The sequence below is a fragment of the Delphinus delphis genome, chromosome 20 (genome assembly GCF_949987515.2).
Source record: "Delphinus delphis chromosome 20, mDelDel1.2, whole genome shotgun sequence".
NCBI classification, from domain to species: domain Eukaryota; kingdom Metazoa; phylum Chordata; class Mammalia; order Artiodactyla; family Delphinidae; genus Delphinus; species Delphinus delphis.
In genome coordinates, this window is record NC_082702.1 from 5287795 (window position 1) to 5393686 (window position 105892).

At 41.7% G+C, this 105892-nt stretch overlaps 1 protein-coding gene, 1 long non-coding RNA gene and 2 pseudogenes across 2 annotated transcripts; all 4 read left to right on the top strand.

Annotated features, from left to right (window-relative positions):
• The first annotated feature begins 8711 nt into the window (after positions 1-8711).
• On the top strand, positions 8712-23279 carry LOC138413926 (zinc finger protein 480-like; annotated as a pseudogene).
• Positions 23280-28924: 5645 nt separating this feature from the next.
• LOC132416994 (outer mitochondrial transmembrane helix translocase pseudogene) lies at positions 28925-29998 on the top strand (annotated as a pseudogene).
• A 9229-nt stretch (positions 29999-39227) lies between these two features.
• On the top strand, positions 39228-85823 carry LOC132416456 (uncharacterized). Its single transcript, XR_009517594.1, has 5 exons — positions 39228-39292; positions 41219-41288; positions 46933-47005; positions 59605-59731; positions 84053-85823. It is a non-coding gene; the product is annotated as an uncharacterized lncRNA (long non-coding RNA).
• Positions 80199-82509, top strand: LOC132416418 (zinc finger protein 415-like). Its single transcript, XM_059999790.1, has one exon. The coding sequence runs from the start codon at positions 80375-80377 to the stop codon at positions 81842-81844; it is 1470 nt and encodes a 489-aa protein (XP_059855773.1). The 5' UTR covers positions 80199-80374; the 3' UTR covers positions 81845-82509.
• Positions 85824-105892: the final 20069 nt, after the last annotated feature.

Consider the following 105892-nt stretch of genomic DNA (forward strand, 5'->3'; position numbering starts at 1 on the left):
ATGTTGAAGAGAAGCCATGGAAATGTGAATCGAGGCTTTATCCAGGCCTCCCCATGCACTGGACTTCAGAGTACACATCTTTAAGAGAAAGCACACAAAGCAATATGCGTGCTAAGGCTTGTAACTGAAGAACAAAACTGTGGAACACAGGATTTGTGTTGGAGAACAAGATTTCAGATGTTATGAATGTTGTAAACATGGATACATCCAGTAAGTTTGGTGTCATGAGAGAATTCATACAGGTTATAAAGTGTATACGTGGAAACTTCATGAATCAGTGCATTCTCAGCGTTTAACAAAAAAACTCATGTTTGGGGGAATTCTTACAAATGTAATGAATTTGTTGAGTTTTCTCAGCACTTTTTTCAACAGACCACACATCAGAGAATGCATACTCGGAATAAACAAGTCTTTAGTTCTCTGAGGTTAACCTGAGATATTATATACTGCAGAATCATTTCAAGTCACAATGTGTTAAAATATGGTGTGTGGGCTTCCCTGGTGGCGCAGTGGTTGAGAGTCTGCCTGCCGATGCAGGGGACACGGGTTCGTGCCCCGGTCCGGGAAGATCCCACATGCTACGGAGCGGCTGGGCCCGTGAGCCGTGGCCGCTGAGCCTGCGCGTCCGGAGCCTGTGCTCCGCAACGGAACAGGCCACAACAGTGAGAGGCCCGTGTACAGCAAAAAAAAAAAAAAAAAGAAAAAAAAAGAAATCAAGGCCCAGTTATATAAGTTTTGTAAGACAGAGAGTGGTACAACACATGACGTATTATTGACAGTTTACATAATCCAGATCTAAGCATCATTGCAATGGGTTGTGTGACCCTTACAAGATCAAGAAGGAATGCTATCTTTTAAGGAGTTTTCCTGTTGATGCTAGGAGAATGTTGCTCTTTATGGTTGAGTATGTATTCTGCTGATGGGGGAGGTTTGCTTTGATGCATAATGCAAATACACAGTTCACAGTGGGAGGAGAGAGGAGGCCAAAGGGCCGAGAGGAATTCATGTTTAAATATTCCTGTCTTGTCGTAATAGTTGAATTTTATTTCACAGGAGTCTGACCTGAACCAGGACTTTACTCCCTCACCCTTTACTATAAAGAGCCTGATTTCTAACTCAGGACATGTGATTCTTTGCATTGCTAGTTCCCCGTTTTCTCGGTCTGCTGGCTTTCAGAATAACATCACTATTCCTTGCCCACAAAAGTAGTCTCTCTATTTTTTGGCCTGTTGTGTAGCGAGCCGTAAGAACTTGGCCTTGGTGAGAAGATAATCTTCTCTCTTCATTACAGGCCTTTGTTGATGGTCTCTGGGAAGAATCAGTAACATGAGGGGGCCCACTTCATTAGGTGTGGTTCATGCACATCCATGTTCCCTGGAAAAACAAGGACCCTGAATTATCACATTCAATACCATGTGGATTAGCAACAGGGAGGGGCAGAGAATAGTGTAAAACTGTGACTTGACTCATCATGGTTATATTCAGGGTGCCCTTCCATAGATAAGCCCGTGGGGGTATAGTGCAGAATGCTCTACCAGCTGACCATGAACAAAGCAGGAAGGACGTGCAGGGACTGGGCTTTTTGTGGGAGGATAGTGACAGGTTATTAGGGACTGATGATGTGGTAGGAACAATGCACAAGAAAACTTAATCACTTTATCCATTGCATGAGCGTATGTGTTGTCTACATTTCTGACCAAGAAAGAAATTGTCTTAATTTTTGGATATTGAAGAGAGCAGTTATCTTCAGAGTAAAATTTAATCAGAAGCACCAGGAGTATGTGTATGTTTATGATTCACATTTTAATTGCTGCCATTACATTTTGCTACTGTTTTATTGAGAATGTACCATAGGTCTCCTGTTTTAAGTAATAAAATTTAATCATCTTTTAAATCCTGGATGCATTATGTTCCTTTTACCAATACAGTTTTATCCTGCCTCAGTACCTTATAACAGAAGCTAGGGGTGCACCGTTAGGTTCTCAGTGTTGAAAGAATCTATAACGATTTCTTCCCAATATGGGATCAAATAACATACAAGTTGGAGGTTATAAACTCATAAATTGTACTTGAGTTATTCTCTCCACTCTGTTGCAGGATACTCAGATGGCTGTAGTGCAAATAGCATAGCAGTGAATTTCATACTCTGACTTCCATTGATGTACAAAAATTGAATCAAATTTAAAGATCTAATTGGCTTTATTGAATGATTCATGCATTGGGCAGCATCCCACCTAGTAAATAGGTACTCCAACGAGCTGTGCAAAGTGGAAGAACCCATGATGTTGAGCATCTTTTCATATGCTTTTTGAATGTGTAGTTTTTATGTGGATATGGGACTCTTTGCACTTCCTGGACTTGCGTGATTTCCACGCTCTGTCTTCCAGCTCACTGATCCATTCTTCTGCCTCATTTAGCCTATTATTGATTTCCTCTATTGTATTTTTCATTTCAGTATTTCTTCAATTCTGTTTTGGGGTTACTTATGTTTTCTACATCTTTGTTAAAAAGCCTCATTTCGGGCTTCCCTGGTGGCCTAGTGGTTGAGAGTCCACCTGCCGATGCAGGGGACACGGGTTCGTGCCCCGGTCCGGGAGGATCCCATATGCCGCGGAGCGGCTGGGCCCGTGAGCCACGGCCACTGAGCCTGCGCGTCCGGAGCCTGTGCTCCGCAACGGGAGAGGCCACAACAGTGAGAGGCCCGCGTACCGCAAAAAACCCAAAAAACAAAATATCCCCCCAAAAAACAAAAGCCTCATTTTTCATTCTGTGCATCCATTCTCCTGAATTGTTTGATCGTTTTTCCGATCATTACTCTGAGCTCTTCCTCGGGTAGATTGCGTATCTCCACGTCAGTTCTTCTTCTGGGTTTTTGTCTTCTTTCTTCGTGTGGAACATTCCTCTGTTGCCTCATTTTGCCTAATTTGCTATTTGTATTTTTATGAATGTGGTAGGTTTGTTACCTTTCTTGACCTTGGAGAAGTGGTCTTGGTAGAAGATGTCCTGTGCATCTCAGCAGTGTACTCCCCCTCATGTCACCCAAGGGCCAGAAGCCAGGTGGTCCCAGCGTAGTGTCTGGACTGTATCTGTGGACTGTGTCTGCAGGTTGTATGACTGTAGTTTTCTTGCTTCTGGTGTCTGTGCCCTGGTGGGTGAGGCTGGTCTAGAGGCTTCTGCCTCTCCACTGTTGGTTGGACCTGGATCTTGGCCCTTTGGTGGGCAGGTTTATGTCTAGGGGCATGTAGAGAGGTGGCTGCCTTAGGAAGCCTTTAGGCAGCCTGTCTGCTGATGGGTGGGGCTGTGTCAACTGAGACGATCGGTAGTGTTTTGTTTTTTTTTTTTGGTTCATTCTCCTTTTGTATTTTCCATTGAAAGATTTTTATATGTGGAACCTTCCTTACATTTCAATAATATATTCCCTTTAGTCATGGTATGTAAACTTTTAATGTGACTTTGATTTTAGTTTACTATTTTTTTGTTTTTATTTTATTTTTAGCTGTGCAACGAGCAATGCGGTATCTTAGTTCCATGACCAGGGATGGTACCCGCGTCCCCTGCGTGGAAGCGCAGGGCCCTACCCACTGGGTGGCCAGGGAATTCCCTGAGTTTACTACTGTTTTATTGATGATTTTTTGCGTCATTATTTGTTAGGGATTTTGCTGTGTGGTTTTCTTGTAGTGTCACCATCTGACTTTGTATTAGAATAATTCTGGACTCACAGAGTTTGGAACTGTTCCCTTTTCTTCAATATATTGGGGAAGAGTTTAAGGAAGGGAGGTCTTAATTGTTTTTAAATGTTGGGTAGTGTTCTGCAGTGAAGCTCTCCGACTTTTCTTTGTTGTATGATTTTTGAATAGTGATTCAGTCTCCTTACAATGTGTAGGTTTGTTCGGATTTAAATTTTTTTCATGGTTTTGTCTTGGTAGATTTTGTTTCTCTAGGAATTTATCTATTTTAGGTTAGCCAATATTTTAAAAAAATTATTTATTTTTGGCTGTGTTGGGTCTTTGTTGCTGCAGGCGGTTTTTCTCTAGTTGCGGTGAGTGGGGACTCCCCTTTGTTTTGGTGTGCGGGCTTCTCACTGCGGTGGCTTCTCTTGTTGCGGAGCACGGGCTCTAGGGCTTCAGTAGTTGTGGCATACAGGCTCCGTAGTTGTGACTTGTGGGCTCCAGAGCGCAGGCTCAGTAGTGGTGGCACGCGGGCTTAGTTACTCCTTGGCATGTGGGATCTTCTGGGACCAGTGATCAAACCTGTGTCCCCTGCATTGGCAGGTGGATTCTTAACCACTGCACCACCAGGGAAGTCCCTAGGTTAGCCAATATTTAGACATAGAATTGTCTAAGTATTTTCTTCTAAATTAAAAAATTTTTTTTTGTAGGGTCAGTTGTAATCTTTTATAATGTCCCCTCTTTCATTTCTGATTTGGTAATTTGAGTCTTCTCGCTCTCTTTTTTAAATCTAGGTAAGGATTTGTCCATTTTGTTCTATTTTTCAGAGAACTGTTGTGTTGTCTTTTTCTGTAGTTTTATTCTCTTTCATTTGTCTGATCCTTTTTCCTACCTTCTGCTAGCTTAGGCATATTTTGTTCTTCTAAGAACTTTTTACTTTGTTCTTTTTCAAAAAAAGGAATTTTTTATTCACAATGTAAATTCACAAGGGAATTCATTACAAGTGTGGAATAGGATAAGTATTTTAAAGAGCAATGCAGTTCTCATCAACAGAAAAGAATTTTTCCCCCCTATTTCGCTTTCTCTTTAGTTTGCAACCATAATTTCATATAGATAAACTTACTGTCATAATCGTTTTACAGTATGTGTAAGTTCATTATGCTCTACACCGTAAACCTAGAGTGATGTATGTCATTGTATAAAGAGTTGTTTATACAACTCATGTTACTGTGTATAAATAGTTGGTTTTAAAAAGGCAAATAATTAAAACATGTTGGACAAAACAAAGAATAATGCAGTTTATAACAATTAAAAAATATGTATTGCTGTTTTTAAGGCAATGGTTAGTGACCTAAATGATCACATGCCTTAGTCCTCCAGTCTCAGACTCCAGGTCCTGTCCCTGAGTTTCTGAAACTGAGTAGTATGTTGAATTTGACCTTCTGCATTAATAGGGAATAGAAACGGAAAAGCTATTTTATAGGGTGTCAGTAGGGAATAGATCATTCTACCCAGAGAGAGTTTTGTATTTGTAATAGAGACTAGTCCCCATTATTTCTTTTTAAAAAAATTTATTTATTTTGGGTTGCGTCGGGTCTTAGTTGCGGCATACGGGATCTTCGTTGCCACATACAGGCTTCTCTCTAGTTGTGGCCCGCGGGTTCCATGGCGGGTGGGTTCTGTAGCTTGTGGTTCTCAGGCCCCAGTTGAGTCGCGCGAGCCGGTAGTTGTGGAGTGAGGGCTTAGTTGACCCACAGGATGTGGGATCTTAGTTCCCTGACCAGGAACCGAACCTGGGTCCCCTGCATTGCAAGGCGGATTCTTTGTCACTGTACCACCAGGGAAGTCACGGCATTCTTATTTCTTAAAGTTACTTAAATTAATTCCCATTTAGGAAATGTTCCTGGATCCAACCGAAGATCCATGTCAACCCCTCCCTCTGCTCCAGGAGACTCAGGTTTCCAGATCACTGAATTGCTTCCGCCTCACTAGCAGGATGTCAGAACAACCTGAGGGCAAAAATAGCTTTTTATTTAAACTCTTTTAGTCTTAAGAGGAGACATCTTGGCTTCAGACGTAATTGGCCCACACAGCCGTAACCTTTTACCCGCAAACTCTTGCAGAGAGTAACTTAAACCGGCCAAGGTACTGGAAGCACCAACCCCTCTCTGCTCCCAGTTCCTCCCTCCGGCGCTCAGTGAGCACACCTGGGTGATCTATTCGCCCCGCCCCTCACTGGTAGGGCCCTGCCCAGCCCCCGCCCCGGAAGCCTCGCCTCTAACTCCAGAAACCCATTCCTAAGGAGCGAAGGTCACGGAGCGGAGCGTAAGTGTCTTCTTTCTAGCCTAAGTCTGTACTGCGCGGTACCGCTCTACCCCGTCCTTGGGGTGTGGGAGTTTCTAGGGACTTTAAATCCCAGCGTCCGGCCCTACGCCCCAGTAAATCCAGACGTCGCCCTTACTGGTCGGGTATTTTTTCCCTGGGTTTGAAGTCTCGCAGAGGCCAGTCTTCTGACTCTTCTGCCTCTGGTCCATGTAGACACCGCTTTTCGCAACATTTTCCTGCTTATAACGTGTTACTTTCCCGGCCTCCCTTGTGAAGTCCTCTTCCGCGAGGTGGATGCGCGACCCTCAGTCTCGCCCTCTCGGCCCCTGGAGGGCAGCGCCGGTCGTCCCGCTCCCGGACAGCCCGCGTCCCCTCCCCGGTCCTGGGATTCTGGAGAGCCCGCCCCTCTCCGGAGACCCCCTCCGTCCCAGCCCCTCTGTCCTCGCGTCCTTCTCAGGCCGGTCCTTCTGCTTCGCAGGCCTCTCCTTCGTAGTCAGCCCTTCCCCGCACCCCGCGTAGGGGGAGGTGACCTGGGCCAGACGCGGGAACACCCAGTGTAGTTACTTCCCCAATTCCACCCCGTTAGAAAATATTCCCTTCTGGTAGATGGGCATTTTATACGTGAGTGAATGGAATCAGGAAAAGCAGAGACAGAGAGGCTGAGATCGAAGTAGAAAAACTGAAGAAAAAAGAACGAGGGAGAACCAGCGGGAACATAGGGTGGCTGAAGGACGTGCAAAGAGATAGTTAAATGAATGTGATTAAGTCTTGAAAGTAGCAGGTGAATATAATGGAGAAAGAACTTAAGCCGGATCTGCAGAGATTGCAGGGCAACATAAGGAAGGGGACCTGGATCGGTCTTAGAAGGGGATAACAATGGGGTCACTTCACACACAGTAGGGGGAGATGATAAAAGAGTTGGAACCTTGGCCTCCAGAGCATCATGGTGCTGGGAGAAAAACCGGACAAAGGGTGACAAGAAGAGCAGAGGAAGAGAGAGAGCAGGAAGGAAGCACAGCCACCTGGGGTGCCCGAGAGTGGGGAGGAAGGTAGAGTAACAGAGACGGAAGGAGTGTAACTGGAGGCATGGTGTAACCGCAGAGATGGGGGAAGAAAGAAGTATATAGAGATTGAGGACAGTCATACAGGTTGAGGAGAAGGACCATCCAGAGGGGGAACAGTTTGCAGAGCGGGGCAGGACAGGTGTGAGGGAAGAAATGGAGAGGAAGGGCAGGAACAGGAAAGAAGAGGAAAAGAAAAAGAGAAACAAAGGCAGAAACGAAATAGGGAGACAGATAAACAGACTAAAATGGAAACACCTAATAGTGCAGATGGAGGGGGAAGGTGGATCTAGATGGGTGGTGAGTTGTTTGGATGTGGATGATTATGTTGTGATAATATTGATTTGAGTCTTTAGAATCTAATGTATTTAACATTTGTTTAAATTATACAGGTGAGGATGAGAATTGCACAACTCCTGCCTATAAGGCCTGTGCATTTTGTAATTATTTGTATCAGAAGAAAACTTCCATTTGCAAACCCTGTTGAGCAGAGAGGCAATGACTTGATTCACTTAGATGTGGGTCACCCCCTTCCCTTTTCCTGGTGTGGAGTAGAGCTCAGGGGAGAAAAGTGGAGCAAGAAAAGACTGACTGTGTCACTACATGGTGCCTTTTAAAGGAACATTGAAAGTGTGTTTTATAATGGATTTACTTCTTTTCTTTTTGTTTCTTCACATTTAATTCTTTTGTAGCTTGAAATAAATCTTAGTTCATTCAATTTCTTTGTTCCTCTGAATAATTTTTAACTTCTGAAAGAAGCTTTGCTGGCCTCCAATATTCTATACATGTCATTCATTGCATCTTTAAGAAGGAGCTATGTAATTTCCGCATTTAGGGGATTTTCCTGTTTTCCTTGTGCTTTCTGTTTGTAGTTTTATTTCATTGTGGTTAGAGAAGATACTTTTTTTTTTTTTTGGTCTTGTCGGGTCATACTTCCGTGACCAGGGATCGAACCTGTGCCCTTGGCAGTGATCGTGTGGAGTCCTAACCACTGGACCTACCACCAGGGAATTACCATAGCCTCAGTTTTGTTTTTTCAAAATGTTGATACCGGTCTTCTGGATTAAAAATAATAAATTATTGCTTTTAAAAATTTGTTTCGAATTTATCCCTGGCCTGAGTGACTTAGTGACTCTGAGTCCCCCCATTCCTGAGGGCTGAGATCTGGGCTGAGGGGCTCTGCTCTGCGTGGGGATGGATCAGGGCTGGTCTGTGACCTGAAGGGGATCGTCGGGTCCAGCTGAGGTGCCCGCTGCTGCTGGGTACGTGAGGGCCTCACCAGGAGGGGAGAGTGACTTGGTTTTTTGTTTGTTTTGTTTGTTTTTGGCCTTGCCACATCGTTTTCGGGATCTCAGTTCCGTGACCAGGGATTGAACCTGGGCCACAGCAGTGAGAGCCTAGATTCCTAACCACTAGGCCACGAGGGAAGTCCCAGGGAAGCGTGATGTGAAGGAAAGTGTGGGAAACTTCACCTATTGGTCTCTGTGTGGGAGTTTACTGTCCTGAGTCCCTCCTGGGACAGTGGGCAGCAGAGGACTGTCTGTTCCACATGCTGAGGTCTTCCCTGTGTGTGTGGTTGTGACTCAGAAAGGGGGTGTATTGATTCTAAGCATTAAACAGTATCTTTCAAACTTTCAAGATTGACTGCTAAAGAATCATGTTGCCTAAGGAGTATGCCCGGAAGAGGAGGAAGAGGAAAGAACTGGAGTTTGGAATGGCTCTTTCTCAGGTAAAGTCATATTCTCAGTTGATTATTTCATCTTATTTCTTGAAATGCCATTCTTTGGACTCACTAATCTTCTCTGACTCTGAAGTATCCTGCCTGACACCTGTACATCACAGTCACCCAGGGCCTTCCCTCAGGGCCTGTCATGTCCACTTGGATTCCATCTCCACACAATCCTGTGACCTGGATCTGGAACTTGTGAAGTTTCTCTGCTGGGCATAGTCCTGGGCAGGACTTCACACCCATGGATGGGTCAATGCTGTTGGGCACCAGGGATTGTAAAGGGGCCCCATCTGAATGCACTGTCCTCTCTTTACAAAACAGAATGAAGAAGCTACACGTGGAAGGCAGATATTAATATGCAGAAATGCCTGGTAAGTTCTGGAAGAGACCAATAAGGAGAAATTTGTTCTGAGTTTTTATAATACATTCTCAGCTAAATGACTCTGTCACTGATTTCAACATCTTCATGGTTGGGAATGGAATGGAAAGTTCAGAAATAGACATCAGTGATAAGAGGGTGTTTTATTCCATTATCCATTTTAAGCTATGAAATCAACCTAAATTGTTGAGATTTGGAAGTTCTTGGAATCAGTTTTGATACCTCCATTCTTCAGTTTTTTGTCTTTTCACTGTGTTGGTTGCGTCCTTTGACACATAGAAGGTTTTACCTTTGTAGGTAAGGTTTCAGCTTCATTCTTTTGCAGGGAGGTATCCAGTTTCCCAGCAACATTTGTTATTGAGACTGTCTTATTTTCATTTTGTAGTCTTAGCACCTTTGTGAATACATTTTACATATATGCAAAGGATTATTTCTGAGCATTCTCTTGTGTTCATTTGGTTTATGTATAATATGTATCTGTGTTTATACCAATACCACACAATCTCAATTGCTTTGTGATATGTTTTGAAATCTAAAAAAGGGAGGTCCCCATCTTTCTTCTTATTCAAGAGACTTTGGGCTATTTGTGGTTTTTTGAAATTCTCTAGGACTTTTAGCATGCTTTTTTCTGTTTCTTCAAAAATTGCCATGGGAATTTTGATAATCATTCCACTGAATCTGTAGCACACTTTGGGTAGCTGGGATACTTTAAGAGTATTAAGTCTTCTCGTCCATGAATATGGAATGACCATTTATTTGTATCTTTTTAAATTTCTTTTAGCACTGTTAAGTAGTTTTCAGTGTATACTTCTTTCACCTTCTTGGTGAATTTATTCCTAAATATTGATATTTCATTTGTTTTTAATGCTATAATAAATAAGATTGTTTTCTAATTTTCCTTTGATACTGTTCATTGTGTATAGAAATGCAACTGAAAGTTTTTGCATGTTGGTTTTGTATACTGCAATTTTTCAAAACATGTATTTTGATATAGCAGTTTTCTTGTCGAAAGGTTACGGCTTCTTCATATCAAACCTTGTCTAGGAAAGAAGATAATTTTACTTCTTTTTCAATTTGGATTACTTTGATTTCTTTTTCTTGTCTAATTGCTCTGGCTAGGGGTTTCAGTACTTTGTTGAAGAGTAGTGCAGAAAGTATGCATCCTTGCCTTCCTCCTGATCTCAGAGGAAAAGCTTTCAGTCTTTCACGTTTGAGTATGACTTTAGCTGTGCTCTTTTCATAAATGGTGTTTATTATGTTGAGATAATTACTGTTTCTAGTTTGTTGAGTGTTTGTCTTTTGTTTTTTAATATTTATGTTTATTTATTTATTTGGCTGCCCTGGGTCTTAGTGGCAGATCCCGATCTTCTGTCTTCATTGTGGCATGGGGGATCTAGTTCCCTGACCAGGGATTGAACCTGGGCCCCCTGTATTGGGAGTGCGGAGTTGTAGCCACTGGACTTGAACCACCAGGGAAGTCCCAAGTGTTTATATCTTGAAAGTTTGTTGCATTTTGTCAGATGCTTTTTTCTGCAGTAACTGAGATGATCTTTTGTGACTTTTTTTTTTTTTTTTTTTTTTTTTGCGTTACGCGGGCCTCTCACTGCTGTGACCTCTCCCGCCACGGAGCACAGGCTCTGGACGCGCAGGCTCAGCGCCCACGGCTCACGGGCCCAGCTGCTCCGCAGCATGTGGGATCCTCCCGGACCGGGGCCCAAACCCGCGTCCCCTGCATCGGCAGGCGGACGCTCAGCCACTGGGCCACCAGGGAAGCCCCCTTTGTGACATTCTTTCCTTTATTTTGTTAATGTGGTGTACCACATAATTGATTTTTGTATGTTGAGTACTCCTTACCCCTTATAGTGATATAAATAAAATCCACTTGATCATGATGTCAGGTCTTTTTAATGTGGTGTTGAATTTGGTTTGCTGATGTTTTGTTAGAGATTTTGTAGCAATATTCATCAGGGATATTGATTTCTAGTTTTCCTTTCTTCTGTTTTTGTCTGGGTTTGGTATCAGAATCATGATGGCTCCATACGTTGAGTTTGTGAGTGTTCCCTCTTCAACTCTAACATTTTTAGCAAGATTAGTGGTAATTCTTTTGTAAATGTTTGGTAGAATTGGGTCCTGGATTTTTTTTGTTTGTTTGAAGTTTTTGATTACTGCTTGAATGTCTTTAGTTATAATTGGGTTCAAATTTTTTTTATTTCTTAAGGATTAAGATTTAGTAGGTTATATGTTTCTAAGAATTTACCTGTATCTTCTCTATTCTATAATTTGTGGGCATTATTGTTCATAATACTCTTTTATAATCCTTTAAAAATTTTCTTTGACATTATTTGCAATCTCTCCACTTTAGTTTCTGTTTTCAGTTATATGAATCTTTTTTCTTAGTCCAGCTAAGTGTTTTTCCATTGAATTTTTCAAAACGCCAACGCTACTTTGCTTTTATATTTTTCTGCTTTGTATTTTGTTAATCTCTGGTCTAATCTTTATGATTTACCTCTTTCCTTTTGCTAAATTTGGGTTCAGTTTGATTTTTTCCCCCTACTTCATACAGGTATAAAAATAGATTTCTGGTTTGAGATCTTCTCTTTTTCTTATTTAAAGCATTTAGATTTCCTTTTTAGTACTGCCTAAACTGTGTGTTCAAAATTTTGGTATGTTGTATTTTCATTTTCAGCCCAATATTTAAAAGTTCCCTTGTGATTTGTTCCTTGACCCATTGGTGCTTTAAGAATGAGTTGTTTAGGGAATTCCCAGGCAATGCGGTGGTTAGTCCTCCACACTTTCACTGCTTAGGGCCTGGGTTTGATCCCTGGTTGGGGAACTAAGATCTCACAAGTGGCGTGGTATAGCCAAAAAGGAAAGAATGAATGAATGAATGAATGAATAAAATATTTCAACTTAAAAAAAAAGAATGAGTTGTTTAATTTCCACAATTTGGGGAATTTTCTTTTTTCTTCTGCTGTTTATTTTTAGTTTTATTTTATTATGATAGAGAACATACTTTTTATGATCTCAATCTCTTAACATTATTAAGATTTGCTTTTTGCCTTAATACATGGTCTGTTGTGGGGAATGTTCCATGTGTGCTTGAGAAGCATGTTTCTGCTGCTCTTGTTGGGTGGAGTGATCTGTACATGTCTGTTATGTCTACTTGGCCTACAGTGTTGTTCAAGTCCTCTGTTTCCTTGTTGATGTTCTCTTTGGTTCCATCCATAAGTAAACATGAGCCATTGAAGTCTGATACTATTCTTGTGCTGTTTCTCTCTTCATTTCTGTTAATGTTTGCTTCCGTTTTCTTGGAGATCTAATGTTATATTTGTATATTGTTTTTGTTTTATCTTTTTGATAAATTGACTGTTTTATCATTGTATAATGTTTTTTGTGTTTTTATTTTTTTCTGGTATTATGGAGTCACCCCTGCTCTCTTTAGGATGGAATATCTTTTCCATCCTTTCACTTTTCACCTTTCCGTGTCTTTAGATGTGTGAATGTTCACAGTTTTAAATCTCTGATATGCTCTCTCTGTGGCTCTCGCTCTCACTCTTGGTTTTCCTCCTGTTACTTCCTCTAGTGGTCCCTGCTCAGGAAACCTGTACAGTGGTGAAAGGCAGGAACCCTGGCCAGCCCGCTTCACTGCACTGTAACTTCAGAGGGAATGCGTCAAGTATTTCCTTTTCATCATGATGTTTGTTTGAAATGTGTTTTTTAATAATAATTTTTTTCACGTTCTTTTTTTCATGATTTTTAATTCTCCAAGAAGTTTATAACTTCACTGTTGTGATAAACTTTTTCTTAATCTGTGAAAATAATGTAGAATACTACTATTCTAATTTTGAATCGATTTTTAAAAAAATAATTAATTTATGGCTGCGTTGGGTCTTTGTTGCTGCGTGTGGGCTTTCTCTAGTTGCGGCGAGCAGGGGCTACTCTTCGTTGTGGTGCATGGGCTTCTCATTGCAGTGGCTTCTCTTGTTGCGGAGCACGGGCTCTAGGTGCGTGGGCTTCAGTAGTTGTGGCATGCGGGCTCAGGAGCTGTGGTGCGCAGGCTCAATAGTTGTGGCTCACAGACTTAGTTGCTCCGCGGCATGTGGGATCTTCCCGGACCAGGGCTCGAACCTGTGTCCCCTCCATTTGGCAGGCAGATTCTCAACCATTGTCCCACCAGGGAAGTCCCAAATCAACGTTTTATTATTAGAAAAAACAAGGAAACTCTTGGCCTGTTGTTAATGCCCAAGTATGTAAATTTTAATGGCTGAAGTTGTATTTATATTTTTGAATATAGTTATTTTATTGAGATTGGAGTTAAAGTATTTTTTTTATGATCATACCATTTTTCTTTTAGTAGCCTATTATGGAATCATGTTGACAAACTAAATTCAGTACAGTTGATACATTTTCATTGTCTGAAAGATGCTGAAATACCCGTGAATAAAAGGGTGATTAAAAAATTGAAAATATGTCAGGAAACAACCATCATTTCAGTAATTTAGTGTGGACATGTGTGTGCATAAGTTCATGGATGTGCATGGCATCCCTGGTTTAGATAAACAACATGATTTTAAAACTGTATTACATCTTTTGTAGTCGAAATTATATCTTCAGTATACTCAGTGGCCTTGAATTTTTTCTATGCTATCATGTTAATGGTTTAAATTGTAGTAAGATTACTAAAAGTTTTAATATATGTGTGTGCGTGCCCACATTTATAATGGCCTTTCATGCTTTTCTGCATTCACCTTGGACTTTTTTCAGGTTTTCTCAGGTATCCCTCTGTGTGTCCTTTTAATGCTCTCTGTTACTTATCTGTTTGATTTTTAAGTTTCAGTCTCAGAGCCCAACCCTCTGAGGTTAGGTGCTTGCTGTGTCATTTGTTAACTTCTTGACCTGAGTCAAGTTTCTCAGAGGGTCTCTGACACAGTTTTTTCTTCTGTAAGATGGGAACAGATCTTTCTCTAATGAGCTGTTACGTTGATGATATGTTCATACCCCTAAAGCACTTTATAGAGTAATGTTTAGATTAATATTACAGTAATTTAGAGTAATAAGAAGTGTTCCAGGGACTTTCCTGGTGGTCCAGTGCTTAAGAATCCGCCTTCCAATGCAGGGGATGCGGGTTCGATCCCAGGTCAGGGAACTAAGATCCCCCATGCCACAGGACAACTGAGCCCCTCTGCCACAACTAGAGAGAATCCCGTGAGCTGCTCTGAAGAGCCCACACGCTGCAATGAAAGATCCTGCATGCCACAACAGAGATCCCATTTGCCCCAACTAAGACCCGACTCAGACAAATAAATAAAATAAATTAATTAAAAAAGAAAAGTATTTCCAAACTTTTAATCATTGTTGTTATAATCATCATAATTGAAGATTTTGACTTTTCTCTAGAGCCATTGTGGGCTTTGTCTCTCTCAAGACGCCACTCAGACTGCAACTCATCAAGATATTGACTTTCAGTTACTGTGTAGAACATAATATCAAACACATCTGGATAGACAACCCATCTTTGAGTTGTATTTATAGATGTTTCATGGATTTTCCACAAAGATGAAACACCCTTAGTAATTGGAAGGTATCATAATCTCTTATGAAAAAGCGTAAGAAGTTAAAATTAGAGGCACATAATGTCTCCCAATACTTCCACATGGACCTGGTAGAACATACACTTCAACCAAGTCAATCCTTACCCCTTACTCCTCTTTTCCTTTTGTATGACGATATGAACTCTCCTCATGGCCCCTTGGTGAAAATATATTTTCATTTCAGGAATGGTTGACTTCTGAGGATGTGGCCATCGAATTCACTCAGGAGGAGTGGGAATGCTTGGACCCTGCTCAGAGGGCCTTGTACAGGGACGTGATGGTGGAGACCTACAGGAACCTGATCTCCTTGGGTGAGGATAAGTTCCCTCCACAGCTGGGCTTTGCCTTTGCATCTTCCCCTCTGTGCCTCTTGGGAGGCCCTGTTTCCTTTGATCTGAAAAGCCTGTGGACTCAGACATGAAATACCATCATGCGTTTAAACTGACCCTTTCTTTGGATAATCTGTCCATTTCACGTTACATCAGGAGTTGTTCCAGAGCTTAATTATGTATAAAGCTCAATGGCAAACTTTAAACGAATATCCAATTTCCCATTTTCTACCTTTTGGCTTTTGACTTAGTGTTTCTAGGAAGAGAGCTCAATATTTGCACATTATATACTGTTCCCGATGCATTTAGAAGGAGGCAGTGGATGAATTTGTGAAATATTTTTCCTGACCCACCTGTAATGTCCTCACTCCTTAGTTGAAGAAAGAGCTGTGATTTTCGGAAAACCGTAGCACTTCACGTTTTTTGTTCCGATAATCAGGCAGTTCTGTTTTTGATCTGAATATTATCTCCCTTTTGGAGCAAGGGAAAGAGCCCTGGACTGTGATGTGTGATGTGAAAAGACCCAAAAACCAAATGGGTGGGAATGTGTGAGAAGTGTGAACACAGATGGGCTCTCATAAGGGCAGAGAGGAAGCCACAACATTAATAGAGTTTGGGAAACTTTTCTCACGGTGGAGAGTTTTTTTTTCGGAAAACAGAAGTTCATTTATTGAAAAGTCTCAGAGGGTGTTTTTCATCTCCTGGAGTTATCACCCTGTCCTTCATCATGGAAAATGCTTTCTTTTACCCTGCAGTGGTGCTGCAGCTCCACAAGAGACAAAAGCAAGGTCTTTATCATGACCCACAACACTCCTCATCTGGCTTTTGTGAACTGGGTTTTGCTTGACTTTGAGGAGCATGAGGTGGGCTGTTTTAAAGGGGTCTCTTGCCCCTTCATGTCTCCTTCTGGTCTTGATTCCCCTGGATGCTCAGTTCTTAGTCCCTGTAGATCAGAGCTGATGCCTCTGGAGTCCCACCCCTGAGCCCATCCCGGTTTGATCAGAGTTGCTGTACTTGGAAGAAGTAATCAGAAGATGTGGAAAAACTGGCTGCTCTGTATTCCACGTGGCCCCTCAGCACCTGCTGTAGCTGTCTCAGGTCCTCTTTGCTGGGTTAGATCCCTCAGCCGTTTCTTCTGTTCAGGGGTGTGTGGCACAGCTAGGTGGATTGGATCTTCTGTGCTTGTACTTAGGAAAACTGTAAGCACAGCGGATGGAGAGAGCCTCTTTTTGATCCTAAATACTACCAGGAGACCAGTGGTGAATCTGTCAGGCTCTTAGCTTGGCATCTGTGGATTGAGCACATGGTCCCGTCTCAAGATCCTTTAATGTCTGACCCTCACATGTTGCATTGTTTTTTGCTCCTGTACTGCTCTCCTTAGTCTTGGAATGTCGACTCTTCCTGATTTTACATTCTGCTTAGTTTGTATGATTTTATCTCTTAAATTCCTTTGCAGTATAGTCCTAAGGTCTGAAATTTTATCTGGTTTCTTTGCTCTGATAATGTACGCATGTGTAAGAGGGAACTTGTGGTGGATTCTCTGTGGAGTGTGTTTGCTGGTTACCAGAAAACATTTAATGGAGACACTTCCCTCATGTTGTAAAATTTCCTCCTCTGTTCAGAGTCACCACTGGAAGCTACTCATTGGAGTGGTCAGCACGTTTTGGGACACAAGGTAGAAAGTATCACGAGAGTCTGTCTGATAAGTCTTTCCAGGTGTTTTTCTGGCTTTGGGGACTGTCACAAAAGCCTGTCTCAAGGGCACTACGACAATGTTGTTCACATATACCAACGATCATACATTTTAGCCTCTGTAAATGGTGTAGAAATTTATCCCAGGATGCTAAATATGAACTGATCTGTTGTTGATGCCACATTTTTCGTTGCCTGTGTGCCATTGTTCATTTACCTCAACAGCTAATATTGAAGAATCTTAATGAGGGAGCTTATGAAGTGGAATGATACTTTCAGTGATGAAGCATCATTTTTTTTTTTTAAGACAGTGGTACTTTCATTTTGTATATTCATATGCATTATACATGATTCTTATTTGTATTTATTATTAAGTTCATACATTTTGTGTTAATCTTCGTGTTTTTGTTTTTATGTTTGCGGTGTGTGGATTGGTTGATTGGGGAAGGCCCCCGCGCCCCGCCATGGTAGAATTGATCAGTCCCTTTTAGAGTTCTTTATGTATTCTAGATGTTAATCTGTTATCAAATATATAATTTGCAAATATTTTCTCTTATACCATAGAGTCTTTTCACTTAGAGCATGCTTTAATTCACAGTATTTTATAATTTTGATATAGTCCAATTTATCTGTTTTTCTTTCGTGGGCTGTGTTTTTTAGTGTTATCTGATAAGTCCTTGGTGAATCCAATGTCGAGAAACATTCCTTGTATGATTACTTCTAGTACTTTCATACACTTGGGAGTTAGGTTTAGCTTTTTGAACCATCTTGAGTTAATTTTTTTCTGTCGTGTAAGACAGTGGTGCAACTAAATACTTTTGTTAGTGGGTTTCCAGTTTTCTCAACACCTTTTGTTCAGTAGACTGCCCTTCTCCCATTGAATGGTCCTGACACCCTTGTGGAGCATCAGTTTAGCATATACACAAGTTTTTTTTTCTGATGTCTCTGTTCTGTTTCAAGGATCCCTCTCTCTGTCTTGATGCCAGTACCACGTTGTTTTGGTAAGTTTAGCTTTGGAAGAAGTTTTGAAATAAGTGTGAGACCTTCAACTTTGTTTTTTTTCGAGCTTATTTTTGTCATTCAGGGTTTCTGGAGATTCCATATGAAACATCGGATGGATTTTTCTGTCTTTGGGAAAAAGCTATTGGGATTTCACTAGGGGATAATTTGACGTGTTGACCAGTTTGTGTAGTATTGACTTTCAGTCTAGGGATTTGAGATACCTTTGCATTTATTTGTGTATTTTATAAGCTTTTTCAGTGGTCTTTTTTTTTTTTTTAATATTTATTTAATTATTCGGCTGTGCCAGGTCTTACACTAGGGATGCACCACTAGTGATCTTTAGTTGCAGCATACAGGATCTTTTAGTTGCAGGAATCTTTAGCTGCGGCATGTGAACTCTTAGTTGCAGCATGTGGGGTCTAGTTCCCTGACTAGAGATGAACCCCGGGCCCCCTGCATTGGAAGTGCAGATCCTTAGCCCCTGGACCACCAGGGAAGTCCTTCAGCAGTCTTTTTAATTTGCAGTGTACAAGTTTTCCCTGTCATGTATAACATTATGTCTAAGTATTTTATTTTATTATTTGATGTTATTGTAAATGGAATTGTTTTCTCAATTTCTGTTTTGATTGTTCATTTTTAAGGTTTAGAAACTGAATTGATTTTTGCATGTTGACTTGGTGTCTTGTAAGTTTATTGCAGTCTTTCATTATTTCTAGCAGTTTCTTTTTTTACAGACTCTTCAGGGTTTTCTTTTCTTTTTTTTTTTTTTTTCGGTACGTGGGCCTCTCACTGTTGTGGCCTCTCCCGTTGCGGAGCACAGGCTCCGGACGCGCAGGCTCAGCGGCCATGGCTCACGGGCCCAGCCGCTCTGCAGCACGTGGGATCTTCCTGGACCAGGGCATGAACCCGTGTCCCCTGCATTGGCAGGCGGACTCTCAACCACTGCGCCACCAGGGAAGCCCTTCAGGGTTTTCTACATGTTATATAATGTCAGATAATTTTGCTTCCTCTCATTATTGGGATCCCTATTATCTCTTTTTCTGCGTCTGTGTTCTTTCTAGGACTTCGGGTATTATGTTTTTTTAGAAATACTGAGAGCAGGTATCCTCGTCTTGTTTCTGATCTTAGAGGAAAAGCTTTCATTCTTTCACCATTAAGTATGATGAGAGCTCTGAGGAGCTACTCCATTGAAGCATGGCTTTCAGCATAGTCCTATACCTTTTCTGAACAGAGAACATATTCAGACATAATGAGGTTGAACCCAAGTTTGTGTGCTCAGTGAGGCCAAACAAACTGAAACTTTGGAGTTTGGAGAAGAGAAAGGTTTATTAATCAAAGAGTCACCAACCCGGAAGATGGTGGACGTAAACTTGCCTCAAATGCATCTTGCGGGTTGGCCAGGGTGTAAGATTTTTGGAGAGAAAAGGAGAGAAGGGAGGGGAGTGTCTGCGATCCCAGCTTCCCTGTAAGATCTCAGCTGCAGACTTTGGGCACCACGTTGTGGCATCTTCCTGATTATTCTGTAGGTTTCTGCAAAACAAATTCCTAATCACAGTCTTCTGATCCCTTAACTTCCTTCTGGGAGAAAGCAAAAGCAATAGTTGTGACATTTTATTATTTACTTAGAACCGATGTGACGGCTTAAGAATTTTACTTCTCACTTGGTCCTCTGACTGTCATCAATTTTTTCAGTCCTCTTGGGGTCGCTGGTTGAAGCCACAGTTTGGGCTCATAGATCAAGGTAACAGTTTAAGCTATGAGTCATGGGAAAGATTATGTTGGGCTTGCTTTTCCTTTCTTTCTGCATTCCCTCCTTCCCCTAATGAGTATCTGCTTGAATCTGCTCTTTGAAACTCAGGGAAGATCCAGGAGACCGAAGCCTTTTTCTACCAAGAGGAATCACGGCACTTGGAAAGGCTTTTGGTATCTAGGAGGTATCTAGAAGGGCCCTGCTGGGTTCCGTTTGTTTCAATCCCCCGTTTTCTTTGATACTGCTCAGTCTTGAGGGTAACAGGTGTGGGAAGACAAGAAATGGAATAAAATTTTGGATAGAGAGATTAATCAAACTCAGCAGGGGAACACAGATTTAGGGAGACTCACTTTTACAATCATGGCCTCCTACTCTACTGGACTGTTTATTCGGTTTCTTTGTATCTGCACATGTGTGTACAGAAGAAACTCATTCTTCTCCTTTAGATGGCCTTTTCCTGTTTTTTTTTCTTCTGATTTTTGCTAAGAACATTCTTGTGCAACCTCCTGGAATATTGTGTGTTTTTCTGGAATGTAAGTATGACAGTGGAAATTATGGAATATACAGTTGGATACATTACACAGCAAATCATATAATAGATATAATCCTGCTTTCTCCCTACAGCATCTCACTCTCTCCCTTTTTAAATCTCTCTTCTTTCTGTCCTATACTCATAGTATAATTCTCATAGTTAAAAATCGACAGTATCATATCAATTGCTAAACCAATTCTTTTTTTTTAAGGTCAGTATCTTAGTTGCCCTTGTACAGTTATATTCACACAGGTACGCAGTCACCAGCTGTGCTCCCACATATACATATACGCTGCCCGCCACTCAAATCCTTTCTCAGTCCTGACTTTTCCTCACATGGTATCTTGATGTCCTGGAAACACTGTCATTTGCTCCAATATTTAAGTTGTTCTCCTTGTGGTCCCCAAATCGACAGCACTCCTTCACCCATCCATCCACATTCCACATCGCTCACACCGTAGAAATGATCCCTCATAATCTGTTGAACAACTTTCTCAGGACGTGACCCAAGGCGCTACCTGCCGCAGTGATGACTCAGAAACCATTTCCCAGAGGGACGGCCAAATAAACTTAGTAGTTACACAGCTGACTTCTTCTTGCATCTCCCTTGACGTTTTCCTTCTAAACTTCTGGTATTAGTTGTATTATTTGGTAATCTGTCCTGCCTGGGGGTGGTCATGCTTAAGAATGAGCGTTCTCAGTCTATAGGTCCAAATTCAAGTTACGGTTCCGTCACCCCTTTCTGTGTCAGTTGGGTTAAATGTACATAAACCTGTGCCTCTACTGCCCTGATTTTAAAAATCATGTTAATTTACCTCAAGCCTTTTAAAACAAAGTTTTGCTGTTAGCTGGCTTAGACTATTGCATGTTTTTTCATAAATAGTGAAAAGTTACTTTTTTAGAAAAAGATACGTTAGTATTCTGTCATGTTTTTCATGATACACCTTTGTCTGCATTATATCCTGTCTGCTTTTCGTTTGCACTTTGTTCTCAGCAACGTGTCTGACCTCAGTTAATGAGTATACAAAGTGTTCACTGTTCATCCCGTATATTTTGGAACTACCTTTTTAATGGTGCTGCATAGATAGGGAATTCTCTACTCATTGCCTGATAGAGAACTGAAGAATATTTTACATATTAATTTATACGTGTGATTTACAGATGATGGTTGTTCAGCATGTGTTATGCAATACGACTAACATGTACTACTTGTTAATGTTATAAAACGCTTTTCCTTATGGGTACTTAGTTTTATAGCATGATTGAGAAAAATGCATTGTTTTCTTAACAGCTGTTTTGTTGGATTCTTCACTTCCTCTATGCTGTATCTGTTTTACAATTCTAAAGAGACAGTTACTTAGATTATTCACCGGCAGAGCTAATTTTGTATTATTTACCATTACAATATATTGTCAGTTATTTAGCATTGATTTATGTATAGGAAGTAGGCAGAATATATCTGCAGTGTAAAAATTTTTCTCCTCAATTATGAGCCAGCAGCATGCTTACTGTTAATGAGTGTGGTCTTTGGGGTTATGGTGGAAACATACCCTTTCTCTGAGAGCTGACATATGTTTGTCAAATGTGAGTGTTTTTGTCTTAGGAGTTTGAAACTAGACTACCCTAAAAGTAATTTGAATTATATTTTATCACTCTTTCTTTAGTTAAGCATTACATGCTTTGAGTTTATCAAACTTTTAAGATCATGTTTGGGAAGTTTCCTAACTGTGCTTGGTATAAGTATTACTTGTGGTGTAATATCATGTATTCAACATGAAATATTTATTTGTGAATTGTAGTGACAGGATACCTATAGATGTTTATGTCTTGTAGATATTTTTCCTATACATGTGATCAAGCAGTTACAACCAAAAGTGAACACTGATCCAGGAGAAGTGTTCCAAACACTGATGTTGGGAAGACCTGAAAACGATGAAATCAAACATTTGCACATCAGAGAAATCCAGGAAGATACGTATGACTTTGAGTGTCGGTGCAGAGGTAATGAAAGAAATGACAAAGGAACGCCTATAACCCATGATGGAAATCTCACTGATGAAAGACATTGACATGGTAAAAGGGATGTAGGAATCAAACCCATTGGAAATAGGCTTGGATTAAATGTGCAAAAGAAACTGCAGATATTTAAAACTGATGGGATATCTTATGAATGTAATGACGTTGAAAGATCTAACAACAGTAGTTCCTCATTTTCACCACTTCAAAGAATTCCTCCTCATGTCAAAACCAACGTCCCTAATACATATGAGAATGATTTTATCCATCTTTCAATACAGACACAAGATCAGAAAGCACTCAGGGAAAGACCTCACAAATGTAATGTGTGGCAAAACCTTTCTTCAGGGATCTCACCTCATTAGACATCGGATCATCCACACAAGAGAGAAATTACATAAATGTGATGTATGTGGCAGAGTCTTGAGTCATGATGCAAAGCTTGCAACCCATCAGAGGATTCATACTGTGGAGCAGCCTTACAAATGTAATGAGTGTGGCAAAACCTTTAATGGCAGCTCATACCTCAGGAGACATCAGATCATTCATATAGGAAAAAGTGTATATAAATGTGATGTGTGTGGCAAACTCTTTAGCCAAAACTCACACCTTGCTGCTCATCGGAGGGTTCATACTGGAGAGGAACCGTATCAGTGTAATGACTGTGGCAAGGTTTTTAGTCAGTATGGAACCCTTGCAGGTCTTCAGAGAGTTCATACTGGAGAGAAACCTTATGAATGTAATGAATGTGGTAAGGCCTTTAGTCAAAAACCATATCTTCAAGTTCATTGCCGAATACATACTGGAGAGAGACCTTTCAAATGAGTGTGGCAAGTTCTTCAGTCTAAAATCACACCTTACAAGTCATCAAAATTCACATCTTACAGGTCATCGGAGTACATAACGTAGAGAAAGCTTTCAGATGTAATGACTGTGGCAAGGCCTTTCGTGTAAAGGGAACCCTTTTAAGTCATCAGAGAATTCATAGTTGAGAGAAACCTTACAAATGTAATGAATGTGGTAAGCCCTTTCGACAAAAGTCACATCTTCGAATTCTTTGGAGAATTCATACTGGAGAGAAACCTTACAAATGAAATGAATGAGGCAAGGCCTTTAGTCGAAAATCACATCTTTGAGTTCATTGGAGAATACATACTGGAGAGAAACCACTCAAAGCAATATGGTTTGCTAAGTCTCATTTTTGAAGATCAAAAATGTAGAACAGTGAGAATTTATGTTGAAGAGCGAACTTCCAAATGTAATGGATGTTGTAAATTTTTACATCAAGTATGCACACCTTTGGTGTTGAGAGCATTCATACAGGTCAAAATATATACACATGGAAGCTCTTTGAAATAGTGTGTCCGTATGGTTCACCCAAGAACAGATATTTGGGAGAATTCTTAAAAATTTAAGGCATCTGGTGAATATTTTGAGCAATTCTTACAACAGCCCGTACACTAGAGAATGCATACTAGGAATAAATCTTTACCTCTTTGAGATGTTACATACAGCAGAACCATGACAAGTCACCCGCTGTTAAAACTTATGACATGATGTGTATATTTGAGGAAGAAGGACATGTATGGAAATGGCCCATTGTCTTCAGTGTATAAAATATTCAATTATTTGATTTTTCTCAAAAAGAATACATTACTATTTGTGCTTTTCAATCTGAAGTTTGAAGTAATAGGGGAGAACAGGGACTTCCCTAGTGGGCCAGTGGTTAAGATTCCGTGTTTCCAATGCAGCAGGTGTGGGTTTGATCCCTGCTCGGGGAACTAAGATCTCAAATGCTGCAGGATGCGGCCAAAAAAAAAAGGATGAAGTAATAGAGAAGAAGAAATATGATTCCATATTGGACTTGTTTCTTTTACTTTAACCTTTGTATTCTATTGCTTTTGGTAGAAGTCAGTCACTAAAGGGATGTTGCCTATACACTTAAATTATATATAATGGGCCATCTCTGGATACACTGCCACCCTTGTAATGAGTGTTAATGTAAAATACCTTTGCTTAGCTCCCAGGAAGCATCCTGACCAGACCCGCCTGTGAATGGCTTCAGGAAGGAAGAAATTAACATACCCCTTCCAGAGTGTCACCAGAAAGTAAACCAGTGCATCTGAGAAAAAAATGGAAAATTTTATTTGAGCCAAAATAGAGGATTGTATCCTGGGAAGAGCATCTCAGAAAGCTCTGAGAACTGTTCTGCCTGTTAGAAATCAAAGCACAGTTATATAATTTTTGTGAGACAGACAGTTATACATCAAATGACATATATATATATTTTTTTTTTTTTTTTTTTTTTTGCTGTACGCGGGCCTCTCACTGTTGTGGCCTCTCCCGTTGCGGAGCACAGGCTCCGGATGCGCAGGCTCAGCGGCCATGGCTCACGGGCCCAGCCGCTCCGTGGCATGTGGGATCCTCCCGGACCGGGGCACGAACCCGTGTCCCCTGCATCGGCAGGCGGACTCTCACCACTGCGCCACCAGGGAAGCCCCAAGTGACATATTTTTGACAGTTCACATAATCCAGGTCTAAGCATCATCGTGGTAGGTCATGTGAACCTTTACAAGATCAAAAAGGAATGTTATCTTTTAAGGAGTTGCCTTGTTGATGCTAGGAGAATGTGTCTTTATGGTTGAGTATTTATTCCTGCTGATGTGTCAGGTTTGGTTGATGTATCAGGCAAATACACAATGCACAGTGCGGGGAGAGAGGAAGCCAAAAGGCAGAGAAGAATTTATGTAAATTTTTCTTGTCTTGCCATAAAGTATAAATTTTATTTCACGGGAGTCTGACCTGAAGCAGGACTTTACTCTCTCCCCTTTTGGTATCAAAGAAACCTGGGGCTTCCCTGGTGGCGCAGTGGTTGAGAGTCCGCCTGCCGATGCAGGGGACACGGGTTCGTGCCCCGGTCTGGGAGGATCCCACATGCCGCAGAGCGGCTGGGCCCGTGAGCCATGGCCGCTGAGCCTGTGCGTCTGGAGCCTGTGCTCCGCAACGGGAGAGGCCACAGCAGTGAGAGGCCCGCGTACGGCAAAAAAAAAAAAAAAAAAAAAGAAGCCTGAATTCTAACTCAGGGGAGATGATTCTTTGGGACAGTTGTTGACTATCTTCTCGGTCTGCTGGTTTTCTGAATAAAGTTGTCATTCCTCGTCCCAGCAACTAGTCTCTCGATTTATTGGCCTGCAGCGAGCAGTAAGAGCTTAGCATTGGAAACATGGTGATCTTATGCCTTCATTCCAGGCCTTGATGACAGTCTCTGGGAAGGAATCAGTAAGAGGAAGGGGCCAACTTCATTAGTTGTGGTTCATTCGCATCCATGTTCCCTGGAAAAACAAGGCCCCTGAATTATTAAATTCAATAGTGTGTGAATTAGCATGAGGGAGGGCCAGAGAATAGTGTAAGACTGTGACTTGACTCATCATGATTATTATATTCAGGGTGCCCTTTCATAGATAGACCACTGTGTGTTATAGTGCAGAATGCTTTACCAGCTGACCATGAACAATGCGGGAAGAATATCAAGTGATTGGGTTTTATTTGGTTTTGTTTTTATTTTTAAAATTTTTTGGCCTTGCCGTACAGCATGGGGGATCTTAGTTCCCCAGCCAGGAATGGAACCTGTGCCCCCTCCAATGGAAGCACTGGTACCAGGAGACTTAACCACTGGATCGCCAGGGAAGTCCCTGGGCTTTTTTTTTTTACCTGAGAGGAGAGTGACAGGTTACTGGGGACTGTTTATCCAGTAGCAATAATGCAGGGGTAGACTTGGTCACTTTCTCCATTGAGTGGCAATAGTAGTTTTATATATCTATGTTTAAAGGAAAATTAGTCTTATTGTTGGAAATTGAAGAGAGAAATATTCTGGAGAGGAACATTTAATGAAAATATTCAGAATAGTGTGTGTATATATATGATTCACTCTTAACTCTCGCCGTTACATTTTGCTGCTGTTTTATTCAGAATGTATCATTAGTCTCCTGTTTTAACTAATAAAATAATCAACTTTGTCACAACACTGGATGTATGTTGTTCCTTTTTCCAACAGTTTTATTCCATCTCTGTACTTTATAGCAGAAGCTAGCAATGCACTGTTAGTATCTCAGGGTTGAAAGCATCTATAACAATCTTTCCAATATGGGATCAAACGACATACAAGTCGGAGATTATATACTCGTAATTTGTACTTGAGTTATTCTCTCCACACTCTGTTGCAGAATATTCAAATGTCTATAATGCAAATCGTATAGCAGTGCCTTTCAGACTCTTGACTTCAATTAGTGTACAACAGTTCAACCAAGGAAATGGAAAGATCTAACTGGCTTTATTGAATGCTTCATGAGTTAGGCAGCATCGCACCTAGTAAATAAAGAGGTGCTCCATGGAGCTGTACAAAGTGGAAGAGCCCATGATGTTGAGCATCTTTTCAGGTGCTTTCTTTTTTTTTTTTTTTTAATTATTTTTGGCTGCGTTGGGTCTTTGTTGCTGCACGCGGGCTTTCTCTAGTTGTGGCGAGTGGGGGCTACTCTTTGCTGTGGTGCGCGGGCTTCTCATTGTGGTGGCTTCTCTTGCTGTGGAGCGTGGGCTCTAGGCACGTACACTTCAGTAGTTGTGGCACATGGGCTTCGTTGCTCCATGACACGTGGGATCTTCCTGGACCAGGGCTCGAACCCCTGTCCCCTACTTTGGCAGGCAGACTCTTAACCACTGTGCCACCAGGGAAGCCCTCAGGTGCTTTCTGAATGTGTGTCTATGACAGGTTTTTGGTTTGTGTTTACTGTGAAGTTTTTCTATGGATATAGAACTCTGCACTTCCTATACTTAGGTGACGCTTTCTTTTCCCTTGTTAGGGAATTTTTCAGTTATTGTTTCTTCAGATATTTTCTCAGGCCCTCTCTCTCTCTTCTCCTTCTGGATCCCCTATAATGTGAATATTGGCACACTTGCTGTGGTCCCAGAGGTCTCATAAACTGTCCTCCTTTCTTTTCATTCTTTTTTCTTTTTTCTGTTCGGGGGTGGTTTCCACTACTCTGTCTTCCAGCCCACTGACCATTCTTCTGCCTCATTTAGTCTACTGTTGATTCCTTCTAGTTTTTTGTTTTTTTCTTTACATTTCAGTTGTTGTATTCTTCAGTTCTGTTGGATTGTTATACTTTCTAAGTCTTTGTTAAAAACTTTTCATTTCTTGCTCTGTGCATCCATTCTCCTTCTGACATCTTTGATCACCTTTATGGTCATTACTCTGAGCTCTTCCTTTGGTAGATTGCATATCTTCATGTAACTAAGTTCTTCTGGGGTTTTATCTTCTTCCTTTATCTGAACCGTAATCCTCTGTTGCCTCATTTTGTCTAAATTGCTATTTGTATTTTTAGGTATGTGGTAGGTTAGCTGAGCTTCTCATCCTTGGAGGGATGAGAAAGTGTCTCCCACTTTAGGCGACATCCTTTGTGTCCCAGCAGTACACTCCCCTCTTGTAAGCCAAGGGTCAGGGGCCAGCTGGTCCCAGGGTTGTGTCTGGCCTGTGTTTGCAGATTCTGTCTGTAGACTGCAGGACTTCAGTTTTTTTGCTTCTCACGTGTGCCCCATGGTGGGTGAGGCTGGTCTCGAGGCTTGTGCCTGCCCACTGGTGGGTGGAGCTGGGTCTTGGCCTTCTGGTGGGCAGGGCCAGGTGTAGATGCATGTGTAGAGATGGCTGTGGGCTCAGGATTTCTTTAGGCAACCTGTCGGCTATGGTTGGGGCTGTGTCCCCACCCAGTTTCTTGTTTAGCCTGAGCAGTCCCAGCACAGGAACCTACAGGCTGTTGGATGGTGCTGGGTCTTGGTGCTGACATGTCAGCCTCCTGGAGAGCTCATGCAGATGAATGCTTCCCGAGATGTCTGCCACCAGTGTTTAAGTCCCCAGTGTGAGCCACAGACGCCTCCCCAGTAGACCATGTAAGACCAGCAGATAGGTCTGGCCCATGCTTCTATCCTATTACTGCTTTTGCCTTTTGTCTCTGTATGTTGGCCTTTGAAGAGTGAGGTATTGGGCTTCCCTGGTGGCCCAATGGTTAAGAATCCACCTGCCAATGCAAGGGACACGGGTTCAAGCTCTGGTCTGGGAAGATCCCACATGCCGTGGAGCAGCTAAGCCCGTGCACCACAACTACTTAGCCTGTGAACTAGAGCCCGTGAGCCACAACTACTGAGCCCGCCCGCCACAACTACTGAAGCCCGCGCACCTAGAGCCTGTGCTCTGCAACAAGAGAAGCCACAGCAATGAGAAGTCCGTGCACTGCAATGAAAACCCAACGCAGCCAAAAATAAATAAATAATTTTTTTTTTTTTTAAAAGTGAGGTATCTGTGAGGGAGTGAGTCGCGGGTTCCCACAGGGCTTTGTGGGAGGGGTGAAGGGTCCAGCTGAGGTCCTTTGCGGACCAGATCGGATCTGGGAAGCCAAGCTGGAAAGGTCACCTCCCTTTCCTCTCACACCCCACCTTAGTGCCACCCCCCAGCTTCCCGCAGCCCTTGGTATCCATTGGATTAACCTCCAAGGGCGTCCCAGTCCTCACCTTGCCGTCCACCTGGCCTAGGCCCTTAGTTCTCTGTTAGTGCTGCCCCTGTGAGTTAGGCCATTTCCAGGGAAAGTTTAGGTAGCTGGCTTGCTGCAGGGGCATGGGGTTGTCTTGGGTGACCTCAGAACCAGGGTCCTAGGTGAAGGTGGCCAGAATGAACCAGATCTGATTGTTGCACAGGCACTGGTACGACCTAGTGCAAAAATGGAGGTGGTTCTTCCAGCCTAGGCACCCTTTCGCAGAGAATGGTGGTGTTAACAATTTCCTGTTCTTCATGCGACTGTTAACAATCAAGATGGAACATGCTGAAGCCTTTTCTCGTCCCCTGAGTCGGAATGATGTTGGTTTAATTTTCTGTTTGGTGATATTTGATGCAATAACATACTTTACAATCGAATGGATGATGGATGCCATTCATCCAATCAGAAAGCAAAAGCTCTGAAACAGAAAAATTAAGCCAATTGGCGTGAAAAATGTGAAGCTTTCAGAATATGAAATGGGTATTGCTGCTCGTCAACTAGACCGTCTGAACACGTATGTTACTTGGAGTGATATAGGAGGTTTAAATTATGTCATTATGGATCTGAAAGATACAGTCATCTTACCTATCAAAAAGAAACATTTGGGGCTTCCCTGGTGGCGCAGTGGTTGAGAGTCCGCCTGCCGATGCAGGGGACACAGGTTCATGCCCCAGTCCGGGAAGATCCCACATGCCGCGGAGCGGCTGGGCCCGTGAGCCATGGCCGCTGAGCCTGCGCATCTGGAGCCTGTGCTCCGCAACGGGAGAGGCCACAACAGTGAGAGGCCCGTGTACCGCCAAAAAAAAAAAAAAAAGAAACATTTGTTTGAAAATTCCAAGCTTCTGCAGCCTCCAAAAGGTGTTTTTTCTCTATGTGCCTCCATGCTGTGGTAGAACATTGATTACCAAGGCTACAGCCAAAAAAGCAGGTTGTTTTCTTAACCTTCAGCCTTCAACACTGACCGGTAAGTGGTATGGAGAATTTCAGAAACTACCTGCTGCTGTTTTCTCCCTGCCATGAAGCCACAGTCTTCCATCATCTTTATAGATGAAATTGACTCCTTTCTATGAAAACATTCAAGTTCTGACCATGAAGCTACAGCCATGATGAAAGCTCAGTTGATGAGTCTTTGGGTTGGATTGGGTACTGATCACAGGTGCCAGGTCATAGTGATGGGAGCTACGAATCATCCTCAGGATTTTGACTCAGATATAATTGGAAAAATGCCTATGAGATTTCACGTCAACCAGCTTGTTCTAAACAAACCTCAGTGTGGGAGTTGGCTACCGGCGATGCATCCAAAAAGATATTGCTGTGATTTATGTATCCTGACATATTTTTGAAAATAATGTGTAATCTGCTGTTTTTTAATGTTGTCCTAAAATTCTTGATTCTGTCCCATGATTTGATGGTGGTATGGAGTTCATCCATGCAAGGTGATTTTCTTTGTCCTTGTTCTGTCAATTACTGAGAGAGGTGTATCAGAATCTCAAGGTGTAATTGTGGATTTGTGTATTGATCCTTTCAGTTCTATCAGTTGTTGCTTCACAAATTTTGCTGCTGTTCTTTTGTGCATGTACACTTAGGATTGTGTGGTCTTCATGGTAGATTGGCCCTTTTTTCATTATGTCATTTGCTATTACCCTTGGTAGTTTTATTTTCTTTGAACTTTATTTTATCTGCTATTAAGAAGATACTCCTCTTTCCTTTCAGTTCATGTTAACATGGTGTAACTTTTTGATTCTATTGACATTGTGAGTGAGATAAATCTTTGTTGTGTGAAGCTGTTCCCTGCATTGTAGGACGTTTACCAGCATCACTGAACTGTACACACTAGACACCAGAAGCACTACCCCAGTTGTGACACTAAAAGGTGTGTCCAGATTTTTGCAAATGTTTCCTGGGAGTAGTGTGATCTCCCGTGGATATCCTTTCAGTAACAGAAAAGATAGTAGTATGGCATTTGGTTTTCAACTTCCTTTGATGTAATATTACAATCAAGACCTGATATTAATGAATGAACAAGCTGTTTTCCAAGCAAGAGGGATCTCGTGAGACCATTATGAGATCCTCACTGGTGATGGAAGTTGTATTCGTATAGACATTTTTTTGTTTTCATTTCAGTTGGAACTGAGGTGAATGTATTTTGTGTGTGAACAAAGTAAAGATAACTTTCTTTTATTTATTTTTTTATTGAAGTATAGTTGATTTACTATGTTTCAGATGTACCACAAAGTGATTCACTTATATGTATATTTTTTTCTGATTCTTTTCCATTATAGTTTATTACGAGATATTGAATATTGTTCCCTGTGCTACACAGTAGTTCCTTGTCGATTATCTATTTTATATATAGAGTGTGTATATGTTAATCTCACATTCCTAATTTATCCCTCCCCTCGTTTCCCCTTTGGTAACCGTAAGTTTGTTTCTACTGTCTCTAAGTCTGTTTCTGTTTTATAATTAAGTTCACTTGTATCATTATTTCAGACTCCACATATAAGTGATATATGATATTTGTCTTTCTCCATATGACTTACTTCACTTAGTAGGAAAATCTCTAGGTCCATCCATGTTGCTGCAAATGGCATTCTCTCATTGTCTTTTATGGCTGAGTAATATCACATTGTAAACATGTATGTACCACATCTTTATCCACTCATCTGTTGATGGACATTTAGGTTGCTTTTGTGTCTTGGCTATTGTAAGTAGTGTCGTGATGCACATTGGAGTATATATGTCTTTTTGAAGTAGAGTTTTCATTTTTCTGGATATATGCACAGGAGTGGGATTGCTGGGTCATATGGTAACTCTATTTTTAGTTTTTTAAGGAATCTCAATGCTGTTCTCCGAAGTGGGTGCACCAATTTACATTCCCACCAACAGTGTACAAGGGTTCCTGTTTCTCCACACCCTGTCCAGCATTTATTGTTTGTAGACTTTTTAATGATAGCTATTCTGACTGGTGTAAGGTGGTACCTCGTAGTTTTTATTTGCATTTCTCTAATAATTAGTGATGTTGAGCATCTTTTCATCTACCTTTTGGCCATGTGTATGTCTTCTTTGGAGAGATGTTTATTCAGGTCTTCTGCCCATTTTTTTATTGGGTTGTTTGGTTTTTTGATATTGAGCTATATAAGCCGTTGTATATTTTGGAAATTGACCCATTGTTGGTTGTCTCATTTGCAAATATTTTCTCCCATTCTGTAGGTTGTTCTTTCATTTTGTTTATGGTTTCCTTTGCTTTGCAAAAGCTTTTAAGTTTCATTAGGTCCCATTTGTTTATTTTTGCTTCTGTTTCCATTACTCTAGGAGAAGGATTCAGTATATCTTTCTATCTGTTTGTGTCATCTTTGATTTCTTTCATCAGTATCTTATAATTTTCTGAGTACAGGTCTTTTGCCTCCTTAGGTAGGTTTATTCTTAGGTATTTTATTCTTTTTAATGTGATGGTAAATGGGATTGTTTCCTTAATTTCACTTTCTGATGTTTTGGTTTTACTGTATTCAAATGCAACAGATTTCTGTATATTAATTTTGTACCCTGCAACTTTACCCTCTTCATTGGTGAGCTCTAGTAGTTTTCTGGTGGCATCTTTAGGATTTTCTATGTATAGTATTATGTCATCTGCCAACAGTGATCATTTTACTTCTTCCCAATTTGGATTCCTTTTATTTTTCTTGTCCAATTGCTGTGGCTAGGGACTTCTTTCTGATGAAGCTGTACTAATAACATATTACAGTATTATTTCCAATCATTTATCACCCTCCTGTGAGGTCATGTATGTCTGCCCTTTGATATCAAGCTTGGCCAATTGACATAGGCAACCCTTCCATCCCTTTGAGAGGATTGCTCTTCCCTCCCTATTTTATGCAAGCTTGGTCATTTGAGTTCCTTGGCCCATTTGGTGTGAATAGAATGACATGTTTTTAAGTGGTGCTGGGAAAACTGGACAGCTACATGTAAAGGAGCGAAATTAGAACACCATACACAAAAATAAACTAAAAATGGAATAAAGACCTAAATGTAAGGCCAGACACTATAAAACTCTTAGAGGAAAACATAGGCAGAACACTCTATGACATAAATCACAGCAATATCCTTTTTGACCCACCTCCTAGAGAAATGGAAATAAAAACAAAAATAAACAAATGGGACCTAATGAAACTTAAAAGCTTTGCACAGCAAAGGAAACCATAAACAGGATGAGAAGACAACCTCAGAATGGGAGAAAATATTTACAAACAAACAACTGACAAAGGATTAATCTCCAAAATATACAAGCAGCTCATGCAGCTCAATATCAAAAAAACAACCCAATCCAAAAATGGAGAAGACCTAAACAGACATTTCTCCAAAGAAGATATGCAGATTGCCAGCAAACACGTGAAAGGATGCTCAACATCACTAATCATTAGAGAAATGCAAATCAAAACTACAATGAGATATCATCTCACACCAGTCAGAATGGCCATCATCAAAAAATCTAGAAACAATAAATGCTGGAGAGGGTGTGGAGACAAGGGAACCCTCTTGCACTGTTGGTAGGAATGTAAATTGATAACAGCCACTATGGAGAACAGTATGGAGGTTCCTTAAAAAACTAAAAATAAAACTACCATGTGATCCACCAATCCCACTACTGGGCATATACCCTGAGAAAACCATAATTCAAAAAGAGTCATGTACCACAATGTTCGTTGCAGTTCTATTTACAATAGCTAGGACATGGAAGCAACGTAAGTGTCCATCGACAGATGAATAGATAAAGAAGATGTGGCACATATATACAGTGGAATATTACTTAGCAATAAAATGAAGCGAAACTGAGTTATTTGTAGTGAGGTGGATGGACCTAGAGACTATCATACAGAGTGAAGTAAGTCTGAAAGAGAAAAACAAATACTGTATGCTAACACATACATATGGCATCTAAAAAAAAGAAAAAGGTTCTGAAGAACCTAAGGGCAGGACAGGAATAAAGATGCAGATGTAGAGAATGGACTTGAGGACACGGAGAGGGGAAAGGGTAAGCTGGGATGAAGTGAGAGAGTGGCAATGACATATATACACTACCAAAGGTAAAATAGATAGCTAGTGGGAAGCAGCTACATAGCACAGGGAGATCAGCTCGGTGCTTTGTGACCACCTAGAGGGGTGGGATAGGGAGGGTGGGAGGGAGATGCAAGAGGGAGGGGGCATGGGGATATATGTATATGTATAGCTGATTCACTTTGTTATACAGCAGAAACTAACATACCATTGTAAAGCAATTTTACTCCAATTAAGATATTAAAAAAAAGAAGAATGGCATGTTTACATGGACGCTTTCAAAGTCTTTGTTCTGTATAGCCTTGTTTCCTCTCTACTGCAAGAATGTTCTTGGGTAGACTGAAATTTTACCCTTAATGACAATTGAATTATAGAAATAAGCAAGAGGTGATAATAATGATAGAGGTCATATGAGGAAGCAATACATATTTGTTGTTATAATCCAGTGAGAATTCAGGAATATTTGTCACCACAGCAAAACTTTTAGAAAGCTGACTGGTACACTTTCAATGACCTTTTGTTTTTTCATCCCCACCTTCACCTCCCAGAGTCAAGGTTACAGGTAAGAATGTATTATCTCCAGGAATTGTTTCACCTTTGACATCTTGATGTCAAGAATTCTTTTCCTAAATAATTACCCTTATTACTTCCAATTTCTGTTTTCTCTTCCCATTAGAATAGCCATTCATTTTTATTTTATCTAGAAATATATTACTTTTTGTAGTCCAACTACCCTCAATGGCCTATGTGTTCTCAGTTATAACATTTTGAAGTGGTGTATCATAATCAAATGTTTGTAAATAACCTCAAGCCTTGCCCTTTTACCTGGTCCTGCCTTCCCCCGCCTATGTAAGCCTCAGAACTGGATGAACTGAGTTATGGATGTAAGTCCCATGTCAAGCAGGAAGTTCACATTAATAACCAAAATAACCAAAACCCAAGCAAACAAACAAAGAAAGAAAAAAGAAAGAGCCCTTAGGTTTTCAGATGTTTTAATAAATTGCTATCCATTTTCAAGTTTTTAATTTCTCCTGAAGTACTGGTCAGTTGTAAATTTCATATGTTCTGTTCTCATTTTCATTCAGTTGAGAATACATGCTAATTGCCTCTGTAATTTCTTCCTTGTTCCAACCTTGTTCATTAGGAGGTCTTTATTTTCCATATATTTGTGGTCATTATTTTCCATTATACTTTTTCCAGATATTTTTTGTTTATTGATTTCTGGTTTTTCCATTGTGGTCATAGAAATACTTTGTATAACTTGAATTCTTATACTTTATCAAGACTTGTTTGATGGCCAAAAATATGGTTTGTCTTGGTAAAGTACTTGGAAGATCTTGAAAAGTTATCTCATTATGTTGGGTGTTCTTACAAAGGAAAAACTTGATTTTCTTCCTCCTGTGGAGGGAAAAATCCATTTCTTCCTACTGTGTGTTTCTTTCCTCTGTGTCTCCTATGTCTCACACCACAACACCCTCACATAGAACACTTCTGACACTTCTGGTCACGGATGTGTGAGGAGTTTTCTGCACAACAAGCAATTCCTGGGACACCAGCTGTGTCTCCTGCAATTCAGCTCAATTCTGACACCGCCTGTACTGAGATCGCATGAGATCCTACAGATCTCACAGGACTGCCCTCCCTTTCAGCACACTTCAGGTGGCAGCACAAATGTACGTTATCACCTGTGCTTCTGACCAATAGGCTGTAAGATCATAAGTTTCAACAACCCCCTCTGTCACCCTCTGTAAGCCAGGAGTAAAGAATGTGCACTTGGAAGTTATGTATTCATTTGCAAGAATGCCTGGTAAATTCTGCAAAAAACGTACTGGAGGAAATATGTTCAGACTTATTATAATGCATTGAAGCTAAATGAGTGAGTCACTGACTTCAAAATCTCAGTGGTCGGGAGTGGAATGGAAAGTTCAGAAAGAGACCTCAGGGCTAGAAGGTATTTTATTCCATCATTGGTCTTCACCTGTGAAATCAACCTAAATCTCTGACACGTGGGTGCTCTTTAAATGACTTTCGTCACCTCCATCCCTCAGAGGTTATCTCTTCACTCTGTTGATGGTATCATTTGGCGCACGGAATTTCTGCGTTTGATGCAGGTAAGGTTCCAGCTTCCTTCTTCTGCTGGTAGATATCTAGTTTGCCAGCACCATTTGTTAGTGAGACTGTCCTTTCCTCTTTGTGTAGTCTTGGTACCCTTGTCAAAACACTTCACGTACTGGAAAGGATTACTTTGCGGCATTCTGTTCTGTTCCATTGGTTTATTACATAGCCCAGGGAACAATATTCAATATCCTTAATAACCATAATGGAAAAGAATATGAAAAGAATATATGTATTGTATGTATAAGTGATTCACTTTGCTATACAACAGAAATTAGCAGAATATTGTAAATCGAGTATACTTCAACCAAATAAATTTTGTAAAAACACAGAAAAAAAAGAATATATTCCCGTTAGTCATGATGGTCTTTGAAATGTGTTGATTTTTAAAAAATATTTATTTATTTATTTTTGGCTATCATTATTTTTGGCTGCATTGGGTCTTTGTTGCTGCTCACGGACTTTCTCTGGTTGTGGTGAGCAGGGGCTACTCTTCTTTGCAGTGCGTGGGCTTCTCATTGCAGTGCTTCTCTTGTTGCGGAGCATGGGCTCTAGGTGCATGGACTTCAGTAGTTGTGGCACGTGGGCTTTGTAGTTGTGGCTCGGGTGCTCTGGAGCACAGGCTCAATAGCTGTGGCGCATGGGCTTAGTTGCTCCGCGGCATGTGGGATCTTCCTGGACCAGGGATCAAACCATGTCTCCACTGGCAGGCAGATTCTTAACCATTGCACCACTAGGGAAGTCCTTGGAAGGTTGGTCTTAATTGTTTATAAATGTTGGGTTGAATTTTGCAGTGAAGCTATCTTGCTTTCCTTTGCTGAATGGTTTTTGAATACTGGTTCAATCTCCTTAAAAGTTATAGGCTTGTTCAGATTTTTAATTTCTTTATAATTCTCTCTTGGTAGGTTGTGTTCTGTATGGATTTATCCATATCTTCTAGGTTATCTGATATTTAGGCATAGAGTTGTCTAAATATTTTCTTCTAAATTGAAAAAAAAATTTCTGAAGAATCAGTTGTAATCTGCTATAATGTCCCCTCTTTGATTTCTGATTCAGTCATTTGAGTCTTCCCTTTGTTGTTAATCTGGATAAGGATTTGTCAGTTTTGTTATCCTTTTCAAATAACGATGTTGTACTGTTGTCATTTTCTCTGGTTTTATTCTACATTTCATTTGTCTCTGATCCTTTTTCCTACCTTCTGCTAGCTTAAGCATATTTTGTTCTTCTAAGATCTTTTTATTTTGCTTTTTTTTAAAAAGGAATTTTTTAGTCACCATATACGTTCACAAGGTAATTCATCACAGGTGTGGCATAGAGTAAGTATTTTAAAGAATAATGGGGACTTCCCTGGCGGTCCAGTGGTTAAGATTTTGCCTTCCGGTGAAGGGACTTGCAGGTTCGATGGAGAGCTATGATCCCACATGCCTTGGGGCCAAAAAACCAAAACATAAAACGAAGCAGTATTGTAACAAATTGAATAAAGACTTTAAAAATGGTCCACATTAAAAAAAAACTTTAAAAAATGAATAATGCAGTTCTCATCAAAGAAAAGTTTTTTCTCCTATTTTGTTTTTTTTTTTTTTTTTTTTTTTTTTTTTTGCGGTACGCGGGCCTCTCACTGCTGTGGCCTCTCCCGTTGCGGAGCACAGGCTCCGGACGCGCAGGCTCAGCGGCCATGGCTCACGGGCCCAGCCGCTCCGCGGCATGTGGGATCTTCCCGGACCGGGGCACGAACCCGTGTCCCCTGCATCGGCAGACGGACTCTCAACCACTGCGCCACCAGGGAAGCCCCTTCTCCTATTTTGATTTCTCTTCATTTTATCTATATGAGATGATGCATGATAATTAAACTTACTGTGAGTTATACACCAGGACAGTCTGCTCATTTTACCTGAAAATACTTTAAGTATGCTAATTTCCCTATGTAAACATCATCCTATTTCAATGGATTCCCATGTCTCTCTGGTTGAAATGTTTCACATGTAGGGATGTGATAAAGCATAGTTTATAGTAGATGTTATCTAACAGATACTGCCTTAAAAATATTGGGGGTCCAAATGAAGTTACTGTATATTTGGTAATCTAGTTTTACTTTCTTTGGGGTTCAAATTAAAGAGAATATACCTCCCTACTAAATGCTGTTAGAAATATTGCAACTTAATTATTCTTTAAATGGAAATAAATCCCAGTGTCTTCTGAAGACTGTTATTTTTCAGGCTTTGTTACCCACCCTTGACAAAACTTTAAGAAATAGAAAATAAAAAACTAAAATATATTTGGAAATAAAAAGTGAAAAATTCTAATTATGTTCATAATGAACATATAATCAATTTGAAATTACATTGTGTTATTATGTATTTAAGTAGAATTTCATTAAAAGTTTTGGGGAAAGATATTTAAAAGTAATTCTCCCAAGTGTGGAATAGAGTAAGTTTTTTAAACAATAATGCAGTTCTCATCAAAAGAAAAAAAAGTTTTTTCTTCTAGTTTGCTTTCTCTTTTTATGTTATCTATATGAAATTCTGGATGCTAACTATACTTATTGTGATAATCATTTCACAGTATATGTCAGTCAGTTACTTATGCTCTACAGCTTAAACTTATACTGTGATGTTTGTCACTGTATAAAGTGTTGCTTATACAACTCTATGTCACTGTTTACAGAATTGGTTTTAGAAAGGCAAATAATTAAAACACATTGGATAAAAGAAAGAATAATGCAGTTTATAACAATTTAAAAAAAATGTATTGCTGTTTTTAAGGCAATTTTTAGTGGCCTAAATGATCACATGTCTTAGTCTTCCATCTCAGACCTCCAGGTACTGTCCCTGAGTTTGTGGAACTCAGCACTATGTTGAGTTTGCCCTTCTGCGTGAATGGGGAATAGAAAAAAAAAAAGCAGTTTTGTAGGGTGTCAGTATGAAATAGCCCATTTCTACCCAGGGGGAGCTTTGTATTTGTTATTTGTAATGCAGAGAGTAGTCCCATTCTTACTTCTTAAAGCTGCTTAAATTAATTCCAATTTAGGAAGTGTTCCTGGATCCAACTAATGGCCCACGTCAACCCCTCCCTCTCCCCTCCTAGAGACCCAAGTTCCCAGACCAGTGAATTGCTTCAGCCTCGCTAGCAGGACGTCAGAACAACTTGCTGTGAGAAATAGGTTTTTATTAAACCCTTTTAGTCTTAAGAGGAAGTATCTTGGCTTCCAACATAACTGGCCCACAGGTGAAAACTGTTACAGCCAGTAACTTAAAGGAATGTAGTCAAGGTAACAGGCGCACCAACCCCGCCCTGCTCCCTGCACCTCCCTCCTGCGCTCAGTGCGCAGACCTGGGCGCTCTCCTCGCCCCGCCCCTCGCCGCTGGCGCTCCGCCTAGGCCCCGCCCCGGAAGCCCTCCCTCGAACGCCAGGAGCCCTTTCCTAAGGACGTGGAGAGCGGAGAGTGCTGAGCCAAGGTCGCAGAGCGGAGCGTAAGTTTCTTTCCAGTGTAAATTTGTGCAGCGCCCCCCCCCCCCCCGCCCCAACCACCGTCACCCTCCGCCGCACCCGTCCCAGAGTAAATCCAGACGTGGCAGTTGCAGGTCGGGTATCTTTTCGTTTGGGTTTTAATTTTTTCTGAGGCTGGTCCGTTCCCTTGGCTTTTTCAGCCTTCGGTCCACGTAGACACCGTCTTTGGCGACATTTTCCTGTTTAAAACTCTTTAGTACCTCCGCCCTCCCCCTGTAAAGTCCTCTTCCGCAAGGTGAATTCGCGCCCCGCAGCCTCGCCCTCTCGGCCCCTGGAGGGCAGCGCCGGCGGCAGCGCTCCCGGACAGGCCGCGTCCTTCCCGCGGTCCTGGGGTTCTGCAGAGCCCCGCCCCTCTCCTGAGACCCCCTCCCTCTCTCCCAGCGCCTCTGTCCTCGCCTCCTTCTAAGGCCGGTCCTTCTGCTTCTCTGGCCTCCCCTTCCTGGTCAGCCCTTCCCCTCACCCCGCGTTGGGGGAGGTGACCTGGTCCAGCCTTGTGACACCTAGTGTTGTTCCGTGTCGTATTCAGCTCTATTGAAAAATGTGCTCTTCCGGTCCGCGGGCATCTCATTCAGTCTCCAGCCCCTTAAATGGGCGAGGGGCATCAGGAGAAGCAGAGACTGAGCGACTGAGAGAGAAAGATTAAAACTGCGAAGGAGAAAAGCATGAGGGAGAATCGATGGGAACGTAGAGGGTGGCTGAGGGACTTGCAAAGAGGTAGTAAAATGAAAGAGATTAAGCCTTGAAAGTAGCAGGTGAATAAAATAGAGAAGTAAATGAAAAAGCTAGATCTCTAGGGATTGGAAAACAACGAGGGAGAGCTGCCCTGGAGGAGGGGGAGGCGAACGGTGGTGAGGTACGTCAGACGTGGAGAGGATAAAACGTAGAACCATGGACTTCAGTGCATCATGGTGCTGGCAGAGAAAGAAGCCAAAGGGTGACAAGAGCAGAGGAAGAAAGAAGAGCAGGAAGGAAGCACAGCCACCTGGGGTTCCAGAGAGTGGGGAGGAAGGGAGAGTAACAGGGAGAGAAGGAGTGTAACCCGGAGGGCAGAGATGAGGCAAAACAAGAGGCAGAAATACCTGCAGATTTTTGACAGAAAGGTTGGAGAGAAAGAGCATCTCGAAGGGGAATAAGTTGCAGAGTGGGGCAGGACAGGTGTGAGGGAAGAAATAAGAGGGGAGAAACAGCAGGAGTGTAGAGGGGAATAAAAAGAGACACACAGACCAAGATGAAATAGGGAGACAGGTGAACAGAATGAGATGGAAACACCTAGTAAAAGTAGAGAGGGTAAACTGGATCCAGGTGGATGGTGAGTTGATTGGATATAGATGATTAAGTTGTGATGATATTGATTCGTGTCTTTAGAATCTAATACATTTAAAATTTCTTTAAATTATACAGATGAGGATGAGAATTGCAAAACTCCTGTCAATAAGGCTTGTGCCTTTTGTTATTATTTGTATCAGAAGATAACTTCCATTTGCAAACCCTGTTGAGCCAGCAGGCAGTGACTTGATTCATTCAGTTGTCACCCCCTTACCTTTTCCTGACATGGGGTAGAAGTCAGGGGAGAGGAGAAGTGGGGCAAGAAATGACTGACTCTGTCACTATGTGGTGGTGGCTTTTTAAGGCAACATTGTTTTTTTTAATGGATTTACATTTTTCTTTTTCTTTACATATGGTTCTTTTTGTAGCTTGGAATAAATCTTAGTTCATTCAATTTCTTCTTTCCTATAAATCATTTTTAACTTATGAAATAAGCTTTTTCAGTCTCCAATATTCTAGTCATGTCATTCTTTTCCAAATGTGGTATACCCTCAGTTTTTATTTTAAAACTTTGATACCAGATTTTTAGATTAAAAATAATACACACATTATTTCTTTTTCAGATTTGTTTCAGATTCATTCCTCGCCTGAGTGCTTTCTTCTCTTCATCTAATATATTTGAAATTTTCTTTGGTAAGTAGAAATAACTTTAGACTATTTTGACGAGTACTTGGCAAAGATGTCAATGATCTTTTATAGTAACAGTCAAAACCTAGTTTAACCAGTTAGTCTAATCCTTTTTTTCCGTTTTCTGTGGTCGGGGAAGATAGTGAGCTATGAGGTGATATGAAGATGTTTCCCTCAGGCCCCTTTTGACTCTTCTGTGCCAATGAGGAAGGATGGGTGGGGTTGACTTGGAACCTTCTTCCAACAGCGTCCCTCTACTCACGATGAAAAGGATTGCTCAGATCTTATTTCTAAGCTGATCCCTTACAATGTTTTCTGCACCAGGGATATATATTTGCAATTCTGTGTTTTTAAAACATTTTACTGCAATCTTCTGATAAAGAAGAATTACCTGCTTGGTACCAGTGTGATCGAACCTTGAAAGAGAAGTTTCCTTTGTTCAGGCACATGAAAGATGGTGCTGGTGTTAAATGGGATGGTTGATAAAAACAAACTGTGCCCACTTGCCCATCAGGTGACCTTTTCAGAATTCATTCACACCCGATTCTATTCACTCAGCTCAGACCTTGTCATAAATGTCTCCCCTCTGGGCCTCAGGGAGCCCACTTGTAACATGGAGATGAGAGACTAGACCAGAAACTCTGAGCGTGAGCAACACTGACCCCTGAGATGATTGGCCAGATTGGGCGTGTGTCTGTGTGTGGCAGTTCTGGTTTGGAGGGAGTGTCCACTGGTAATTAGAATTTTAAATGGATCCCAGACTTCCCAAAATGAAAAACTAAAAAACAGTAGGATGGAGGCAGGAAGCTAGGCTCAGAGTCAGCGAGACCATCATCAGGTGTCTTCCATGACTAAGGATAAATCTCCAGGGAGATTTTGTCACTTCCTGACACTCAGACCTCCACTGGCCTCCATTTGTCCTCAGGAGAAAATCCCGCCTCCTCCCTGTGGCTGCTCAGCCCTGTGTCATCCTCAGGGCCCTGCCAGTGTCCCTAGCCTCATCCTGGGAGCTTTTCTCATGGTTCACTCTGCCTGGTCACATGCACCTTTTCTCTGTTTCCAGACACCATCTGTCTCAGATGTTAGTTTCCGCTCTTACCTTTGGTTATTAAATCACCATGCTCAGGCCCTTTGTCCCCCTTCAGGTCTAGGCTCAGAGAGGGCTCCCCATCCTGCCTTGACAAGCTCTGTCATTTTAACCAGGTTTTATTGCCTTTAAAGTCAATCACCCTCATCTGAAAGCCCTTCTCCATTGATTATTTTCAGTCTTTCCTGGTTACCCTTTATTAAGGGCTCAGTGTTCCTCCCCTTCCCAGGATGGCTGCAGTACCTGATACTGGAGGTGTCTTTAGATGTTAGGACTGTGGGTTGGGCTGGATAATCCTCAAGGGAGACCAAGAGAACAGGGCAGGTGATGAGGATGTTTCCTGCATTCTGGACATTTCAGCTGTAATTGATCTTTACCACATGTGGCTACTAAATTACGGAAGAGAAGAGCCCCAAAATACAGGAGTCCTAAAAAGCCCATGGATGTCCTCATGCGGTGTCCTGAGGTGTCCTCTTGTTTAGTCTCCTGTGTGACTGCTCTGCTACAGCCCCCAGTGTTCCAGGCTGTGCACATCCAGGTACCAGTCGCCACCTTGGACAGGAGACTTGCCTTCCAGCAGTTCATCTGCACAGAGTCAGCGGTGGTGGTTTCACTGCGCTAAGGGTGGGCAGAAGGAGAACCTAATGGGGCATGAAGGAGGCCTCCCTTAAAGAGCTAGAACATCTTCCAAGTAGGTGTGAGTGGGGACAACAGGAAACTGAGACCTGGGGACCCTCTCTTTGAGACGTCCTCCCTGATCTCAAATGCCTTTGTACCCAGACTCCATAATGTCCCCAGGTGGTGGCAGACTTTCCCAGGAGGACCAGTTTCTTTTTTTTTTTTTTTTCCCCTTTTTTGCGGTACGCAGGTCTCTCACTGTTGTGGCCTCTCCCGTTAAGGAGCACAGCCTCTGGACGCGCAGGCTCAGCGGCCATGGCTTACGGGCCCAGCCGCTCCGCGGCATGTGGGATCTTCCCGGACCGGGGCACGAACCCGTGTCCCCTGCATTGGCAGGCGGACTCTCAACCACTGCGCCACCAGGGAAGCCGTCTGTTTTTTTTTTTTTTTTTTTTTTTGCGGTACGCGGGCCTCTTACTGCTGTGGCCTCTCCCGTTGCGGAGCACAGGCTCCGGACGCGCAGGCCCAGTGGCCATGGCTCACGGGCCCAGCCGCTCCACGGCATGTGGGATCTTCCCAGACTGGGGCACGAACCCCTGTCCCCTGCATCGGCAGGCTGACTCTCAACCACTGCGCCACCAGGGAAGCCCCGTCTGTTTTTTTTTTAATAAACTTATTCATTTTATTTATTTATTTTTGGCTGCACTGGGTCTCTGTTGCTGCACACGGGCTTTCTCTAATTGCAGCAAGCAGGGGCTACCCTTCATTGTGGTGCGTGGGCTTCTCATTGCGGTGGCCTCTCCTGTTGCAGATCACGGGCTCTAGGCACGTGGACTTCGGTAGTTGTGGCACGCAGGCTCAGTAGTTGTGGTGCACGGGCCCAGTTGCTCCGCGGCATATGGGATCTTCCTGGACCAGGGCTAGAACCTGTGTCCCCTGCATTGGCAGGCGGACTCCCAGACACTGCGCCACCAGGGAAGCCCAAAGGGCCAGTTTCTTGATTTTCATACTGAATGCCCAATATCCTTTGGGTGGCAGCTTGTGTACATTCCTGTTTGGATCCCTTTGCCGAGAAGTCCCTGTGCCTTTTATTCTCCTTTAGTCAGTCATGCATGGGGAAGAGGTAGAAAAATGGGGAAAGCGGAGGGGAGCCTGTAGGGACCGCAGGAGGGATATGGCAGCAAGCGGGGGCATCAAGATGAGCCTAGTGAATGGTGTGTGCACCTGTCCCAAGGGTAGTTACGGGATCGAGGGCTGTGTGGATCTGTTGGAAAGGAATGTCTCAGTTCAGGCTGGAGAACCTGGCAGTGGGTTTGTTGGAGAACCTGCATGGAATGGTTTGAGGTGCCCTAGTGTCTTAGCTCAGGTTCCTGGGACATCAGTGTTGAGGCTGGCATTTCCCTGCATGGGTTTGGTTTGATAACTCATGATCACACGTGAGCAGCAGTGAAGAAAGTGGAATTTGGCTGAGAGAAATGTCTTCCTCCACTGTTAGAACTATGGCCTGAGCAGAGCCCACAGGGAGCTCTGGGTGCAGGAGGATGGGTGCCTTGGTCTTAAGGGGCTGGATCTAGAGGGTGCCCCCCAGCATCCACTCCACACACTGACTTTTGTTGGCTCTTTTAGGAGGACAAGCATCATCATGCCACCAATAGAGTAATATAGGGAAAATCTCAGATCATTTTTTGCGTTAACGTTGGTATCTTTGAGTATTTGGTGTTGCAAGTGAAGAAAGTTTCATGTGCATTTGGAAAGATGCGAAGAGAATCTGGAGTGTTGCCTTGGAAGATGTTGGGGTCTCACTGGGGCATGTGCATCATTGGAAATATCTCTCTTTTTAGTAGTTTTTTGGAGATTCCAGTATTTTGCCTGGGTCACTGTAAATGAAAATACGGTGCCTTGTGTCTAGTGGGTCCTTGGGTGTCCTCTTATGTATTATCCCTCATGCATGAGTTATTAGGGCTTGAAATGTTTTCTGTCATTGTGTAACAGGATGAGGGGATCATTTTGGGCTCTATGGACACTGTGTTGGACCCCATGAGAGTTTGTAAGTTTGTTTGAGTCCAGACTGGAAATTATGAGTAGTAAGCTTAAGACTGCAGAATGTTTTTAGTAGGGAGGTCCTGCTAGGTATGGGTCTATGAGCCCAACTTGAGAAGAGTCATGAAGTCTCGTGTTGTTGGGAAAGATTATTGCAAGAATCAGAGGACAGCAACACTGCAGTGATCTGCAGTCCGGGGGCTCATCCTTGGGAAGATGCAGCTGCAACTTTCTTGCTGCCAGGCCAGTGCTGGGTACTCTATTATCCACTCCTGTCCCTCCCAAAATATGCACAGAGGCACAATACAGAGAACAGGGAACCTTTGTGTGCTGTTGGTGGGTGGGTAAATGGTACCGCTAAATTGGAAAACAATATGGAGGTTCCTCAATAAATTAAACATAGAACAGGCACACAATCTATCAAACTGTCTTCTGGCAGATATCCAAAGGAAAGGAAATCAGTGTTTTCAGGGACACATCTGCAGTCTCATGAGTATTATGGTATTTGCAGTAGCCAAGGAACAGAAACAACCAAAATGTCTGTTGACAGAAGAATGGGTAACAAAATCGTGGTATCAAAACATATACTGTATATTGTATAGTATGTATATAATATGTATAATGAAATGTTATTCACTCTATATAAATATGAAAAATCAAGAATCCTGCATTTATGACAAAATGAATGAACCTAGAGAACATTATGCTAAGTGAAATAAGCCTGACAAAGGACAGATATTGTACATGGAAACTAGAATTATCAAACTCGTAGAGCCATAGAGTAGAAAGGCTGTTACCAGGAGCTGGGTGGTAGGGAAAATGGGGCGATGTCTGTCAAAGTATACAGATTTTCAGTTGTAAAATGAATAAGTCCTGGGGATGGGATGTACTGCGTGCTGCCTATACTGTTTCTATATACTTGAAATTTACTCACAGAGAAACAATTAAGTGTCCTCACAACACACACACACAATGGTAATTGTTAGTTGATGGAAGTGTGACTTGCTTGATGGTGATAATTATTCACAGTATACACATCTGTCAGAGGATCACTTTGTATACCTTACATTTACATCATTTTAATTCATCAGTTACACCTCAGTAAAGCTGGGAAAGAATAAGAAAGTGGGGGCTGTGCTGGGCCTGCCTCCTGTGAGTAGTGCTCAACCCAGGCTTCCCATCAGATCGATGCGGCTTTATGCATAGACGTGTTTTGTACCCTCTGACCAGGTACCCTCTTCATGTAGTCAGTGTGGGACCAAAGCTCGATAATATTTATGTTGCTCCAGGTACCCTCTGACCAGGTACCCTCTTCATGTAGTCAGTGTGGGACCAAAGCTCGATAATATTTATGTTGCTCCAGGTACCCTCTGACCAGGTACCCTCTTCATGTAGTCAGTGTGGGACCAAAGCTCGATAATATTTATGTTGCTCCAGGTACCCTCTGACCAGGTACCCTCTTCATGTAGTCAGTGTGGGACCAAAGCTCGATAATATTTATGTTGCCCCAGGTGATTCCAATCTGGATGCGTCACTGAGCATCAGGACTCTGGGTCCCCCCGTTCCTGAGGGCTGAGATCTGGGCTGAGGGTGAGGGCTCTGCTCTGCGTGGGGATGGATCAGGGCTGGTCTGTGACCTGCAGGGGATCGTCGGGTCCCGCTGAGGTGCCCGCTGCTGCTGGGTACGTGAGGGCCTCACCAGGAGGGGAGCCTGATCTGAAGAAAGGGTGGGAAAACTCACCTGTTAGACTCTGTGGGAGTTACTGTCCTGAGCCCCTCCTGGGACAGTGGGCAGCAGAGGACCGTCTGTTCCACATGCTGAGGGCTTCCCTGTGTGTGTGGTGGTGACTCAGGAAGGGGGTGTGTTGATTGCAAGCATTAAACAGCCTGTTTTCCACTTTCAAGGTCAACCTCTAAAGACTCACGTTTCCTGAGGAGGGAGAGGAAAGAAAAGGAGTCGGAAATGGCTCTTTCTCAGGTAAAGTCATATTTTTGGTTGATTCTCAGTCTGTCCTTCCTGAAATGCCCTTCTTTGGGCTTGCTGATCTTGTCTGACTCTGAAGTATCCTGCCTGACACCTGTGCCTCACACTCACCCGGGGCCCTCCCTCAGGGTCTGTCGTCTCCACTTAGATTTCACACCCACGGATTGGAGACGTGGTGTCAGTGCTCTTGGGCAGCAGGGACTGTTGAGGGGCCCCATCCGGATGCACTGTCCACTCTCTGTCAACCAGGGTACAGAAGCTGCACTTGGAAGTCAGGTATTAACGTGCGCAGTACCTGGTAAAATCCGGAAATCAGACCAATTGGAGCAGTTTGTTATGACTTTTTCTAAGGCAGTTCAAGGTAAACATGTGAGTCACTCTCCTTAAATCTTAACGATTGGGAATGGAATGGAAAGTTCAAAAATAGACATCAGTGGCAGAGGGTGTTTTAGTTTATCATCAGGTTTAAACTATGAAATCAACCTAAATCTCTGGCAGTTGGAAATTCTTTAAATTACTTTCATCACCTCCATTCCTCAGAGGTTGTCTTTTCACTCTGGATTGTATCCTTTGACAGACAGAAAGTTTTACTTCTGATACGGGCAAGATTCCAGCTTCATTCTTTTCCTAGTAGATATCTCTTTTCTCAGCACCATTGTTATTGATACTCTCCTTTCCCCTGTGTGTATCTTGACACCCTTGTGAATACATTTTACATATATGCAAAGGATTATTTCTGAGTATTGTGTTCATTTGGTTTATGTTATCTGCGTTTATACCGGTACCACACCATCTTGATTACTTCTTAATATGTTTTGAAATAAAAAGGGAGGCCTTCACCTTTCTTCTTGTTCAAGAGACTTTTGGCTATTTGTGGTCTCTAGAACTGCCCTGTGACTTTTAGCATTTTTTTCCCCCTCTATTTCTGCAAAGATTGCTATGGAAATTTTGATAATGGGTCCACTGAATCTGTAGAACACTTTGTGTAGCTTGGATTTTTTAAGAGAATAAGTCTTCCAGCCCATGAGTACAGGTTGTCTTTCTATTTGTATCTTTTTGGATTTCTTTTAGCAATGGTTAGTAGTTTTCAGTGTACAAGTCTTTCACCATGTTGGCTAATTTATTCCTAAATATTTCATCCTTTTTTTTTTTTTTTTTTGCTCTACGCGGGCCTCTCACTGTTGTGGCCTCTCCCGTTGCGGAGCACAGGCTCCGGATGCGCAGGCGCAGCGGCCATGGCTCACGGGGCCAGCCGCTCCGCGGCATGTGGGATCCTTCCAGACCGGGGCACGAACCCGTGTCCCCTGCATCGGCAGGCGGACTCTCAACCACTGCGCCACCAGGGAAGCCCCTTCATCCCTTTTTAATGCTATAGTAAATAAGATTGTTTTCTTGTTTTCTTCTGACATTGTTCATTGTGTATAGAAATGCAACCGATTTTTGCATTTGGAGTTTGTATACGACAACTTTTCTAACACTCTTGATATAGCAGGTTTCTTACGGAATCTTTATGATTTTTACATATAAAACCTTGTCATCTAGGAAAGAAGGTAAGTTTACTTTTTTAGTTTGGATAACTTAGATTTCTTTTTCTTAACTAATTGCTCTGGCTAGGAGTTTCAGTACATTGTTGAGCAGTGGTGCAGAGAGTGTGCATCCTTCTTTCTGATCTCAGAGGACAAGCTTTCAGTCTGCCCCCATTGAGAATGTTGTTAGCTGTGCTTTTTTCATAAATGGCGTTTATTATGTTGAGAGAATTTACTCTTTCTGGTTTGTTGAGTGTTTTATCTTGAAAGGTTGTTGAATTTTGTCAAATGCTTTTCTCTGCATCAATTGAGATGGTCCTGTGTGTTTTTTTCCTTTACTCTGTTAATGTGGTGTATCACATTAATTGATTTTGTATGTTGACTCCTCTTTGCCTTATATGAATAAAATCCACTTGGTCAACATGTCAGATCTTTTTAATGTGGTATTATTTTGCTAGTATGTTGTTAAGGATTTTGCATCAATATTCATCAGGGGTATTGGTTTCTAGTTTTACTTTCTTGTTGTGTTTTTGTCTGAGATTGGTATCAGAATCATGCTGGCTCCATAGAAAGAATTTGCAAGAGTTCCCTCTTCAACTCTGTAATTTTAGCAGGATTAGTGGTAATTCTTTTGTAAATATTTCATAGAATTTGGTCCTGGGTTTTTCTTGTTTGTTTGTTTTTTAAAAATTATTATTTATTGATTTATTTTTGGTTGTGTTGGGTTTTCATTGCTGGGCGTGGGCTTTCTCTAGTTGTGGCGAGTGGGAGCTACTTTGTTGCACAGGCTTCTCTTATTGTGGAGCATGGGCTCTAGGCCCACAGGCTGCAGTAGTTGTGGCACGTGAGCTCAGTAGTTGTGGCTTGCAGGCTCTAGAGTGCAGGCTCAGTAGTTGTGGCTTGCGGGCTCTAGAGCGCAGACTCAGTAGTTGTGGCAAATGGGCTTAGTTGCTCCATGGCATGTGGGATCTTCCCAGACCAGGGTTCGAACCCGTGTCCCCTGCAATGGCAGGTGGATTTTTAACCACTGCGCCACCAGGGAAGCCCTGGGTTTTTCTTTGTTTGAGGTTTTTGATTACTTTTTGAATTTCTCTAGTTATAATTCGGTTCAAATTTTTTATTTTTTTTCTTTTGAATTTTATTTTTTTATACAGCAGGTTCTTATTAGTTATCCATTTTATACATATTAGTGTTTATATGTCAATCCCAATCTCCCAATTCATCACACCACCACCACCTCCCCCGCCACTTTCCTCCCTTGGTGTCCATATGTTTGTTCTCTATATCTGTGTCTCAATTTCTGTCCTGCAAACTAGTTCATCTGTACCATTTTTCTAGGTTCCACGTATATGCGTTAATATACAATATTTTTATCTTTCTGACTTACTTTACTCTGTATGATAGTCTCTAGATCCATCCACGTCTCTGCAAATGACCCAATTTCGTTCCTTTTTATGGCTGAGTAATATTCCATTGTATATATGTACCACATCTTTTTTATCCATTCATCTGTCGATGTGCATTTAGGTTGCTTCCATGACCTGGCTATTGTAAATAGTGCTGCAGTGAACATTGGGGTGCGTATGTCTTTTTGAATTGTGGTTTTCTCTGGGTATATGCCCAGTAGTGGGATTGCTGGGTCATACGGTAATTCTACTTTTAGTTTTTTTAAGGAACCTCCATACTGTGCTCCATAGTGGCTGTATCAGTTTACATTCCCACAAACAGTGCAAGAGGGTTCCCTTTTCTCCACACCCTCTCCAGCATTTATTGTTTCTAGATTTTCTAATGATGCCCATTCTAACTGGTGTGAGGTGATACCTCATTGTAGTTTTGATTTGCATTTCTCTAATAATTAGTGATGTTGAGCAGCTTTTCATGTGCTTCTTGGCCATCTGTATGTCTTCTTTGGAGAAATGTCTATTTAGGTCTTCTGCCCATTTTTGGATTGGGTTGTGGGTTTTTTTTTTTGCAGTGGCATATTTTATATATTAATAGAGGGGCTTAAATAAGACAGTTGTAGAAGCTGAAAGACAGGAAAGAAAAAAATGAATCTATGTGATATCTCGAAAACACATTTTTTTGTTTTACCATAGGTACCTTTTTAAAAATTTTTTTAAAGGTAACACTAGTGTTTTCTTTTTTTAAAATTGCACACAGGTCTATAAACCTAATAAGTAGGTTTTTTTCTGTTTTTTTTTTTATACAGCAGGTTCTTATTAGTCATCAGTTTTATATACATCAGTGTATACATGTCAGTCCCAATTGCCCAATTCATCACACCACCATCACCATCACCACCACCCCCGCGGCTTTACCCCCTTGGTGTTCATACGTTTGTTCTCTACGTGTGTGTCTCAATTTCTGCCCTGCAAACTGGTTCAGCTGTACCGTTTTTCTAGATTCCACATATATGCTTTAATATACAATATTTGTTTTTCTCTTTCTGACTTACTTCACTCTGTATGACAGTCTCTAGATCCATCCACGACTCTCTACAAATGACGCAATTTCGTTCCTTTTTATGGCTGAATAAAATTCCATAGTATATATGTACCACATCTTCTTTATCCATTCGTCTGTTGATGGGCATTTAGGTTGCTTCCATTACCTGGCTATTGTAAATAGTACTGCAATGAATATTGGGGTGCATGTGTCTCTTTGAATTGTGGTTTTCTCTGGATATATGCCCAGTATTGGGATTGCTGGATTATATGTTAATTCTATTTTTAGTTTTTTAAGGGAACCTCCATAGTGTTCTCCATAGTGGCTGTATCAGTTTACATTCCCACCAACAGTGCAAGAGGGTTCCCTTTTCTCCATACCCTCTCCAGCATTTGTTGTTTGTAGCTTTTCTGATGAAGTCCATTCTAACTGGTGTGAGATGTTACCTCATTGTAGTTTTGATTTGCATTTCTCTAATCATTAGTGATGTTGAGCAGCTTTTCATGTGCTTCTTGGCCATCTGTATGTCTTCTTTGGAGAAATGTCTATTTAGGTCTTCTGCCCATTTTTGGATTGGGTTGTTTGTTTTTTGAATATTGAGCTGCATGAGCTGTTTATATATCTTGGAGGTTAATCCTTTGTCTGTTGATTCGTTTGCAAATATTTTCTCCCATTCTGAGTGTTGTCTTTTCGTCTTGTTTATGGTTTCCTTTGCTGTGCAAAAGCTTTTAAGTTTCATTAAGTCCCATTTGTTTATTTTTGTTTTTGTTTCCATTATTCTAGGAGGTGGATCAAAAAAGACCTTGCTGTGATTTATGTCAAAGAGTGTTCTTCCTATGTTTTCCTCTAAGAGTTTTATAGTGTCTGGTCTTACATTTAGGTTTCGAATCCATTTTGAGTTTATTTTTGTGTATAGTGTTTGGGAGTGTTCTAATTTCATTCTTTTACATGTAGCTGTCCAGTTTTCCCAGCACCACTTATTGACGAGACTGTCTTTTCTCCATTGTATATCCTTGCCTCCTTTGTCATAGATTAGTTGACCATAGGTGCGTGGGTTTACATTTGGGCTTTCTATCTTGTTCCATTGATCTGTATTTCTGTTTTTGTGCCAGTACCATATTGTCTTGATTACTGTAGCTTTGTAGTATAGTGTGAAGTCAGGGAGTCTGATTCCTCCAGCTCTGATTTTTTCTGTCAGTACTGCTTTGGCTGTTCAGGGTCTTTTGTGTCTCCATACAAATTATAAGATGATTTGTTCTAGTTCCGTAAAAAATGCCATTGGTAATTTGATAGGGATTGCATTCAATCTGTAGATTGCTTTGGGTAGTTTAGTCATTTTCACAGTATTGAGTTTTCCAGTCCAAGAACATGGTATATCTCTCCATCTGTTGGCATCATCTTTAATTTCTTTCATCAGTGTCTTATAGTTTTCTGCATACAGGTCTTTTGTCTCCCTAGGTTTATTCCTAGGTATTTTATTCTTTTTGTTGCAATGGTAAATGGGAGTGTTTCCTTAATTTCTCTTTCAGATGTTTCATCATTAGTGTATAGGAATGTAAGAGATTTCTGTGCATTAATTTTGTATCATGCAACTTTACCAAATTCATTGATTAGCTCTAGTAGTTTGCTGGTGGCATCTTTAGGATTCTCTATGTATAGTATCATGTCATCTGCAAACAGTGACAGTTTTACTTCTTCTTTTCCAATTTATATTCCTTTTATTTCTTTTTCTTCTCTAATTGCCGAGGCTAGGAGTTCCAAAACTATGTTGAATAGTAGCGGTGAGAGTGGACATCCTTGTCTTTTTCCTGATCTTAGAGGAAATGCTTTCAGTTTTTCACCATTGAGAATGATGTTTGCTGTGAGTTTGTCATATATGGCCTTTATTATGTTGAGGTAGGTTCCCTCTGTGCCCACTTTCTGGAGAGTTTTTATCATAAATGGATGTTGAGTTTTGTCAAAAGCTTTTTCTGCATCTATTGAGATGATCATATGGTTCTTTTTCTTTAGTTTGTTAATATGGTGTATCACATTGATTGATTTGCATATATTGAAGAATCCTTGCATCCCTGGGATAAATCCCACTTGATCATGGTGTATGATCCTTTTACTGTGTTGCTGGATTCTGTTTGCTAGTATTTTGTTGAGGATTTTTGCATGTATGTTCATCAGTGATACTGGTCTGTAATATTCTTTTTTCGTAGTATCTTTGTCTGTTTTGGTATCAGGGTGATGGTGGCCTCATAGAATGAGTTTGGGAGTGTTCCTTCCTCTGCAATTTTTTGGAAGAGTTTGAGAAGGATGGGTGTTAGCTCTTCTCTAAATGTTTGATAGAATTCACCTGTGAAGCCATCTGGTCCTGGACTTCTGTTTGTTGGAAGATTTTTAATCACAGTTTCGATTTCATTACTTGTGATTGGTCTGTTGATATTTTCTATTTCTTTCTGGTTCAGTCTTGGAAGGTTATACCTTTCTAAGAATTTGTCCATTTCTTCCAGGTTCTCCATTTTATTGGCATAGAGTTGCTTGTAGTAGTCTCTTAGGATGCTTTGTATTTCTGCGGTGTCTGTTGTAATTTCTCCTTTTTTATTTCTAATTTTATTGATTTGAGTCCTCTCTCTCTTTTTCTTGATGAGTCTGGCTAATGGTTTATCAGTTTTGTTTATCTTCTCAAACAACCAACTTTTAGTTTTATTGACCTTTGCTATTGTTCTTTGTTTCTGTTTCTTTTATTTCTGTTCTTTATGATTTCTTTCCTTCTAGTAACTTTGGGTTTTGTTTGTTCTTTCTCTAGTTCCTATAGGTGTAAAGTTAGATTGTTTGAGATGTTTGTTGTTTCCTGAGGTAGGATTTTATTGCTGTAAACTTCGCTCTTAAGCTTCCCTCGTCGTGTTTTCATTGTCATTTGTCTCTAGGTATTTTTTGATTTCCTCTTTGATATCTTCAGTGATCTCTTCGTTATTTAGTAACGTATTGTTTAGCCTCCAAGTGTTTGTGTTTTTTTATGTTTTTTTCCCCTGTAATTGATTTCTAGTCTCATAGTGTTGTGGTCAGAGAAGATGCTTGATATGATTTCAGTTTTCTTAAATTTATTGAGGCTTGATTTGTGCCCTGAGATGTAATCTGTCCTCGATGATGTTCCGTGCACACTTGAGAAAAAAGTGTAATCTGCTGTTTTTGGATGGAATGTCCTATAAATATCAATTAAATCTCTCTTGTCTATTGTGTCATTTAAAGCTTCTGTTTCCTTATTAATTTTCTGTTTGGATGATCTGTAAGTGAGGTGTTAATGTCCCCCACTATTACTGTGTTACTGTCAATTTCCTCTTTTATAGCTGTTAGCAGTTGCCTTGTGTATTGAGATGCTCCTGTGTTGGGTGCATATAGATTTATAATAATTATATCTTCTTCTTGGATTGATCCCTTGATCATTATGTAGTGTCCTTCCTTGTCTCTTGTAACATTCTTTTTTTTAAAGTCTATTTTGTCTGATATGAGTATTGCTACTCCAGGTTTCTTTTGATTTCCATTTGCATGGAATATCTTTTTCCATCCCCTCACTTTTAGTCTGTATGTGTCCCTAGGTCTCAAGTGCATCTCTTGTAGAGAGCATATATGTGGGTCTTGTTTTTGTATCCATTCAGCGAGCCTTTGTCTTTTGGTTGGAGTATTTAATCCATTCACTTTTAAGGTAATTATCGATATGTATGTTCCTTTTACCATTTTCTTAATTGTTTTGGGTTTGTTTTTGTAGGTCTTTTTCCTTTCTTGTGTTTCCCACTTAGAGAAGTTCCTTTAGCATTTGTTGTAGAGCTGGTTTGGTGGTGCTGAATTCTTTTAGCTTTTGCTTGTCTGTAAAGCTTTTGATTTCTCCTTCGAATCTGAATGAGTACCTTGCTGGGTAGAGTCATCTTGGTTGTAGGTTTTTCCCTTTCATCACTTCAAATATATTATGCCACTCCCTTCTGGCTTGTAGAGTTTCTGCTGAGAAATCAGCTGTTAACCTTATGGGAGTTCCCTTGTACGTTATTTGTTGTTTTGGCCTTGCTGCTTTCAATAATTTTTCTTTGTCTTTAAGTTTTGCCAATTTGATTACTGTGTGTCTTGGCATGTTTCTCCTTGGGTTTATCCTGTATGGGACTCCCTGCGCTTCCTGGACTTGGGTGGCTATTTCCTTTCCCATGTTAGGGAAGTTTTCGACTATAATCTCTTCAAATATTTTCTCGGGTCTTTTCTCTTTCTCTTCTCCTTCTGGGACCCCTGTAATGCAAATGTTGTTGCGTTTAATGTTGTCCCAGAGGTCTCTTAGGCTGTCTTCATTTCTTTTCATTCTTTTTTTTTATTCTGTTCCGTAGCAGTGAATTCCGCCATTCTGTCTTGCAGGTCACTTCTCTGTACTTCTGCCTCAGTTATTCTGCTATTGATTCGTTCTAATATATTTTTCATTTCGGTTATAGTATTGTTCATCTCTGTTTGTTTGTTCTTTAATTCCTCTAAGTCTTTGTTAAACATTTCTTGCATGTTCTTGATCTTTGCCTCCATTCTTTTTCCGAGGTCCTGGATCATCTTCACCATCATTATTCTGAATTCTTTTTCTGGAAGGTTGCCTATCTCCACTTCATTTAGTTGTTTTTCTGGGATTTTATCTTGTTCCTTCATCTGGTACATAGCCCTCTGCCTTTTCATCTTGTCTGTCTTTCTGTGAATGTGGTTTTTGTTCCACAGGCTGCAGGATTGTAGTTCTTCTACCTTCTGTTGGCTGCCCTCTGGTGGATGAGACTGTCTAAGAGGCTTGTGGAAGTTTCCTGATGGGAGGGATTGGTGGCGGGTAGAGCTGACTGTTGCTCTGGTGGGCAGAGCTCAGTAGAACTTTAATCCACTTGTCTGCTGCTGGGTTTGGCTGGGTACCCTCCCTGTTGGTTCTTTGGCCTGAGGCGACCCAACACTGGAGCCTATCGGGTTATTTGGTGGGGCTAATGGCGGACTCTGGGAGGCCTCACACCAAGGAGTACTTCCCAGAACTTCTGCTGCCAGTGTCCTTGTCCCCACGGTGAGCACAGCCCCCCACCCCTGCCTCTGCAGGAGACCCTCCAACACTAGCAGGTAGGTCTGGTTCAGTCTCTGTGGGGTCACTGCTCCTTCCCCTGGGTCCTGATGCACACACTGCTTTATGTGTGCCCTCCAAGAGTGGAGTCTCTGTTTTACCCCAGTCCTGTCAAAGTTCTGCAGTCAAATCCCACTAGCCTTCAAAGTCTGATTCTCTAGGAACTCCTCCTCCCGTTGCTGGACTCCGAGTTTGGAAAGCCTGATGTGGGGCTCAGAGCCTTCACTCCGGTGGGTGGACGTCTGTGGTGTAAGTGTTCTCCAGTTTGTGAGTCACCCACCCAGCGGTTATGGGATTTGATTTTATTGTGATTGCGCCCCTCCTACCGGCTCATTGTGGCTTCTCCTTTGTCTTTGCACGTGAGGTATCTTTTTTGGTGAGTTCCAGTGTCTTCCTGTTGATGACTGTTCAGCACTTAGTTGTGATTCCAGTGCTCTCGCACGAGGGAGTGAGAGCATGTCCTTCTAGTCTGCCATCTTGAACCAATCTCCAATTTTTTTATTTCATAATGATAAATCAAGTTTAGTAGGTTGTATGTTTCTAAGAATTTACCTGTATCTTTTAGATTCTGTACTTTGTAGGCATTATTGTTCATAGTACTTCCTTATCTTCCTTAAAAAACTTTCTTTGATATCAGTTGCAATCGTTTCTCTTTCATATCTGTTCTTAATTATTTGAATCTTTTTTTTTTTCTTAGTGTAGCTAAGGGTCTTCTCATTCAGTTTTTTCAAAACACCAACTGTTGGTTTGTTCATTTTTATATTTTTCTACTTTCTATTTTATTTATCTCTGGTCTAATCTTTCTTTTTTTTTAATACGTTAATTTATTAATTTTTGGCTGCATTGGGTCTTCGTTGTTGGGTGTTCGTTGCGGAGTGCAGGCTTCTGATTGTGGTGGCTTTTCTTGTTGCAGACCTTGGGCTTTAGGCATGCAGGCTTCAGTAGTTGTGGCATGCAGGCTCAGTAAGTTGTGGCACACAGGCTTAGTTGCTCTGCCCAGACTAGGGCTCGAACCTGTGTCCCCTGCATTGGCAGGCGGATTCTTAACCATTGCCCCACCAGGAAAGTCCCTGGTTTCATTTTTCTTATTTACCTCTTTCCTTCTGCTAAACTTGGGTTCAGTTTGTTTTTGTTTTTCTACTTCCTAGAGGTGTAAAAATAAATTTCTGATTTGAGATCTTTTTTTTTTACTGTAAGCATTTAGCAGTTTTGAATTTCCTTTTAGTACAGCCTTCATTGTGTGTTATAACTTTTGGTAGGTTGTATTTTCCTTTTCATCCATATATTTAAAAATTCCCTTGTGATTTCTTCTTAGACCCATTAGTGGTTTAAGAGTGAGTTGTTTAATTTCCGCATTTGGGGGAATTTTCTTTTTTTTCTTCTGCTGTTTATTTCATTGTTGTTTACTTTTATGATATCAGTCTCTTAAAATTGTTAAGATTTGTGTTTTGGCCAAACATGTGGTCTCTCATGGAGAATGCTTTATGTGTGCTTGAGACGCATGTGTTTTCTGCTGTTGGGTCATGTGATCTGTTATGTCTAATAACCAGTAAGGTCTGTAGTTTCCTTATTGATCTTTTTGGTTCCATCCGTAAGTTCAGCTGGGGCATTGAAGTCTCATAGTATTCCTGTGCTGCTATTTCTCTCTTCCTTTCCTTTAATGTTTGCTTCATTTTTCTGAGATATCTAATGTTAGATGTATATATATTTTTACTTGATACTTCTTTTTGGTAAATTGACCCATTTATCATTATATAATGTATTTTTGTCTCATGTCACTTGTTTTTCTTCAGTTTATTTTGTCTGATATAATGTATTCTCTCCTGCTTTCTTTAGGATGGAATATATTTTTCCATCCTTTCACCTTTCTGTGTCCTTATATTTGTGAACACTAGCAGTTCCAAGTCTCTCACAGTGTGTCCCTTGCCCTCTGTTTTCCCCCGTTACTTACTCTAGTGGTCCCTGCTCAGGCACACTGTACAGTGGTGAAAGGCAGGTGCCCTGGCCAGCCCTCTTCACTCCACTGTAACTCCAGAGGGAATGCATCGAGTGTTTCCTTCTGTTCATGACGTTTCTTGAAATGTTCTTGTTTAATCAGAATTTATTTTTTTCCATACCCTTTTTTTCTTGATTTTTAATTGTCCAGGAAGTTTTTAACTTTACTATTATGATATATTTTTTCATAACCTGTGGCAATAATGTATAATAGTAAATTTTCTAATTTCTAATCAATGTTTTATTGGTGGCAAAAACAAAGAAATTCTTTGGCTTTTGTTAATGCCTAGCTATGTAAATTTAAATGGATAAAATTGTATTTATATTTTTGAGCATGGTTATCTTATTGAGATTTGAGTTCAAGTATTCTATTTTTTCTAATGTTCATACCATTTTTTTTTAGTATGCTACTACAGAATCACGTTGACAAACTAAATTAAGTACAGTGGATACATTTTCATTGTCTGAAAGATGCTGAAATACATGTGAATAAAACGATGATAAAAAATTGTCCAAAAATCTGTCAAGAGATTTTTCTCTCATTTCAGTTATTTTTTATAGATATGTATGTGCATGAGTGCATGGATGTGCAAGTCTGTGGTTTACAAAAAAGAGATCATGATTTTAAAACTATGTATTATATCTTTTTTCGGTTGAAATTGTCTTCAGTATATTCCATTGCCTGGAATTTTTCTATGCAATCCTGTTAATGGTTTAAGTAGTAGTAAGATTACTAACAATTTATGTGTATGTGCTGTGTGTCCACATCTGTAATGACCTTTCATTCCATTCACCTTGGACTTCTTTCAAGTTTTCTCAGGGAACCCTCTGTCAATGTACTTCTAATGCTTTCTGTATTACTTAACCATTTGATTCTTAAGCTTCAGTTGCTGAGCACAGCCCTCTGAGTTCAAGTGTTTGCTGTAACATTTCTTACCTTCTTGATCTCAGTCAAGTTTTTTAGAGTGTCTGTGACAGTTTTTGTCCTCTGTAAGGTGGGGACAGATCTTCCTTTAATGAGCTGTTATGTTGATAACAAGGTCTTGCCTGTAAAAGTACTTACTTAGAGTAATGTTTAGAGTAACATTACTGTAACTTAGAGCAATAGGAAGTGTTCAAACACTTTTAGTCGTTGTTATCATCATCATAGTTGAAGGTTTTGACCTTTCATTAAAAGCACTGCGAACTTTGTCATCTCATCTGTATACTGAATCTCACTCAGTGTGTAGAACGTAATGCCTAACACTTCTGCATAGACGACATGGTGTTGAGTGTTACTTATAGGCGTTTCATAGATTTTTCGACAGTGATGAAAAATCATATTAATTGGAGGACCTCATAGGTCTTATGAAAAAGTATAAGAAATTAAGATTAGAGATACGTAATTTTTCCAGATACCTCTAAATGGATCTGGTAGAACACATACTTTAATTGAATCAGTCCTTACCCCTTCCTCGTCTTTTCCATTTGTATGAAGATGAGAACTCTTCATGGCCCATTGGTGAAATGTGGTTTCATTTCAGGAACGGTTGACCTTTGAGGATGTGGCCATCGAATTCACTGAGGAGGAGTGGGAATGCCTGGACCCTGCTCAGAGGGCCTTGTACAGGGACGTGATGGTGGAGACCTACAGGAACCTGATCTCCCTGGGTGAGGATAACTTCCCTTCAGAGCTGGGATCTGCCCTTGGGTATCTTTGCATTTTCCCTTGTGTGCCTCTTGGGAGGCCCTGATAATCTTTGAAAGCCCTGTTGACTCCATCATGTGGCATCATGAGTTTAAACTGACCCTTTCTTCAGATGCTCTGCACGTTTCATGTTACGTCAGGGGTTGTCCCAGAGCTTAATTACGTACAAAGCTCAATGGCAAACTTTAAAAAATACCAAATTTCCTATTTTCTGCCTTTTGGCTTTTGACTCAGTTTTTGCAGGAAGAGAGCTTGATGTCTGCATATTACACCGTTCCCTGTGTAGAAGGGAGGCGGTGGATGAATTTGTGAAATACTTTTCCTGACCCATCTGTAATGTCCTCACCCCTCAGCTGAACAAAGAACTGGGATTTTAGGAAAACCACAGCACTTCACATTTCTTTGTCCTGATAAACCAGAATTTCTGTTTCTTTTTTAAAAAGTTTTTGGCCACACCTTCTGGCTTGTGGGATCTCAGTTCCCTGAGTAGGGATTGAACCCGTGCCCTCTGCATTGGAAGCATGGAGTCTTAACCGGTGGGCCACCAGGGAAGTCCCAGAATTTCTTTTTCTGATCTGAATATTATCTCCACATTGGAGCAAGAGAAAGAGCCGTGGACAGTGGGGAGAAATGTGAAAAATAGCCAAGAATACATTGTGTGGGAGTCAAAAGTGCAAACAAAGATGGGTATCTCAGAAGGGCTGTTTCTTTTGTTTAGGGGTGTGTGGGACAGGCGGGTGGATTGGATCTTCTGTGATTGTTACTTAGGAAAAGTGTGAGGACAGTGGACGGAGAGATGCTCCTTTTGATCCCAAATCCTACAAGGGGTGCCTATGTGAATCTCTCAGGCTCTTAGCTTGGCATCTGTGGGTCGAGTACATGGTCCCACCTCAAGATCCTATAATGTCTGACCCTTACACATTGTATTCTTTTTACTCTTGTACTGCTCTATCTGGTCTGGGAATGTAGACTGTTCCTAATTTTACCTAATTTTGCCTCTTAAATTTCTTTGAAGTATGTTCCTAAGGTCTGAAATTTTACCTGGTTTCCTTGTTGGGATAATCCACCTATGTTTATCTGGCAGCCTCTTGTGGAGTCTCTAGGGAGAGTGTTTACTGGGTAACAGAAAATTTTGATAGAGACACTATTCCTCGTACGTTGTAGTATTTTCTTGCTCTGTACAAAATCACCACTCGAAGCTACTCAGTAGAGTGGTCAGCATGTTCTAGGATATGAGATAGAAAGCGTCACAAGAGTCTGACTGATAAGTCTTACCGGATTTTTTTCTGGCTTTGGGGACTGTCACAAAAGGCTGTCTCAAGGGCACTGTGACCGTGTTATTCATGTGTCTCAATGACCATACATTTTAGCCTCTTTAAATTGGTATAGGAATTTATCCCAGGACAACTTTGTCAAAGCTCACATTCTCATATCTGTGAGGCTGTTGGCTAAAGTGTTGTTGATGCCACATTTTTCACTGCCTGTGCCATTGTTCATTCTACCCCAACAGCGAATTTTGAAGCGTCTTAATGAGAGCGTATGAAGTGGAGGGATACCTTCAGTGATGAACGATAATGTGTTTATAACACTGGTACTTTGATTTCGTACATTTCTATGCATTATAAATGATTTTTTATTTTATCATTAGGTTCAAATTTCCATGTTACTCTTGGGGGTTTTGTTTTGTGTTTGCAACGCGTGGGATGGTTGATTGGGGATGGGTCCCTGTAGTGGAATTTGTTATCAATCCCTCTTAGAATCTTTATATATTCTTCATACTCATCTATTATCAGATACGTGATTTAGAAATGTTTTCTCTTTTCCTGTTGGTTGTCTTTTCACTGTGCTTTAATGCACAGTAGTTTATATTTTTGATATAGTCCAATTTATCTGTATTTTGTAGCCTGTGCTTTTGGTGTTATACCTGATAAATCATTTGTGGGTCCAATGACAAGAAACTTTTTCTGTATGTTTACTTCTAGGAGTTTTATATACTTGGGACTTAGGTTTAGGTCTTTGAACCATTTTGAGTTAATTTTTGTCTGTAGCGTAAGATAATGGTCTAAGTAAATACTTTTGTTAGTAGGTATCCAGTTTTGGCAACACATTTTAAAAAAAAATTTATTTTTAATTAATTAACTTTTTTTGGCTGCGTTGGGTCTTGCTGCGCATGGGCTTTCTCTACCTGTGGTGAGCAGGGTCTACTCTTTGCTACGTTGCACAGACTTTTCGTTGTGGTGGCTTCTCTTGTTGTGGAGCACCAGCTCTAGGCACGTGGGCTCAGTAGTTGCAGCACATGTGCTTAGTAGTTGTGGCACCCGGAGTTCAGTAGCTGTGACACATGGGCTCAGTAGTTGTGGCTTGTGGGCTCTAGAGTGCAGGCCCAGTAGTTGTGGCACACGGGCTTAGTTGCTCCATGGTATGTGGGATCTTCCCGGACCAGGGCTCGAACTCATGTCCCCTGCATTGACAGGTGGATTCTTAACCACTGCGCCACCAGGGAAGTCCTGTCAATACCTTTTGTTCCACTGACTGCATTCTCCCATTAAGTGGTCTTTACACCTTTTTGAAACATCGTTTAAACATCTACACAAGAGGTTTTTTTTTAAAGTATAGTTAATTTATAATGTTGTGTTAATTTCAGGTGTATAGCAATTTACAAGATACTTAATATAGTTACCTGAGCTATACAGTAGGTCCTTGTTGTTTATCTATTTTATATATAGTAGTTTGTATATATTCATACCAGACTCCTAATTTATCTCTCTCCTCGCCCCCCCACCCCCCCGCATCCTGCACTTTCCCCTTTGGTAACCGTAAGTTTGTTTTCTATGTCTGTGAGTCTATTTCTGTTTTGTATATAAGTTCATTTATATCACTTTTTTAGGTTCCACGTATAAGTAATATCATATATGTCTTTCTTTGTCCGACTTCACAGGTCCATCCATGTTGCTGCAAAAGGCATTATTTCATTGTTTTTTATGAATGAATAATATTCCATTGTATATATGTGCCACATCTTCTTTATCCCTTCATCTGTCAATGAAAATTTAGGTTGCTTCCATGTCCTGGCTAGTGTAAATAGTGTTGCTATAAACATTGGGGTGCATATATCTTTTCAAATTAGAGTTTTCATCTTTTCCGGATATATGCCCAGGATTGGAATTGCTTGTTCATGTGGTAGCTTTATTTTTAGTTCTTTAAGGAACCTCCATACGGTTCTCCAAAGTGGCTACAGCAGTTTACATTCCTTCCAACAGTGTAGGAGTGTTCTGTTTTCTCCACACCCTCTCAAGCATTTACTGTTTGTAGACTTTTTTTTTTTGGCCACGCCGGATCTTAGTTGTGGCACGCAGAATATTTAGTTGGGGACTTCTTAGTTGCTGTATGCGGACTTCTTAGTTGCTGTATGACTCTCAGTTGCGACATGCGTATGGGATCTAGTTCCCCGACCAGGGATTGAACCTGGGCCCCCTGCATTGGCAGCGTGGAGCCTTACCGCCTGGACCACCAGGGAAGTCCCCTATTTGTAGACTTTTTGATGGTGGTCATTCTGACCAGCGTGAGGTGATAGCATTTTTTGGTTTTGATTTGCATTTACGTAATAATTAGTGACATTGAGCATCTTTTCATGTGGCTGTTGGCCATCTTTTTGTCTTCTTTGGAGAAATATCTATTTAGGTCTTCTGCTAATTTTTTGATTGGGTTGTATGGTTTTTTTGATATTAAGCTATATGAATTTTGTATATTTTGGAAATTAATCCCTTTTTGGTAGCATCATTTGCAAATATACTCTTCTAGTCCTTAGGTTGTATTTTCGTACTTTTTATGGTTTCCTTTGCTTCGCAGTAGCTTTTAAGTTTAATTAGGTCCCATTTGTTTATTTTTGCTTTTATTTCCGTGTCTCTAGGAGAGAGATCCAAAAAAATATTGCTGTGATTTATATCAAAGAGTGTTCTGCCTTTGTTTTCCTCTAGGAGTTTTATAGTATCTGGTCTTACATTTAGCTGTTTAATCCATTTTGAGTTTATTTTTGTATGTGGTGTTAGAGAATGTTCTAGTTTCATTATTTTCCATGTAGCTGTCCAGTTATCCCAGCACCACTTTACTAAAAAGACTGTCTTTTCTCCATTGTATATTCTTTCCTTCTTTGTCATAGAATAATTGACTATAAGTGAGTGGGTTTATTTCTGGGCTTTCTATTCTGTTCCATTGATCTGTGTTTCTGTTTTTTGCCAGTACCATACCGTCTTGATGACTGTAGGTTTGTAGTATTGTCTGAAGTCAGGGAGTGTGATTCCTCCAGCTCCATTCTTCTTTCTCGAGATTGTTTTAGATATTCGGTGTCTTTTGTGTTTTCATACAAATTTTAAAAATGTTTTGTTCTCGTTCTGTGAAAAATGCCATTGTTAATTTGATAAGAATTGCATTGAATATGTAGATTGCCTTGGGTAATATGGTAATTTTAACAATGTTGCTTATTCCAATCCAAGAATATGGTATATATTTTCATCTGTTTGTGTCATCTTTGATATCTTTCATCAGCATCATATAGGTTTTTTTTGGGTTTTTTTGTGGTACGTGGGCCTCACACCGCTGTGGCCTCTCCCGCTGTGGAGCACAAGCTCCGGATGCGCAGGTCCAGTGGCCATGGCTCACGGGCCCAGCCGCTCTGCGGCATGTGGGATCCTCCCAGACCGGGGCACGAACCCGCGTCCCCTGCATCGGCAGGCGGACTCTCAACCACTGCGCCACCAGGGAAGCCCAGCATCATATAGTTTTACAAGTACAGTTATTTTGCTTCCTTAGGTAGGTTTATTCCTCGGAATGTTATTTTTTGTGATGAGATGATAAATGGGATTGTTTCCTTAATTTCACTTTCTGATATTTCGTTGTTAGTATATAGAAATGCAACAGATTTTTGTATATTTATTTTTTATATTTATCCAGCAACTTTACCCTGTTCGTTGATGAGGTCTAGTAGTTATCTGGTGGCATCTTCAGGATTTTCTATGTGTAGCATCATGTCATCTGCATACAGTGATAGTTTTACTTCTTTTCCTATCTGGATTCCTTTTATTTCTTTTTGTTTTCTGATTGCAGTGGCTAGGACTTCCAAATGTATGTTGAATAAAAGTGGTGAGATTGGACATCCTTGTCTTGTTCCTGATCTTAGAGGAAATGCTTTCACCTTTTCATTGTTGAGTATGACGTTAGTTGTGTGTTTGTCATATATGGTCTTTATTATGTTGAAGTAAGTTCCATCTGTGCTTACTTTCTGAAGCGTTTTTATCATAAATCAGTGCTGAATTTTGTGAGAGGCTTTTTCTGCAACTACTGAGATGATCATATGGTTTTTAGTCTTCAATTTGTTAATGTGGTGTATCATATTAATTGACTTGCAGATATTGAAAATCTTGCATCCCTGGAATAAATCCCACTTGATCATGGTTTATGATTCTTTTAATGTATTGTTGGATTCTGTTTGCTAGTATTTTGTTGTGGGTTTTTGCATATATGTGATATTGACTTGTAATTTTCTTTTTTTGGAATATCTTTTTCTGGCTTTGGTGTCAGGGTTATTATGGCCTCACAGAATGAGTTCATTGGAAGTGTTCCTTCCTCTCCGAAAGTATTTTTTGTAATAGTTTCAGAAGAATGAGTGTTAGCTCTTGTCTGAATATCAGAATGGGAGAATTCACCTGTGAAGCCATCTGGTCCTGGACCTTTGTTTCTTGGAAGATTTTTAATCACAGTTACAATTTCAGTGCTTGTGATTGGTCTGTTCCTATTTTCTATTTCTTCGTGGTTCATTCTTAGGAGATTGTACCTTTCTAACCCATTTCTTCTAGGTTGTCCATTTTATTGGAGTATAGTTTCTTGGAGAAGTCTCTTCTGATTCTTTGTATTTCTGTGGTGTCCATTGTAACGTATCCGTTTTGATTTCTGATTTTATTGATTTGGGCCCTCTCCCTTTGTTATTAATGACTCTGGCTAAATGTTTTTCAATATTCTTTTTTTCTTTTATTGGGGTATAGTGGTTTTACAATGTGTTTGTTTCTACTGTACAGCTAAGTGAAGTAGAGTTCCCTGTGCTGTACATCAGGTTCTCATTAGTTATCTATTTTACACATATTAGTATAAAATAGCATGTTAAAAGATACTTTCTTCTTTTCCAATATAAGCATTTAAAGCAGCAAATTTCCCTGTAATTACCATTTCACTTATTAGGTTTTTTAAAATTAATTTTTATTGGGGTATAGTTGCTTTACAATGTTGTGTTAGTTTCTACTGTACAGCAAAGTGAATCAACTCTACGTATACATATATCCCCTCTTTTTCGGATTTCCTTCCCATTTAGGTCACCACAGAGCATTGAGTAGAGTTCCCTGTGCTATACAGTAGGTTCTCATTAGTTATCTATTTTATACACAGTATCAATAGTGTATATATGACAATCCCAATCTCCCAATTCATCCCACCCGACCCTGCCCCTTGGTATCCATACGTTTGTTCTCTACGTCTTTGTCTCTATTTCTGCCTTGCAAACAGGTTGATCTGTATCATTTTTCTAGATTCCACCTATATGCGTTAATATACGATGTTTGTTTTTCTCTGACTTACTTCACTCTGTATGACAGTGTCTAGGCCAACCACGTCTCTACAAATGACCCAATTTCATTCTGTTTATGACTGAGTAATATTCCACTGTGTATATGTACTACATTTTCTTTATCTGTTGGTCTGTCGATAGGCATTTAGGTTGCTTCCAGGACCTGGCTATTCTAAATAGTGCTGCAATGAACATTGGGGTGAATGGGTCTTTGAGTTATGGTTTTCTCTGGGTATATGCCCAGTAGTGGGATTGCTGGGTCTTATGGTAATTCTATTTTTAGTGTTTTAAGGAACCTCCATACTGTTCTCCGTAGTGGCTGTATCAATTTACATTCCCACCAACAGTGTGAGAGGGTTCCCTTGTCTCCACACCCTCTCTAGCATTTATTGTTTGTAAATTTTTTTATGATGGCCATTCTGACTTGTGTGAGCTGATGCCTCATTGTAGTCTTGATTTGCATTTCTCTAATAATTAGTGATGTTGAGCATGTTTTCATGTGCCTCTTGGCCCTCTGTATGTCTTTTTTGGAGAAATGTCTGTTTAGGTCTTCTGCCCATATTTTGATTGGGTTGTTTGTTTTTTTGATATTGAGCTGCATGAACTATTTGTATATTTTGGAGAGTAATCTTTGGTCCATTAATTCGTTTGTAATTATTTTCTCCCATTCTGAGGGTTGTCTTTTTGTCTTGTTTATGGTTTCCTTTGTTGTGCTGAAACTTTTAAGTTTAATTAGGTCCAATTTGTTTATTTTTGTTTTTATTTCCATTACTCTGGAAGGTTGGTCAGAAAAGATCTTGCTGTGATTGATGTCAAAGAGTGTTCTCTCTCTGTTTTCCTCTTAAGAGTTTTATAGTATGTGGCCTTACATTTAGGTCTTTAATCCATTTTGAGTTTATTTTTGTTTATGTTGTTAGGGAGTTTTCTAATTTTATTCTTCTACATGTAGCTGTCCAGTTTTCCCAGCACCACTTATTGAAGGTACTGTCACCATTGTATATTCTTGCCTCTGTTGTAGATTAATTGGCCATATGTACATGGGTTTATTTTGGGACTCTCTATTCTGTTTCATAGATGTATGTGTCTGCTTTTGGGCAAGTACCACACTGTTCTGATGCCTGTGACTTTGTAGTATAGTCTGAAGTCAGGGAGCCTGATTCCTCCAGCTCTGTTTTTTTTCCCTCAAGATTGCTTTGGCTACTTGGGGTCTTTTGTGTTTCTATATAGATTTTAAGATTTTTTTGGTTCTAGTTCTGTGAAAAATGCCATTGGTAATTTGATAACAATTGCATTGAATCTGTAGATTGCTTTGGGTAGTATAGTCATTTTCACAGTATTGATTCTTCAAATCCAAGAACATGGTATATCTCTCCATCTGTTTGTGTCGTCTTAGATTTCTCTCATCAGTGTTTTATAGTTTTCTGAATACACGTCTTTTACCTCCTTGGGTAGGTTTATTCCTAGGTATTTTATTCTTTTTTTGTTGCAGTGGTGAATGGTATTGTTTCCTTAATTTCTCTTTCTGGTCTTTAGTTGTTCATGTGTAGGAGTGCAAGAGATTTCTGTGCATTAATTTTGTATCCTGCAACTTTACCAGATTCATTGATTAGCTCTAGTAGTTTTCTGGTGGCATCTTTAGGATTTTCTACGTATAGTGTCATCTCATCTGCAAACAATTTTACTTCTTCTTTTCCAATTTTATATTCCTTTTGTTTCTTTTTCTTTTCTGATTTCTGTGGCTAGGACTTCCAAAACTGTATTGAATAGTAGTTATGAGAGTGGACCTCCTTGTCTTGTTCCTGATCTTCGAGGAAATGCTTTCAGTTTTTCAACATTGAGAATGATGTTAGCTGTGTGTCATACATGGCCTTTATTATGTTGAGGTAGGTTCCATCTGTGCCCACTTTCTGGAGAGTTTTTATCATAAATGGGTGTGGAATTTTGTTAAAAGCTTTTTCTGCATCTATTCAAATGATCATATGGTTTTCATTCAATTTGTTAATATGGTGTATCACATTGGTTGATTTGTGTATATTGAAGAATCCTTGCATCTCTGGGGTAAATCCCACTTGATTGTGGTGTATGATTCTTTTAATGTGTTGTTGAATTCTGTTTGCTAGTAGTTTGTTGAGGATTTTTGTGTCTATATTCATCAGTAATATTGGTCTGTAATTTTCTCTTTTCGGGATATCTTTGTCTGGTTTGGGTATCGGTGACGGTGGCCTCACAGAATGAGTTTGGAAGAGTTCCTTCCTCTTCAGCTTTTTGGAAGAGTTTGAGGATGGATGTTAGCTCTTCTCTAAGTGTTTTGTAGAATTCACCTGTGAAGCCATCTGGTCCTGGACTTTTGTTCCGGAAGATTTTTAATCACAGTATCAGTTTCATTACTTGTGATTGGTCTGTTCATATTCTTTGTTTCTTCCTGGTTCAGTCTTAGAAGGTTATACCTTTTTAAGAATTTGTCCATTTCTTCCAGGTTGTCCATTTTATTGGCCTATAGTTGCTTATAGTAGTCTCTTATGATCCTTTGTATTTCTGCAGTGCTCTTTGTAACTTTTCCTTTTTCATTTCTAATTTTATTGATTTGGGTCCTCTCCCTCTTTTTCTTGATGAGCCTGGCTAAAGGTTCATCAATTTTGTTTATCTTCTCAAAGAACCAGCTTTTAGTTTTATTGATCTTTGCTATTGTTTCTGTTTCATTTATTTCTGCTTTTATCTTTATGATTGATTTCTTTCTACTAACTGGGTTTTTTTGGTTCCTCTTTCTCTAGTTCCTTTAGCTGTTTAGATTGTATATTTGAGATTTTTCTTGTTTCTTCAGGTAGGATTGTATTGCTGTAAACTTCCTTCTTAGAACTGCTTTTGCTGCATCCCGTATGTTTTGGATCATCGTGTTTTCATTGTTATTTGTCTCTAGGTATTTTTTGATTTTCTCTTTGATTTCTTTACTGATCTCTTGGTTATTTAGTAGTGTAGTGTTTAGCCTTCATGCATTATATATTTTTTACAGTTCTTTTCCCCTGTAATTGATTTCTAATCTCATAGAGTTGTGGTTGGAAAAGATGCTTGATACGATTTCAGTTTTCTTAAATTTACCAGGGCTTGATTTGTTACCTAAGATGTGATCTCTCCTGGAGAATGTTCCATATGCACTTGAGAAGAAAGTGTATCCTTCTGCTTTCAGGTGGAATGTTCTATAAATATCAATTAAATCTATCCGGTCTATTGTGTCATCTAAAGCTTGTGTTTCCTTGTTTATTTTCTGTCTGGATGATCTGTCCATTGGTGTAAGTGGGGTGTTAAAAGTTCCCCACTATTGTGTTACTATCGATTTTCCCTTTTGTGGCTGTTAGCATTTGCCTTATGTATCGAGGTGCTCTTATGTTGGGTGCATAAATATTTACAATTGTATGTTTCCTTGGATTGATCCCTTGATCATTATGTAGTGTCCTTCCTTATCTCTTGTAACAGTCTTTATTTTAAAGTCTATTTTATCTGATATCAGTATTGTTACTCCAGCTTTCTTTTGATTCCCGTTTGTATGGAACATCTTTTTCCATCCCCTCACTTTCAGTCTGTATGTGTCCCTAGGTTTGAAGTGGATCTTTTGTAGACAGCATATATACAGGTTTTGTTTTTGTATCCATTCAGCCAGTCTGTCTTTTGGTTGGAGCATTTAACCCCGTTCACATTTAGGGTAATTATTGATATGTATGTTGCTATTACCATTTTCTTAATTGTTTTGGGTTTGTTTTTGTAGGTCTTTTTCTTCTTTTGTGTTTCCTGCTTAGAGAAGTTCCTTTAGCATTTTCTGTAGAGCTGGTTTGGTGGTGCTGAATTCTCTTAGCCTTTGCTTATCTGTAAAGCTTTTGATTTCTCCGTGGAATCTGAATGAGATCCTTGCTGGGTAGGATAATCTTGGTTGTAGGTGTTTCCCTTTCATCACTTTATATAAATCCTGCCACTCCCTTCTGGCCTGCAGTTTCTGCTGAAAGATCATCTGATAATCTTATGGGGATTCCCTTGTATGTTATTTGTTGCTTTTCCCTTGTTGCTTTTAATAGTTTTTCTTTGTATTTAATTTTTGATAGTTTGATTAATATGTGTTTTGGCGTGTTTCTTCTTTGGTTTATTCTGTATGGGACTCTCTGCACTTCCTGGACTTGATTGGCTATTTCCTTTCCCATGTTTAGGGAAGTTTTCGCCTATAATCTCTTCAAATACTTTCTCAGACTCTTCCTCTTTCTCTTCTTCTCCTGGGACACCTGTAATTCGAACGTTGTCCCCGAGGTCTCTGAGACTGTCCTCAATTCTTTTCATTCTGTTTTCTTTATTCTGCTCCATGGCAGTTATTTCCACCATTCTATCTTCCAGGTCACTTATCCGTTCTTCTGCCTCAGTTATTCTGTTGTTGATTCCTACTAGAGTTTTTTTTTTTTTCGGTACGTGGGCCTCTCACTGTTGTGGCCTCTCCCGTTGTGGAGCACAGGCTCCAGACGTGCAGGCTCAGCGGCCATGGCTCATGAGCCTAGCCACTCTGCAGCATGTGGGATCTTCCCAGACCGGGGCACGAACCCGTGTCCCCTGCATCGGCAGGCAGACTCTCAACCACTGTGCCACCAGGGAAGCCCCCTACTAGAGTATTTTTAATTGCACTTGGTGTGTTGCTCATCACTGTTGGTTTGTTCTTCTGTGTCCTTGTTAAACATTTCTTGTGTTTTATTCTATTTCTGAGATTTTATTATTTTTTTATATAAATTTATTTATTTGTTAGTTTTAGCTGTGTTGGGTCTTTGTTGCTGTGCGTGGGCTTTCTCTAGTTTCAGTGAGTGGGGGCTACTCTTCGTTGTGGTGCGCGGGCTTCTCACTGTGGTGGCTTCTCTTGTTGCAGAGCGTGGGCTCTAGAGCACGTGGGCTTCAGTAGATGCAGCACGTGGGCTCAGTAGTTGTGGATCGTGGGCTCTAGAGCACAGGCTCAGTAGTTGTGGTGCACGGGCTCAGTTGCTCTGCGATATGTGGGATCCTCTGGGACCAGGGCTTGAACCCATGTCCCCTGCATTGACAGGCGGACTCCCAACCACTTGCGCCACCAGGGAAGCCCTATTGCTGAGATTTTAGATCATCTTTACTATCATTACTCTGAATTCTTTTTCAGGTAGACTGCCTATATTCTCTTCATTTGTTTGGTCTTGTGGGTTTTTACCTTGCTCCTTCATCTGCAGCATATTCCTCTGTCTTCTCATTTTGTTTAATTTACTGTGTTTGGGGTCTCCTATCCGCAGGCTGCAGGGTCGTAGTTCCTCTTACTTCTGGTGTCTGCCCTCAGTGGGTGAGGTTGGTCCAGTGGCTTGTGTAGGCTCCCTAGTGGGGGGACTGGTGTCTCCGTTCTGGTGGGTGCTGCTGGATCTTGTCCCTCTGATTGGCAGGACCACGTCCAGTGGCTCTTTTTGTGGTGTTTCTGAGCTTAGTATGACTTTAGGCAGCCTGTCTGCTAATGGGTGGGGTTGTGTTTCTGTCTTGCTAGTTATTTGGCATGAGGCCTCCAGCACTGGACCTTGCTTGCTGTTGGGTGGAGCCAGGTCTTGGTGTAGAGATGGAGTCCTGTGGAAGAGCTCTTGCCAATTAATATTCCCTGAGGCTGAGAGTTCTCTGGTCATCCAGCATCCTGGACTAGTCTCTCCCACCTCAGAGGCTCAGGCCCGACCCCTGTTCAGAGCACCAAGAGTCTGCAACTGCACGGTGTGGAAGAAAAGGAAAAAAAAAAAAGAAGGAAAACAGACACACACAAAGAAACACACAAACGAAAACAAAAAAGAAAACGAACAAACAAAACCCCAAGACAAAAAAACAAACCGCAGGAGAGAGAGATAACAAAAAAGAAGAGAGCAACCAAACAAACGAACCCCAAAATGAAAACAAACACTAAAAACTAAACTACCTAAAAAAAAAATAAAAAAAAATAAAAAAATAAAAAAAAATAAAAAATAAAATAAAAAAAATAAATAAACTACCAAAACTAAAAGCAAATCAAAAGCAGAAATCGAACTCTCGGTGGGTCTCTGCACCTGCTGTGGGCACCATGGGGCCAGCTTATGCTCTGACCTGACCCAACTCGTACGAGTACTTGCCCCAGAGTCCACAGCCTCAATTGTGGAAACACTCGTTGTCTATTCAGATATTGCACAGATGGAGGGTGTACCAAGCCGATTGAGGGATTTAATCTGCTGCTCCTGTGGCTGTGTGGAGAAATTTCCCTTTCTCTTCTGTGGTTGCACTGCCCCAAGAGTTCAGCTTTAGTTTTGGCTCTGCCTCTGTGTTTTGGCCACCCTCAGGAGTCTCTTCCCCACCCGGGCAAGGGGGAGTGAAGGCAGTGGCTGGTTAGGGCTCACTTGCTCACCCAGGCCAGGGAGCGGGAAGGACACAGCATTCACAGTTGGGATGTGCGGGGAGTGCCTTTGGCAGCAGAGACCAGTGGGAATTTTCAACAGCCTGAGGTGTGCTGTTAGCCCTCCCCAGGAAGTTGGTCCCAGATCGCTGGACCGTTGGCAGTGGCGGGCTGCACTGGCTCCCGGGAAGGTGTGGGCAGTGACCTGGGCTTGCTCATGGGACCTGTGGTGGCAGCAGTAGCTGCCACGCCCACCTCTGGGGTTCAAGATAGCAGGCACAGCTCTCACCAGGCCCTAGAGCTTGTGTAGGCTGTGCCCTGCTGTCTGTGAGTGCGTGGAGAAAGAGGCTCCTAGGGCGGGTGTGCCCCTCTCCTCGTGCACCCTGCAACAATGGTCCCTTGTCTATCTGGCAGGCCCAGGTTGCTTTCCGGCCTCCATCAGGCTGTCTTCTCACAGCTAACCCCCAATCCTCTCTCCCTGGGGTCTGACCTCTGAAGCCCGAGCCCCAGCACCCAGCCCCCACTCGCCCCGGCAGGCAGGCAAGCATCTCAGGCTGGGGAGTGCTGGTTGACACTGATCCTCTGTGCGGGATTCCCTCTGCTTTGCTCTCCGCACCCCTGTTGCTGCGTTCTCCTCTGAGGCTCCAAAGCTCCCCCTTGTCTCTGCCAGTGAGGGGGCTTCCTAGTGTGCAGAAACATTTCCTCCTTCACAGTGCCCTCGCAGAGGCGTGAGTCCTGTCCTGTTGCCTTTGTCTCTTTTTGTTTTTTCCTTTTTTCTTTTGCCTTACCCAGTTACATGGAGACTTTTTGCCTTTTTTGGAAGTCTGAGGTCTTCTGCCAGTGTTCTGTAGGAGTTGTTCCACATGTAGATGTGTTTTTGATGTATCTGTGGGGAGGAAGGTGATCTCCACATCTTATTTCTCTGCCATTTTCTGAGACTTCTCTATCAATGTTCTTTATCTTTTCAAAGAACCAGGTTTTAGTTTCATAGATCTTTTCTTTTCTTTTTTCTTTTTTTTTGGTCTCTATTTCATTTATTTCTGCTCTGATCTTTATATCTCTCTTTGGGGTTTTGTTCTTTTTCTAGTTCCTTTAGGCATAAAGTTAGGTTGTTTATTTGAGGTTGTTTGAGATTGTTCTTGAATCCTAAGTTTAGCTTGTTTTGCTATAAACTTCACTCTTAGAACTGTTTTTACTGTGTCCCATAGGTTTTGGGTCACAGTTTTCATTTTCATTTGTCTCTAGGGTTTTCTTTTTTTAATTTCCTCTTTGATTTCTTCAGTGATCCACTGGTTGTGTAGTAGCATATTCTTTAGCTTCCACATCTTTGTGTTTTTTGCAGCTTTTTTGGTTTTTGGTTTTTTTTTTTTTTTTTAGTTGATTTCTAGCTTCATAGCATTGTGGTCGGAAAAGATGCTTGATATGATTCCAGTTTTCTTACATTTACCGAGGATTGCTTTGTGACCCAGCATGTGGTCTGTCTTGTAGAATGCCCCACGTGCACTTGAAAAGAATGTGTATTCTGCTGCTTTCAGGTGGAATGCTCTATAAATATCAATTAAGTCCATCTGCTCTAATGTGTCAGTTAAGGCCTGTGTTTGCTGATGGATTTTCTGTCTGGATGATCTGCCCATTGATATAAGTGGGTGTTAAAGTCCCCCACTATTATTGTGTTGCTGTCCATTTCTCCTTTTATGTCTGTTAACATTTGCCTTATATATTGAGGTGCTCCTTAGTTGGGGTGGATATATATTTGGAATTGTTATGTCTTTTTGGATTGATCCTGTGATCATTTTCTCATGGCCTTGTCTCTTTTAACAGTCTTTTTTCTTTTTCAGGTCTGTTTTGTCTGTTTTATTTCCAGTTGCATGGAATACTTTTTACCATCCCTTCACTTTCAGTCTGTATGTCTCTGCATCTGAAGTGAGTCTCTTGCAGGCAGCATATGTACAGGTCCTATGTTTGTATCCATTCATCCAGTCTGTATCTTTTGGTTGCAGCATTTAGTTCATTTACATTTAAGATAATTATTGATATGTATGTTTCTATTGCCATTTCATTAATTGTTTTGGATTTGTTTTTGTAGGTCTTTTTGTCCCCCTTTCTTCTTTTGTTCTCTTTTCTTGTGGTTTGATGAGTATCATTAGTGTTATGGTTGGATTTCTTTTTCTTTTTTATATGTATATGTATTAGAGATTTTTGTTTCTCAGTTACCATGAGGTTTTTGTATACTAGTACGTATGTTTATGTGCTTGTTTGAAGTTGCTAATCTCAAATGCGTTTTAGATACCCTGCATTTGTAGTCTCCTCTCTGCATGATTACTGTTTTTGAGATTATATTTTACATCCAGTTGTTTTGTATATCCCTTAACTGCTCATTGTGGATACAGATGGCTTTACTACTTTTGTTTTTTAACCTACCTACTAGCTTTGTGTGTGGATGATTTTCTGCCTTTATTACATGTTTGCCTTTACCAGTGAGCTTTTCCATTTTGTGATTTTCTTGTTTGTAGTCAAGAAAGTCTTGTTGTGGTCTTTTCCCACTAGAGAAGTTCTTTTAGCATTTGTTGTAAATTTGGTTTGGTGGTGTTGAATTCTTTTAGCTTTTTCTTGTCTATGAATCTTTTGATTTCTCCATCAATCTGAAGGAGAACTTTGCTGGTTTGACTACTCTTGGTTGCAGGTTTTTCTCTTTCATCACTTTAAGCATATTGTGCCAGTGCCTTCTGGCTTGCAGAGTTTCTGATGAAAAATCATGTGATAGTCTTATGGCAGTACTCTTGTGTGTTTTTTATTGCTTTCCCTTGTTGCTTGTAATTTTCTGTCTTTAATTTTTGTTGTTTTAATCAGAATGTCTCTTGGTGTTTCCTTTCCCAGGTTAGAGAAGTTTTCAGCTATTATCTCTTCAAATATTTTCTCAGGCCCTTTCTCTCTTCTCCTTCTGGGAACCCTGTATTGTGAATATTAGCATACTTGCTCTTGTCCCAGAGGTCTCTGAAACTGATCTCATTTCTTTTTATTCTTTTCTTTTTTTCTCTTTGGTGGCAGTGATTTCCCCTACTCTGTTTTCCAGCTCACTGGGCCATTATTCTGCCTCATTTCGTCTATTATTAATTCCTCATATTTTTTATTTCATTTATTGTATTCTTCAATTCTGTTTCATTGTTATTTAGAATTTCTAAGTCTTTGTTAAAAACTTCTCATTTCTCACACTGTGCATCCATTCTCCTACCAAATTCTTTGATCATCTTTACGATTATTCCTCTGAACTCTTTCTTGAATAGTTTGCCTGTCTCCACCACACTTGGTTCTTCTTCTGGGCTTCTATTTTGTTCCTTTATCTGAAACATATTCCTCTGTCGCCTCATTTTTTTTTTTTTTTCCTGTCGCCTCTTTTTGTCTAAATTGCCATTTGTATTTTATGTATGTGGTAGGTTAGTTACATTTCTCAACCTTGGAGAAGTGGCCCTCTGTAGGAGACGTCCTATGCATTCAGGCAGTGCACTCCCCTTTCGTCACCTATGGACCAGGGGCTATCTGGTCCTCAGGTAGTATGTGGCCTGCATTTGCAGATTTGGTCTATAGGCTGCAGAGACTATAGTTTTCTTGCTTCTCGTGTCTGCCCCCTGGTGAGTGAAGCTGGTCTAGAGGCTTGTGCAGACTTCCTTGTGGGAGGGGCAAGTGCCTGCTCTCTGGTGGGTGGTGCTGGGTCTTTGCCTCTGGTGGGTAGGGCCCACTGGTGTCTAGGGGCATGGGAAGTAGCTGGGGCTCAGGAAGTCTTTAGACAGCCTGTCTGCTAATGGGTGGGACTGTGCCCCTGCCCAGTGTGTTGTTTGGTCTGAGGTGAGGAGTCACAGCACTGGAGCCTGCAGGGTTTGGGATGGGGCCAGGTCTTGGTGCCAAGGTGTCAGCCTCCAGGAGAGCTCATGCAGATGAATGTTCCCTGATATGTCCACCACCAGTGTCTATGTCTCCTGACCATGCTACCGTTGCCTCCTGCCTCCCCGGAGATCCTCTAAGACCAGCAGGTGGCTCTGGTCCATGCTCCTATGATATTACTGCTTTTGCCCTTTGTCCCAGTGCATGTGAGATTCTTTTGTGCGCCCTTTAAGAGTGAAGTCTCAATTTCCCCCAATCCTGTGGAGCTGCAGTCAAGTCCCGCTGGCCTTCTAAGCCAAATGCTCTGAGGACTCTGTTTCCTGGGGCTGGACTCCTGGGCTGAGCTGCCTTACGTGGAGCTCAGAACTCTCACTCCTGTGGGAGAACCTCTGCAATATAATTATTCTCCTGTTTGTGGGCTGCCCACCCAGGGGGCATGCGATTTGATTATATGGCCAATCTGCCCCTCCTTCTGTCCAGTTGTGGTTCCTTCATTAGCTGTTGAAGATCTTTTCTGGTAGGTTCTAGTTCAGTGGTTGCTCTTCAGTCAGTTGTGATTTTGGTGTGCTTGTGAAAGGAGGGGAACTTAGGGTCCTTCTCTGCCATCTTAGCTGCTATCCCTCAAGAGTTTTTTTTTGGAAGTCTTCTGTTCTATTCCAGCAGTCTGTCTGTATGCCAGTACCACACTGTTTTGATTAGTGTATCTGTGGAATAAGTTTTGAAATAAAGAAGTGTGATACAACAAGTTTGTTCTTTTCAAGATTGTTTTTGCTATTTGTTTTCTCCTGAGACTCCATATGAATCACAGGATGGATTTATCTGTTTCTTCAGGAAAACACTACTGGGATTTCACGAGGGAATGATTTGAATATAATGATCACTTTGGGTAGTATTGACATCATGACAACATTGACTTCCCATCCATGAATTTGGGATGTCTTTGCATTTATTTTTGTCTTTTCTAAAATTTTCAGCAGTCTTTAGTTTGCAATATACATATCTTTACCTTCTTGTATAATGTTGCATCTAACTTTTTTTTTTTTGATTTTCTTGTAACTGGAATATTTTTCTCATTTTCTTTTTTGGTTGTTCATTTTTAATGTTTATGAGCCCAACTGAATTTTGCATGTTGATTTTATATCTTCTCATTTTTTTAGAGCTCTAAAAATTTTAGCAGGTCTTTTCTGCGGAATATTCACGGTTTTCTACATATTAGATCATGTCAGTTCTGTAGAGATGATTTCACTCCCTTTTGCTATTGGGATATCTGTTACCCAATTTTCTGCCTCTGTGTTCTTCCTGGGACTTCCAGTAATAGGCTTTTAGAAATATTGAGAGCAGGTATCCTTGTCTTGTTCCTGATCTTAAAGGAAGAGCTTTCATTCTTTCACCATTGAGTATGATGATAGCTTTGTGTAACTGCTCCATTGCAGGATATTTTTCAGCATAGTCTTCTCCCTTTTCTTGATAAAGAACGTACATCACACATGATGTTGAATACAAATTCATATGCCCGTTCCTCATTGGAGTTAGAAGCAGAGAAATGTGTATTAGTTGAGGAGGTGCCAACCAGAAACTTGGGAGACCTGGCCTTGCCTCAAATCCATTTTCCTGGCTGGCCAGGGTGTAAGATTTTTAAAGGGTAAGGGAGAGAGGGGAGGGGAGTGTCTGTAATCCCAGCTTTCCTATAAGATCTCAGCTGCAGACTTTTGAGAATCAAGTTGTGGCTTCCTTTCTGATTATTCTGTATGTTTCTGCAAAGCAGTTCCTAAATCAGAGTCTTGTGATCCCTTAACTTCCTTCTAGGAGACAGGAAAAGCAATAGTTCAGGCATTTTATTACTTAGAGCCAAATGTGGCTGGTTAAGAATTTCAATTCTCAGTGGACCCTCTGGTGTCATCAATTTTTAAGTCCTCTTGGGGTAACTGGTTGAAGCCACAGTTTGGGTTCATAAATCAAGGTACCAATTTAAGCTACCAATCATGGAAGTGATTAAATTGGACTTGCTTTTCCTTTGTTTCTGTATTCTCTCAATCCCCTAATTAGTAACTGCTTGAATCTGACTTTCTGAACTCAGGAATGGTCTAGGAAACTAAAGCCTATTTTTTTTTTTTTTTGTGGTACGTGTGCCTCTCACTGCTGTGGCCTCTCCCGTTGCGTAGCACAGGCTCCGGACGCGCAGGCTCAGTGGCCATGGCTCACGGGCCCAGCCGCTCCGCAGCACGTTGGGATCCTCCTGGACCGGGGCACGAACCCGTGTCCCCTGCATCGGCAGGCGGACTCTCAACCACTGCGCCACCAGGGAAGCCCAAGCCTTTTTTTTTTTTACAAACAGGAAATGGGAGACTCGGAAAGGCTTTTGTAACCAGGAAGGCCCTGCAGATTCCTGTTCAGTTTCAGTCCCCCGTTTTCTTTGGTACTCCTCAATCTTGAGATGAACATGTGTGGAAGAAGAAACAGAATAAAATTTTCGATAGGTTAATCAGACTTAGCAGGAAAACTCAGATTTAAGGCAACTTAACTTTTGAAAATTATGGTCCCCTACTCTACTGGAGGGTTGATTCGGTTTCTTTGTAACTGCACGTATGTACAGAAGAAACTCATTTGTCTTTAGATGGCTTTTTCCTGGTTTTTTCTTCTGATTTCTGCTAATAAAATTCATGTTGTTTATGATATGACTTTATCTGCATTATATCTTATATGGTTTTCATTTGCATTTTTTTCCAACAACATTGTGTCTCACCCTAGTCAATAAATATACAAAGTGCTCACTTTTTGTTTCTAGTATTTTGGAGCCATTAAACCAGATAATTAAGGATACCACATAGGTAGGGATTGCTCTGTTACTGGCCATTAGATAACTGGAGGATATTTTATGTCTTAAATTGTAAATGTCATTTACAGATGATGGTCTTTTAGCATGTATTATGCAATACAACTGACACATACTACTTGTTAATGTAAAATGCCTTTTTTGGGGGGTGTACATAGTTCTATAGCAAAGATTTAGAAAAATATATTGTTTCTTACAAATTGTTTTATCAAATTCTTCATTTTCTCTGTTATATTTGTTTTACAGTTCTAAACAGCCAATTATATTATTAATTGGATAAGTTTTGTTTTGGATTATTTCCCGGTACAATACATTGTCTATTTTTAAAAATTAATTTATGTACAGTAAGTATGCAGAATACATCAATAGTATATTTTTCTCCTCAATTATGAGACAGCAGTATGTTTACTGTTGGTTGGTATGTTCTTAGAGATGATAGTAGAAGAATACTCTTTCTTTGAGAGCCGACATAAGTTTGTCTAGTGTGAGTGTTTTTGCCATATGGTGTTTAAAACTAGGCTAGGGCTTCCCTGGTGGCACAGTGGTTGAGAGTCCGCCTGCCGATTCAGGGGACCCAGGTTCGTGCCCCGGTCTGGGAGGATCCCACATGCCGCGGAGCGGCTGGGCCCGTAAGCCACGGCCGCTGAGCCTGCGCGTCCGGAGCCTGTGCTCTGCAACGGGAGAGGCCACAACAGTGAGAGGCCCGCGTACCGCGAAAAAAAATAAATAAATAAAACTAGGCTACCTTAAAGTATATTTGGATTTATGTTGTCACGCTTTCTTAAGTAAAGAATTCTATTCCTTTAGTGTTTCCAAAAATTTAAGGTCATGGTTGGGGCATTTCATACCTATCTTTGGTATAAGTATTACATCTGTTGTAATATCATATATTCAACATGAGACATATATCTTGGAATTATTGTGAATGGGATACCTATGGTTCTTTATATCTTGTAGATATCTCCCCTATACATGTGATCAAGCAATTACAACCCAAAGTGAACAGTGATAAAGGAGAAGTATTCCAAACACCAATGTTGGGAAGACCTGAAAGCTGTAAAATCAAACATTTTCACCTCTGGGAAATTCAGAAAAATATGTATGACTTTGAGTGTCAGTGGAGAGACGATGAAAGAAATTACAAAGGAATGCCTGTAATCTGCAACAAAAATCTCACTGATGGAAGAGATCGACATGGTAGAGGGGGTGCAGGAATGAAGCCCTGTGGAAATAGGCTTGGATTAAACTTTCAGGATAAACTGCAGATATTTCAGACTGATGGGATAATTTCTGAATGTGATGTAGTTGAGAGGTCTGTCAACAATTGTTTCTCATTTTCACCACTTCAAAGAATTCCTCCTAGTGTCCAAACCAATGTTTCTAATATATATGGGAATGATTTTGTGCATCCTTCAGTGATGACGCAAAACCTTAAAGCACACAGGGAAAGACCTTGCAAATGTAATGAGTGTGGGAAAGCCTTTCTTAAGGGCTCACACCTCATTAAACATCAGACCATCCACACAGGAGAGAGATTACATAAATGTGACATATGTGACAAATTCTTTGGTCAAAGTTCACAGCTTGCATGTCATCGTAAAATTCATCCTGGAGAGAAATGTTACAAATGTAAGGCGTGTGGCAAAACCTTTAACAATGGCTCCACCCTTGCCAGACATCAGATAATCCACCCAGGAGCAAACTTGCATAAATGTGATGTATGTGGTAAAATCTTCGGTCAAAATTCATACCTTGTACGTCATCAGAATATTCATGCTGGAAAGAGAAGTCACCAGTGTAATGAGTGTGGTAAAACCTTTACTGACAGCTCAAACCTCAGTAGACGTCAGAAAATTCACACAGGAAAGAAATTATATAAATGTGATACGTGTGGCAAAGTCTTTAGCCGAAATGCACACCTTGCTGGTCATCGGAGGATTCATACTGGAGAGAAACCTTATAAATGTAATGAGTGTGGGAAGCTCTTTAGTCAGAATTCACATTTCATAAGTCATAAGAGATTTCATACTGGAGAGAAACCTTACAAATGCAGTGAGTGTGGCAAGGCCTTTAGTGAGAAGGCAGTCCTTTTAAGTCATAAGAGAATTCATACTGGTGAGAAACCTTACAAATGTGATGAGTGTGGAAAGGTCTTTAGTCAAAAATCACATCTTCGACTTCATTGGAGAATTCATACTGGAGAGAAACCTTTCAAATGTAATGAGTGTGGCAAGGTCTTCAGTCGAAATTCACACCTTACAAGTCATCGGAGAGTACATATAGAGAAACCTTTCAAATGTTTTGAGTGTGGGAAAGCCTTTACTCAGGTCTCAACCCTCGCTACACATCAGAAAACCCATACCTGAGAGAAACTATGTAAGTGTGATATATGTGGGAAGGGCTTCAAAATTCACACCTAACTGTTGTTCAGAGAATTCATACTATGGAGAAATCATACAGATATCAATGTGGTAAAGCTTTTGTGCCCTGAGCCTCCCTTACCATCAGAGAATTCATACTAGAGAGAAACGTTACAAATGTAGTGAGTGTGGCAAAGTCTTCAGTGTGCTTTCAAGCCAAACTTAACCATCAGAGGATCCATACAGGTTAGAGCACTTAAAAATATAATGAAGGGGACTTCCTTAGTGTTCCAGTGGTAAAGAATCTGCCTTACGATGCAGGGGACATGGGTTTGATCCCTGGTCGGAGAATTAAGATCCCACGTGCCGCGGGGCTACTAAGCCTGCGCGCCACAACTACTGAGCTTGCGTGTCTCAACTAGAGCCCACATGCTGCAAACTACAGAGCCCGTGCACTCTGGAACCCACGCACCACAACTACAGAGCCCATGCTCCCTGGAGCCTGTGCGCCACAACTAGAGACGAGAAAACCTGCACGCCACAACTAGAGAGAAGCCTGCGCACTACAGTGAAAGATCCTGCATGCCTCAACAAGGATCCTGCGTGCCGCAACTAAGACCCAACACGCCAAAAATAAATAATAAGTAAATCTTTAAAAAAAAAATACAACGAAGGTGGCAGTGCTTTAGGAGGCCTTCACATCTTAGGCTTCACGAGAAAATTCATACTGGATAGAAGCCAGATAAATGTATTTAGTATAGTCAGGCCTTTAGAAAATGAATTCAATCTAGGAAGATTCCTCACCAATGCCATGAATGTGAAAAACCTATTCTCACAGCTTACATCTCACCAATATTCAGGTAATCTGCACTCTTCAGAATGTTACAAATGTACTAAATTTTGAATGCTTTTAGATTGTGCCTTAAACTCAGTGATCACCAAATACTTCATGTTTTAAAATGCAACGAATGTCAAAAGTTAAACTATTGCTCACTCATCGCTAGATATCAGAATTTTTTTTTTTTTTTTTTTTTTTGCGGTACGTGGGCCTCTCACTGTTGTGGCCTCTCCTGTTGCGGAGCACAGGCTCCGGACGCGCAGGCTCAGCGGCCATGGCTCACGGGCCCAGCTGCTCCGCGGCATGTGGGATCTTCCCGGACCGGGGCACGAACCCGCGTCCCCTGCATCAGCAGGCAGACTCTCAACCACTGCACCACCAGGGAAGCCCGATATCAGAATATTTATCCTGAGTAAAACCCGCAGAAATGTATGTGGCAAGGATCTTACCCAGAAGTCACAAGATAGGAGCATACTGGCGCCGTACCTCCCAAATTCACTGGTTGAGGCAAAACCTTTACCTTGAGTTCAAGTACTTGGCAACTGCAGAAAATTCATATTGAAGAGAAGCTGTGGAAATGTATGAAGAGAGGCTTTCTCCAGGCCTCACAGTGCACTAAGCTTCAGAGTACACAGTTTTGAGAGAAACCACACAAAGCAATATGTGTCCTGAGGACTGTACTTGAAGATCAAAACTGAAATAGAGGATTTACACTGGTGAGAAAGCTTTCTGATGTAATGAATGTTGTAAATTTTTACATCAAGTATCCACACCTTTAGTGTAATGACAGAATTCTTACAGGTTACAAAGTATACACGGAAAAGCTTCATGAAACAGTACATCCTTGGGGTTTACCGAAGAACTAATATTTGGGACAGTCCTTACAAATATAATGAATTTGGTGAATTTTTTGAGCCACTCTTACGACAGACCATCAGAGAAGGCATACTAGGAATAAATAAATCTTTAGTTCTCTAAGGTTAACCTGAGATATTACATACTGCAGAATCATTACAACTCACAACATGTTAAAACTTCTGACATGGTGTGTATATGAGAGGAAAAAGGACATATGTGAAAATAGCTGATTATCTTCAGTATATTAAAATTTAAATATTTGAGTTTTCTTGAAAAGGCTACTTACTGTTTATGCTTTTCAACCTAAAGTTTGAAGTAACAGGGAAGAACAAGTCTGTCTCTTTCCTTTTACTTTAACATTTGTATTCTATTGCTTTGGCTACAAGTGAGTCACTAAAGGGATGTTGCTTATAAGCTTAAATTATACATAATGGGCTATCTTTGGGAAACCTGATTCCCGTATAATGTGCATTAAACTAAAATACCTTTGTTTACCTTGTGGGAAACCTCCTGTCCAGGCTCCCCTGTGAATGGATTCAAGAAAGAAGAAATTAAGACATCCCCTCAAGAACCTGATTGGAACTAAGAGTTTACTCCCTCCTCTTAGTATGAAAGAAGCCCGAATTCTAACTCAGGGAAGACGATTCTTTGGGACAGCAGTCCACCATCTTCTGGGTCTGCTGGCTTTCTGAATAAAGCCACTGTTGCTTGCTCCAACAACTAGTCTCTCAGTTTATTGGCCTGTTGTGTGGTGAGCCCTAAGAGCTTGGCCTTGCTAATATGTTGATTTCATGCATTCATTACAGGCCTTTCATGATGGTCTCTGGGAAGGAATCAGTAAGATGAGGGGGCCAGCTTCATTAGGTGTGGTTCATTCACATCCATGTTCCCTGGAAAGACATGAATCCTGAATTATCAAATTTAATAGTGTGTGAATTAGTGTCAGGGAGGGGCAGAGAATAGTGTAAAACTAGGACATGAATCATCATGCTTATTATGTTCAGGGCGCCCTTCTGTTCACAGTGGGTTACAGGACAGAGTGCTCTACCAACTGACCTGGACAAGAGCAGGCAAGACATTAGGCACTGGGCTTTTCATGGGAGGAGAGTGACAGGTTATTAGGGACTGATTATGTGGTAGGAACAATGCACAGGAAAAGTTGGTCACTTTCTCCATTGGATGGCAATAACTGTTGTATGTATGATTAAAAAAAAGTTAGTCTTGGGGCTTCCCTGGTGGCGCGGTGGTTGAGAGTCCGCCTGCTGATGCAGGGGACACGGGTTCGTGACCTGTCCGGGAGGATCCCACATGCCGCGGAGCGGCTGGGCCCGTGAGCCATGGCTGCTGAGCCTGCGCGTCCGGAGCCTGTGCTCCACAACGGGAGAGGCCACAACAGTGAGAGGCCCATGTACCGCAAAAAAAAAAGAAAAAAAAAAAGTTAGTCTTATTTTTGGAAATTGAAGAGAGAGCAATTATTTTGAGCATCAAATTTAATCAGAACCAGAATAATATGTGTGTGTGTATGATTCACATTTAACTGCTGCCATTATCATTTGCTACTGTTGTATTCATAGAATTACATTCTGAATGTATCATGGGTCTCCTGTTTTAATTAATAAAATATAATCACTTTTGTCATAACCCTGGATGAATCATGTTTATTCCGTCAACACAGTTTTATCTTATGTCGGTGCTTTATAACAGCAGGTAAAATGCACCGTTAGGCTCTCAGGTTTGAAAGAATCTATAACAATTTCTTTCCAATATGGAATGAAACAACATACAGTTTGGGGGTTACATACTCATAATTTGTACTCTCTACACTCTATTCCAGAATATTCAGATGGCTATAATGCAAATCCCATAGCAGTGCATTTCAGACTGACTTCCTTCCATTAGTGTGCAAAAATTGAATCAAATTTAAATAAATTTAAAGATCTAATTGGCTTTATTGAATGATTGATACACTGGGCAGCATCCCACCTAGGGAATACAGAGGTGCTCCAAGGAGCTGTACAGAGTGGGAAAGCACATGATGTTGAGCATCTTTTCATGTGCTTTTTGAATGTGTATCTATGATAGATGTTTGGTTTCTGCTTTCTATGAGTCTTCATATGGATATGGGACTCTCGCCACTTCCTGAACTTGGGTGACTGTTTCCTTTCCCAGGTTAGGGCGGTTTTCAGCTATTATCTCTGCAAATATTTTCTAAGACGCTTCCTCTCTTCTCCTTCTGGGACCTGAATAATACAAATATTAGTGCACTTGTTGCTGCCCCAGAAGTCTCTTCAAATGTCGTCCTTCTTCTATTCTTTTTTCTCTTCAGTGGTGATTTCCACTACTCTGTCTTCCAGCTCACTGATCCATTCTTCTGCCTCATTTAGCCTGTTATTGATTCTTCCTAGTGTATTTTTCATTTCAGTTACTGTATTATCCAATTCTGTTCAGTTGTTGTTTAGATTTTCAAAGTCTTTGTGAAATACTTCTCATTTCTCAGGCTGTGCATCCATTCTCCTCCCGAGTTCTTTTTGATCATTACTCTGAACATTTTTTCGGCCAGATTTCCTATCTCCACGTCACTTAGTTCTTCTTCTGGGGGTTTTGTCTTATTCCTCCGCCTGAAACGTATTCCTCGGGTACCTCATTTTGTCTAAATTGCTATTTCTATTTTTATGTATGTGGTAGGTTAGTGACATTTCTCAACGTTGGAAAAGTGGCCCTCTGTAGGAGGTGTCCTATGCACCCCTCTCATCACCCAAGGTCAGAGGCCAGCTGGTCCCGGGGTAGTGTCTGGCCTGTATTTGTGGATTCAGTTTGCAGGCTGTGAGACTGTAGTTTTCTTGCTTCTGGTGTCTGCACCCTGGTGGGTGAGGCTGGTCTAGAGGCTTCTCCCCGCCCACTGTTGGTTGGACCTGAGTCTTGGCCCTTTGGCAGGCCAGGGTATGTCTAAGGGCATGCAGAGAGGTGGCAGTGGGCTCAGGAAGCCTTTAGGCTGCCCATTGGCTGATTGGTGGGGCTGTATCCCCTGCCAGTTTGTTGTTTTGCCTGAGGCGCCCCAGCGCCAGACCTATAGGTTCTTGGGTGGGGCGAGGTCTTGGTGCCAAGAAGTCAGCCTCCAGGAGAGCTCATGCAGATGAATGCTCACCGATGTTACTGCCGTCATTGTCTGTGTCCCCAGGGTGAGCCAACGCCTCCCCCCACCTTCCCAGGAGATCCTCCAAGATCAGCAGGCAGGGGCAGTGCTTGCCCAGGCTTCTATCAGATTATTGCTTTTGCCCTTCATCTCTGTGTATGTGAGATTTTGTGTGTGTCTGTTAAGAGTGAAATCTCTCTTTTCCCCATTACTCTGAGCTCCTGCAATCAAGCCCCACTGGCCTTCAAAGGTAAATGTTCTGGGGGCTTCTCATCCCAGTGCCGAACCTCTGGGCTAGGGGGCGTGATGTGGGGCTCACGACTCTCACTCCTGTGTGAGAACCTCTGTAATATAATTATTCTCTAGTTTTTGGGTCACCTACCCAGGGGATATGGGGTTTGGGTATATCATGAGTCTGCCCTTCCTACCCATCTCATTGTGGTTCCTTCTTTATGTCTTTACTTGTTAAAGAGCTTTCCTGGTAGGTGCTAGTCTTTCATCAATGGTTGTACTGCAGTTAGTTGTGATTTTGGTGTGCTCGTGAGAAGGGGTGAGTTTAGGATCCTTCTACTTCGCCATCTTGGCTGCTATCACAGAAGAGTTTTTTCCTAAAGTCTCTGTCTGCCTTTATGACAGTACCACACTGTTTCGATTAGTGTAGGTTTGGAATAAGTTTCGAAACAAGGAAGTGTGAGACCTCTGTTCTTTTCAAACTTGTTTTTACTATTCATTGTCTCTTGACATTCCATAGGAATCACAGAATGGATTTACCTGTTTTTTCAGGAAAACCTTATTGGGATTTCACTAGGGAATGAATGATTTGAATCTGTTAATCACTTTGGGTAGTACTGACATCTTGACAATATTGACTTTCAATCCATGAACATGGGATATGTTTCCATTTATTTTTGTCTTCTGTAAAATTTTCAGCAGTCTATAGTTTGCAGTGTACAAATCTTTCTCTTCTTTTATAATGTCATGTCTAAATATTTTTTGATTCTCTTATAAATGGAATTGTTTTCTCAATTTGTTTTGATCATTTTTAATTTTTAGAAACCCAATTGAGTTTTGCATGATGATCTTAAATCTTATAAGGTTTTTGAACTCTTTCATTATTTCTAGAAGGTTTTTTTTTTTTTACTTTCAGAATCTTCAGGGTTTTCTACCTATTAGATCATGTTACCTGTGTACAGAGATGATTTTGCTTCCTCTTGCTACTGGGATATCTATCATCTCATTTTATGCCTATGTGTTCTTGGTAGGACTTTCAATTATATGTTTTTAGAAATAGCAGGTAGGCTTGTCTTGTTCCTGATCTTGGAGGAAAAGCTTCCATTCTTTTACCATTGAGGATGGTGAAAGCTCTAAAGAAAGACTGCGTGGAAGGACAGTTTTCAGCATACTCTTATACCTGTGTGTAAGGTTTTAAAGACAAAAGGAGGGAGGGGAGGGGAGTGTCTGTGATCCCAGCTTTCCTATAAGGTCTCAGCTGTGCAGACTCTTTGGCACACATTGTGACTATTCTGTACGTGCCTGCAAAACGAGTTTCTATATCACGGTCTTGTGATTCTTTAACTTCTTTCAGGAAGAGAGTAAAAGCAATAGTTGTGACGTTTTATTATTTACCTAGAGCCAGATGTGATGCGTTAAGAATTCCAGTCCTCAGTTGACCCTCTGGGTGTCATCAATTTTTAAGGCTTCTTGGGGCAACTTGTTGAAGCCACAGTTTGGGGTTGTAAATCAAGGTATCAGTTTAAGCTACCAATCGTGGGAAAGATACATGTTCGGCTTGCTTTTCCTTTGTTTCTGCATTCCCTCCTTCCCCTAATCGGTAACTCCTTGAATCTGCTCTTTGGATCTCAGGGAAGGTCTAGGAAACTAAAGCCTTCTTCTATAAACAGGAAACAGGGGACACAGAAAGGTTTTTGTAACCCGGAAGGCCCCCCAGGTTCCCTTTGATATCAATCCTGCCTTTTCTTTGACATTCATCAATCTTGAGGGGAACAGGTATTGGATAAGAATGGGAAAATGTTGCACAGACAGGTTAATCAAACTCGACAGAAGAACTCAGGTTTAGGGGGACTCAGTTTCAAAATCATGGTCTCTTACTCTTCTTTACTATTGATTTGATTTTTTTTGTATCTCTGTTTGGGTACAGAAGAAAGTCATCCATCGCCTATGATCGCCCTTTTTTGGTTTTTCCTTCTGTTTTCTGCCAAGAACATTCTTGCACAATCTCCTGAAATATTGTTTTTTTTGTTTTTGCTTCATTGGGTCTTTGTTGCTGCACATGGGCTTTCTCCAGTTGCGGCAAGCGGGGGTTATTGTTTGTTGCGGTGCGCGGGCTTCTCATTGCGGTGGCTTCTCTTGTTGCGGAGCACGGGCTGTAGGCGCGCGGGCTCAGTAGTTGTGGCTCTGCGGCGTGTGGGATCTTCCCGGACCAGGGCTGGAACCCGTGCCCTCTGCATTGGCAGGCGTATTCTTAACCACTGTGCCAAAATCCTGTTTGTTTTTCTTGGATATAAACATGACAGTGGAACTTGTGGTACTTGTGGTATAATCAGTACAACACATTATAGAGCACATTTGTAATCCTGCTTTCTCCTTACAACATCACACTCTCTCCCTTTTTAGATCTTTTTCGTTTCTGTTTCATATCCATAGTATAATTTCCATAGTGAAAAATGGGATGGTATCATGTTAATTCCTAAACCAATTCTTGTTTTCTTTTAAAATTAGTATTTCAGTTGCCATCGTACACTTATTTTCACACAGATGTGCAGTCACAAGCTGTGCTCCCACATATGCATACACCCTGTGCTCCACTCATGCCCTTTCTCATTCCTGATCACTTCTCAGATGGAACCTCGATGTGAATGGAAAGTTATTTATTTGCATATTTAATTTGTTGTGTTGATCACCCCCATTTCCAGAGCACTTTTTCACCCATGCCTCCACCTTCCACGTTAGTCACATTATAGAAACAATCCCTCTTTATCCATTGAACAACTTTATCCGGACAGCCGTGCAGCTGTGATGACTCGGAAACCACTTCCAGGAGGGATGGCTGAATGGCTTCGTTACACAGCTCACTTCTTACATCTCCCTTGACGTTTTCTGTCTAAACGTCAGAAATTCGTTGTATTATTCGTTGTATTATTTTGGTATTCGTTGTATTATTTTGTAATCTGTCCTGTTTAAGTTTTGGCCGATGGCCGGTCACATTGAAGTTTTCTGTCTGTAGGTCCTGGTTCTTACACTACTTTGTGTGTCGGTTGGGTTAATGTACATAAACCTGTGTGCATCTCCTACCCTGATTTGAGAAATAGTGTTAATTTACCTCAAGCCTTTAAAAACAAGTTAGTGCTGTTAGATGGCTTAGAATATTGCATGTTTTGTAGTAAATACTCAAAAGTTACTTTTTTAGAAATAGGTATGTTAGTATTCTGTCATGGTTTTCATGATACACCTTTGTCTGCATTATATCCTGTTTGCTTTTCGTTTGTACTTCGTTCTCAACAACATTGTATCTGATCCCAGTTAATGAATATAGAATGTGCTGTTTATTCCATATATTTTGGTAACCATTAAGCTAGATAACTAAGGGTACTGCATAGGTAGGGATTGCTCTACTTACTGGCTGTTAGAGAACTGGAGAAAATTAATATTTTATATATTAATTTATAAGTGGAATTTACAGATGATGGTCTTTCAGCGTGTCTTATGCAAAACAACTGACATACTACTTGTTAAAGTTATAATAAAATGCCTTTTCTTTATAGGTATGTAGTTTTACAGCAGATACTTAGAAAACTATATTGTTTTGTTAAAAATTGTTTTATCAAATTCTTCATTTCTCTGTATTTGTTTTACAGCCAATTAGTTAGATTGGATATGCTTGTTTTGGCTTATTTAGCATTACAATTTATGTCATCTGTTCTTTTTTTCTTTAACATCTTTATCGGAGTATAACTGCTTTACAGTGTTGTGTTAGTTTCTGCCGTATAACAAAGTGAATCAGCTATACATATACATATGTCCCCATATCTCCTCCCTCTTGCGTCTCCCTCCCACCCTCCCTATCCCATCCCTCTAGGTGAACACAAAGCACCGAGCTGGTCTCCCTGTGCTATGCGGCTGCTTCCCACTAGCTAGCTATTTTACATTTGGTGTGTATATATGTCCATGATACTCTCTCACTTCATCCCAGCTTACCCTTCCCCCTTCCCGTGTCCTCAAGTCCATTCTCTACGTCTGCATCTTTATTCCTGTCCTGGCCCTAGGTTCATTAGAACCTTTTTTTTTTTCCTTTTTTAGATTCCATATATATGTGTTAGCATACAGTATTTGTTTTTCTCTTCATTCTGTATGACAGACTCTAGGTCCATCCACCTCACTACAGATAACTCAGTTTCGGTTCTTTTTATGGCTGAGTAATATTCCATTGTATATATGTGCCACATCTTCTTTATCCTATGTCATCTGTTCTTTTGCATTTATTTATTTACAGTAAGTATTCAGAATACACCTATAGTATAATATATATCTTTCTTCTCAATTATGAGACAACAGTCTATTTAGTGCTAATTGGTATGTAAATATCATTCTTTTAATTCATGTTCCCAGTGATTAAAATGTCATCACAGTGTTTCTCAACTGTAGGTCACATTCATTCAAAAGACATGCAGTCAAATAGCGAGTGTTCTGGATAATGAAGTGGGGGTGGAAAAGAGGTCGAATCCCCAGAGGTGAGGGCCTCGTGGGTGTGCGCTGACGGGGCCCTGGTACCTGGTGGGGGCGTGTGCAGCCAAAGCCTGTGGTCACTGGCTCGGGAACCTGGAAACCCATCCCTCCCAGCTCTCAGCCCACCGCATCCTCAGGAGAGCAGGCTTGGGGCTCCCGGCGCATGTGGCCGGCAGAGGCCAGCGTGCTGCTGCTCCCCCCGGGAGAGGGGTACCCAGCCTCGGGGTCAGTGCCCCACCGGACACAAGTGCCCGCTCCACCATCCACCCCTAAGGACACCTTCCGTGGGTTCAGCTCTTCTGCGAGGGGAACAGAGCACCAGGCACACAGCAGGCATCCAGTAGCTGCTCACTACGAGGGCGGCCCTCCTTGACGACAGCACAGGTGACCAGCGAGGGCTCCCTGTGCTCACGGGCCACCGTCCACAGCCTTGCGGAGGACACCGTGGGGTTTCTCTCCTCACTCCCCAGTTTTCACTCTTTTCCATGGACTTCCCTCCTGTGGAAACCTGCCAGTTCTCCTGCTTTCAACCCTCTGCCTGTAGAGATGGAGAGGTACTGTGATGGGCCAGCTTGAACTCCCTGAACTGGGATTCTGTGAAGAACGCGTTTCCATAACTAGGTCGACTCCAAGACGGCTTGGTGCAAGTCAGCGATGGAACGTTCAGCTTGATAAAGCTGCAGGTCGGAAGGGCACTGACAGAAAAATCTTCATGTTAATCTTCCACCCAACTCTTTAAACTGATAATGACAGAACTGTTCCTATAATCATTTTTACCTCAGGGAAATCCAGGAAAATACACATGATTTTGAGTGTCATTAGATAGATGATGAAATTACAAAGGAATGTCTATGACCCATAATGGAAATCTCACTGATGGAAGAGATCAACATGGTAGAAGGGATCAAGCAGGAATCAAGCCCATTGGAAATAGGCTTGGATTTAACATTTTGGATAAACTGCAGGTATTTCTTACTGATGGGATAATATCTGAATGTGATGAAGTTGAGAGGTCTATCAACAGTAGTTCCTCATTTACTCCACTTCAAAGAATTCCTCCTCGTGTCCAAACCGACGTTTCAAACACATATGGCAATGATTTCATGCCTCCTTCAGTGATGACACAAGACCACATCGAAAGACCTTACAAATGTAATGAGTGTAGGAAAACCTTTCTTAAGGACTTACTCCTCACTGGACATCAGATAATCCGTACAAGAGAGAAATTATATAAATGTGATGTATGCGACAAATTCTTTGTTCGAAATTCACAGCTTGTACATCGTCAGAAAATTCACGGAGAGTCATGGTACAAATGTAACGTGTGGCAAAACCTTTAATGATAGAGCCACTCTTGGAAGACATCAGCTAATCCACCCAGGAGCCAAATTATATAAATGTGATGTATGTGGTAAAATCTTTGGTCAAAACTCACAGCTTGGAATATTCATGCTGGAAACAGAAGTTACAAATGTAATGACAGCTCAAACGTCAGTAGACATCAGAAAATTCAGACAGGAAAGAAAGTGTATAAATGTGACGTATGTGGCAGAGCCTTTAGCCGAAATTCATACCTTGCCGATCAACGGGGAGTTCATACCGGACAGAAACCGTACAAATGTAATGAGTGTGGTAGATTCTTCAGTGCGCCTTCTAGCCTAACTTAGCATCAGAGGATCCGTACTACTGAGAGCCCTTAAAAATATAATGAAGTTGGCGATGCTTTTAGCATGGCTTGATAGCTTAGGCTTCATGAGAAAATTTATGCTGGATAGAAGCCAGATAAATGTATTTAGTATAGTCAGGTCTTTAGAAGATGAATTCATTCTGGAAAGAATCCTCACAAATGCCATGAATGTGAAAAAGCTATCCTCGTGGATCACGTCTCACCAATAATCAGGACTTCCACACCCGTCAGAGCATTACAGATGTGCTGAATTTAGCAAAGCTTCTTGGTTGTGCCTTAAACTCAGGGATCACCAAATACTTCATACTTAAAAATGCACACCACAACATGCACACCACAACACCCTCATGTAGAATGCTTTTTTTTTTTTTTACATCTTTATTGGGGTATAATTGCTTTACAGTGGTGTGTTAGTTTCTGCTCTACAACAAAGTGAATCAGCTATACCTACACATGTGTTCCCACATCCCCTCCCTCTTGCGTCTCACCCGCTCCCACCCTCCCTATCCCACCCCTCCAGGCAGCCACAAAGCACCAAGCTGATATCCCCGTGCTATGCAGCCGCTTCCCACTAGCTGTCTACCTTACGTTTGTTAGTGTATATATGTCCATGCCTCTCTCTCCCTTTGTTACAGCTCACCCTTTCCCTTCCCCATATCCTCAAGTCCGTTCTCCAGTATGTCTGTGTCTTTATTCCTGTCTTACCCCTAGGTTAGTCATGGTTTTTCTTAAATTTCATATATATGTTTTAGCATACAGTATTTGTTTTTCTCTTTCTGACTTACTTCACTCTGTATGACAGACTCTAGGTCTATCCACCTCATTACAAATAGCTCAATTTCGTTTCTTTTTATGGCTGAGTAATACTCCATTGTATATATGTGCCACATCTTCTTTCTCCATTCATCCGATGATGGACACTTAGGTTGTTTCCATCTCCGGGCTATAGTAAGTAGAGCTGCAATGAACATTTTGGTACATGACTCTTTTTGAATTTTGGTTTTCTCAGGGTATATGCCCAGTAGTGGGATTTCTGGGTCATATGGTAGTTCTATTTGTAGTTTTTTAAGGAACCTCCATACTGTTCTCCATAGTGGCTGAACCACTTCACATTCCCACCAGCAGTGCAAGAGAGTTCCCTTTTCTCCACACCCTCTCCAGCATTTATTGTTTCTAGATTTTTTGATGATGGCCATTCTGACTGGTGTGAGATGATATCTCATTGTAGTTTTGATTTGCATTTCTCTAATGATTAATGATGTTGAGCATCCTTTCATGTGTTTGTTGGCAGTCAGTATATCTTCTTTGGAGAAATGTCTATTTAGGCCTTCTGCCCATTTTTGGATTGGGTTGTTTGTTTTTTTGTTATTGAACTGCATGAGCTGCTTGTAAATTTTGGAAATTAATCCTTTGTCAGTTGCTTCATTTGCAAATATTTTCTCCCATTCTGAGGGTTGTCTTTTGGTCTTGTTTATGGTTTCCTTTGCTGTGCAAAAGCTTTGAAGTTTCATTAGGTCCCATTTGTTTATTTTTGTTTTTATTTCCATTTCTCTAGGAGGTGGGTCAAAAAGGATCTTGCTGTGATTTATGTCATAGAGTGTTCTGCCTATGTTTTCCTCTAAGAGTTTGATAGTTTCTGGCCTTACATTTAGGTCTTTAATCCATTTTGAGCTTATTTTTGTGTATGGTGTTAGGGAGTGATCTAATCTCATACTTTTACATGTACCTGTCTAGTTTTCCCAGCACCACTTATTGAAGAGGCTGTCCTTTTTCCACTGTACATTCCTTCCTCTATCAAAGATAAGGTGACCATATGTGCGTGGGTTTATTTCTGGGCTTTCTATCCTGTTCCATTGATCTATCTTTCTGTTTTTGTGCCAGTACCATACTGTCTTGATTACTGTAGCTTTGTAGTATAGTCTGAAGTAAGGGAGCCTGATTCCTCCAGCTCCGTTTTTCGTTCTCAAGATTGCTTTGGCGATTCGTGGTCTTTTGTGTTTCCATACAAATTGTGAAATTTTTTGTTCTAGTTCTGTGAAAAATGCCAGTGGTAGTTTGATAGGGATTGCATTGAATCTGTAGATTGCTTTGGGTAGTAGAGTCATTTTCACAATGTTGATTCTTCCAATCCAAGAACATGGTATATCTCTCCATCTATTTGTATCATCTTTAATTTCTTTCATCAGTGTCTTATAATTTTCTGCATACAGGTCTTTTGTCTCCTTAGGTAGGTTTATTCCTAGATATTTTAATCTTTTTGTTGCAGTGGTAACAAAAGAAATTATATAAATGTGATGGGAGTGTAAATGGGAGTGTTTTCTTGATTTCACTTTCAGATTTTTCATCATTAGTGTATAGGAATGCAAGAGATTTCTGTGCATTAATTTTGTATCCTGAAACTTTACCAAATTCATTGATTAGCTCTAGTAGTTTTCTGGTAGCATCTTTAGGATTCTCTATGTATAGTATCATGTCGTCTGCAAACAGTGACATCTTTACTTCTTTTCCGATTTGGATTCCTTTTATTTCCTTTTCTTCTCTGATTGCTGTCGCTAAAACTTCCAAAACTATATTGAATAAGAGTGGTGAGGGTAGGCAACCTTGTCTTGTTCCTGATCTTAGTGGAAATGCTTTCAGTTTTTCACCATTGAGGATGATGTTGGCTGTGGGTTTGTCATATATGGCCTTTATTATGTTGAGGAAAGTTCCCTCTATGCCTACTTTCTGCAGGGTTTTTATCATAAATGGGTGTTGAATTTTGTCAAAAGTTTTCTCTGCATCTATTGAGATGATCATATGGTTTTTCTCCTTCAATTTGTTAATATGGTTTATCACATTGATAGATTTGCGTATATTGAAGAATCCTTGCATTCCTGGAGTAAACCCTACTTGATCATGGTGTATGATCCTTTTAATGTGCTGTTGGATTCTGTTTGCTAGTATTTTGTTGAGGATTTTTGCATCTATGTTCATCAGTGATATTGGCCTGTAGTTTTCTTTCTTTGTGACATCCTTGTCTGGTTTTGGTATCAAGGTGATGGTGGCCTCATAGAATGAATTTGGGAGTGTTCCTCCCTCTGCTATATTTTGGGAGAGTTTGAGAAGGATAGGTGTTAGCTCTTCTCTAAATGTTTGATAGAATTCGCCTGTGAAGCCATCTGGTCCTGGGCTTTTGTTTGTTGCAAGATTTTTAATCACAGTTTCAATTTCAGTGCTTGTGATTGGTCTGTTCATACTTTCTATTTCTTCCTGATTCAGTCTTGGCAGGTTGTGCATTTCTAAGAATTTGTCCATTTCTTCCAGGTTGTCCATTTTATTGGCATAGAGTTGCTTGTAGTAATCTCTCGTGATCTTTTTTATTTCTGCAGTGTCAGTTGTTACTTCTCCTTTTTCATTTATAATTTTATTGATTTGAGTCTTCTCCCTTTTTTCTTGATGAGTCTGGCTAATGGTTTATCTATTTTGTTTATCTTCTCAAATAACCGGCTTTTAGTTTTATTGATCTTGGCTATTGTTTCCTTCATTTCCTTTTCATTTATTTCTGATCTGATTTTTATGATTTCTTTCCTTCTGCTAACTTTGGGGGTTTTTTGTTCTTCTTTCTCTAATTGCTTTAGGTGCAGGGTTAGGTTGTTTATTCGAGATGTTTCCTGTTTCTTAAAGTGGGCTTGTATTGCTATAAACTTCCCTCTTAGAACTGCTTTGGCTGCATCCCATAGGTTTTGGGTCGTCTTGTCTCCATTGTCCATTTGTTTCTAGGTATTTTTAATTTCCTCTTTGATTTCTTCAGTGATCACTTTGTTATTAAGTAGTGTATTGTTTAGCCTCCATGTGTTTGTATTTTTTACAGATCTTTTCCTGTAATTGATATCTAGTCTCATGGCATTGTGGTTGGAAAAGATACTCGATACAATTTCAGTTTTCTTAAATTGTGACCCAAGATATGATCTATCCTGGAGAATGTTCCATGAGCACTTGAGAAAAATGTGTATTCTGTTGTTTTTGGATGGAGTGTCCTATAAATATCAATTAAATCCATCTTGTTTAATGTATCATTTAAAGCTTGTGTTTCCTTATTTATTTTCATTTTGGATGATCTGTCCATTGGTGAAAGTGGGGTGTTCAAGTCCCCTACTATGAATGTGTTACTGTCAATTTCCCCTTTTTTGGCTGTTAGTATTTGCCTTATGTATTGAGGTGCTCCTATGTTGGGTGCATAGATATTTACAATTGTTATATCTTCTTCTTGGATCGATCCTTTGATCATTATGTAGTGTCCTTCTCTGTCTCTTCTAATAGTCTTTATTTTAAAGTCTATTTTGTCTGATATGAGAATTGCTACTCCAGCTTTCTTTTGGTTTCCATTTGCATGGAATATCTTTTTCCATCCCCTTACTTTCAGTCTGTATGTGTCTCTAGGTCTGAAGTGGGTCTCTTGTAGACAGCATATATATGGGTCTTGTTTTTGTATCCATTCAGGCAATGTGTGTCTTTTGGTGGGAGCATTTAGTCCATTTACGTTTAAGGTAATTATTGATATGTATGTTCCTATTCCCATTTTCTAAATTGTTTGGGGTTCGTTATTATAGGTCTTTTTCTTCTCTTGTGTTTCTTGCCTAGAGAAGTTCCTTTAGCATTTGTTGTAAAGCTGGTTTGGTGGTGCTGAACTCTCTCAGCTTTTGCTTGTCTGTAAAGGTTTTAATTTCTCCATCAAATTGGAATGAGATCCTTGCTGGGTAGAGTAATCTTGGTTGCAGGTTTTTCTCCTTCATCACTTTCAGTATGTCCTGCCACTCCCTTGTGGCTTGCAGAGTTTCTGCTGAGAGATCAGCTGTTAACCTTATGGGGATTCCCTTGTGTGTTATTTGTTGTTTTTCCCTTGCTGCTTTTAATATGCTTTCTTTGTTTTTAATTTTTGACAGTTTGATTAATATGTGTCTTGGTGTATTTCTCCTTGTATTTATCCTGTATGGGACTCTCTGTGCTTCCTGGACTTGATTAACTATTTCCTTTCCCATATTAGGGAAGTTTTCAACTATAATCTCTTCAAATATTTTCTCAGTCCCTTTCTTTTTCTCTTTTTCTTCTGGAACCCCTATAATTCGAATGTTGGTGCGTTTAATGTTGTCCCAGAGGTCTCTGAGACTGTCCTCAGTTCTTGTCATTCTTTTTTCTTTACTCTGCTCTGCAGTAGTTATTCCACTATTTTATCTTCCAGGTCACTTATCCGTTCTTCTGCCTCAGTTATTCTGCTATTGATCCCATCTAGAGTATTTTTCATTTCATTTATTGTGTTGTTCATCATTGTTTGTTTCATCTTTAGTTCTTCTAGGTCCTTGTTAAATGTTTCTTGTATTTTGTCTATTTCCAAGATTTTGGATCATCTTTACTATCATTATTCTGAATTCTTTTTCAGGTAGACTGCCTATTTCCTCTTCATTTGTTAGGTCTGGTGCGTTTTTATCTTGCTCCTTCATCTGCTGTGTGTTTCTCTGTCTTCTCATTTTGCTTATCTAACTGTGTTTGGGGTCTCCTTTTTGCAGGCTGCAGGTTCGTAGTTCCCATTGTTTTTGATGTCTGTCCCCAGTGGCTAAGGTTGGTTCAGTGGCTTGTGTAGGCTTTCTGGTGGAGGGGACTGGTGCCTGTGTTCTGGTGGATGACGCTGGATCTTGTCTCTCTGGTGGGCAGGTCCACGTCTGGTGGTGTGTTTTGGGGTGTCTGTGGACTTACTATGATTTTGGGCAGCCTCTCTGCTAATGGGTGGGGTTGTGTTCCTGTTTTGCTAGTTGTTTGGCATAGGTTGTCCAGCACTGTAGCTTGCTGCTCGTTGAGTGAAGCTGGGTGCTGGTGTTGAGATGGAGATCTCTGGGAGATTTCCGCCATTTGATATTATGTGGAGCTGGGAGGTCTCTTGTTGACCAGTGTCCTGAAGTTGGCTCTCCCACCTCAGAGGCACAGCACTGACCCCTGGCTGCAGCACCAAGAGCCTTTCATCCACATGGCTCAGAATAAAAGGGAGAAAAAGTAGAGAGAAAGAATTAGTAGAAGTAGGAAGGAAGGAAGGAAGAAGGAAAGGAAAGGAGGGAGGAAGGAAGGAAGGAGGGAAGGAAGGAAAAAAGAAGATACAGTAAAATAAAGTAAAATATAATAAAGTTATTAAATTAAAAAAATAACTAGGAAGAAAAGGGACGGATAGAACCTTAGGACAAATGGTGGAAGCAAAGCTATACAGACAAAATCTCACACAGAAGCATACACATACACCCTCACAAAAAGAGGAAAAGGGGAAAAATTCATAGATCTTGCTCTCAAAGTCCACCTCCTTAATTTGGGATGATTCGTTGTCTCTTCATGTATTCCACAGATGCAGGTACATCAAGTTGATTGTGGAGCTTTAATCCGCTGCTCCTGAGGCTGCTGGGAGAGATTTCCCTTTCTCTTCTTTGTTCACAGCTCCCAGGGGCTCAGCTTTGGATTTAGCCCCACCTCTGCGTGTAGGTCGCCTGAGGGCGTCTGTTCTTCGCTCAGACAGGACGGGGTTAAAGGAGCCGCTGATTCGCGGGCTTTGGCTCACTCAGGCGGGGTGGTGGGGGGCACGGAGGGAGGGGCGAGCCTGCGACAGCAGAGGCCAGCGTGACGTTGCAACAGCCTGAGGCCCGCCGTGCGTTCTCCCGGGGAAGTTGTCCCTGGATCCCGGGAACCTGGCAGTGGCGGGCTGCACAGGCTCCCTGGAAGGGAGGTGTGGAGAGTGACCTGTGCTTGCACACAGGCCCCTTGGTGGCGGCAGCAGCAGCCTTAGCGTCTCCCGCTCGTCTCTGGGGTCCGCGCTTTTAGCTGCGGCTCGCGCCCGTCTCTGGGGTCCGCGGTTTTAGCCGCGGCTCGCGACCGTCTCTGGAGTTCCTTTAAGCAGCGCTCTTAATCCCCTGTCCTCGCGCACCAGGAAACAAAGAGGGAAGAAAAAGTCTCTTGCCTCTTCAGCAGGTCCAGACTTTTCCCCGGACTCCCTCCCGGCCAGCCGTGGCGCACTAACCGCTTCAGGCTGTGTTCATGCAGCCAACCCCAGTCCTCTCCCTGCGCTCCGCTCCGACCGAAGCCCGAGCCTCCGCTCCCAGCCCCCGCCCGCCCCGGCGGGTGAGCAGACAAGCCTCTCGGGCTGGTGAGTGCTGGTCAGCACCGATCCTCTGTGCGGGAATTTCTCCGCTTTTCCCTCCGCACCCCTGTTGCTGTGCTGTCCTCCGCAGCTTCGAAGCTCCCTCCTCCGCCTCCCGCAGTCTCCGCCCGCGAAGGGGCTTCCTAGTGTGTGGAAACCTTTCCTCCTTCACAGCTCCCTCCCACTGGTGCAGGTCCCGTCCCTATTCTTTTGTCTCTGTTTTTTCTTTTGCCCTACCCCGGTACGTGGGGAATTTCTTGCCTTTTGGGAGGTCTGAGGTCTTCTGCCAGCATTCAGTGGGTGTTCTGTAGGAGTCGCTCCACGTGTAGATGTATTTCTGGTGTATCTGTGGGGAGGAAGGGGATCTCTGCGTCTTACTCTTCCTCCATCTTCCCCTCTGCCCCTGTAGAACGCTTTTGACACTTTTGGTCACCAATGTGTGGGGATTTTTCTCACAAGTAATTCCTGGGACACCAGCTGGGTGTCCCACAATTCAACTCAGCTGAGACAGTGTCTGCACTGAGATTGCATGAGGTCCTATAGATCTCACAGGACTGACATACCTCTCAACACACTTCAGATGGCAGGCACAAATCGAGGTTATCACCCGTGCTGCTCACGAATACGCTACAGATCCTAAGTTTCAGCAACGCCCTTTGTCACCCTCTGTAAGCCAGGAGAAATGAATCTGCACACGGAAGTTACGTATTCATATGCATAAATGTCTGGTATATATTTTTGAACAAGTGAAGTTTGCATCTGATCACTGGAGTCTGTGGATCCCTTCTGCATCTGTTTCTGTTCTTTTTATCTCTTGGTCCTATTTGTTGTGACATCGTTTTTGTTATTTTAGTTGAGTGCTGGGTATTATATATGCAGAACCGTAGACGCAGACCCAGGGTACGGACAGGCTCTCAGTTTAGTCAGGGAATGAGTGACTGGAGGCTGGGAGTCCTTGTAAGCCTCAGTCTTACCTGCCTTCACCCACCTTCCCCCCCACCCCAGGGTGGAGCCCTCCAGGGTCTCCGTCTGGAAGCTTCCCAGGGCCCCTCCTCCTTGGCAGGTCCTCAGCACCATGAGGTTTTACTGCAGCTCAGCTGCTCAGCCCGTTTGTGCAGAGTGTTGGGCTCATTTTCTGTGCCTTCCTTTTCTTGGGGAGCTTGGTCCCTAAAGTCCTGGCTGACTTGTCAGGCCTGCACTCGAATTTTTGTCTTCCCAGCCCCATGGAACTGTCCAGATCTCTGTTAGCCAGGGCTCTCTGCTTGACTTTTTACTGCATTTTCTTCCCAGAGTCAGATGCCCCGAGTGAAGGAGTGGCCCTCTCAGTCTCCCGCTCCCTCACTGGCTTTCCCTTTTGTCTGGAATCTTGGACCCTTCGGTTGCGGATGCCTCAGTACCTCTTTGACGCCTTCAGACATCCGTTAAAAACATATTTAGCTTTTCTAGTTCTTGGTGGGCTGACCTACAGGCTGCTCACGTATAGAACTGGAAGTGGGGGAAAAACTGGTGTTCTCTCCATCTGAAGCAATACGTAATAGTCATTGTAGATATGTCGATCATTTTTATTTAATATGGGAGAAAGCAAGAACCACTGGTCCTTGCTCAGTCCCCACTATTCCGTTTCTAATCAGAATCCCCAGGTTGCCCATGCTATTGGCCACTTGAACTTGGAAAGAGGATGGAGCAAGTGGCCCACTCTGCCCAGAGACAGAGGACCTGTGCTGCGGCTCCTCTCGTGGCCGCTGTGCCGTTTTCCCAGGCCCGCACTGGTCTCCCCTCGTCCCCTTGCCCTGTGCCAGCCCAGGGCAGGCTTCGTGATGACGGGCGGTGGCTGAGGAGGTGGGAGGGGTTACGTGGCCTTTATTCTGTGAACTGATCCCATGTGGGTTTTCTCTTTAAGTGCTTAAAAAAATGACTGCTTTTAGTCATCCCTCCAATTTCATTTTAAAGGTGAAAATGAAGATTTTATTCTTGAAGTTGAGTGCAGTGATTTTAGTCTTTTTGAAAGCAACAGTTGAGATTTGAGAAAGACATTTCAGAGAACTCCAGTGTATAAGGCCGAGAAAAGAGAGTGTGTTCAGGTTGAATTGTGGGCGGGACCCCAAATTGTGCCTCTGTGTCTCCCGGAGTCTGCTAATTCCTGAGATGGGTGGGTACAGGACTCCAAACACCCGAAGGACTAAGGTCCTAAAATCACAACTTAGTCTGCCTGAGATGGGTGGATATAGGACTCCAAACACCTGAAGGACTAAGGTCCTAAAATCACAACTTAGTCTGCCTGTGCAGGGGGGATCAGAGAGCAAGGAGGGTGAGGGGGTGGGGGATGGCGTGGGGACACAGGAAGGGGCGACACCGGGTGGGGTCTGAGGGGCCGTGGCTGTCGCACTCAGGGCAGGGATGCTCCTGAACATCTACACAGCACCCACGGCACAGCCGGGGTTGAGAGGCTCTGGTGTGAGGAATCCCCAGCCTGTCTCAAGAACGGCTGAGTTCACAGCAGGGTCCAGCACTCCACTGTGGGTTCATTTCAGTGCCCTTAACAAGGTTGGAGCCAGCACTTCCTGAGCTTGAGTGAGTCAGTTAGGCAGAACTGACCTCAGAATCAGTGAGGTAGAATTAGCTCAGTGACTCCTCACCCGGGGTAGATTCTAGGGATGCCTTTGAGTTTAGGTGGGGCCCTTCCCATAGCCTCACTGGCAGCGTTTTTAGTAGGAGGAGGTGGCAAACCCCTCTTAGTTCTAGTGCATTTGTTTTCTGAAACAGTTAATACTCTTCAGTAGCTTCGTGTTGTTAATTTGCTAAAAATTCTGTTCCGTTTTTAAAAAATTAACTTGTTTTATCTGTATGGCTGAGTCGGGTCTTAGTTGTGGCACGTGGGATCTTGAGGCATGCGGGCTTTTTCGTTGAGGTGTGCGGGCTTCTCTCTAGCTGCCGCATGCGGGTTTTCTCTTCTCTAGTTGCGGCGTGCGAGTGCAGTAGTTGTGGCGCGCGGGATTAGTTTCCCCACAGCATGTGGGATCTTAGCTCCCGGACCAGGTATCCAACCCGCGCCCCCTGCATCGTCAGGCGGATGTTTACCACGGGACCAGCAGGGAAGTCCTTCTTCGGTGCTACTTTCAAACAGTAACCTTTCCAAGCAGCGTTTGCGCGCTCTTCCCCACACACTCATCCTGTCGTCGTCTTGGAAGTCGTCGTCCCACCGCACCCCTTCTCTGCCCCGTTGATGGTGGCCTGAGTCGAGCCCTTCCGTTTCCATGGAGCCCCTTGTGACTGGGTCGGTTCCGGGCTCCCGGGAGACAGTGGTGGAGGCGGAGCCATGGCGCCATTTCCTCTGGAGATGGCAGTGATGGCGGCGGTCGCGGTGACGGGAGGTGGTGAGGTGCCCGGCAGTGAAGCAGCAGCCACTGCCGTGTGCGAGGTGCTGCACACGTCCCCGAGGGTGGGTGGTGGAAGGGGCCACCTGTGGTCGCATTTCCGGCGCCGCGACCGCAGGGCCAAGGCCATGGCGAGGAAGAACTTGGCGTCGGCTCAAGTCACGGAAGTGGGGCGAGCGCCCCCGGCCCCTGGAGCACAGCGAAGAGTGCAGGGAGGTGAGGGCGGCGGGGTTTGTTTCGTCTTGTAAGTACGGCTGCGAGCCCAGGGCGTTGTGGCCTCAGTGGGGAAGGATTGACACCATCTGGTCGGACGTGGCAGGAGGTCCTGCGGGCGCTGCGTGGAGGACAGGTGGGGGCGGGGCAAGAGGGATTGGTGGAAACCACTGATGGAGGAGTCGCTCGGCGTACATGGGTTGAGCTCTTGGGGCAAAAATTTTAACCCCCTCAACGTCACCCATCTTACGAAGCCCAGAGCAATATATATAATACTTTAATTAAGTGTACATACTGCTTATGTGTATAATGTATGGACCCTAACATCTTCAGATATTTGCTGAGCGCCTGTTCTGTGTCAGGCACTGTTCTACTCACTATGTAGGAAGGGTTACGTGGCCCAAGATCTCTTTGTGCAGAGAGAAACAGAATGAAAGACTCGGTGAGTTCAGTTTGAGAAAGTTCAGTGCGTGGACAGAACTGCTGCAGAAGCAGTGGCCGATGCTGGGTGTGTCAGCATGGGAGGACTGGGCGTGGCAGCTTTCCTTGCGTTTCCATGACCCTCTGCCCTCCCCACTCTACTGTTCGGCTCACACACCCTCGCCTGGCACACCTCCTTTTGGGTGGACTTTGGGCCTTTGAATTCAACACGGGCCCAAACTATCTTTTCCTCACCATCTATTGGTCCTCCTGAGGTTGGTACAGTTTTGTACCTGGTCAGGTGGTCAGAAACCGAGGAGACAGCTTTGCCTCACCCTCCTAGTCTCCAGGCCCTGTAGGAGGCACCTTTCCTGTGTCTTGGAGGCCGAGTTTGAGGCCCACTGGTGAGATCTGGACCCTCTTCCATCAGGTTGACTCAAGGAGGGGTTGACCCCAGCGGCCTCTCTGTGTCCCGCCCCAGCCATGCTGGGTTCCTCACCTAGGATGTTGTTTTCCTGTAGCTTCTTTGTAAATATGCTGTTCTCTCAGAGAAGAAGGCCTTTCTTCTACCCTGTCTTCTGCTGGCTAGCTCTTAGCGCTAGCTACTGCTGAGTAATTCGGTAACTAGCTCTTGGAGAACCAATTTTGCCCTGTGTATACAGATCCTCAAAAGTGCTCATATTCTGACAGGAGCCGTTTTATTTCTGCTAAGGAAATGGTTCTTATCTGGAGGAAACTTACGCGTAACAATGTTGACCGTAACAACTTTCAATGTGATTTACATTTTTTACTGGTTGGAAAATTATAAGAGCAATACGCCACTTAGAAACCACTTTAAAGTATGAGTACCTTGTAGTTCGCATTCCACAGGGATTTAATGTCTCTCACTTTGCCTCCCACCCTTAACCTCATTTCCCCATTTTGCCCTCACTTTCAGAGGGAATGATTTCTGGTGGTCCCATTCTTGTGGTGGGTGGTGGACTCACTGGGCTGAGGCAGTGATTTCTGACCCCTCTGACTCTCTCCTGAGCGGCCATGAGAGTGTGAGGCCACTGCGTGCAGAAGGCAGTTTTGACCTTGGCGATTTCCCGGAGGTGCTTTATTTCGTCCCTCACCAAACAAGGCTGTTTTAAGGATTCTTTCTGGTTGTTCCCTAAGCCACGAGGAAGACCTGGCTAAAGTGATCGAGCTCCAGGAAATCTTAGATGAGCAGTCAAGAGCAGAGCCAGGGACTTCACTGGTGGTCCAGTGGGTTGGACTCTGCGTTTCCAGTGCAGGGGCCCGGGTTTGATCCCTGGTCAGGGAACTAGATCCCACATGCATGCCATGACGAAGAGCCCACAAGCGGCTTAATCCAGACTCAATCTTCGGTTTACACACTGGGAAATTCCTCCACCAATGTGTATATAAGCTGATGCCCTTTAAAATACGCTTGTTTCTGCATGTAGATCTGCTCGCTGAGTCCATCTGACAGTTAATGGCTGGTGACACTCCTGAGGCTCCCTGGGTCCTTTGTTGAACAGAAGCAGTGGGGAGGGACCTTCTAACGAACAATGTCCCTGCCCTTCTCTGTACCTGTGAGTCAGCTCTGGTGATGGTGCAGGAGTCCACTATGAGATAGCAGTGGGAGGCAACAGC

Excerpts from the sequence above, each read along its gene's own strand:
- LOC132416418 (XM_059999790.1), top strand. The coding sequence starts at position 80,375 with ATGAGACATATATCTTGGAATTATTGTGAATGGGATACCTATGGTTCT.